The 144,179-nt window shown below is 41.4% G+C and overlaps 7 protein-coding genes across 17 annotated transcripts in view; 3 read left to right on the top strand and 4 right to left on the bottom strand.

Annotated features, from left to right (window-relative positions):
• The window catches only part of rcn3 (reticulocalbin 3, EF-hand calcium binding domain), a 30,105-nt gene extending 5,288 nt beyond the window's left edge, over nt 1–24,817 (bottom strand). The window contains exons 1-8 of one of the 3 annotated variants that reach the window (XM_013132707.4): nt 24,066–24,150; nt 21,443–21,665; nt 18,935–19,128; nt 11,980–12,152; nt 10,644–10,704; nt 10,279–10,370; nt 8,550–8,657; nt 7,579–7,751 (exon numbers count right to left, since the gene is read on the bottom strand). In XM_013132707.4, coding sequence (XP_012988161.1) covers nt 7,644–7,751; nt 8,550–8,657; nt 10,279–10,370; nt 10,644–10,704; nt 11,980–12,152; nt 18,935–19,128; nt 21,443–21,665; nt 24,066–24,069 — 963 coding nt within the window. In that variant the 5' untranslated portion in view covers nt 24,070–24,150 and the 3' untranslated portion in view covers nt 7,579–7,643. Of the gene's footprint in view, nt 1–7,578; nt 7,752–8,549; nt 8,658–10,278; nt 10,371–10,643; nt 10,705–11,979; nt 12,153–18,934; nt 19,129–21,442; nt 21,666–24,065; nt 24,151–24,655 lie in introns of those variants that run through there. The other 2 variants (XM_013132708.4, XM_013132706.4) reach the window with 2 other exon arrangements.
• A 3,930-nt stretch (nt 24,818–28,747) lies between these two features.
• pax10 (paired box 10) lies at nt 28,748–47,832 on the top strand. 3 transcript variants are annotated; one of them, XM_010866911.5, is made up of 9 exons: nt 28,748–29,184; nt 31,443–31,587; nt 35,527–35,685; nt 35,819–35,901; nt 36,884–36,927; nt 41,298–41,454; nt 41,543–41,613; nt 42,613–42,757; nt 46,854–47,832. In XM_010866911.5, the coding sequence occupies exons 2-9, from the start codon at nt 31,512–31,514 to the stop codon at nt 46,890–46,892; spliced, it is 774 nt and encodes a 257-aa protein (XP_010865213.1). In that variant the 5' UTR covers nt 28,748–29,184; nt 31,443–31,511; the 3' UTR covers nt 46,893–47,832. The 3 variants fall into 3 exon arrangements, with proteins under 3 accessions (XP_010865213.1, XP_010865216.1, XP_010865215.1); XM_010866914.5 differs by lacking the exon at nt 42,613–42,757 and having other exon boundaries at nt 28,810–29,184; nt 46,854–46,939; XM_010866913.5 differs by lacking the exon at nt 36,884–36,927 and having other exon boundaries at nt 28,817–29,184.
• Nucleotides 47,833–49,647: 1,815 nt separating this feature from the next.
• bcl2l12 (BCL2 like 12) lies at nt 49,648–70,860 on the top strand. Of its 3 annotated transcripts, none has more exons than XM_010866919.4 (8): nt 49,648–49,773; nt 54,147–54,330; nt 65,371–65,599; nt 66,233–66,455; nt 66,929–67,063; nt 67,150–67,223; nt 68,932–69,198; nt 69,616–70,860. In XM_010866919.4, the coding sequence occupies exons 2-8, from the start codon at nt 54,149–54,151 to the stop codon at nt 69,655–69,657; spliced, it is 1,152 nt and encodes a 383-aa protein (XP_010865221.1). In that variant the 5' UTR covers nt 49,648–49,773; nt 54,147–54,148; the 3' UTR covers nt 69,658–70,860. The 3 variants fall into 3 exon arrangements, with proteins under 3 accessions (XP_010865221.1, XP_010865220.1, XP_010865219.1); XM_010866918.4 differs by lacking the exon at nt 49,648–49,773 and adding an exon at nt 50,976–51,424; XM_010866917.4 differs by lacking the exon at nt 49,648–49,773 and adding an exon at nt 51,491–51,761.
• tspan4b (tetraspanin 4b) lies at nt 70,254–83,729 on the bottom strand. Its single transcript, XM_010866923.4, has 8 exons — nt 82,973–83,729; nt 81,135–81,204; nt 76,703–76,894; nt 76,231–76,305; nt 72,997–73,092; nt 72,487–72,600; nt 72,036–72,119; nt 70,254–71,327 (listed from the first exon to the last, which is right to left on the bottom strand). Exons 2-8 carry the CDS (start codon nt 81,201–81,203, stop codon nt 71,259–71,261), a joined length of 699 nt encoding a protein of 232 aa, XP_010865225.1. The 5' UTR covers nt 81,204; nt 82,973–83,729; the 3' UTR covers nt 70,254–71,258.
• A 3,628-nt stretch (nt 83,730–87,357) lies between these two features.
• On the bottom strand, nt 87,358–91,230 carry si:ch73-248e21.7 (mucin-3A). Of its 3 annotated transcripts, XM_010866921.5 has the most exons (3): nt 91,110–91,230; nt 90,278–90,478; nt 87,358–90,017 (listed from the first exon to the last, which is right to left on the bottom strand). In XM_010866921.5, the coding sequence occupies exon 3, from the start codon at nt 90,003–90,005 to the stop codon at nt 88,698–88,700; it is 1,308 nt and encodes a 435-aa protein (XP_010865223.2). In that variant the 5' UTR covers nt 90,006–90,017; nt 90,278–90,478; nt 91,110–91,230; the 3' UTR covers nt 87,358–88,697. The 3 variants fall into 3 exon arrangements, with proteins under 3 accessions (XP_010865223.2, XP_012988158.2, XP_012988159.2); XM_013132704.4 differs by having other exon boundaries at nt 87,358–90,478; XM_013132705.4 differs by having other exon boundaries at nt 87,358–90,478; nt 91,114–91,230.
• A 284-nt stretch (nt 91,231–91,514) lies between these two features.
• Nucleotides 91,515–94,992, bottom strand: si:ch73-248e21.5. 3 transcript variants are annotated; one of them, XM_029123150.2, is made up of 2 exons: nt 94,903–94,990; nt 91,515–94,695 (listed from the first exon to the last, which is right to left on the bottom strand). In XM_029123150.2, the coding sequence occupies exon 2, from the start codon at nt 94,613–94,615 to the stop codon at nt 93,011–93,013; it is 1,605 nt and encodes a 534-aa protein (XP_028978983.2). In that variant the 5' UTR covers nt 94,616–94,695; nt 94,903–94,990; the 3' UTR covers nt 91,515–93,010. The 3 variants fall into 3 exon arrangements, with proteins under 3 accessions (XP_028978983.2, XP_028978984.2, XP_028978982.2); XM_029123151.2 differs by having other exon boundaries at nt 91,515–94,536; nt 94,903–94,980; XM_029123149.2 differs by having other exon boundaries at nt 91,516–94,619; nt 94,903–94,992.
• Nucleotides 94,993–96,568: 1,576 nt separating this feature from the next.
• Nucleotides 96,569–102,066, top strand: unc119.2 (unc-119 lipid binding chaperone B homolog 2). The gene is made up of 4 exons (XM_034295572.1): nt 96,569–96,763; nt 98,632–98,750; nt 99,051–99,223; nt 101,465–102,066. Exons 1-4 carry the CDS (start codon nt 96,569–96,571, stop codon nt 101,623–101,625), a joined length of 648 nt encoding a protein of 215 aa, XP_034151463.1. The 3' UTR covers nt 101,626–102,066.
• The last annotated feature ends 42,113 nt before the right edge of the window (nt 102,067–144,179 follow it).

The raw sequence follows: 144,179 nt of genomic DNA, 5'->3' as shown, positions 1-144,179 counted from the left end.
TTCAAAAGATAAAATGTACAGTTGTGCTCACAAGTTTGCATACCCAGGCAGAAATTGTGAAATTTCGGCATTCATTTTGAAAATATGACTGATCATGCAAAAAATAACAATCTTTTATTTAAGAATAGTGATCATATGAAGCCATTCATAATCAAATAGTTGTTTGGCTCCTTTTTAAATCATAATGAAAACAGAAATCACCCAAATGGCACTGATCAAAAGTTTACATACCCTTGAATGTTTCACCTTGTTACAGACACACAAGGTGACACAGACAGGTGAAAATGTCAATTATAGGTGAATTTCCACCACCTGTGACTGTTTAAATTGCAATTAGTGTCTGAGTATAAATAGTCAATGAGTTTGTTAGCTCTCATGTGGATGCACTGGGCAGGCTAGATTCTGAGCCATGTGGAGTGGAAAAGGACTGTCTCAGTAATACGATTTACAATAAAAAGTCTTCAAAAGTTGATGGCAGTTGGTTATGTCAATTTATTCGGTTGCACGGTTACTGGTAACAAAATATAAATTATAGAATACTCAAGATTACACCCGTAATCATTTCAGACAACGTAGGCTAGGTTCGCGCACATTCATTTCTTACAGTTGATTAGGATAATTCATTAACAGGATAGGAAATAACTTTGATGATGACACAGAAAATTGTCTCTCAATGCTATCAATGGACAGTACATGATAAAAAGAATCAAGGTATACAATGTGAAATGACATACCCCTTGATTAGGCTTTTGGAAGAATGGGAGGTATGAGACACCCCAAAATCATGATCTCAACAATAACAAGGTAATAGAACTTTATAAAGATGGAAAAGGTTATAAAAAGATATCGAAAGCCTTGCAAATGACAGTCAGTACTGTTCAATTACTTATTATCAAGAAAATCTCTTGTAGACCAAGAACGATTTCAGCCAAAACTGCAAGATGAATTGTTCAGGATACAAAGAAAAACCCAAAGGAGAAATACAGGCTACACTGGAAAATGACGGTGTGGTTGTTTCAAGCAGCACAATATGACAATACAAAAAATTAGCTGCATGGTTGAGTTGCCAGAAAGAAGCCTTTACTGCACCAATGCCACAAAAAAGCCCAGTTACAATATGCCTGACAACACCCTGACACGCCTCACAGCTTCTAGAACTCTGTAATTTGGATTGAAAAGACCAAAATAGAGTTTATGGTCACAACCATAAGCGCTATGTTTGGAGAGGGGTCAACAAGGCCTATAGTGAACAGAATACCATCCCCACTGTAAAGCATGGTGGTGGCTCGTTGATGTTTTGGGGGGGTGTGAGCTCTAAAGGCAAGAGGAATGTTGTGAAAATGTATGGTAAGATGGATGCAGCATGTTATCAGAAAATACATGCAGACAATTTACATTCTACTGCACTAAAGGTGCGCATGGGATGCTCTTGGACTTTTTTCCAGCACAACAATGAACCTAAGCACAAGGCCAAGTTGACCCTCTGGTTAAAGCAGGTTACAGCAAAAAAAAGTTCTGGAGTGGTCGTCACAGTCTCCTGACCATAATATCATCGAGCCACTCCGGGGAGATCTCAAATGTGCGATTCATGCAAGACAACCAAAGACTTTGCATGACCAGGAGGCATTTTTTCAAGATCAATGAGCAGCTATACACCTGCAAGAATTCGGGCCCTCACAGACAACTATTACAAAAGACTGCATGCTGTCTTTAATGCTAAAGGGGGCAATACACAGTATTGAGAACTAAAGGTATTCAGACTAATTTTTTTCTTTGTTGCTATGTTTTGTTTTATGATTGTGCCATTTTGTTATGACCTACAGTTGAATGTGAATCCCGTAAGAAATAAAAGACGTGTTTTGCCTGCCCACTAATTTTTTCTTTACAAATGGTACAATATATATTACCAGTTTTCCAAGGGTATGCAAACCTTTGAGCACAACTGTATTATTAAATTATCAAATAATACATGAAAAAATACAGATTTGAAATTGTGTTCAGGTTTTCATAAAAAACACTAAAATTGATTGGTCAATTTACCCCCAGATGGCTCCTTAATAACCCATTCACTAAAAATTATATTTTCAAGGGCCTTTGTCATAAATGCGTTATTGCACTTATTATTTCACCTGAAAGGACATCCTGAAATAAGGGCAGATATGTTTTATTTCTGTCTATTTATCCCTTGTCTAGGGGACAACTTAAGTCCAAATTGGAATATTACCCCACTCTCCCCTATTTTTGACCATTCCTTTATGGAGAATATCATCATCATAATCTTCTTCCGCTTCATCCGGGGCCGGGTCGCGGGGGCAGCAGAGATGCCCAGACTTCCCTCTCCCCAGACACTTCCTCCAGCTCTTCCGGGGGGACACCGAGGCGTTCCCAGGCCAGCCGGGAGACATAGTCCCTCCAGCGTGTCCTAGGTCTTCCCCGGGGTCTCCTCCCGGTGGGACGGGACCGGAACACCTTCCCAGGAAGGCGTTCCGGAGGCATCCGAAACAGATGCCCAAGCCACCTCAGTTGACCCCTCTCGATGTGGAGGAGCAGCGGCTCTACTCTGAGCTCCTCCCGGGTGACCGAGCTTCTCACCCTATCTCTAAGGGATCGCCCAGCCACCCTGCGGAGAAAGCTCATTTTGGCCGCCTGTATCCGGGATCTTGTCCTTTCGGTCATGACCCAAAGCTCATGACCATAGGTGAGAGTAGGAACGTAGATTGACCGGTAAATCGAGAGCTTCGCCTTGCGGCTCAGCTCTTTCTTCACCACGACAGACCGATACATCGAGAATATGGATATGTCCAGATATTCTTATTCTGTGCTTCTAGTTTCAATTCAAACCACATCTTTTAAATGGGACTGGTGACACACAGTGTAATTATCATCATAGGTACACTTCAACTATGAGGGACAAAATGAGAAAAGACAATCCAGAAAATCACATTGTAGGAGTTTTTATGAATTTATTTGTAAATTCCTCTGTAAAATAAGTATTTGGTCACCTGCGAACAAGCAAGATTTCTGGCTCTCACAGACCTGTAACTTCTTTTTTAAGAGGCTCCTCTGTCCTACACTCGTTACCTGTATTAATGGCACCTGTTTGAACTTGTTATCAGTATAAAAGACACCTGTCCACAACCTCAAACAGTCACACTCCAAACTCCACTATGGCCAAAACCAAAGAGCTGTCAAAGGACACCAGAAACAAAATTGTAGACCTGCACCAAGCTGGGAAGACTGAATCTGCAATAGGTAAGCTGCTTGGTGTGAAGAAATCAACTGTGGGAGCAATTATAAGAAAATGGAAGAGATACAAGACCACTGATAATCTCCCTCGATCCGGGGCTCCACACAAGATCTCACCCTGTGGAGTCAAAATGATCACAAGAACAGTGAGAAAAATCCCAGAACCACACGGGGGGTCCTAGTGAATGACCTGCAGAGAGCTGGGACCAAAGTAACAAAGGCTACCATCAGTAACACACTATGCCGCCAGGGACTCAAATCCTGCAGTGCCAGACGTGTCCCCCTGCTTAAGCCAGTACATGTCCAGGCCTGTCTGAGGTTTGCTAGAGAGCATTTGGATGGTCCAGAAGAGGATTGGGAGAATGTCATATTTACTTTTTGGTAAAAACTCAACTCATCGTGTTTGGAGGAGAAAGAATGCTGAGTTGCATCCAAAGAACACCATACCGACTGTGAAGCATGGGGGTGAAAACATCATGCTTTGGGGCTGTTTTTCTGGAAAGGGACCAGGACAACTGATCCATGTAAAGGAAAGAATGAATGGGGCCATGTATCGTGAGATTTTGAGTGAAAACCTCCTTCCATCAGCAAGGGAATTGAAGATGAAATGTGGCTGGGTCTTTCAGCATGACAATGATCCCAAACACACCGACCGGGCAACGAAGGAGTGGCTTCGTAAGAAGCATTTAAAGGTCCTGGAGTGGCCTAGCCAGTCACCAGATCTCAACCCCATAGAAAATCTTGGAGGGAGTTGAAAGTCCGTGTTACCCAGCGACAGCCCCAAAACATCACTGCTCTAGAGGAGATCTGCATGGGGTAATGGGCCAAAATACCAGCAACAGTGTGTGAAAACTTTGTGCAGACTTACAGAAAACGTTTGACCTCTGTCATTGCCAACAAAGGGTATATAACAAAGTATTGAGATTAACTTTTGTTATTGACCAAATACTTATTTTCCACCATAATTTACCAATAAATTCATAAAAAAATCCTACAATGTGATTTTCTGGATTTATTTTCTTCTCATTTTGTCTCTCATAGTTGAAGTGTACCTATGATGAATTACAGGCCTCTTTCATATTTTTAAGTGGGAGAACTTGCACAATTGGTGACTGACTAAATACTTTTTTGCCCCACTGTATTTCCATTGCCAGCTGTCGTTTCTTTTAGCCAGTTAACTATTTCTTTGTGAATTTCTTGTGAATTAATTTTTGCTTGGGGTTATTTTCTTGCTGCAAAGTCTACTGTACTTGCAGGCAAGTGTCAGCCTTTTCTCCAAGGCAGACTGTTTTTTGGCAAAAAAACCCTGGGTGAAGTTAATTATTGTCTCTTCATGTATCTAACTTGATTCTCAACGTTGTGCGTCTTCAAACAGCTTTATTTCATGACCTGTGACCAAACCTGCAGACTCCAATCCAAATGCTAGGCCTGTTTAGCAAACTCCGGGCCTTTATGCACTGATGATCCCAGGGGCGTAGGTTTGATTTAAAATGTGAGGAAGACAAATGTTTTTCTCCAGGTCATAACTAGAGGACAGTATTTTATTTCCAGGTAAAAAAGTTAATAGTACTATGGGCCTAAATCAGTAAAATTTATATTAAAAAAAACTAAAGCAAATGTAAGTCAGACATCAATAGGTTTGTGCATATTTTAAAAGCACGGTTAATATGCTACAAGACAAAATCAAAGTACAATAATTTATGTCCCCTTTATTCAAAATCTTTCTTTAAAATAATTAAATAAATAAAAATAAATGTACAATAAAATTCAAAATATTTAGGCCACACTATATCCAGACCTCCCCTCCCAAAATAAAAAATATTTCAATCCTTAATCGACCTTCTTCTATGCCCATCAATATTTTCTTAAACTTTAATGTCCCATTTCTAATCTTCAGTTAATCCTATTTGTTCTTTATCAGTCAACCTTACTTCCCTTCTCTTCATTTTAACATTTTTCATATTTATAACTTTTTATAACAATAACTTTGCCTCAGACGGCTTAGGGAAGAAGTCTTGAAGGTACTCAAAGGCTGCTGACTCCGTATATAGAGCTCTAACAAATTGTTTCATAAGCCCTAATTTGATGTGCATTGGTGGCATCAGCACCTTCCAGGGGTCTTGACATTGTTCCACCCCACAGAGAACTTGGTCCGCTGTGGCCAGTCCTGCTTATGGTAGATTTTATACTTCTAGAAGTTATTCCAAGTTTACTCAGCACTAAATCTATCTGGAAGCGTTCTGGAAAATAGGTCAAAATATCATTGTCCTGGTTACAAAAGCAAAGTTTGTGGGGAATAATATAAATGTTCCATACTTTTGAGGCATAAGCTATTAGTTATGTTACAGTTGAGAACTGGTATTTAACATTTTTAATTGATTTGCATATGGATTGCATACTCAGAGATCTAAAAAGTCCATTAAAACATGTGCAGGCACGATGGTGAATAGATCGCTGGAGAATACAAGCTGGTGCATTGCTCAGTGGTCAGAGAAGCTGTGTCACTGCATCCAAGGGTTGTGAGTTCAAGGCCAAGTACTTTATGAATATACAATACTTCATGCTTTTTTAAGAATGTGCCTACTCATTCAAACACTCTTATATTGATACGGGTGCTTGTATGTTTTTATATAGAACATCCACTTGCTGCACCAAACTGCTGCGTAGCCCAGTGGTCAGAGCAATTCTCAAGAATATCTGAATACATATCCCCATGAAAGATCAATGGTTAGCCTGGTATTACGGTAAAACAACAAATGCAGGGAACAACATGTTTACTGATGCCTTGTTAATCAAACATTCATTTCTAATGTGGAAAACCACTCACGTGCATTAAGGTGGAAATGCTAGTGACTTTGATAATTATCAACCTATCTATAAACTGTTGTGCCTTGCTAAAATTCAGAGTCATTGAAGTCAATATGCAATAAAAATAAATATAGGTCATGCACACACGTTTGCCACAACCCCCAGCAAGACAACAACCTTAAGCGCAAATACAGATTGAGTGTCGGGTATTGTATTTTTGGGACCCTAATCAAAATTGTATTTGGGGCCCCCTTTTGTCTAGTGGCCTGGTTCCCCCTAGCGGTCAGTGCCCTAAGCAGTTCTATGTCTAGATCCGGCTCTGTACAGATCCACAAAGAACAGATTAGTTGGCTAATAAATTATCACAATAGCCGTTTGGTTTCTGGAGTGAAAGTCCATTCAAAATTGAATGGATGAAGGCAGATCTGGAAGGATTGTGAACAGTGATCCCTCCCATGTTCTTCAACTCAAACAGGCTCAGTGGGCTACAAAAATAAAGTTGTGGTCTCTGTAAAACTCTTAGTTATTCATTGGCTAACAACAGTATCATATGGGGTGACAAAGTTAAGGCATCAATGGCTTCAATATGAATTTTCAGATGGTTGATAGCAATTTTTTCTCCCCCTAACAAATACCTTGAATTTCATAAATACTTTCCCTTTATTTGTGTAGCACTTCCTTAGTCACAGCCTCTAATAACTTATTTGTGTGTGCCTGTTTTTTTATTTTTTTTATTTTACAAGAGAACAGCTTTGTAATATTTTAATCCCTATCAATAAAGAATACATTTTGGTTAAATTAATAGTATAACATCCTAACCTGAGTTGTTTTAATCAGTGTCAGCAATTGGATAATTAATGTTAAAAAAAAGAAATACTTCTTTGTAGAAAAACCAACATGGTTTTATTTCAAATTCACAGAGAGAAAAATGTTTCCAGACAGTGTCATTCACTTTCATCTCATCGACTTTCCCTTTGTGTATCAATGGTGCATTTAAAAAAATACCTTATTAAATCAATACCTTTGTTTGTGTTCACAATTGGTTATTTGGTTGGAGTGTTAATCCCATTCATACCTAGCGATAACATATCCTCCTTGTCCTGTTGATGACCACATTCTGATTCTCCCCACATTTTTGACAGGAATAGATTATTAAAAGACTCAATGATTACAATCAGATCTTCTACATAAGTGTAAATGGATAATATCTGGACCAGGTATAAACAGGCTTTTGTGAGCAAACCATTCATGGCTATCTCTGTATGTGTAAACACTGCCATCTCGTATCTCCACGCTCCCTTGACCACCCACAGAAAATGTGTGTTCAACAGTATAAATATGACCCCAGACATTTCCCCCTCCAGCACTACCCCCTCCCCAAATCCTTAATGGTAACAGAGCTGTCCATGTGCCCTTTCCCAATACAGAACACCCATATCTATTTAGGAAAGCCCCAACCCTCCCATCCCACCCCAGAACCCCTCCTCCACTGAACCCTTCCCCTCCCAGAACCCCTCCTCCACTGAACCCTTCCCCTCCCAGAACCCCTCCCCCACTGAACCCTTCCCTGTGCCTTTCGCAAAACGTCATCAAAGCTCGTCATGTCGCCTGGTGAGATCCTCTCCATAATTGGTCGCCTGGCTCCCCACAAACATGTTCCAATTGGCCAGAATCTCCTCCTTGGTTATTCTTTCGTCCTGTTTCATCCAATCATGAAAGGGAGCACATCACCATTCATTGAAGTCATGATTGAGGAGGAAGAAAGGAGATAGCAAAAAATGTGGGAAATTAAAATGTTTGATAAGATGAGGATAGATAACAGGGTGAAATGCAGGGCAGCAGAAATGAAAGAACATGGATGGAGAGAAAGATTCATTTTAATTAACAGGTCATTACCCCCAATTAATTCCATTATGGTGATTGTTATCCATGCCCAGGCTGAGCGTGTTATGTGACCTGAGCTGTGAAAGAGCCCTGAAACAGCATCCAGACTAATGAGTCCCTCATGCATCTCAAATGGCTGCATCAAACCCTACAGTGCCAAAGTAGCACCCTAGTAAAAAGGACCTTGTGTACCCTTTTTTATTTAAATAAACACTACTGAATATCAAACTTAAATACATAGCCTGGAGCCTGTTCTTGTAATGTTAGCACAGACGCCAAGGCATATTCACTCATGGTAATGTAAAGATGCGCACATTATCACCCAATACAGTAGACTTTAGCCACAGGGTGTTATGAGGATTTTGTAAGGAAGTTAAGGGCTCTACATCAAACAAACTACGCAAACAGATTTTTACAAACCGTTTTACACTTTTGTGTGTCTCCAATTTTGGAACAAACAGTACACAACGCTCTGTTGCTTTGTTTGCGTGAAAAGAGTAGCGGCCTCGGGAGTAAACGCAAGTGTGAAAGAAACTGTGTAAGGGTAAATACAGGGATCGAGTGGTTGAGCTAATGGTTGGAGTTATTGGGATAGTGGGACTGGGGCATACCTTGTCTGTGTCTGTTTCGTGGATGAGGTGCTTGGCTTCGTTGTCAGTGTGGTCAATCTCTCCAGGCAGGATCCACTCAGCCACCTCGTGATTATCCAGGAAACCATCCTTACAACACAACAATCCATAGACCTGTTACAAACCATCCTTACAACACAACAACCTATAGACCTGTTACAAACCATCCTGACAATACAACAACTCGTAGACCTGTTACAAACCATCCTGACAATACAACAACTCGTAGACCTGTTACAAACCATCCTGACAATACAACAACTTGTAGACCTGTTACAAACCATCCTGACAATACAACAACTCGTAGACCTGTTACAAACCATCCTGACAATACAACAACTCGTAGACCTGTTACAAACCATCCTGACAATACAACAACTCGTAGACCTGTTACAAACCATCCTGACAATACAACAACTCGTAGACCTGTTACAAACCATCCTGACAATACAACAACTCGTAGACCTGTTACAAACCATCCTGACAATACAACAACTCGTAGACCTGTTACAAACCATCCTGACAATACAACAACTCGTAGACCTGTTACAAACCATCCTGACAATACAACAACTCGTAGACCTGTTACACTAGCACAGTATCACAGGATTTCGTGACATCTACATGAATTCCGTATTAGAAAATCATGACATGAACACGTAAAAGGCATTTTTTTCATGTGTAGGACACGATTTTCTTCTCCTATGGCAAACCTCGTACTGTAGACAACCACTTTTCGTGTACATGACACACATTTTCTGCAGCTGTCAAAGTGAAATAATTATTTGTTTGTTAATTATTTTGTTACCTTACACGTAGTCTATACTGAGACCTTCATTACGCAGCCTGAAACATATTCCCATCCCTTCCCAGATCAAATGTGTTCCAAATAAATATATAGCAGTATTTGTGCACACGGGCTACAGTATATGCAGGATCAATAGCCAATGTATTGTATTAAATGCATTATAAAGACATTTGTGTAATACACATGAGAAACTGAAGCTGTTGCTGAAAGAAATTATGAATAAAGTCACGTAATATACATAAAAACTAGATCCGTATATGACAGGAATCATTAAGAAAATTGTGTCCTGCACACAAAATAAACTGGCTTTTACGGTCACTCGAAAATCATGTGCCTTTTAAGTGTGCATGTCATGATTTTTTAATGCGGAATTTGTGTAGATGTCACAAACTCCTGTGATACTCTGTTGATTACACTTGTGGTTTAAGTCACTCATGAGTTTGAATCCTGGTCGCTGCATACCAACACATATCTATTTTCTTAAATATGTGTGTACTCCGTCTACTTAAATAGGGAATACATTTCAACATGGCTAATGGAATACTTTTCTTTTACTCTGCAGTAGACATATGTTGAGCAATGTTTGAAACATCAAATCCCCATACATTTTAGTATCATGATAATCCCAATACATATTGTATTGGCAACTAAGTATTGTGTTAATATTGTACACAATACTTAGGTACCGATATGATATGTATTGATTAACAAAGGCTCTTACATTTTACAAGTTAGTCAAGCAAAAAATCTCAATGGGTATTTTCATAAAGTTATTTAAGGAACCCTTTAAAAAGCACTTTTTGAAGAACAGTTTCAATGAGAAAAACGTCTAGAATACACCAAGATCCCTGTCTTGCTAGACTGTATTGTGAGGTTCCTGGTCATTCCAAAGAACTGGTGTACCTTGTTCAGGTCCCTAAACTCTGAGAAGTGTTTTTTCTCTGTCAGCACCCAGTCTGGTTCACTCTCTCCTTTCTCAGGTGTGAACATATCCCCTGCAGAAGAGAGAGGTTACAGTTCATACAATAGACACTGTAGGTTCTGAAGTCTTCTCCTGGTGTTGTCAAATCTAGGACACCCCAAGTCCCTCAATGTGTTTGAGTTATTCTAGAGCTAGCAGATTTTATTAAACTTATCAACTAACCCCTTGACGTGATGAACCAAGCGAGCCTAGTTCAGGGCTGGAATATTAAGAAACATTGGAGGGTCCCTGAGGAGACGTATGAAAACAGATATTATGTTTGTTTAAAGTTTAAGGAACGACTCACCAATGTATTCATCCATGCTGATCTTTCCATCCCTGTTCTTGTCAATATCTTCTACGGTTTCCTGAAGCAAAACAAATGTAGTAGTTTAGAAGTAGGAGAAAACCAGAAAAGGAACCAGGCAAGCCTAGTTCAACTAGCCTGCAATTGAAAGTGATAAATGTTGTTGCCCTCACTGGATTAGAATCCGGGTCACCCACGTAAGTAGCTGAGTCCTTAACCACTACATCATGGTGCTACACATAAAGCCAATGTCAGTATAGCATATTGACATTTGATCATTTTGTCACTCATTAACATCACGCCAAGTTTGAATAGTTTGCTAGACACCATTAAGTATTATGTAAAACTGACTAACGTTTCTTATTAAGTTGAGCTCCACCACAAATAGCATCTATGAAATGTACGTCTTTTGCCACTGGCCGTTTTAACAACGTATTAATTAGTAATAGGCTTACTAATATCTAAATTACTACTTGGAATAGTCATAAGAATTGAGCAATTTCTAGCAAGACTGAATATGAAGTTTACACAGCCAAAGCTATTTCATGTCACAAAAACATTTGTTTTTCTTTCATTCGTGAATGACATTGATACAATTACTATCAATATAGGTGACGATAACTGACTATTTCGTCAAGTGAAAAGAAGAGAGAATCACTGCCAAAGGGGTTTTGATCTAGCCCATATTACCCCAGAAATCATGCACGGATGCGTACTTCAAAAATCCACCAAATATAGTCACAATATAACCGTAAACAGTTTATTTTAGGCTTACTATAATGTTGCTACTGAAGGTTATAGCCATTAACTTTTTGTCTATCCTGACCAAAAAACCATGCACGGATGCGTACTTCAAAAATCCACCAAAAATAGTCACAATATAACCGTAAACAGTTTATTTTAGGCTTACTATAATGTTGCTACTGAAGGTTATAGCCATTCACTTTTTGTCTATCCTGACCAAAAAACCATGCACGGATGCGTACTTCAAAAATCCACCAGAAATAGTCACAATATAACCACAAACGGTTTTATTTTAGGCCTACTATAACCCAGCTACTGAAGGTTGTAGCCAGCTACGTTTTTTGTCTATCCAGAACAAATCCTAATGCATTATTTTCTTTGACTGTAACGAGATTCAAACACGGGACCTATTGGTTGCAGGTCCACATCTCTAACCACTAAGCTATTTAAAAACGGTGGGACAGTAGGTAGGTAAGAAAGAGACATAACCACTTCTTGGCCGGCTCCGCTTACGCGGTCCAGAAAAAAATATGTACCGTCTGTATGTTCCAACTGATCGATCCTGCAACTGGCCCCAGGTCCTCTGACTGACCTGTATAACGACAGCCTTCATGTGGTCGTACTCCTCAGGGTGAAGGAAGGCGGTGAACTCATCTTTGGTGGCTACGCCGTCTCCATCACGGTCAGCTGACCTGAAGCGCCTCTCGTCTCTGGTCAGCATGGCCTTGTAGCTAGATTTGTCTTCGACGTCATCAAACTCCTCGTCTGCAGGAGGCACAGGACTCTTTTCAATGTCAAGACATGGCTTGGTAAAGAAAATAACATCTCAGAGTAGAAGTTGCTGATCTATGACCCTCCTAAGTACCTTAGGCATTATGGCCTTAGAGACAAAATCACCTAGTGGTTAGAGCATCAAACTAGAAACCAAAAGGTTGCTCGATGGAGTCCCTAAGCTGGCAAGATTTTTATATATTTTTTTAAGCTGTTAATTGCTTATTGTTCCTATACATCATTCTGAGTAAGGTTGTCTGCTAAATTGCTAAAATGTCAAAGTGATTCTGAATCAGCACATCAGATTGAATACTCTGGGGTATACTGAAGTCATCGGCTAGCCTACTAAAATCTGTTCCAAAGTGGTTTGTCAACAATTTGCTGTATACACAAGCAACCCAATCCAGATTTTTTCCATTTAATTGGTCTTTTGACCAATCACATCAAGAAGTTCTGGTGTGATTAATTTGTGTGGGAGAAAATCTGTCTAAAGGCAGCGTAATTTTGAGTCTATAACGAGTTCTCCCAACCTTAAATCCCTTACATGATCTGTATTCAACCTGATAAGAACCACTTTCACTCCTTTTCTTACCTTTGCCTTTACAATAAAAGCATTTAGGTGATACCACTATTTCATGTCAGGTGGCAAATAACCATGCGTTCAGGGCATCTTGCTGGATCAAACGATAGAGCCCGCAATGAGAAAAATCAGTTCTTCAGCCCTTGAGCAAGGCAGTTAAACTTAATTGCTCCTGTAAGTCTATCTGTGGGAGAGCATCTATTAATGACTAAAATACACTCACCTAAAGGATTATTAGGAACACCATACTAATACTGTGTTTGACCCCCTTTCGCCTTCAGAACTGCCTTAATTCTACATGGCATTGATTCAACAAGGTGCTGAAAGCATTCTTTAGAAATGTTGGCCCATTTTGATAGGATAGCATCTTGCAGTTGATGGAGATTTGTGGGATGCACATCCAGGGCACGAAGCTCCCGTTCCACCACATCCCAAAGATGCTCTATTGGGTTGAGATCTGGTGACTGTGGGGGCCATTTCAGTACAATGAACTCATTGTCATGTTCAAGAAACCAATTTGAAATGATTTGAGCTTTGTGACATGGTGCATTATCCTGCTGGAAGTAGCCATCAGAGGATGGGTACATGGTGGTCATAAATGGATGGACATGGTCAGAAACAATGCTCAGGTAGGCCGTGGCATTTAAGCAATGCCCAATTGGCACTAAGGGGCCTAAAGTGTGCCAAGAAAACATCCCCCACACCATTACACCACCACCACCAGCCTGCACAGTGGTAACGGCATGATGGATCCATGTTCTCATTCTGTTTACGCCAAATGCTGACTCACCATCTGAATGTCTCAACAGAAATCAAGACTCATCAGACCAGGCAACATTCTTCCAGTCTTCAACTGTCCAATTTTGGTGAGCTCGTGCAAATTGTAGCCTCTTTTTCCTATTTGTAGTGGAGATGAGTGGTACCCGGTGGGGTCTTCTGCTGTTGTAGCCCATCCACCTCAAGGTTGTGCGTGTTGTGGCTTCACAAATGCTTTGCTGCATACCTAGGTTGTAACGAGTGGTTATTTCAGTCAAAGTTGCTCTTCTATTAGCTTGAATCAGTCGGCCCATTCTCCTCTGACCTCTAGCATCAACAAGGCATTTTCGCCCACAGGACTGCCACATACTAGATGTTTTTCACTTTTCAAAACATTCTTTGTAAACCCTGTTGTGCGTGAAAATCCCAGTAACTGAGCAGATAGTGAAATACTCAGACCGGCCCGTCTGGCACCAACAACCATGCCATGCTCAAAATTGCTTTCTTTCCCATTCTGATATTCAGTTTGGAGTTCAGGAGATTGTCTTGACCAGGACCACACCCCTAAATGCATTGAAGCAACTGCCATGTGATTGGTTGATTAGATAATTGCATTCATGAGAAATGTAGGTGTTCCTAATAATCCTTTAGGTGAGTGTATATCAGAATTAAATCTGTTAACCATGTTGACTTCTCAGGATTCTGTGTGAAGCTCTCAGGGGTTATCAACTCTGGCCCTTGAAGCAAGTTCCATTCAATTCTTTCATTGAAACACTCTAATCAGAGACTCACTGAGATCTGAGACACCAGGACTGTCAAATTAATGATGAGCTATAACAGAAAACCAGAAGGCTCTGGCCATCGTAGGGTAAGAGGCAATGAGCCCTGCTTTAGACTAACCTCTCCTCATATCATGTTGTTATGATTCTGTATGAACTCTCTACTGTAAGTGGCTCTGGATAAGAGTCTGCTAAAATGTAAATGCTGTAACTATAGAGCAGATTAGAGCCTTCATAAATTCTGTCTTGGCTTTGTCAAACCCTTCACATCACATTAACAATCTATAACACCCAGATTATTTATATATCTTAGTAATTAGTAGTTACGTCCGTAGTAGATTAAGACTATGCTTTAAAACCCCACCACTTGCTCATACACCTGAACATCAGGCTACATACATTTTATTTTACAATCCTTGCAGGGACCCAAAACATGATTTAAAAATGCAATGTTCCTTATCTCCTAAACTTAACCATAACTTACAACTCTAAACCTAACTCGGAATTCGAATCCCAGACATACATTTTACACTAAACCAAACACCTAGCAGCAGCATAGAACAACTGCTTGCTTGCTTCTGAAGGCACTGTTCCCTCTGGTCTAAATATCAAATCCCAATATACCCAAGAGCTGTAAGGGGGACATTGTACGGGACATTGCCCTGCATAGAGTGCCATCATTAACAGGTGTCCTGATTCCCTCTGGTCACTAAATTTCCCATGGCACTTATGCAAAATGTAGAGGTGTCGTGGCTTCATCTGGCCCTCATATCATCATGGCCCCCTAATTATCACTTGCTTCCAATTGGCTCATTCATCCCTTCTCCTAACTGCTGTAACAAAGAAATAATAACTATATAGGTACTACATGTATGCAATCAATAATGTATTTAAGTCATTCTGAATAATATAGTGTTAGCTCAAGGACTAGGATGTTCAGAAAATAGCCTATTTCCTCATGGGGAGTGACAAAATGTCCCCAAATGTTCCTTGTTTTACAAGCAGGGATCTTTTGGTAAATACCTGAACACGCACACCCACACACATATTTTACATTCTACTTTCCCCAATATTTTCCTAAGCCTAACCCTTAACATGACATTAATCTCCCTTAACCTTAAACATAACCTCCATCCATCCATCCATCTTCTTCCGCTTATCCGGGGCCGGGTCGCGGGGGCAGCAGTCTAAGCAGGGATGCCCAGACTTCCCTCTCCCCAGACACTTCCTCTAGCTCTTCCGGGGGACACCGAGGCGTTCCCAGGCCAGCCGGGAGACATAGTCCCTCCAGCGTGTCCTAGGTCTTCCCCGGGGTCTCCTCCCGGTGGGACGGGACCGGAACACCTTCCCAGGAAGGCGTTCCGGAGGCATCCGAAAAAGATGCCCAAGCCACCTCAGCTGACCCCTCTCGATGTGGAGGAGCAGTGGCTCTACTCTGAGCTCCTCCCGGGTGACCGAGCTTCTCACCCTATCTCTAAGGGATCGCCCAGCCACCCTGCAGAGAAAACTCATTTCGGCCGCCTGTATCCGGGATCTTGTCCTTTCGGTCATGACCCAAAGCTCATGACCATAGGTGAGAGTAGGAACGTAGATTGACTGGTAAATCGAGAGCTTCGCCTTGCGGCTCAGCTCTTTCTTCACCACGACAGACCGATACATCGACTGCATTACTGCAGAAGCTGCACCGATCCGTCTGTCAATCTCCCGTTCCATCCTTCCCTCACTCGTGAACAAGACCCCTAGATACTTTAACTCCTCCTGTTGAGGCAGGCACTCTCCACCAACCTGAAGTGGGCAAGCCACCCTTTTCCGACTGAGGACCATGGCCTCGGATTTGGAGGTACTGATTTTCATCCCCACCACTTCACACTCGGCTGCAAACCGTCCCAGTGCATGCTGAAGGTCCTGGTTAGAAGGGGCCAACACGACAACATCATCTGCAAAGAGCAGAGACGAAATCGTGTGGTCCCCAAACCTGACACCCTCCGGCCCCTGGCTGCGCCTAGAAATTCTGTCCATAAAAATTACAAACAGAACCGGTGACAAAGGGCAGCCCTGCCGGAGTCCAACATGCACTGGGAACAAGTCTGACTTACTGCCGGCAATGCGGACCAAGCTCCTGCTTCGGTTGTATAGGGACCTGACAGCCCTTAGCAAAGGACCCAGGACCCCATATTCCCCAAGCACCCTCCACAAGATGCCGCGAGGGACACAGTCGAATGCCTTCTCCAAATCCACAAAACACATGTGGATTGGTTGGGCAAACTCCCATGAACCCTCCAACACCTCGTAGAGGGTATAGAGCTGGTCCAGTGTTCCACGGCCCGGACGAAAACCACACTGTTCCTCCTGAATCCGAGGTTCTACTATCGGCCGTATTCTCCTCTCCAGAACCCTGGCATAGACTTTCCCGGGCAGGCTGAGAAGTGTGATCCCCCTATAGTTGGAACACACCCTCCGGTCCCCCTTCTTAAAAAGAGGGACCACCACCCCGGTCTGCCATCCCAGAGGCACTGTCCCCGACCGCCACGCGATGTTGCACAGGCGTGTCAACCAAGACAGCCCCACAACATCCAGAGACTTGAGGTACTCAGGGCGGATCTCATCCACCCCCGGTGCCTTGCCACCGAGGAGTTTCTTGACCACCTCTGTGACTTCAGCCCGGGTGATGGACGAGTCCACCTCTGAGCCCTCATCCTCTGCTTCCTCAATGAAAGACATGTCAGCGGGATTGAGGAGATCCTCGAAGTACTCCTTCCACCGCCCGACGACATCCTCAGTTGAGGTCAACAGCTGCCCACCTCTACTGTAAACAGCGTTGGTAGGGCACTGTTTCCCTCTCCTAAGGCGCCGGATGGTTTGCCAGAATCTCTTCGAGGCCAGCCGATAGTCCTTCTCCATGGCCTCACCGAACTCCTCCCAGGCCCGAGTTTTTGCCTCCACAACCACCCGGGCTGCAGCCCGCTTGGCCTGTCGGTACCCGTCAGCTGCGTCAGGAGTCCCACAAGCCAACCAGGCCTGATAGGACTCCTTCTTCAGCTTGACGGCATCCCTTACTTCCGGTGTCCACCACCGGATTCGGGGATTGCCGCCTCGACAGGCACCGGAGACCTTACGGCCACAGCTCCGAGCGGCCGCTTCGACAATGGCGGTGGAGAACATGGTCCACTCGGACTCAATATCTCCAACCTCCCTCGGGATCCAGTCGAAGCTCTGCCGGAGGTGGGAGTTAAAGATCTCTCTGACAGGAGACTCGGCCAGACGTTCCCAGCAGACCCTTACAGTACGCTTGGGCCTGCCGAGTCTGTCCAGCTTCCTCCCCCGCCATCGGATCCAACTCACCACCAGGTGGTGATCAGTTGACAGCTCCGCCCCTCTCTTCACCCGAGTTTCCAAGACATACGGCCGCAGGTCAGATGAGACGACAACAAAGTCAATCATCGACCTGCGACCTAGGGTGTCCTGGTGCCACGTGCACTGATGGACACCCTTATGCTTGAACATGGTGTTCAAGCATTATGGACAAACTGTGACTAGCACAGAAGTCCAATAACTGAACACCACTCGGGTTCAGATCAGGGGGGCCGTTCCTCCCAATCACGCCCCTCCAGGTGTCACTGTCGTTGCCCACGTGGGCGTTGAAGTCCCCAAGTAGAACAATAGAGTCCCCAGTCGGAGCACTTTCCAGCACCCCTCCCAGAGACTCCAAGAAGGTCGGGTACTCTGCACTGCCGTTCGGCCCGTAGGCACAAACAACAGTGAGAGACCTATCCCCGACCCGTAGGCGCAGGGAAACGACCCTCTCGTTCACCGGGGTAAACTCCAACACATGGCGGCAGAGCTGGGGAGCTATGAGCAAACCCACACCAGCCCGCCGCCTCTCACCATGGGCAACTCCAGAGTGGTGAAGAGTCCATCCTCTCTCAAGGAGTGTGGTTCCAGAGCCCAAGCCGTGCGTAGAGGTGATCCCAACTACCTCTAATCGGAACCTCTCAACCTCACGCACTAACTCAGGCTCCTTCCCCGCCAGCGAGGTGACATTCCACGTCCCTAGAGCCAGTTTCCGTGTCCAGAGATCGGGTTGTCTAGGCCCCTGCCTTCGACTGCCGCCCGATCCTCTTTGCACCGGCCCCTTATGGTCCCTCCTGTGGGTGGTGAGCCCACGGGAGGGCGGCCCCACGTCACCCGTTCGGGCTGAGCCCGGCCGGGCCCCATGGGGGAAGGCCTGGCCACCAGGCGCTCGCATTCGAGCCCCAACCCCGGGCCTGGCTCCGGGGTGGGGCCCCGGCTGCGCCATACCGGGCGACGTCACGGTACTCAAAATTGTATTCTTCATTAAGGGGTTTTGAACGGCACTTAGTCTGACCCGTCGCCTAAGACCTGTTTGCCTTGGGAGACCCTACCAGGGGCATATAGCCCCAGACAACATAGCTCCTAGGGTCACTCGGGTACTCAAACCCCTCCACCACGTTAAGGTGGCAGTTCTTAACCTTAACCCTTAAACCTAAATTCTGATGTTTACCTCAAAACAAAGGCTGAAAATAACCTTTTTCTTAATATGGATAGGGGAAATGCTCTTGTTTCAATGTTCAAATGATCTGGTCCCTAAAAGTTAAGTAAATCCTACACACAGACCCACACACACACACACACAGTCATACCCAGGTAGTAGCCGTAGGTAGTGTTCTTGTACTCCTCCCAGCCGATCTTCCCATCCTTGTTCTGGTCATACTCTTTCCAGTGCTTCATCACATTCTCCTCGATGTACCTCCTCTGCCTGTGTTTGATCCACTGGTGCAGCTCGGCGTGGCTCACAAAACCGTCCTTGTCCGTGTCTATGAGATCCACAATCTTCCTGTTGAAGGGATGCAAAATGTCAAGGTTAATTCAGTGAGTTCAGTAGGTGGACCATGATGCTTGTAACTCCAGATTTGTGGGTTCAGTTCCCACAGATGGATGGTATGAAAAATGTATGTAAATGTATGTGCTCACTGCTGCAAGTTACAGTCAATAAGAGCATCTACTAAATTACTTAAAATGTAAAATTAATGGTATCAAGATCTCAAAACCCATTTGATTAAATGCAAAGACACAGGGTGCACCAAGTCTTCACATAGACACAATTACAGTAACTGTACTTAGATGTCAGAGAAGGCAAAAGTATACGGTGGTTGAAGGAGTGAGCAGAGAATGAATGTGTAGAAAGATAGGGAAAGTGACTAAATGGACAAACAACTAAAGCCTCAATGCAGACAATAGTGAAAGAAGTAAGAAGTGCCTCCATGAACTGCCCCCTTAACGTGGTGGAGGGGTTTGAGTTCCCGAGTGACCCTAGGAGCTATGTTGTCTGGGGCTATATGCCCCTGGTAGGGTCTCCCAAGGCAAACAGGTCCTAGGCGACGGGTCAGACTAAGAGCGGTTCAAAACCCCCTTAATGACGAATAAAATCATGAGTTCTGTGACGTCGCCCGGTATGGCGCAGCCGGGGCCCCACCCTGGAGCCAGGCCCGGGGTGGGGCTCGTATGCAAGCGCTTTGTGGCCGGGCCTTTCCCCGTGGGGCCCGGCCGGGCTCAGCCCGAAGGAGTGACATGGGGCCGCCTTCCCGTGGGCTCACCACCCACAGGAGGGACCATAAGGGGCCGGTGCGGAGAGGATCGTGCGGCAGTCGAAGGCGGGGGCCTAGACCACCCGATCCCTGGACACGGAAACTAGTGGAACGTCACCTCGCTGGCTGGGAAGGAGCCTGAGATCGTGCGTGAGGTTGAGAGGTTCCGACTAGAGGTAGTCGGGATCACCTCTACGCACGGCTTGGGCTCTGGAACCACACTCCTTGAGAGAGGATGGACTCTTCACCACTCTGGAGTTGCCCATGGTGATAGGCGGCGGTCTGGTGTGGGTTTGCTTATAGCTCCCCAGCTCTGCCGCCATGTGTTGGAGTTTACCCCGGTGAACGAGAGGGTCGTTTCCCTGCGCCTACGGGTCGGGCATAGGTCTATCACTGTTGTTTGTGCCTACGGGCCGAATGGCAGTGCATAGTACCCAACCTTCTTGGAGTCTCTGGGAGGGGTGCTCTGGGAGGGGTGCTGGAAAGTGCTCCAACTGGGGACTCTATCGTTCTACTGGGGGACTTCAACGCCCACGTGGGCCACGACAGTGACACCTGGAGGGGCATGATTGGGAGGAACGGCCCCCCTGATCTGAACCCGAGCGGTGTTCAGTTATTGGACTTCTGTGCTAGTCACAGTTTGTCCACAACGAACACCATGTTCAAGCATAAGGGTGTCCATCAGTGCACGTGGCACCAGGACACCCTAGGCCGCAGGTCGATGATCGACTTTGTTGTCGTTTCACCTGACTTGCGACCATATGTCTTGGACACTCGGGTGAAGAGAGGGGCGGAGCTGTCAACTGATCACCAACTGGTGGTGAGTTGGATCCGATGGCGGGGGAGGAAGCTGGACAGACTCTGCAGTACTGTAAGGGTCTGCTGGGAACGTCTGGCCGAGTCTCCTGTCAGAGAGACCCCCCACCTCCGGCAGAGCTTCGACTGGATCCCGAGGGAGGTTGGAGATATTGAGTCCGAGTGGACCATGTTCTCAACCGCCATTGTCGAAGCAGCCGCTCGGAGCTGTGGCCGTAAGGTCTCCGGTGCCTGTCGAGGGGGCAATCCCTGAAACCCGGTGGTGGACACCGGAAGTAAGAGATGCCGTCAAGCTGAAGAAGGAGTCCTATCAGGCCTGGTTGGCTTGTGGGACTCCTGAGGCAGCTGACGGGTACCGACAGGCCAAGCGGACTGCAGCCCGGGTGGTTGTGGAGGCAAAAACTCGGGCCTGGGAGGAGTTCGGTGAGGCCATGTAGAAGGACTATCGGCTGGCCTCGAAGAGATTCTGGCAAACCGTCCGGCGCCTCAGGAGAGGGAAACAGTGCCCTACCGACGCTGTTTACAGTAGTGCTACAGAGGGAATATGACCTGTGGTCAAAAATGGGGCCGTTTCTGGTGCACATTTACCACTGCAGCATGGGTTAAAATCCAGTGCAAAAACCCTCTCCTCTAGGTTTCGCCACTTTCTTGTCCAAGAATAAGGAATGTTGACCTTATTAAAAAGTATTGTGTAGAGACCTTTTTTGAGAAGCAGTCCGGGTTGTTGTCATATGTAACATAACATACCCAAGTTTCTCTTTGCTTTCCTCAGGGGTCAGCTGGTCGAATGTCTTGGCTTCCTCTTTGCCCAGGAAGGCTTCGTGGTCGTACTGGAAACCTGTGGTGTCGTCATGGGCGTGGTCACTCAGGTCACCATGTCGATGTACACGCTTCTCTTTAGCCGGGACGGCAACTGCCACCCCAAGGATAAGAATAAGGGATACTAGTGACTTCAGCAGCATCTTCTGTCCTGAAATAGGGTGTGAGAGGAAGAGAGAGAATATTGCATACATAACATACAGTTAGGTCCAGAAATAATTGGACACGGACACAAGTTTTGTTATTTTGGCTGATTACCAAAATATATTATAATATACAGTTAAATAATGAATATGGGCTTGAAGTGCAATCTCTCAGCTTTAATTGGAGGAAGGGTTTAGGAACAGCTCTTTAATATGTAGCCAAACATTTTCCAAGGGACCAAAAGTAATTGACTAAAAGCTGTTTCATGGACAGGTGTGGGCTATTCCTTCATTATTTATTCAGCAATAAAGCAGGTACAATGTCTGGAGTTGATTCCATGTGTGGCATTCATATGTGGAAGCTATTGCTGTGAACCCACAACATGCGGTCAAAGAGCTCTCAATGCAAGTAAAACAGGCCATCCTTAGGGTGCAAAGAAAATCAATCAGAGAGATAGCAGGAACATTAGGAGCGGCCAGATTAGTCCCTGCCAAAAAACATCTAAAAAAGCCAGCCCAGTTCTGGATCTTCATTCTTTGGACAGATTCAATTAAAATCAACCTGTACCAGAATGATGGAAAGAAACCAGAAAAATAACTAGGAAAGCCTAATTCAGCTGGCCCATGATTAGAAGGTTGTTACCCTCACCAGATTCAAAACTGCTGTGTCTTTAACCACTACACCACGTGCTATTCATTTGCTCAGCATCTCGACATTGGATCATATTGTCATGCATTAACATTACGCCAAGATTTAATATTTTGCTAGACACCATTAAGCATTGTGTTAAACTAACTAACGTTTCTTATTAAGTTTACCTTCACCACAAATACCATCTATGAAATGTACGGCTTTTGCCACTGGCTGTTTTAACAGCTTATTAGCTTATTATCTACTAACTTACTACTTGGAATAGTCATAAGAATTGAGCAATTTCTAGCAAGACTGAATATGAACTTTACAATGCCATGGCACAAAAACATTTGTTTTTCTTTCATTTGTTAATGACACTGATACAATATATTATCAATATAGGTGACGGTAACTGATTTCTTCGTCAAGTGAAAAGATGAGAGAATCGTGGAAACCCCTACTCTTTTACTGCTCAAGGGGATTTGATCTAGCCTATATTACCCCAAAAATCATGCACGGACACGAAAATCGAAAATCCACCAGAAATAGTCGCAATATAACCGTGAACAGTTTTATTTTAGGCTTACTATAACGCAGCTACTGAAGGTGGAATGGCTCATGATCTGAAGCAGCACATCATCTAGCTATAAAATACAGTGTAAGCAGTGTGATGGTATGGCGATGCATGGCTTCCAATGGCACTGATTCACTAGTGTTTACTGATGACGTGACAGTAGACAGAAGCAGCTGGATGGATTCTGAGGTGTATAGGGTTATATAGTCTGCTCAGAATCAGCCATATTCAACAAAGTTGATTGGATGGCGTTTAACTTTACAGATGGACAACAACCCAAAACATACTGCGAAAGCAACCTAGGAGTTTTTTAAGACAAAGAAGTGGATTATTCTGCAATGGCCGAGTCAACCACCTGATAGCAACCCTTGAAGACAAAACTTAAGGCAGAAAGACCCATGAACAATAAACAACTGAAGACAGTTGCAGTAAAGACCTGGCAAAGCATCACAGGGGAAACCCAGCGTTTGGTGATCTCTAATGCATTCCAGACTTCTAGCAGTCAAATGATTCTCGACAAAGTATTAAAAATGAACATTTATTTATGATTGTGTTAATTTGTCCAATAAAATTTTAACCCCTGAAATATTGGGACAGTGTATGAAAATGGTTGCAATTGCTAAATGTTTGATTCGTTATTTTTGTTAAACCCCTTGAATTAAAGTCTGCACTTCAATTGCATCTCGGTTGTCTCATTTCAAATCCATCGTGGTGGCGTACAGAGCCAAAATTATGAAAACTGTACCAGTGTCCAAATATTTCCTGACCTAACTGTATGGCTTTCACTACAAATAGGAATAGATTCTACTTGGCAAAATTTATAAGACTCACTAATAATCATCCATTGATAGATTTACACAAAACTGTTTACTTAAAGCAAAATAAAAAAAGATTGTTTAACCTGTGTGCTCTATTTTGTTGGCTACCGACTTAATTGTTAATTTTTTATAACTTCCTTAATGTCCTATTTACTGAACACTTCTGAATATTCAGTCAAATTACAAATTACATAAAGCATGTCTGTAATACATTTTAGTTAAAAAGCTGCAAAATGAGATGCCCTTACATCTGTTCTGTCAATTAATTAAGCTAAGATAACGTTTTAAGTGCAACTTAGAATACAACTCACATAACCTTTCACTCAATTTGTTTGGAGCAGATACTTTTAAACTTTCATATTGTCATACATTTTTTACTTACCCATTTTTGGAAAAACGATTCAATCACGCTTTTTTTCTGGGCTTGTAAAGATACGCGTTGGCACCCTTCTGCCTCTTTAAATTCTACAATGAAGGAGGCGGTACTACGCTTGCTCAGTAGACCAACACAAACAAGCTGACAATGAAAGTACCCAATAGAGAAGAGGAAGGGAGAGTAACGGACCCCGAAACAGATTGTGATTGGGTTTAAAGCGCCACGTTGACACGCGAACGCGCGCGATTAAGCAAAACTCCCCTACCAGAACGCACTTGAGGATATTATTTCAGGTTTTTGATTAAACGTTTAATGGGCAATATAAAAGGTTACTTGAAGTTTGTAATCATACGCCAATGCATGGCAGCGCTGTTAGTTGAAACCCAATTTAACTTAAAGACATCTATCTCACTCATCAAAACAAGGGAGGACAGAAAACCACATCCTTTCCCCACTGTAAAAAAAGAAAATGTCAAGTAATATCGGAACGTCTGACTAACATGATATTCAATATAAGGGAAGTGCATACACATTCGTTATTAAGGGGTATAATAAAAATATTATAGATATGGTGAAATAGCCTAATATATACATACCTTGTTCTGGAAACCCAACGCTTGGGGGCAGAGTAGGATCCCGTTTGAACAGCACTAGCTATTTCCAAATCACAGTAGATAGGCCTATTATTTTTCCTTCAAATGCAATTATTTCCGTTTCCCGACTTCTTTCTTCCCCGTTCTCCTGGGTTTCCCGGCTAGAGCCCTAGTGCCGCATAGTGGAATTTACAAGGGAGTTCAGTTTTACTTGAAATAAAGGCCAGTGAAATATTTTTTTTATAATTGCATAATTGCTAATTCATATATATGATTATGAATTTCATTACTTATATTTTTTTGCATAATAACACTTGGTGTTATTTAGAGAAAACTTGTATTTGTCATTCTTGGGTTTTGCTCAGGTTAATAGAATCTGTAGAAATAGAATTACTTTCTCAGATATAGGAAATTGAACCAAACGTTTGCAGTATTGGTTAACATGAATCAAAGTTAACAGGAATCAAAATCATAGTTCTGTTTTGGGCTCCTCAAGATCGTGTTTTACAGCAGGTTTTGCTGTTATTGGTTAGTTTAACACAGGATGAGACACTCCTCCCCTCCTCCCCTGCTCTATCCACATCTTTCTTGTATTTCCTTCTCTCTGTCGCTCTCCCTCGTTCTCCCGTTTTTTTTCTATCCTCTCTTTCCTTTTCAAACTGTTTCTCTTTTTCGTTCTTTCTCTCGCACTCCTCTCTAGCACACCTCTCCGCCTATAGTTTACCCTCTGCTCGAATTTATTCTCTCTTTTCCTTTCTGTCTTTCTCCCTTCCCGTCCTCTCTCGCTCCTCTTTTCCCTCGCCCAAGGCGGTGTCTTGTTCCACGGAGCAATTGAAGGTGACAGGGGCAGTGAGAGCAGAGGGGAGAGGGAGGGATGGCGGGATGAAGGGGGGACGTGCCACAATGTAGCCCGGGGGCACACAACGGCAAAAGAGATGGAAGGAGGCCGAAAGAGGATGAGATCGAGAGGAAAGAGGGAAAGACAAAAGTGAATAAAAGGAGTGTGAGTCGAAATGGAGGAAATTCACGACGAGGTGAAAGATGGATATAAATTAATATTTCAAAACCTATGTAGCCCCTCCCCTTTTATGGAAATTCCCAGGGTTAATAGTTATAAAAGGGATAATGACAGTAAGCATGAGTTTACATACCGTATTTACGTATGCATGCATGCATACAACCCTCCCGCACACACATACTTACAGACACAAACATACACACTCCCGCACGCACACTACGTTCTTGTTTTTTGTTTTTAAGACTTGATGTTAATTTGTCCCGGCGTGGTTGCTATGGTGACATCCCTCCTCCTCCCCCCAGCAATGAAAAAGAGGGAGAGAGGGTGACAGGGATGAACTAACAAGACACAGAAAAAATGTGCCCTAAAGCTGTACGAATATTCAAGTAACGTACACACATACATATACTTGTATACACACAAGATACATGTATGCTCATAAACTCACTCACACAAAAGCAGCATACGCAGAAACATGTAAAAACTGATTTACAGACATATCTTATGGTCTTCGTTCATAGTTTTTTAGGGAAATTATTTCTTTCTGTCATCCATCTCTTAGCTCAGATTAATTAATTATTAATTATTAATTATCTGTAGCAAGCGACAGAAATAGACAGTCAGAGAGAGAGAGAGAGAGTGACAGAGATAGAGAAGGTGAGGTGGGATAGAAGGAAGAAGGGAGGGAGCAAGCAAGAAAGTACAGTCTTGTCAACCGGAAATAAAACATGTTGGCACCCTCCTTCTCCTCCACCTCCCCCTTCTCTTGTCTCTTTTTCCTTCTCTCGTTCGCTCTTCCGTGTGCCCTCCCTGTCCCCTTTCTTCTGCTAACCATGTAGTCATGCTCAAGTCCTCTTGTTTCATATTTAGTATTTAAAATGACAATAACACGCTCTTAGTCTTTCCATTCTTCTTTATGTTCTAGTAGTAGGTGTTCCAGAAGTAAATATGTCTTTATAACGGGATTGTCTATGTTCTAGAAGTACATGTAGAAATAATTGTTCTAGAAGTATTTATTTCTTTGCAATAATAACACACTCTTCCTCTTTCGATTATTTTGTGTTTTAAATGTTCTTCAAGTATTTATTCTCAAAAGGAGTTGTGTCTTTAAAATAATAACATAGAGTTGTTGATTTCATTCTTTTTCGTGTTCCAGAATTAGTTCTGGAAGCCATTGTTCTCAACATTGATGTCATAGAAGTAGTTCTCAAAGTCCTTCTTGTTTTTTTTCTAGGTAATTGGTCTAGAAGTTTTGGATCCATTCTATTTCAATTTAATACATTCAAATCTTTTGGAAATTCCAACTGAAGACATAAGACACATTCACATCTAAAGAAAATACTAGCACTTCCTGAATTGGAGTGGAATTCACCACAACCTTCTCCCTTAGAAAAAAATCAAGCCAGTCTGCCTGTAAAAATATCAGGTACACCAGGTACACCATGTATATAATATGAATCAAAAACATATATTATTATAATATATAGATATATAATATTAATCAAAATATATCTAATGACTGAAACATTGTCAGCCCTCTAACTTGTCAGACACTGAAGAAGAGTACAGGTTGATAATCCACATTTGCTATCAGATTAGAGCTGGAAAAAAGGTTGGCAAGTCTACAGACCAACAGTACCCTGCAATTTAAAAATTCTAAAGGTCTAAACCCTGTGAAATGTTGATTTGTTCAATCACCAGGACTACTGTTGTTTCATAAAAGATCTACAGTACCAATTACGTTGTGTGTCCACAGAAAAGAAAGGATTGATAACAGGGGTTTAGTACTCCTCAGTCTACAGTATTCTATTGTTTGATGGATGCATTTTGCTAAAAGGCTCATTTGTTTGCTCAAACTAATTCCCACTTTTCCTTTTTGGCGTGTCAAGGATTCTCTGGTTCTCTGGGCTAATCCAATAAAATATGCAAATGTGATGTCACGAGAGTGACAAAGTGCAGTCAGAGAGAAAACACACCAAACATATAGTGACACCCGTGTAGTGTGTGTAGAGGGTCTGTATGTGGGGAGGGGTCTCACGTTAGTCCACAAGAACGGTGACCAACCAAGTTGTTGTTCTCTGTGTGTCTGTGTGTACAAAAAAAAAATCTATATAAATGGTTTAATGGTTTAATTGTTTAACGGTTTAAAGTTTCCCTGGGCACAGTCATAACTCTGAATGTGATTGTTCATTTTCTCCTTATTCTCTCTATAGTTCAAACCTGGGAACAATACAAGACCAAAAACATTTAAAGATTTTAAATATGCATTTCTCAATCTTACACGCAACAAATATAACTTTTTCTTAGAGGGGTTTTTCACATTGAAACTGTAAGTTCTTCCAAGAACCCTTTCTGTGGTTTCTCAAAGAACCATTTGAAGAACCTTTTGGGTATAATTCGGAGCAGGTAGGTTGATCATATGTTTTTCTGAGTAACAAGTAGAAATACTTCTGTGAAATACCTTTTGACATTATTCCATAATGAGGGTATTTGGGTTCCCCCACAGTTTTAAATTAAAGGATATTACAACAAACCTTTTTTATAGATTAACATATAGTTAATGTCACATGTTTCTCACCTGGAAATGTCATAATTCTCGCAAAATCAATACGCCAATATTAAACAATAGTAAGTTGTTTTAGATGAGCAACTGTTTGTTAGATGCAATTTCAATTAAAATTCATTGCACACACTATGACATATATAGTTTTTGTGTGTTCATAATTTTATTTAATAATATCATAATTATATATATTTAATTCAAGTAAAATTGTACATAGTACACAAATTGATAATATATTATACAAAACAATAGGAGTCAGTTTTACTCATGAGTACTACTTTCAAAACTGGTGGGTATAGAAACAATACAGAGTGCGTGTTTAAGATGTTCTTAGAAATGGTTTTATGACTGTTGTAACTAGGTTCTTAGTTGTTCATAGACCGTTTGTATATAATTTGATATTTGAATACACAATGAAAACCTTTTTTTATCAGCCATCTTTCAAATAGTTTTACAAGGCCTTGTTAAAATCAACATCGTTGATATTCACCCTTCCCGTTGAGTCTCTTTCATTCTTCCATACCTTTGCCAACCCTTTCTCCCTCCCTCCTCACCTCTCTCCCTCTCACTTCATCACCCCTTTCCTGGCATTAAGTCCAAGCCTGACACTGACACTGACTCTGTATGTCATCCCTCTCTTCTCTCTTTCTCTCTCTCTTTCTCTCTCTATCTATCGCTGCGAGGGCCAGAGTGCCTGCAGAAGCGTTTCTCTCTGCGACCCACTCCCCCTCCCTCTCCTCCTCTCTTTCGCTCTGTCTAACTCTCTCCATCTCTTCACCGGCTCGCCTCCCTGCTCTCTCTTTCTCACTGCGCACACAGTCAACAAAAGCGAGGTCAAGGGAGAAGGATGAGGGGATAGCAAAGGAGAGGAAGAGGAGAACGAGAGATACCTTGGAAGCGGCAGAGAGTCTAAAGAAAAGCAAGTTTGGTGAATCCTCTGCGCCTGATTAGGTGAGTGTCCTTTCACTAAACTTGTCTGAATCAGCACTGATGCTGGTGAATTCCAGAAAGAGAGAGACAGAGCTTGTCTAAGAGGAGAGGAAAAATCTGAAATCAAAACATGAACTGAAATGATTCACGATAGACACACAAGAACAAACCAAAGAACCCACTAGACTAGGAAAGGAGGGGACCACACGGAACCCCAGAAAACTGGTAAACTTGACCTTTGACTCTGGAGATACAGAGAAGACACTGTGAGGCAAACAGGTAGAAAGACACCCCACTTTCAAGATGCAGGGATATATGGTCAGAGGACTAATTCACTCTCTGTTTCACAATTCAGGATTTCTCATCTTCTGTAATGTAGTCTATATCCACTGTATCTGTGTTTGTATTGTGATTTAAGAAATCAGTCTGTGTCTCTTTTACTGCGGAGATGTAAGCAAAGTCTAGTGGTTAAAGTGGTAGGTTAGTAAGTGAAAGGTCTGCGGTTGGAATCCCTTGAGCAAGGTCCTTTTTTCCCAGGCTACCCAAGCATTTTTTTTTTTGTGTTAACCCTATAGGCCCAGCTTATTTAATTACTTGAATGTGAATTAAGCTTAAAACAAACAGGTGAACACGCTGGGTGGGTACGAGGAGAGGTTTGCGAAAGCCTGCTTTGTATAAGAGTTCCTGCTAAATCATTTAAATGTATGGCTCTGTGCTGGTTATAATGTTGTTCAATGTCCTGTGGTTGTCCGTCAATGCACTAATATGAATTAATTATTGATCAACCTGTAACATTATTAAGAGTTAGGTGTAAAGTTTTATTTTGGCCCATTCTCAGAGAATCACAATAATGTGTCCAGTTGTTTTGCTGCTTATTACTGTAATTACTGTAAACACTATACACATTCTTGCATGATTTTGTGACACCCTATGGTTTATTGTCAGTTTTTGTAATTAGAGATACTTTAAGGTATATCATTTATTTATTTAATATCTAATATATTGTGTTATTTCATAAACACAAAATAAATGATATTACAGGCAAATGAAAGGCTGTAATGTAGACTCAGTGAAAACATGAAAATAAAGACATGAAGCTACAGTGAGGATTCATGCTCCAATTCTCCCTATACTGGTTTCACTATATTGTATCTTCTCACACTGAAGTGTATTTAGGTTTAGGGTAAATCCCAGCTTCCCTGGTTTGGACATTTCTAGCAGATGGGCTAGTGGTTACAGTGTTGGGCCAGCGCCTCAAATGTTGCTGGTTAGTATCCCCAAACAATTAGTTGTTTTGTCCTTGTGCAAGGCACTCAACCCCAAGTCCTCCTGTATGTTTTTCTTGGTTTACTGACAGTGTGCTGAGTTAGCAGTAGGCCAGAATCCAACCCAGCTCCAGCGTTAAATGAGCACCGGAGGCTGCGGATTGGCTTGCTGAACCAACATAGGCTGCAGCGCGGTGGGCTAACTTACTAAAATATAAATGTGGGTAATTCCTGTATTGTTAATATGGTGTTGTCTACCCACATGTAAATATCTCCACTCTTCTTCTGTTTGACCGGATTATTGTTAAAGCCCATGATGCTGTGAGGTCGTCAGCCCTGGCTTGTGTACCATTAGTGTCTTTTTGAGGTTGTGTGCCGCCTGTGTGGTTAATGGTAGCTGACAGTGTGGGTCTCTCCTCTCATGCGTGTGTGTATAGCCAGTGTCAGGATGGAGGGGACGTAGCTCCTAATTACTCAGTGTGTTTGTAATGAACTCCTTGTGTGTTGCCGTGGGAGGCGGACGCACCAAGGCCTGTGTGTGTGCGTGAACCTGTCTGTCTGACTTACTGTGTCTTTCTGTTTGTCTGTCTGTCTTACTATGCCTTTATGTCTGTCCGACTTACTGTGTCTTTATGTCAGCCTTTCTGTCTTTCTCTATCTTTATGTCAGCCTTTCTGTCTTTCTCTATCTTTCTGTCTGACTTTCTGTCGGCCTTTCTGTGTCTTTCTGTCTGTCTTTCTGTGTTTTTCTGTCTTTATGTGTCTTTCTGCCTTTCTGTGTCTTTCTGACAGTCAGTCTTTTTGTTTTTTCTTTCTGTCTGACTTTTTGGGTCTTCACGTTTTTTCTGACTTTCTTTCTGTTGGGCTGTCTGTCGGCCTGTCTGCATCTGTCTGTGTGTCTGTCTCTTGGTCAGTCTCTCTCTCCCCAAATGCATTACCATGATCACTTATGTGTCTTCTGTTTTTCTCTCCTCTCCTTCCTCTTGATCGTCCCCTTGCCTCTGTCTTCCCATAGTTCTGATCCGGGTTCTAATCGGAACGACAGAGGTCAGGGGTCAGAGGTGTCAGAAGTTAGAATCTCAAGATGCTGAATCTCCAGAACACTTCCAGCTGGACAGGGCCCAACAACTGGTACCATCAGCCAACACAGCACGGTGCAGGTAGGTGGCAGCAGGGCTGGCGGAGGGGGGCAGTGTGAGCAAAGAGGCAATGGACACTGGGGGGGATGCATTGTGTGTGCCTTGTATAGTCAGCTTGGGCTGAGCTGAAGACTCTTCCACATGACTGAGCAGAAACACTGTTCGCCAGCAGCTATCATCACATACAGACAAAAGTACGGACACACAGTCACATACGCACACACTCTGTAAATACATGAGTAGTTCTACAGAAATTGTGTAAATCCAGTGGTCAAATACTCTTAGCTCACACATGCTGTGTATTCTATATATTTTTACTTAACTTCCACCAACGTCAAGTAGATATATGTACTAGTTCCTGTTGGTATAGAGTGTTTTAAATATTGTCCTTGAATAATTTACCAACCCACTAAATTTGTCACCACCGCATCACTGAGAAAAGAAACAAAGGAGCACCATGGAAAATAGTTAACAATTTTATTACCCTTATTACAGAATAAAAACTTGATTAACCTGATTTTCCATAATCTTTGTTATGGAAAATATAACCCAATATAATATTTTTGCTATGAATTGGAAATTTGTTGATTGATTGAATAACAATAATTATTAATTGAACAATTACATTTATTACTTATGTTATTTTTACCTAAGTTGTTGGATTTAAAATTTTTACTTTAAACAACAGGTATTGTGCTTTCCAGTCAAAAAAAATACTCAACTTGAAATAGTGTTACCTATGAGTAACACTAGTGTAGTGTTCACAACAGCAGAATGCAATAGAGTAGGATGCAATAAAATCAAATATAGTCGAGTAAAGTAGAGTATGGTACAGTACAGTAGAAGACAGTACAGTAGGTTTTAAATCCATGGTCTGTTGAAATATACAGTATATATCGTGTTCAATTTAGAATTAATCGATAAAAAAAGCCGCAATAATTTGTTTTTCAATTATTAAGTTGAGAATTAATTTAAATTTTTAAATAGGTGTGTAATCAATTAACTGAATACATTCATTTCTAATATTTTAACTATTGCCTTAGACTGAATACAAACATGAAATTGTGTATTTTTGCCATTACCTGAATATTGCTGCCCTATATCAACAAATCATTTTCACAAAAACTGTCACGTGATATGTATCCACTCTTTGTCAAAGTTCAAAGTTTAAAAGTTGAAAAGATTTATTTGTCATTTGCAATAACAAGGTATGGCAATGAAATGCTTGATTTTCCTAGTCCCAACAATGCAGTTAAAAGTTAAAAAGTAACAGTAATATAATATATAAAGAAGAAGATTACACAAACTATCAATAATAACACTATACAAGAAAGGGAGTGTCATTCCCTTTCTAGGACTTTGGTGTAGTTAACTACACAGAAATGTCCTGTACAACATACATGAAATAAATGTAAAATGTAATCTTGGAATATTTAAGAAGTAATATTTAACAATAAATCACATTGTTTGAATTTGTTCTTAGGAAATGTATCAAATGTTTCCATATGGCAACACTACAATAGTGGAACTGCAATTCAAGTTGGAATGATTTCAAGTAACACAGATCAGCCACCTGCCTAATATTGTGTAGGTCCCTCTTTTGCCGTCAAATACAGCCCTGACCGTCTTGGCATGGACTCCACTAGACCTCTGAAGTTGTGCTGTGGTATCTGGCACCAACATGTTAGCAGCAGATCCTTTAAGTCCTATAATGTCCAGCACATCCCCCAGATGCTTGATTGGATTGAAATCTGAAGAATTTGGCGGCCAAGTCAACACCTTGTACTCGTTGTTGTTTTCTTCAAACCATTCCTGAACCATTTTGCTTTGTGGCAGGGCACATTATCCTTTCCAGGTCGACATCCGCGGATCCGCGGACAGTGCTCATTTGCATAAATATTTATAAAAATAGAATCGCCAATTATTTGTAGCCACTTTCTTGAAGTGTTCCATGTATAATTTGGGTTGTCTGTGTATAGTTTGGATTGCTATGGGAACTTTTCACCAGGCAACGACATTGACTGGCATCTTAGAAAGGCTAATGTGTAGACAAGAATAGGGATTACAAGGGTGTACATCACTATATATGATGTTTTGAACCATTTGTATTATAAATATGATATAAAAAACTATTTAGTCAACATAGTATGGGGTGTTCTTGAGTTTTTGGGAAGAAGTTGGTCATTTTTCTGAGTTTATAAATTATATAACTCCAAACGTAACTAGCGATCTAGTGCTTACACCCCAAAAGAAGTGGGGTGCGTCATTACACTCCAAAAGAAGTGATATAAATTAATTATTTCTCATTTTATTGTGTTTTATTTCTATTTTTTGGGGGTGCCTATATTTTTTACCTTCTATTATTTTATTTCTTCATTATTTTCAACCCAATACAGTGTAATTTGATAGTAAAGGCATGAAAATATGAGGGAATACCATTAACACAAAACTTTATTATGCTTTCAAAAAATAATAATATGCTGAATGGCAGAAATGTTTACCGAAATAATATTTTTTTGCCTTTCCAATAGATGAGTTTTTAAAATGGTAACCCAGAAGTCTGTTTTTATGTGTTTTTATTGTAGCCAAGGGGGTTGTGATTACCAGCATACATCATAATAGGTTGTATCTGTTACAGAAATGAATCTAGGACCCAAAATGTCCAAGTAGTGAAATCCGGCCGAAAACCCCACCGACCACTTAGGGATTTATACTGCTGAAAGAGGGCAATGCCATCAGGGAAAACCATTGCTATGAAAGGGAAACAATGCTCAGGTAGGTGGTATGTGTCAAAATAACATCCACATGAATGGCAGGGCCCAAGGTTTCCCAGCAGAACATTGCCCAAAGCATCACTCTGCCTCCACCGGCTTGCCTTCTTCCCATAATGCATCCTGGTGCCATGTGTTTTCCAGGAAAGTGATGCACATGCACCCGGCCATCCACGTGATGTAAAAGAAAACGTGATACATCAGACCTGGCCACCTTCTTCCATTGCTCCATGGTCCAGTTCTGATGCTCACGTGCCCATTGTAGGTGCTTTCGGCAGGTACAGGGGTCAAGCATGGGAACCCAGACTGGTCTGCGGCTACGCAGCCCCATACGCAACAAACTGCATTGCAATGTGTGTTCTCACACCTTTCTATCAGTACAACCTTTTCAGCAATTGAGCTGCAGTAGCTCATCTGTTGGATCGGGCGACACCGGCCAGCCTTTGCTCCCCACGTGCATCAATGAGCCTTGGCCGCCAATGACCCGGTTCACCGATTTTCCTTCCTTGTCCCACTTTTGATAGATACTGACCACTGCAGTTGGGGAACACCCTACAAGGGCTGCAGTTTTGGAGATGCTGACCCAGTCGTCTAGCCGTCACAATCTGGCCCTTGTCAAATTCGCTCAGATCCCTACGCTTGCCCATATGTCCGACTTCTAACACATCAACTTTGGGGACAGAATGGTCCCTTGCTGCCTAATATATATCACACCCACTTACAAGTGCCATGATAATGAGATTATCAGTGTTATTCTCTCCACCTATCAGTGGTCATAATGTTATGGATGATCAGTGTATTTTTGTACAGATAGCATTTGGCTAAATAATATTTGTAATTTTTACAATATATGATTCTGTTCAATATTTTTCATATTATAACAGTAATTTTTAAACTAAGTGTAATTCTTAATATAAGGTCAATATGTCCTTATTTAACTATGTCTGAAGAAAGGTGTGTTTACTATGTTATATGGAGAATGCATAAATGTGTGTCACTCAGATAGAAACACCAAAGATATATGACCAAAAATGTGTGTCATTCACAAAATCAACGAATTACACATGCAGCAGTTAATCCTGATCCCAGTAAAGTGAACTAAACGTGACGTCTGACTGCTGGTGTGACTGCTGGTGCACACGTTACACCAGCAGTCATCTTTCACAATATCTCTCACCCCTTCCATTAGATGGCTGTGTGGTGGATGATGTGCGGATTGCGGGAGGTGAAGGAGTTCAACGAGAGAGAGACGAGGTAGACGATGCCCAGCACCACCTCCAGCTGAAGAGAAAGCTCCAGAGAAATCGAACCAGTTTCACTCAGGAGCAGATTGACGCACTGGAGAAAGGTCTAAGCTCGGCCCTAGGCTTCCAGCCTGTAGAGCTTTAAATTCACTTATAGTAAATAAACATGAAAATACTCATTGTGTGTGTTTTTATTTTATTTTAACCGTTGTTGACCCATTTTTCTCCACCTCACAGAGTTTGAACGGACACATTACCCAGACGTCTTTGCCAGAGAGAGACTGGCGGCTAAAATTGACCTTCCAGAGGCTCGCATTCAGGTGAAACGATAAACCCTTTGTCTATTTGATTGTCCCCCGTCTCTCTATCCAGATGCTTTACTGCCCCCTAGGGTCCAGATTGGATTATGATAGCTACTAAAGTAGAACCCAGGGGCCTCATGTATCAATCGTGCGTACGCACATGTGCGTAAACCTTGAGTGCACCAGTTGGAATTTATCAATGTTGAACTTGACGGGAAAGTGTGCATATCCCTATGCATATATCAACTCATGTGTATGCACAGCCTAGCGGTTGAATTGGAGAAATGCTATTTTGTAAAAGCTGGTAGAGGAATGAGCTACTGAAACCCATGGGGAAAATCTTATGAATAGAAACATGAATAGCCTACAGGAATGAGCAAACTGTTTTCTGACACATTGTAGGCCTATAATCTACGGATGTAGCAAGCGTCAAAATCCTACAGCCTATAGTTGATCCAAAAACTGTTAGGACTAATAGATTGTAAAACTTAGCCCTTTCAAGTGCATATCCATACAGGTTGAAAACAAGACAAAGAATTGCCCAATGTGCATGTGCGTACAGTAACACATTCGACATTGCATATTTTACAATACACCACAATATGCGAAATTTATTTAATGATGCTCACTTTTACGACGTAGAGGTTCTTTGTGTTTTTGAATGAGCTACAACGTTATCACACATATAGGTTTACAATTTAATTTGACAAAATTGACAATATATTTCAGAAATTACTTTTATTTCAAATTCTAACAGAATGAAAGTGAATAAAACATAAAATAGGTATGCTTATTCACCACAAATCGAATAAAACCGCCTATGGGCCTTCTAAAAAAAAAGTTAGCCTACAGGCTTTAGCTAGGCAGCACTAAACGAAAAATGCATTTCACTTAAATGGAACAATTTTAACACAAGGTCTTCCCAAGAGTCATTGATCTTCAATAAAACATATGAAATGTTATATAGCCACATTCTCTAGGCTACTGTTTCTTTTAACAGATCTTGCGTTTGCAAGAACGCCTTGGCTGTACCGCCACAACCTGGTAAGTCTTCACTCGAAACCTTACGGACCGCAACCCCACTCTGGAATGTCACTGTAGACAGGCTACTTGTTCCATAGCAAAAATGACGCTTAAGTCCTAGACCCACATGACTTGAAATGGCCTTGACCAATTCACTTTGATTTTATGTCTGTATTGATGTGTTTCTTGAATATGAAGTTGAAATGTTATGATTAGCCTAATGGCTTACTGCATTCCTGCCACAGTGACATGTCAGTGTCCCCATCTAGGACTTTTCCACTCTGATCCCTCCAATGATGCCAGCTAGTCAATGAGAGACATTTCTGTAACAGTTTGCCCTTTTCCTATAGTTTGCACACAGGTTAGGAGTGCTGCAAATCGCTTTCTCGCGTCCACCTTAATTGATCTCTGACCACTTTATTTTATTTGCAACAGCAGCCACATCTTGCTATGCGGAATATTTGACTGCTTTTCGAGCCACTTGATACTTTTCGAAATATTATGTGAATTTCACATTATGGGAAAAGTATTGTCCTGTAAGTTTTCTCTGACCGGTCTCTACCTTGCTTTGTGTATCCACTGAAATTACATAGCCAATTGGCTGTCTTATATGGGTAAGTGTAGGCATTCATTGGGTGGACACCGTAAGCTCTACGCGTAAGTGTAGTATGGGTCTAATTTATGAACAGAAGCATGCGTATGTGTAGCGTACACCAGTCTGATATATCCCAATAATGTTTAGCGCACGCAAGTCGTAGGATGTCCACATATGCCAGAATTTAGTTAGAAATGTACGCAAGATTGATATATGATGCGCCAGGCCTGTATCCAAAAACGGTCTTAGACTAGAACACCAGTCCCAAGTGGTAAGCCTTTTCCATCTATGTGTATGGCTTAAAATAAAAGTATTCCTTAAGGCTTCTTTAGTCAGATGAGTCATCTCCAGTCTCCAAGTAATTAAGGCAGCTCACGAGGTGTTAGAAGTTATAATCTTCACCCAGCACAGCCAGAAGAGAACTGACCACCCCTCTGGAGTCTGATTCCTCTCCAGGTTTCTTCCTATGTTTGGACCTTACTAGGGAGTTTTTCTTTTATTAAAATAGCTTAAATACTCTCCTCTGTCTGTTACTGACCCTGGCAGTCAAATTAAGCTCTGGAAAAAATTAAGAGGTCATTGCAAAATTATCAGTTTCTCTGGTTTTACTATTCAAAGGTATGTGTTTGAGTAAAATGAACTGTTTTGTTTTATTCTATGAATTACTGACAACATTACTCCCAAATTCCAAATACAAATACTGTCATTTAAAGTATTCACTTGTAGAAAATAACAACTGGTAATAATAACCAAAAAAATAATTCAGACATCAAATAATGCAAAGAAAACCAATTCATAATAATTTTTCAACGACAAAATACAAATGGTTTAACTTAGGAAGAGTTCAGAAATCAATATTTGGTGGAATAACCCAGATTTTTAACACAGCTTGGCAAGCTCTCCACCAGTCTTTAACATTGATGTTGGCTGACTTTATGCCACTCCATCCATCCATCTTCTCCCGCTTATCCGGGGCCGGGTCGCGGGGGCAGCAGTCTAAGCAGGGATGCCCAGACTTCCCTCTCCCCAGACACTTCCTCTAGCTCTTCCGGGGGGACACCGAGGCGTTCCCAGGCCAGCCGGGAGACATAGTCCCTCCAGCGTGTCCTAGGTCTTCCCCGGGGTCTCTTCCCGGTGGGACGGGACCGGAACACCTTCCCAGGAAGGCGTTCCGGAGGCATCCGAAAAAGATGCCCAAGCCACCTCAGCTGACCCCTCTCGATGTGGAGGAGCAGCGGCTCTACTCTGAGCTCCTCCCGGGTGACCGAGCTTCTCACCCTATCTCTAAGGGATCGCCCGGCCACCCTGCGGAGAAAGCTCATTTCGGCCGCCTGTATCCGGGATCTTGTCCTTTCGGTCATGACCCAAAGCTCATGACCATAGGTGAGAGTAGGAACGTAGATTGACTGGTAAATCGAGAGCTTCGCCTTGCGGCTCAGCTCTTTCTTCACCACGACAGACCGATACATCGACTGCATTACTGCAGAAGCTGTACCGATCCGTCTGTCAATCTCCCGTTCCATCCTTCCCTCACTCGTGAACAAGACCCCTAGATACTTAAACTCCTCCACTTGAGGCAGGCACTCTCCACCAACCTGAAGTGGGCAAGCCACCCTTTTCCGACTGAGGACCATGGCCTCAGATTTGGAGGTACTGATTTTCATCCCCACCGCTTCACACTCGGCTGCAAACCGTCCCAGTGCATGCTGAAGGTCCTGGTTAGAAGGGGCCAACACGACAACATCATCTGCAAAGAGCAGAGACGAAATTGTGTGGTCCCCAAACCTGACACCCTCCGGCCCCTGGCTGCGCCTAGAAATTCTGTCCATAAAAATTACGAACAGAACCGGTGACAAAGGGCAGCCCTGCCGGAGTCCAACATGCACTGGGAACAAGTCTGACTTACTGCCGGCAATGCCACTCCTGGCACAAAAATGTAAGTTGCTCGGCTTTGTATGATGGCTTGTGACCATCCATCTTCCTCTTGATCAAATTCCACAGGTTTTCAATGGGGTTCCGGTCTGGAGATTAGGCTGGCCATGATAGGGTCTTGATCTGGTGGTCCTCCATCCACACCTTGATTGACCTGGCTGTGTGGCATGGAGCATTGTCCTACTGGAAAAACCAATTTTCAGAGTTGGGGAACATTGTCAGAGAAAAAGGATGCAGGTGTTTTTCCAGGATAACCTTGTACTTGGCTTGATTCATGCGTCCTTCACACAGACAAATCTACCCAATTCCAGTCTTGCTGAAGCATCCCGATCATCACCGATCCTCCACCAAATTTTACAGTGGGTGCGAGACACTGGCTTGTAGGCCTCTGTAGTCCTCTCCAGGTCTCCGTCTAACCATGAGACGACCAGGTGTTGGGCAAAGCTGAAAATTTGTGAAGATGACCTTACTCCATTCCTCTGTGGTCCAATCCTCATGGTCTTTTGCAAACTTCAGCCTGGCACTTTTTTGCTTCTCATTGATGAAGGGCTTTTTTCTAAGCCCTGCCTCTAGGAGTGTGCTCGAACCGTCCTCGCCGTGCATTTCACTCGCGCTGCTGTTTGCCATTCTTTTTATAGGTCACTTGATGTCATCCTACGGTTGTTGAGTGATATTTGAATGAGTTGACATCATCTCGGTCAGTGGACAATCGTTTTCGCCCTCTGCCAGTCTGTTGCTTGGTTGTCCCCAATGTCAGTTGCTGGACCCTGTTCTTATGAACTGCTCTCTTTTACATTTTCAGGATAGAAGCAACCTGACGTTAACATTATCCCTCTGCCAGTAAAGCCAGAGTTGAACCCATCTTTTCCTCACTCAAAGCTTTTCTTTTAAACTATTTTGTCATGCTGAATTATTTTTTTTTAATTCAAATTACCTTTGAGGTGCTACTTGCACTGTTTTTGCCATCCAGCTGGTCCTATTGCAAGAGGATAGTGATGACCACAGCAGTGGTTTTATAATTTTCCTCGTTAAATTAGATTTGGTTCAGGTAATCACCTAATCAGTACCTCATTATGTAAAATGTGGTGTGCCTGTCTTGGAATTTAACAGACACTGGAATCAAATGGCTGCCATACATGTAGAGATGCTGATTTAAGCAAAATTAGGAGTGGTCCCTTAATTTTTTCCAGAGCTCTACATATACGTTGTCGGTGAATACAAATTCCATCAATAGCACAATTCTGGTATAGTTCCCAGGTTTTTCTGGTAGATATTTTTTTTTAAAGATCCTAGAACTTGAGTTTCTGGCTACTGTATAAGGGTTAAGCGAATCATCAGAATAAGCCCTTAAGGGATAAGTAATTTATTAAGAGTTGAAGTTTTATGATAGGAGATCAAATGAAGGCCACAGAGTTAATGATGAACAAACTCAATAACCATGTCTCTGTCACACAAATAGAGTCATGGGGGGTAACTATAATTCACAAAAAAGGCAGTGAATACAAAGAAGTGTGTTATAGACATTTTTCAACTCAAGTCGGGTTGAACTGATTCTTATTATTGAATACTCTTGATATATTCCCTTATGTTTGTCTCTGATAAGTAAGATGCCTCTATTCTCTGGAACTATGACGTAGTCTTAGGGAGGCAATTTGTAGATACAGGAGCTGTCTCTTAGGATCACCAAGTTTTCATATTTTGTTTTATTCCAAGACAAATTGTGTTATTGTTTGGGTATTTACATTAACATAGTTATTCAATTGACACCTTTACCCAAAGCTACTCACTGTAGCAAGTTTACATATTTTCATACTGGGCCAACTGAGCCACACAGGAGTTGATTGATTGATTGGTTGATTGGCAGGTGTGGTTTTCCAATCGACGAGCAAAGTGGAGGAGGGAAGAAAAGTTGCGCAATCAAAAGAGGTCAGGGGGCGGAACTTCATGTTCTCAGGCACATGCTCCCCTCAGCACCTCTTTCAACACAGGTGTCTATCACCCACATCATGGAAACAGCTCAGGTGTGGAAACCATTCCCATCTTATTGACATCTTATTGACACTTTGTGCAAGTCTGTATAATGCTATTTTAAAACTTTTCTTTTACCAGCATCGATGCACAGTCGCAGTGATAACACTCTCTCAGGCTACGGTTCTCTCTCAGTTTTCTCCAATATGCAGGTAAGAATAGATTTTATTTTGTCAAGAGTACTATGATATATCATGTGACCATTGTCATCAGCCCTTCATTTTTAACTAAAACTTCCACTGAATCTTTGTTTTCTCATCAGCCTTTTCACTGGTTAACAATCTTCTCTTTTTTCTGTCCTTGCTCTCACTCTCTCTACTCCCTTTTGCCTGTCTCTCTTCCTCCTTTCTGTTGTCTGTCTCTCTCTTCTCCCTGTTGTTTGTATCTCCCCCCTATTGTCTGTCTCTCCTCCCTGTCCTCACTCTCCTCCCTGTTGTCTGTCTCTGTATCCTCCCTGTTTTCTGTCACTCTCTCTGCCTTGTTGTCTGTGTCTCTCTCTCTTACCTCTTGTCTGTCTCTTTTCTCTCTGTTGTTTCTTGCCCATCCCTTCACACTCTTTCCTTACTATTTTATGTCTCTCTCTATCCTCCTTGTTGTCTCTCTTCTCCCTGTTGTTTCTCTATCCTCCCTGTTCTTTGTCTGTCCCCCTTCCTGTCATCTATCCCTCTTTCTCCTCCATGTTGTCTGTCTCTCTTCTCCCTGTTTTCTGTCACTCTCTCCTCCCTGTTGTCTGTCTCTCTGCTCCCTGTTGTCTGTCTCTCCTCCCTGTTGTCTGTCTGTCTCTCTCTTCTCCCTGCTGTCTGTCTCTCCTCCCTGTTGTTTGTCTTTTTCTCTCCTCTCTGTTGTCTGTCTCTCTCTCCTCTCTGTTGTCTGTCTTTCTCTGTCTCCCTGTTCTCTGTCTCCCTCCCTAACTTTTGTCTGTCCCACTTCTCCCTGCTGACTGTCTCTCTGTTCCCCGTTGTCTGTCTCTCCTCCCTGTTGTCTGTCTCTCTTCTAACTTCTGTCTGTTACACTTCTCCCTGTTGTTTCGCTCTCATCCCTGTTTCTCTCTCTTCTCTCTGTTGTCTGTCTCTCTTCTACTGGTCGTCTCTCTCTCTCTCCTCCTTGTTGTCTGTCTCTCTTTGCTGCTGTCTGTCTGTCCTCCTCTACAGTCGTTGCCCCCTCAGTCCACACCTTCTTACCCTTGCATGCTACCTCCCTCCCCCTCTGCTCCTCCCCCCTTGCCCCGAAAGTTTGACTCCCCATCTTATCCCTCTCCTCACCTGCCTCCCCCTCACTCTGCAAGCTCCAACACAGGTGAGTTTTTGCAGTTGTGTATTTGTGTGTGTTTGTAAAGTGTTAGTTTTGGGAGCTCATGCGACCAATCAGAGCTGTAATGCTGTAACCAGGAAATAAAGCAGTGCGTATTTCCCTCTAGACAAAGTTTGCTCTTCGGTCACAAAAACAATATTTGATGAGGACAAAGAAAAATTCTCAAGAACCCAAAATAATACATCTAAGCAGTCACGGTTATAGTACATTTTGACTAGCAGACTTTAGAAATTACATGGTGAAGCTTGAAGTCAAAGTCAGCTTGCTACATTATATGAGAATAGAGTAGCCATATATGATGCTAGGTTAGCTGTGCATCTCAGTTTAAATTACAGCCCTCGTCTATAGTGTGGAAATCACAGTCATCTAGCTACAGTGTTATTATATGAGGCTAGGTTAGACATTTATGAGGCTATACTAGCCGTGCATCTCATTTCACACTACAGCCCTCATCTATAGCGCTGAAGTCATTAACTAGCACAAAGATCAAATGGCATGACTGAAGCTGTTGATGGTTGGTGGTTGGTGGTCCTAGGTCAGGGTCCCAAATTTGTTGGGAAAAGAGTTGGATGACAGTGTTACAGTTGGAATGGCGAGGGATGTTCAAAGCAATCATGAAATTCTCAGACAGTGAGTTGACAAAAAACATCTTCAACTACAAACTGTGAAAATACTGCACCTCGACCCATCTTTTCTACCACACTTCTGTAAAGCTCACCGTTTTCACAAAAAACTAAAGGTTGAGGCAGAACTGGTCAAGCTACAGACCACTGGAATACACAAATCAGTAACTTACTCTGAGTCAACTGCTCACATTGTCTCGGTTATGAAACCTGATATAAATGGAAATGGAAGGTTACATGCTAGCTGCCCATATACTGCCTGCATGTTGGAGCGATACCCACTGTCAAGGATAGAAGAGCTGCTGACAAAGTTATCCATTGGGATACTGAGGAAGATCACCTAAGGAATCTTAAGAAATCAGTGCTGGTAAAACTGGAGAGCGCAGGGTTTCTTTTCAAGAAATCATACTGTTTTTTCTTGCCTCCAGAAGTGGAGTACATGGGCCACAAAGTCATGGTCAGTAGGCTACAACCTGTGGACAAGAAAGCGAGAGGCCCTAAAACCCAAGAATGAGAGTGAGCTACATGAGATGTTAAACTACTACCTGTCCTGGCTACTACTTGTAAATTTCAACCTAGCGTGTCCGCTGATTATCAGATGATGCCTCCCCTTATGGGATAGGGGGTGTTTTTATCTCACTTACAGATGAGATAAGATTGGACAACTGCAAAGATGTTACTGCAGTACCAATAGAAGTTGATGTATAGACAAGGCTCTTCCATTGCCAACACTGATGGTCTCAGCCAGTTGACACTCATGACCAAAGGTCCCAAAAGTCCCTTGGAATTGTTGTGCTTACTGAAACACCTACTGTTACACTATCCTACAGAGGAGTTGCAGAAGAAACAGACTCTGTCTTTGGGGTCTTTGTGTAGGGGTACCACTAAAAGGAATAGACTTTACTAGAACTCCCTTTCAGTTCTATGATGAAAGAAAACAACAGCAAGAGCATAGATGATGGCCAGATTTGGACAAAGCAGCAGAAAGGCAGGGTACATTCATATGTTACTTGCCAGCAGGTAAGAAATGCTCCAGCACAAGCTCCCATCAGCCGTTGTTCTGGTCTGGACTCACATTCACATTGACTATGCAGGGCCTTTCCGTGGGGAAATGTTTAAGTTGGCTGTGGATGCTCACAGTTAATAGCTTGCTGTTTTCCCAGTCAGCAGTGCAAACCCAGTAACAACAATTTAGTATCTCAAGGAAGTGTTCAGTACTCATGGTCTGACCCATACTCTGGTGTCAGATAATGCAGCCATCTGTGTAGATGTCGCATGCCATGTCACAAGAATGTAATTGTACAGAATGATGCTATGTTATTTGGTGCATTTGATAAATAAAATACTTTGACTGTGACATCTTTACAAATGCATAGTTCAGGACCTTTCTGACAACCAATGGCTTTCACCATATCACCCACCACACATGGCTTGGAGGAACAGGTGTCCAGACAATGAAAAGAGCCTTGATAAATGCAGCACATTGAAAACCAGAGATTCCCAATTCCTAGCAGCCTACTGCTTTACACCTCACACCACAACCTGGTATCTCCAACTGAGATGATGTTTGACCGTCAAGGCCAGATGGGATGTCCTCAAACCAGTCGGCAAAGGAGTTCTTCAAAGCCAGGAACAGATAGCTTCAAAGTACCAGAAACACCTGCCAGGCCATTGGAGGCCAGGTTAGGCCCTCTGAGTATGGGACTTCTCAGGGACCAACAAACGGACATCTGGAGTGGGTGCTGCTGAGAGACTAGTGAGGCAACACGTAGCCTAAAATCTTTCTCCCATTTGGGAGGGTGAAGGAGTGAACCAACTGCTGTACCAATCAGCCCAAGTGCTGTGAGAGACACAGAGGCAGCTCTAGTACACTCACCACCAAGCCTGCAACCCTCCAGGAAGATTAGATATATAGTAGTAACAGGGCAGTACACTTGGCCATCCCCACCAGAGCTATTTAGATCACTGCCTTTACTCTAAAAGCCACCTTTTTCTAGTTTATTTTTTAGGTTTAGTTTAGTATGCTTTGACTATGGCAATAGCAAGGTGGCCTAGCGGTTAAAGCATCTGACTAGGGTGTCTATGTCGTTCTGTCCCTGAATGGTAACGAGTATAGTGCCTCAATGCCAGTACCAGGAAATAAACAAGTGCAGATTTACCTGCACCACAATTCCTTCTTAAAGTCGGATAAAAAAAACAATAATTTAGGTACCACATTGCTAAGTGCTACTCTCTCTTTTTCTATCTCTCTTTTTCTCTTTTCCTCTCTGTTTGTCTTTCTCCGTTTCTTACTATTTCTCTCTGTTTTTCTCTCTGTTACTCTTTCGCTCTTACTGTCTCACTCTTCCTCTATCTCTCCTTTTCTCTGTTTCTCTCGTTCATTCACCACAAACAATAAAAAATTGCTTTGTCATGATGTAACAATATACATATTGCAAAAGCGTACTCTGGAAATAATTCATTTAAAATCGAACATAATTTATGTAAAAATATCAATTAACAACAGGAAAATCAGTACAACAATAATCAGTGAAGAAAAAACTAAATCAAACATACAATAAACAACAAAAATTATGGCTTAAGAAAATGTTATTGCTCTGTCAGAAACTGTCCCTTATTTTTTAGTGTGCTGCCAATACACTGTCTGCGTTCTCCCAAAAAGTATTGCTTACTGAGCCTGTACTTTGTCAAGGTTTTTCTACAGTTTTCATCAGTAACTATGGTCAGCTTGCCATGGTGTACTGTTGGTTTAGGGTCAGAGAGCACTGCTGGTTGCTTCCCCAATACTAAAGGAAATGTAGGTTTGACTGTAATTGATTGGATGTTCTAGTCCTGAGGTTTCACTGTGAAATAGGTTTGTGAACTCAGCCCTAGCACCATTCGGATGAAGGGACATTTATCTTCTTATCAATTCTTGGTAATGCAGGGAATGGTAACGACATGAGTGTTGGTCACTACTGAAGATGTTTCCAAAATGTAATACTTATTTTAGTGGATACTGGCCAAATTCTGTTCTGCATGCATTATTTGCAGATTTCCTCTGGATGTGTAGGAGAGTATACCAGAACTCTGCATGTAGGGTTTTAATTAAATGTTTGTCCCATTGAGCAAAACCTTATTTTACAGGTGGACCCCAGACTCACTGCCTTTAAAGTGCAATTACAAATTTATGTAATTCTAGCCAGCTTTTAATAGATATATACATTTGAATTAGTTTTTCAATGTTGTGCAACTGCCTCTATGCTTTCTGTCCAAGTTCATTTACTGTCTCATTTAGGAGTCTGGTTGAGTTCATTTTCAAAAAGTAAATAAATTGTGCAGTACTGTACAGTAATTTATATGTTTGTACCAATTGAGAACTGGTCAAATTTTCTTATATTCTCCCTCTCATTCTTTTTTTTTCTTACTGATTCTCTGTCTCTTATTGTCTCTGTTTCTCGCTTTGTCTCATTCCCCAGGATATCTCACAGGTGTGTCGGCTAGCGAGCAGGACTTAGGTCAGTACTGGACCAGACTCCAGTGAGAGTAACAGAGTCATTGCACATCCTGGACTAGACTACCCAGTAACTCTGTGACACCAGAATACCATCAAACCTGCCATCATCTAAAGACCCACCTTTTCATTGTGACTCTCAGGACATGAAACTGATTTGCTGAGTTAGATACCAAAACAGCCAATCCGTTGCAATCCAAACCAAATATAATCAGCCATTCTAATAGGGACAATTACTTGCAATAAAAGTAGCAATGACATCCAATGACAGTCCTGGATGGCCTTAGAATTACCAATGACAATCTAGTATGGGCAAGAAGAAGCCAATGATCATCAAGTCTCGGTACGGGACTACCAACTGCAATTAAACTCGACCTCAGTGCACAATGCAATCAAATGATGGAACTGGAAATGGATCCCAGCAGAATTATGTTGCTCACTTGTTCACCCACTCGCTGATCCCTTTTTATGTTTGCTCATCTTGAACAGACTATGAAAATGTTTAATTAAATCAACAATCATAGTGAAGTAAGGATAACAATTGAAGGTCGAGGAAGGATTTGTGTACCAAATGACCTAGGAGAGTTAAAGACAATCAAAAACCAATACTAGTGAATAAAGTTACTGTGATGCCATATTTCTGATCTCCCTACCTCTTTCTTCATCTACTTAATTTAAGCCCTTACCTTTTTAAAATGTCTTCCCTCAACTGTACATTTAGCACTGTATGTGTGTGTGTGTGTGTGTGTGTGTGTGTGTATATGTGTGTGCACGCTCGTGGGTGTGTGTGTGTGCGCGTGGGTGAGTGGGTGCTTGCATACGAGCAGGCATTTCATGTGTGTTGCTACATTTTGTGCATGTGTGTCTTTAGCCTGCTAATCATTTTGTGTATTCTCTTTTTGTGAAGATGTTTGACCCGAAAATAAAAATCTAAATGTGAAACCAAACAATGCCTTTTATTTAGCAGAAACATGAGGATATTTTATGTATTTTTGTTTAATGAAAATAGATTTCACATAAAAACAAAGAAATAATAGATGTAATCATAAGTTGTCTAACTTTCTTAAAAAAATTTATGTCAAATGACTTCAGTAATTTCTTTATTCTTGTTAGTGAATAACCCTGTAAAGACAATACTTTGCATAATTTCAGGTTTACATATATTCAGTAATCTATTGATCATTGCTAGTAAACCAACTCAAAGACTTCTGGATTCTGAAAACTATAGATAATTTCAGTGTAGATATTTTCAGTAACGTATTAATCATTCTTAGTGAGCAAACCCTCAGATACTTCTGGTGAAGCTTGGGTAGTCTACAGTTCTTGTTTATTTCTCACTGTTGCTGAACACTGTAGCATTTCCTGCCTATGTGACTGTGGATTTCCTGTTTTAGTTAGTCTCGTCACCACACCCACTGCAAATAATGTCCTGACTGACAAACCAATTCTCTGAGGGCCACAAGAAGAAGCTTGAATACACAAGCTTGAACATATCTCCCTATCCCCCCTACTCACACACATGCACAATGACAAACTTATTTCCGTGAATGTGCACACATGCAAGCGCATGCACATGCATACAAACAACATATGTATCTCATACACCCATCTTGTAATCCAAATAATCAGTCAACACAAGCAGATGTGGGTTTTTTGCCCGTATATGGTCCTATACGCTAACAACATTTTGTTCTGGGTTTCCGTGGCAATGATGAGTATAATTAGGAGCAGAGTTAACGAGGTGTGGAGATTCCTAGAGGATGCTGCACGTAAGACACTTGGCTTCGACCCCCCCTGTTCAAATAATCACGTCCCTTGTTTTCCCTGCGGACAGTCTCAGCCTCTTGCACGCCTTACCCATTACCTCATATCAGAGAGTAATTAAAGTTTATCAAACATCTGTTTGTTTTACAAGTTCCTCATTCTGCCTATCACTCAATCTTGACCCCTCCCTCTATCGCTCCATCTTTTCCCATCCCTCTCTCTAATTCTGTTTTTCTAGTCTCACTCTGTCTTCCTCCTCTCATACACTCTTCTCTCTATCGTTCTCCTTCTTCTTGGGATTTCTCCCTGTTGCCCCCTCCTTTGCAATCACTCTCTTCATTTGTCTACAGCTAAGCTTGACCCCACTTCAAACCATTTTAAACTTTGAACATACACTTTCAGACAAAGTGACTGCAAGTGTTTTCTTATGACATTTCCATATGCATTGTCTTGTTGTAAAGGGAAAGGATTTGAAAAGGTGAGTTCAATTAACATTATCAAAAGAACTTCTACCCTTACATTATGTGTCATGTCTAGGTCAGTTGGTAGAGCTTTGCTTGTTACAATGCCAGGTTTGCATGTTAGATTGCCATTTTGGGGGTAGCATAAAAATGTATGCACTTGTTGTATGGCCCCTCCGGATAAGAAGGGCTGCTAAAATGTGTTGTTTATGATCCCAAGTCAACAGACGTTGTCCCTCTAAGGGGGATTTTTTTTTACAGTGACCTTTGGCTCACCTTCTATCCCACTTATCACCAGATATATTTTTGTTTTATCTTACCCTTCTTTTGTTCATTATTTCTCTTTAACCCCCACCAACACCCTTCTCTCTCTCTCACCCTCTCTGTCTCTTTCTGTGTTTTTTGTTGGCTTCCTGTCACAGAGGAAGTGCCTCACCCAGCTGGTCGGCTCCCCATTGGCCCCGGTTCAGAGGAACAGTGATTTGGGGGGAGGGGCAGGTCAGAGGAATAGATAGAGGGGAGCAGGAGATGGACAGAGGGATAAGGGTGCAGGACAGGGCAGAGGGCAGCCAGGAAGATGAGCACTGTGCTAAAAATAAAAGGAGAGAAGGAGGACAGGCTCAACAGAACAGCGACAAAATGACTTTGGAGACGCAAGAGGTAAGAGAAGAGCTACAACAAGCAAGTCAGAAAACCGTCCACACATTGGCTTTAGAAAATGTCAGAAACAGAGGGAGAGTTAATTAGAGAGGAAGAGACATGGGCAGCTGTTTGGGGACAGACCAGGATACATTTTTTACTTTGTTAATATACTTTGTTGCAGGTAGTTGTTTTTTAATACAATGATAAATGCTCTTATCATTATTTTTATTATTTTGTTAAACCTGTCTGTAATGCTATGCACTGCTGCTATCTCTCTTTTTTACTTTCTGTGTCGATCTCACTTTGTTTCCCTCTCTATTCACTCTTCTTTTATACCTTGCTCTCTTCTCCCTTCTGACTGTTAGTTTTCTATCTACCCTTGCTTCTTTCTTTCTTCATTCTCACTCTTCTTTCTTTCTAATCTCTCTTCTTTTTCTCATCTTGTACAACTTTCATTATTTCTCACTCATGTCTCTATGTGTTTCCTTTCCCTCTCTCAATCTCCCTCTCTTTTTGATAGGGAGCATTCACAGTGGGCAGAGCTGTCATAATATATTGCTTGTTTGTTTGTTTTTGCTCTTGAACCTCTGATATTATTTAATACACACTTGAAATGTTTTGCCTCACACCCTCTGTCGTGCATTTTCATGTTTGTCCCTTGAGTTATCCTTTCTTCTTTTTTCCCTCTGACTCCCTTCCCCTGTCTCTCTCAGTACGGTCTCTCCCAATCCTTGTACCAGTGTCTGATTGTAAAGGTGACGCTGGGCAGGGTTTGGGGGGTGGCGTGCTGAGGATTCTGCAACAAGTGTGCCTGGGTGTTTTGGGTGTTCGTCAGAATGGAGAGGGCATTTCTTATGACTCTTGAATCTCCATGGACCATCATCGTTATCAACAACAACTTGATTTTTCAGGTTACCTTTAGAATTTGTACAATATTTACTAGACTTCACTGAAAAATGCTTTTGTTGTTATGTATAATATGTCAATGAGTAGACCAAAAAATATGTACAGACCACAAATAAACAGTGTATTATATAATGAAATGTGTGAGTTGCATCGGTTACTTGTTTACTAATATTTTTCTTGATAACCTTATATTGAACTAAGATAAATTAAAACTTTATTATTATTATTTAGAAGTAATGTAAGGAACTTCCTCTTTTAGATAGCGGACATGCGCAAATGTAAAGTTGCTTGTCTGGAACGATACTGGGATAAGGAGGAAACCTGGATCTATTAGACAAGAGTATCATTCGGTCAAGAGCAGTCTACTTGACTGAAACTTGCCTCAGCGTATGAGTATTAATGTATAGGCTGATGACTGAAGGAAATATGAGTGATCAGCGAGCAGACTGACAATCGTTGAAGCGAAATTACAACATATATTTATTCAAAATTCTTCTATTAAATTGAAACAACTTTACCATAATAAGTAAGCTAACTGCGGTAGCTATAGCTAACAAGCTATTACTGTTAGCCGCAAGCTGATGCTGTGGGCTTGAAGTGGATTTGAAGTTGACTAAGTGAAGAGGCTAATGTTTCGGAGCTTTAATTAAACTTTTCAAGTTATACTTGATAAAAAAAGCACCATCTTGTCCATCTTCAGAAACCATTAATATTACGCTGCTTCGGTGTGGCGTTGAGCGGTTAGGAACAACACACCAGACAGGTACAGTAACGGTATTTTGTGCTGTGTTACTCCGTTTTCGGCGATTCCAAACATGCCATGGGTTTGTGACAATGTCGGATATATAGCTATGACATCAAGTGTTTTTAAAATATCTGATTGATCAAAAGACCTAGAAAAAACGCATTCGGGTGAATGATATCACCTGAACCGATTCTTGAACGTCACTAGCTATCTAATCAAGGACCTCTGTAACAGAAAAGTCGCTTAATTACTCGCTAGAGAAATTTGAAACTTTTGATAAAATGAGTTTGCCAATGTAGGTGATTGCTATTTCGACACTTGAGGGCTACAACAATGAAACTAGTAGTTTCATAGAGTAAGTCGTGTTGAATTGTTGTTAAAAACATACTCCATTTCACTGTGTTGTTATTTAGATATTCTCCATATTGTCCAGATGTTAGACTGAGACATGTATTTGGCTATTTGTTATTGTCACGAGATTAATAAAACAATCAGAAACACACACAGAGATTTACTATGACTACAGATAACATTTTCAATATAGGAACATTTCCCAACTTCCCACGCATAATACACAGATGATGAAACTCATGTTTGTTTTGCCTTTTTCCCTGGATCAGACCATCAAATGCTGTCCTAACTGGCACTCGGACAATGTCAATATGTAGTTTGGTAGTGTTTTGCATTGCATGAGAAACTTCATTTTCCATTCATAAAGAATTCTAGTTTCTAAGTCTCTACCCTTAGTTGCAGATGAGTAAAAATATGTGATATTTTGTTTTACAAAACATTGGAAATCTGTTTTTTACTTTGGAAAAATCACCTGTTACTGGTTGTCAGTAGGAAAGTACTAAGGTCAGTTGCAGAATATAATGTTGCTCCCATTTGCCATGTCTTAATAAGCCTACAGGATGGTGTCTAGCCCAAGACTTGGGGGAAAGATTGTTATTCTACTGCTCTAGAAAAATATAAGACACTAAAAACCAATGAAAGAAAATTATCATAAGATTGTTTTCAGTGCCGCTTATAATATTAGAGATTGTAATCTGTTGCTGAAAAACAGAATGCAGGCGCTGTGTATTTAAGCCCCCTGCCATATCTTGGATTTAGTTACCTATCCAATTCCTTTTTCTTTAATGAAAGCCTGTCAACAAGACATTTGTTAAAAAAATTATCCTCCACTGACTTTGGATGAAACCTTTGTGTCTGTTCTGTAATGAAACAACATTAACACGACAGCTGAAATATTAGAAGACTTGGACCTCAACAAGAAGCTTTTTGAGAATAGGTGACTAACAAATATCACATACTAAGGGCATTACACTTTAGACAAATCACACCGTAGTTCCAACAGACTACTGCCCAAATGGTTTCTTTATATTTGGTATCAGTAGGGATACCTGGGCACTGTCGCTAGCATGATGCCACTAGGGCAGTCTCTGTGTAATATGTGTAGAATGACTGAATTGTGGAGCGACTGGATTTTTCAGCTGTTTGTTTGTGTGCGGCATTGCTTTCATTTCAAATGCATAGTGTAGTTACGGATTCCACACATCTGTCCATTAGAAAAATTGTTCAGAAGAACAATACCTTCAGAGACATAAAGGAGCAAGTTGATCTGTTTGGCATTCCCGGTCATACAATTAGGCATCCATGTCTTCATTACTGGAAAAGATAAATGGTTGAGTTTGATATCATTTAATTAAATCCTTACAGTCTTGTTAAACTTAGATCATGTCTTGGAAAAACCTTTAACTCATTTATTTTCTCAATAATCAAAAAACACACAAACTCCCAATTCATCTTTGGATGTATTAGCTATAGCTTAGACCTCATCAGAGGATCGGGTTGTGCTCATCAAGACGTTAAGACTCAATAAGCCTCTGATTGTAGGCTGATGGAAATATGCAACGAAAGTGAACAATTAACAGCCTGATGACCAAATATTTGTGGAATTATTGAAATGTGGATTGACTGGCTTTTCAGTTGTATGTTGTTGGTGTGGGGTGTTGCTATCACTTCTCAGACCTGGCCCTGTTACTATGGTTTCACAGCCGCAGGGTGAAACCAGGATTCAAGACCTAGATCATAACATGGGTCAGTTTAGCCCACTGGATCACCCTAGACCATAACATGGGTTAATTTAGACGGCTGGACCACCCTAGACCATAACATGGGTTAATTTAGACCGCTGGACCACCCTAGACCATAACATGGGTTAATTTAGACCACTGAACCATCCTAGACCACAACAGGTGTCAGTTTAGACCACCCTAGGCCACAACATCCTAGCCAGTGTGCTTTAACTCTTGTTGCTTGTTCTTTGGGGTTTCAGGATTGGTATCTGTAAAAGCACTTTGTGACAATTGCTGTTTTGAAAAAGGCTTTATAACATCAATTTTGATTAGTTGAACATGGGTCAGCTTAGACCAGCTTTTTTCCCTTCTTTCAATAAGATATGAAATAGTTTGACAACCCTGTGATAAGCTTTTAAAATGTTTTTCTTCTTCACTAATGGAGACATGGATGTCTAATGTTATGGTAGAATATGCACAGTACGTTAACTTAGAGCACCATTATTGCTTTCAGGTCCTGAAAGTCATTTTCAGAGCATTTTTACAATGACCTAATGTGCATGGAAGGTTTCATTCAAATCAAAAGGCGAACTATGAAGAGGTGCTGTCAAGTGATTGAATTCTAATGCATTCCTCCATACTAAAACACACTCCTTTTATTTCAGTGATGTCAGAAGATGAAGTTAACCCTACCTCTCCTAACCCATCTGTCTCATCCATCTCACTGGTTGAGATCAAAGAAGACACTTGTCTGGTGCTGAAAGCATTTCTCCGCAACTCTTTGTCTGTCCCTCAGGCCGATCGGCCCGGGACAGTGGGGGGACTCTACAAAGACCCTAACAAGTACAGGTAACAATTCAACTCTCTGTTACTTCTCATTCACAACCCCTGTAACCCCCTTAACAAATCACATTCATAAGGCACAATTCTTATGGCTTCAAAGTGGTTACATGTGCCCTGCTCTACCAAAATAAAATTCATAGAGCACTGACAAGGGCTTTAATCTTAGCTTTCTGTTGATTCAGAATTTATTTTATAAATGCGCAAAAATGTTTTTTCGAGAAAAACCCAAACTTTGTTGTGCATTTTATGCATTTATTCACATAATTGAAAACAGCCGTTGGAGCTTATGATACACCACAACATGAAATAAATGGTAACAACATGCTGCAAATGCATGCACACACCTATACTTGTAGTCTCTCATACTTTCTCTCATACTATCTCTCATATATTCCTTTCACATAGGGAATACAGGATTGTTTCAGGAATGAAATCGACTGTTTTATATGGTCGTCATTTATACCCAGAAATGTTTACCGCAGTGTTGGTGGCGTGGGCAATCTACAAATATTGTGGTAGTTGATTAGATTAAACTTTGTCATTGAACAAGTACAAGTACTGTACAATGCAATGCTGTTTGCGTCTAACCAGAAGTGCAAATAGAGGAGGGAAGAAAATGTACAAGTATTAAGTATAATGCAAGTACAAGTGGGACAAATAGTTGTGCGGATACAAGTGGCAATTCTCAATGGCATTCTGAATTTGTAGTTGAGGCAAATTGAAGGAGTAGGGTAGCATGTGCAACTGAAATGCAGGGATAACAACAATGAGGTTCCTGAGGTAGACATATGTAACAGTTGAAAATGCAAGTAAAGTGGCAGTTCTGAATGTGCAATGAAGGCAATTTTAATGTGCAAATCGGTATGTGCAAATGAAATACAGGAATAGCAGCAATGACAGGTACCTGTAAAGAACAGAACATTTCCTTATCAGACTTTGTATGGCAGTGACAGAGTCCAGTAGTACAAAGAGTGGGTATGGTTAGTGAGGGGTCACAGAATTCAGCAGGGTTACAGTAGATGGGAACAAACTGTTCCTGAGCCTGCTGGTTCGAGAACCTGTAACACCTGCCTGATGGGAGGAGGGCAAACAGTTTGTGGATGTGAAGGGTCCCTGATGATGTCCCGCGCCTTCCACAGACATAACTTGTGCTCGAGGTCCACGATGGCTGGGTGCTGGGTACCCGTGATGTGCTGGGCCGTTTTCACTTCCCGTTGCAGGGCCTTTCGGTCGGCTATGGAGCAACCACCAAACCACATTGTGACATTTAGTCAAAATACTGTCTGTTGTTCAGTTGTAAAAGTTCACAAGGATTCTGGACGAAGGGCGGCCTTCTTCAGCATCCTCAAGTAGTACAGGCGCAGCCTTGCCTTTTTGACCAGGGCTGAGATGTTGTGGCACCAGGAGAGGTCGTTGGAGATCTAGACACCCAGGAATTTGAAGCTGCATGTTTGCTCCACCTCAGTGCCATTGATGAGAACCAGAGTGTGACTGCAGCCTTTAGATTTCATGTAATCCACAATGAGCTCCTTGGTTTTCTTTATATTGAGGGCCAGGTTGTTGTCAGCACACCAGGCACTTGACCTTCTCCCTGTAGGCTGACTCATCATTTTCATTGATCAGGCCTACTACCGTGATGTCTTGACGATAGTGAGCTTGACAATAGAGTTGGAGCTGTGTACAGGAATGCAGTCATGGGTGAAGAGGGAGTAAAGGAGTGGGCTCAGCACGCAGTCTTGTGGAATACCAGTGTTCAGTATTTGGGTGGGGAGGTGATTTTGTCTAACTTGACCAACTGGTTGGGAAGTTGAGTCCACTTGCAGAGAGAGGGGCCTATCCCTATGTCATGGAGTTTGTTGACCAGCCTAGAGGGGATGACCGTGTTGAATGCTGAGGTAAAGTCTCTAAACAGCATTCTCACATAGATGTTTGTCCAGGTGGGTCAAGGCAGAGTGTAAGCTGTGGAAATGGCATTTTCTGTAGACCTGTTCACCCGGTAGGCAAACTCGTAGGGATGCAGTGTCAGGGGGGAGGCAGGACATAAGGTGGACCCGAACTAGTCTTTCAAAGCACTTCATAATTGTGAGAGTGAGTGCGACAGGTCGAGAGTCATTCAGGCTGGACGCAGACGACTGCTTCGGTACATGCACAATTGTTTTGGTCTTAAAGCATGTGGGGACAACCACCTGGGCTAGTGACAGGTTGAAAATGTCCTCGGCCAGCTCCCTAGCACATGCTATAAGCATATGCCCGGGGATGCCACGAGAAGTCTGAATGGCGTGAAAGCATGTGTCAGATGGACAACACCCTCCAGGCATGACGTTTTCTGCAGCAATGGAGGACAAGGACCAAGCTTTGTGTTTATTTAGTCAGATTCTACCTTTGTTTCGATTATTTCTGGGCGTTAGACACATTTCTGTCACTAAAGGCCAATGAACAGGCTTTAATCGTGACTCAAAAACACTTTGTGGATGTGCATCGTCTGTCCATAACATTGTGGTTGGTTTACCCAGGCAAGCGTCCTACGTCAGGATCCTAAAGTCACAGCGTTAAAGAGTGTAGTGTGTAATGAGGCCGTCAATGCATTACTGCCCCATTTATACTGTCAAGGCTGATAGAAATACCTCCTTTGCAGGAAATCTTTTTTTTGAGTATGCCTTTTAGGCGGGTTTCCATTTAAAAATGTGAAATTTGAAGTTGGTGGTTTCTTAGGCTCTGTGTGAAAGGGTACAAACACATTTTTAGTTCCTTTTCTCACACACAGGCATTCAGAACGTACATGCACTTGTACACGTAGATTGTGATGGTAATTCCATGTATCGACACTCAGAGTAAGGAACACAGAGACAAAGTTCTCTTTGTACATTCTAACCGTTTTATTAACTATTATGCACATATGAGAGACACGTCAACCGCTTACACACACATAATCGTCTGAGGAGTCTCTAACTCAAAACATGCACAATCCGTATTTATTACAGTGAAAAAGGTGTGTGGTAAGATGCTGTCCTATGCCAATAAAACACATTCCCTTTATGTTACTACCTAAGCTTCACACAAAGGACAAGCTCTCCTTCCCCCCATAGGTAACTTCTTCAATTCTAAAAGTTCCAACCGAACCCGAACAGACAATAGATGCCCTCATGAGTTGTACAGATGAGGAAATAAAGAGTAACCATTTCATCAGCTGATACCAGTCAATGATACCTCCTTGGCAAATACCAGATCCCCCACATTCCTCTACCTATCTAAACAATGGGACTCAAGTCCTTTAATCAGTAAGAATGCATCAGGCTTCAGAAACTTCCCCAACAAGTATGTGTGCATGTATGTGCATATAGAATGCGTATCAACATGTGTGCACTTATGACTGATGTCCACCAGATACGTCAACATTTAGATTATGTTATTTTTGTCGGATGTCCTGTACGTATTTTTTTGTACTTGACGCACATGTGCAAGGTGTACAAATGGAAGCTGGGAGGAGATTATTTTTGCTTTCTCTAGAGAACCTGCTCTACACGGCCAAAGTGCATAGGGCCTATTGCCACCGAAAAATCTATTCCAAAAGTGCTGCCTGGAGCAGGATTGCTACTACAGTTATATCTGCGCAGTTGAATGAGAGAGCCTGCTATAATAGTGGAAAACAGGTGCTGGTAATTCAGCTAAGTTAGAGCAGAATCGTTCGCATTGTACAGTAATTTGCTACAATGTTAGCTAACAACAACAGTCAGCTAGCTACTTAATTAGTTTTTGAGCTAGTTTGGTAGGCTACTGTAGCCACTTGAATTATTTTATTTAGCAGATTATCAAATTTAGCTTGAAGAATGTAGATTTGATATTGTAAATAATATAACATTTGATACAATCTGCAATTTTTTAATTAGTTGTCTATGGTCATGCTATGTACCACTCATTGCCACATACTCTTTTCATTGGGAACTTGAACTTCCGTCGTACCATCGCAAAAGTAAAACCACTAACAAGTAGAAATTATTGAATGCATGCATTACACCAAACGCACCACAATGCAACATCGCATTGGAAACGTACCTTTTCAGATTGCTTCATTGACAATGAATGACTTTGGGCGCAACACAACGAGTTTGACGTATCTGGTGGACATCAGGTGTTATACCAACATATACTTGAACCAGTACTCTTGCATGCACACAACGTCAACATACACACACACACTCTACTAATTACACACACACCCCTTCACTCACTGACACAGCTATACCAAGTAATACAGTAGCTAGCAAAATGGCAACAGACTCACCACAAACTAACTGCCAGGTAGATAGTGGCAACACATACCAATCAACTTTTTTTTATCTTGTCACTTTTTTGCCATCTCTTTAGGAGTAAAGAGCAAGCAAAATGGCTTTCCATTATTGATTTATTTCGCTATACTTGAATTGCGAAGTTTTGACCAATATGGTAGTTTTCTTTTGCTCTAGGAATAGTACCGAACCCATTGTATATTATGGTCTATAGTTTAGATTATGGTTAATAGTTTAGACTGGTGAACTCATCGGGTACTTGATACAGCAATTATTTGTCTGTGTTTACCCCACCGTGTCTCATGTTGTCACATTTAGGTATATAGTGGTTTACTTATCTGAATATTTTGACATGTTTGTAAGTATGTATCGCAGATCATTAATCTGAGCTTGAAGAGTTACTGACGGCTCAGGGAAACTTGGAAACAGTGAATAGTTGACAGCTTGCATAGCTTCACCTTTTTTTTTTGCCACAACTAATTTTTGAAGAGACCACTGCACCTTTCCCTTTCCTTTCCAAAAAAGTTGAAAAGGAACAGAAGCATTCAATTTGCAGTGTTCTATTAATTTTAACCCTTCTGTTCAATTTTTACCCTTCAACTTCCTTTTCACCTTTTTTGGAAAGGAAAGTAAAAGTTGCAGTCTCTTAATTTTTCCGGAGCTGTATGTGGGTTAGTTGTAATGTTTATTTTGTCAACTTCAGAACATTTTGCTGGGGGTTTTACCAAATAGCCGCAAATAGTAGGATAGTCTAACACTAGAATCAGGGCAGATTCTGACAGGGAAGCCAGCTCATCTTATCAGTTAAGCCATTAAAACTATACTTTTATTGCAAGTTAGGGTTAGGGTTAGGGTAACCCATTGGTGCAGTGAAGGCTTTTTTCTGGCAACTCGATCATGCAGCTCGTATTGTCCTCCTTGAAAGAAACACTGTCTTTTTCCAGAGCAGCCTAAATTACTCCTGAGGTCACCTGTGGGTATTTCTTTGTATCCCGAACAATTATTCTGGCAGTTTTGGCTGAAATCTTTCTTGGTCTACCTCAGTGGTTCCCAAACCTCTCCTGGGCCCCCCCCAGCCTTTCCATCTATTAGATTTTTCCCAGGGCTAGCACACCTGAATCAACTTATTAACTAATTAACAAACCCTTACCTGTTGAATCAGGTGAGCTAGCTCTGGAATACATCTAATAGATGGAATGTCTGGGGGTGCCCCAGGAGAGGTTTGGGAACCACTGGTCTACCTGACCTTGGCTTGGTGTCAAGAGATCCCGGAATTTTCCACTTCTAAATATGTGATTGAACGAACAGTACTGACTGGCATTTGCAAGGCTTTGGTTATCTTTTTATATCCTTTTCCATCTTCATAAAGCTCCATTACCTTGTTACGCAGGTCTTTTGACAGTTCTTTTCTGCTCCCCATGGCTCAGTATCTAGCCTGCTCAGTAAATCCACCTGAGAGCTAACAAACACATTGACTATTTATACAATTGCAATTTAAAAAGCCACAGGTGTGGGAAATTCCCTTTTATTTGCCATTTTCACCTGTGTGTATGTCACCTTGTGTCTTGTACAAGGCCAAACATTCAAGGGTATGTAAACTTTTGATCAGGGCAATTTGGGTGATTTCTGTTATCATTATGATTTAAAAAGGAGCCAAACAACTATGTGGTTATACACTGAACAAAATTATAAACGCAACACTTGTTTTTGCCCCTATTTATGATGAGCTGAACTCAAAGATCTAAGACTTTCTCTATGTACACAAAAGGCCTATTTCTTTCAAATATTGTTCACAAATCTGTGTTAGTGAGCACTTCTCCTTTGCTAAGATAATCCATCCACCTCACAGGTGTGGCATATCAAGATGCTGATTAGGCAGCATGATTATTGCACAGGTGTGCCTTAGGCTGGCCACAATAAAAGGCCACTCAAAGACTTTGCATGACCAAAATATAGCTTTGTAGTCACAACCATAAGTGCTATGTTTGGAAGTGAGCCAACAAAGTTCATTGTGAACAAAATGCCATCCCCACTGTGAAATATGTTGGTGGGTCACTGATGTTTTGGGGGGTGGTGAGCTCTAAAGGCACAGGAAATCTTGGGAAAATTGATGGCATGATGAATGAAGCATGTTAGCAGAAAGTCCTGGCAGACAATTTGCATTCTTCCACAAGAAAGCTGCGCATGGGACGCTCTTGGACTTTCCAGCACGACAATTACTTTAAGCACAAGACCAAGTTGACCCTCCAGTGATTACAGCAGAAAAAGGTGAAAGTTCTGGAGTGGCCATCACAGTCTCCTGACCTTAATATCATCGAGCAACTCTGGGGAGATCTCAAATGTGCGGTTCATGAAAGACGACCAAAGACTTTGCATGACCTGGAGGCATTTTGCCAAGACGAATGGGCAGCTCTACCACTTCAAGAATTTGGGGCCTCATAGACAACTATTACAAAAGACTGCATGCTGTCATTGATGATAAAGGGGGCTATACACAGTATTAAGAACTAAGGGTATGCAGACTTTTGAACAGGGGTCAGTTAAATTTTTTTCTTTGTTTCCATGTTTTGTTTTATGATCATGCCATTCTGTTATGACCTACAGTTGAATGTGAATCCCATAAGAAATAAAATATGTTTTGCCTGCTCACTCATGTTTTCTTTACAAATGGTACATTTACTACCAATTCTCCAAGGGTATGCTAGCTTTTTAGCACAACTGTATATGGGGTTTGTTATTTTCCAAAAGATGTCTGCAGGCTGTTAACAGAGAACCAGATATAGCTAAAGCAACAGGTGGTTGAAATGTACATTTTCATATTTGCCTAGTACTGTGGATGACATTTCACTTGTCAAGTGTCATCTTTATTCCAGGGAGTTCTGATGTTCCCTATAGGCCTATGAGTTAACAATACAGATTAATAATGGAAGATTGAAGTTAGTGATTAAAGCCTGATGAAAGATTTGTTTGGTCTAATACCGAATCTGATATTCAAGTGAAAAATCCCAATATCTGATATAATGTGTTATTTAATCATATTTGGATACCAGACCCTTTACCTGTATAGAGTCATATCTCACACACACACGTGTATAGACTGCACAAACACCCCCACTATTTCTTAAGGGGCAATAGCGGACTAGGCCCGAGTTAATAAGAAATAGTGGACGAAGGCCAAAATGAATAAGAAATGAAAATATACGGAAGCAAAGAAGAGTGTCTGATAAAGCACGGAGTAAGACAAAGGTAGATCTTGGTTTGGCATTCATCAGATGGTGGCAGATTGATGAAGAGCGATGCAGAGTTGGCCACCTTTTTATTGGACGTAATGTAACTTTAGCTAAACATGCATATAACTTTACCCCTGTGAGTGAGCTACCAAGATTCTCAAAAATTTGGCAATGGATAGTCCAGATGACATTGTGATCAGTTTATCCGTTTATGTTTGTTCTGTTTTCCCTAGTTATGGAAAGGGCCCCTCTACCATTAAAAGGAATGTCGGTGTTCATTGCACCAGCATCGATAATTGGTGAATAGCGTAAAAGATTACCTATGATGAATGCATTTTGCTTGTCAACCATCCTGCCGTCTCAGCTGTCTGACTCGGTCTGACTGCTGCCTGCAAGCAGAAAGTGTCTCCACCAACTTGCAAGCAAAGCTGTCAATCAAACTCCATTATGTACCGCAAACCAGTGTAATAGACCCTGGCGCAAACTTGTATAAGTTATACCCTGGCACTTTTTAAGAGCGTCTTATCGGCGGGTTTACAGACCAATACCGATGTTGAGGTCTGATTATTATCAGTAATGGTAATGTGGACAGTTAAGCTTAACAAATTGGACATAGCTTAATGATGAGGGAATGATGAAGAATTTCTACAATTTGTATAAATTACCTGAAGTTATTTTTGCAGTGCCTACTAAATAAAAGTGCAAGAAAGTTTTTTGCAACAATGCTTTATTTGGAGTACATTGAATTGGGACTTGCTTGACACACCTCTGACAGAGGTTGGGAAATGTGTGGTATGAAAAAGGTAACAGTAAATAATTGAAACGTTTGCTTATAAATCTGGGCCTCAGTGCCAACACGTGAACAGAAACAAAGCAAATTCACATTTTAATCAAAAAGATTGACAAAAAAAATCAAGAAAATCGCTTTGATGGTGCCATTCTTCGTCTCATGGTGCCGTCTAATGTTATACTCCTTGCAAACAGCGACTTCAGTGCAAATAAGACACTGGCTGTTGCATTCAAAAAACTAGGTAGGCATATTTGTCTTTCCATTAATCTTTGAATGCCCTATTTTCGCTGTCAACTTTCCTCTGTAGACTCTTTGATAGTGCCTTTTTGTTTGTTTAGCTCTGCACACCATGTAATAGAGTAGCCTACCTCCAGCACGAAAACAATAAAAAAAAAAAGAAATACTATGTGAGGATGCAAAGGATACTTTTTTAAGTAAAAGTAGGCTACGTTAAATAATTATTACAATTAGTTAGGCTCTGATGTGTAACAAAAGCAAATTAAAATGATACATGGAAAGAGGAAATAAAACAGGTCGTTAAATGCATGAGTCAAACAGGCTATTAATGGGCTTATTCAAGTCCTCATTGAGAGGAGAATACGGCCGATAGTAGAACCTCGGATTCAGGAGGAACAGTGTGGTTTTCGTCCGGGCCGTGGAACACTGGACCAGCTCTATATCCTCTACGGGGTGTTGGAGGGTTCATGGGAGTTTGCCCAACCAATCCACATGTGTTTTGTGGATTTGGAGAAGGCATTCGACTGTGTCCCTCGCGGCATCTTGTGGAGGGTGCTTCGGGAATATGGGGACCTGGGTCCTTTGCTAAGGGCTGTCTTGGTTGACACGCCTGTGCAACATCGCGTGGTGGTCGGGGACAGTGCCTCTGGGATGGCAGACCGGGGTGGTGGTCCCTCTTTTTTAGAAGGGGGACCGGAGGGTGTGTTCCAACTATAGGGGGATCACACTTCTCAGCCTCCCCGGGAAAGTCTAAGATGCTTCGGGAATATGGGGACCTGGGTCCTTTGCTAAGGGCTGTCAGGTCCCTGTACAACCGAAGCAGGAGCTTGGTCCGCATTGCCGGCAGTAAGTCAGACTTGTTCCCAGTGCATGTTGGACTCCGGCAGGGCTGCCCTTTGTCGCCGGTTCTGTTCGTAATTTTTATGGGCAGAATTTCTAGGCGCAGCCAGGGGCCGGAGGGTGTCAGGTTTGGGGACCACACAATTTCATCTCTGCTCTTTGCAGATGATGTTGTTGTGTTGGCCCCTTCTAACCAGGACCTTCAGCATGCACTGGGACGGTTTGCAGCCGAGTGTGAAGTGGTGGGGATGAAAATCAGCACCTCCAAATCCGAGGCCATGGTCCTCAGTCGGAAAAGGGTGGCTTGCCCACTTCAGGTTGGTGGAGAGTGCCTGCCTCAAGTGGAGGAGTTTAAGTATCTAGGGGTCTTGTTCACGAGTGAGGGAAGGATGGAACGGGAGATTGACAGACGGATCGGTGCAGCTTCTGCAGTAATGCAGTCGATGTATCGGTCTGTTGTGGTGAAGAAACAGCTGAGCCGCAAGGCGAAGCTCTCGATTTACCAGTCAATCTACGTTCCTACTCTCACCTATGGTCATGAGCTTTGGGTCATGACCGAAAGGACAAGATCCCGGATACAGGCGGCCGAAATGAGCTTTCTCCGCAGGGTGGCTGGGCGATCACTTAGAGATAGGGTGAGAAGCTCGGTCACCCGGGAGGAGCTCAGAGTAGAGCCGCTGCTCCTCCACATCGAGAGGGGTCAGCTGAGGTGGCTTGGGCATCTTTTTCGGATGCCTCCGGAACGCCTTCCTGGGAGACCCCGGGGAAGACCTAGGACACGCTGGAGGGACTATGTCTCCCGGCTGGCCTGGGAACGCCTCGGTGTCCCCCCAGAAGAGCTAGAGGAAGTGTCTGGGGAGAGGGAAGTCTGGGCATCCCTGCTTAGACTGCTGCCCCCGCGACCCGGCCCCGGATAAGCGGAAGAAGATGGATGGATGGAAATAATATTCTGGTGCCGACATTTATATTCTTTTAACACAAAATAAATAACACTTAACACAAATATTTAACTGTGTTGTGCAGCACAGTACTTGTTTTTTTACGCAGTGTGCGAGTGTTTGGTTCAGCAATAAACCTGCGTTTGTGCAACCTCTCTTGCGACTGTCTTTCCCTCCTTCAGCACGTAACGTTGGGATTCATTTGTTTATTTGCAAGATTGAAAATAGATTGTTTATTGAAATGTGTGTTTTACAGTTCGTTGCACTGCGACTGCCCACTGCTTTGTATGGATGGGTAATGGTTTAAAAGCTGAGGACAAATTTCAATGTATTCCATACTGAGAAATTACAAAGAATTATGCATCTTAGAAATACATCTGAAATGTTTTGGTGCTACTAGGACTATGCTGTTTTACGGTGCTTTGTTAAGCATTGTCTTGGATTCTGAAGCGATTATTACTAGCGTTTCTGTTGGTCTATACTTATCCATGATATGTAAAATTGTTGAACAAAATGCTTTTAAAATGCCATTTGTACTGAAATTAAATCAAAAGACAGTTATTGAAGTGCTGTGCCATCCATCTCTACCCCCCCCCCCCCCCCCCCCCCGCGACTGAAGCTCAGAATATTTGTTGCTGATAACTAACAAAGCTTCGGAGCCCAAAGAATTGTATTTGGGACAGCCCTAGTTCATACCTTTCCACTTTCCTGTGTTATATTTCCAGTGCCAATGCTAAGAAGCGGCAGGACAATGGCTGGGACTCTCTGGACGAAGACATCAGTTCAGTGGAGGAAAAAAAGCATGGCTTCAAGGACCTCATAAAGAGGAGGCTGCAGCCACGGCCCTCCACCCTCTCCGGCCGTCACTCAGCTAGAGACCGCAGTTTAGACCAAGCCCGAAAAAGCAGCTCCTTGGAGAATGACAATAGACTGAAGGGAAGAGAGTTATTCAAGGTAGTAAACACACTACATTGAAAAAATACTAAATTGGCCTACGGTTGTCCAGTTGTCTATGTTGTTCCTCTGGTGCGTATATACTGCTGCAGCATGGGTTCAATATTTCACTTCAGTAAGACATGCTTGAAAGATGTATGTTTTACATGCAGATCATTTGCCCAGTTTTTCATCCAACCCCTTTGGCCAATATCTATTTCATTGTTTTTACAGTTTTAGGTCCAACTGAATAACCTTTGACCGGTGAGTCAATGTTTTTAATTCCAGCAAAGATTACATCAGTCCTAAAGCAAAACTGCTCCTCTGACTTCAAGGACATAATTTTTTGGTATATCTTTTGAGGCATTCTATGCTCTTATTGATAGAGAGAGAGTAAGAAAACAGATGTGTGTGCTGATATAGCAGTTTGCTGGAATCGAGCAGCAGTTGCAATGCTGCAGCAGTATATGTTTACCGCTATCTGAGTACCCACTGGAAATGTAGTTTTGATATGTCAAGGCTGTTTTATTTTTTCCGTTAAAATATTGCATTATCCGTCATTGATATGTATGCAGTTAAACTATTACATTATCCATCATTGATATGTAAATGCTTAGATACACAACTTCATATTCACAGTTTTCATTTCCTCAGGAAAACTTTGGATCCCCCTCTACATCAGAGGATGAAGGGAACGAGGGGAGAGAGCAGAAAAGAGCAAAGAATAAGTTAAAAAGCCAGTTATCCTCTTTCTTTAACATCAAAAAGAAGGTTAAAGACGATGAGAAACCTACTCCAAAGAAGCCAGAGAAGGATAAAGACAATGAGGAGGCGCGTCATGTAGGGCCATCACCAGATGCACCGGTCGGCACCCCCAGTAAGCATTTTGGAACAGAACTGTTCCAAACAATATAATTTATATTGGGTTTGGGATTTATTTTTGACTCATTACAAAGGACATTGGAGGTAGCTTCATATGCCGAAACTAACATATTAGCCTTTTTCATGGACTTGCTCTAACACTAGTTAGCAATTACACTTTTTGGAAGCTTCTTTGAAACGGAACGCAGAGCCATAAGAATTGAATCCGTCCTTTATCCCCCTTTTGGGGAAATAGATGTTTATTTTTTTATGTAATCCCAAGCTACCCATTTACCCTAACCCACCACGTATGATTATGGTCAAAAAAGATACTTAAGACCAGTAGTGAATAGTTTATTACTTCAAACAGCTGTTTTAGTGCTGGGCTGGAACAAAAGCATGTCATTTAATTTGGCTCTACAGGACCGGAGTAGGAGACCCCCCTGCTAATCCACTTTTCCTGTTCTTTCCTCCAAACCCTCTCTGTAGCGCACCCTCCTGAGTTCTATCAGGAGGTGGCTGGGACACTGGAAAGGATTGCTCAACGTTCCCAAAGTATAAAGAGGCCTAAAAAACCCAGCCCACGACCTAGCCCTGCTGCCACCCCAGTGAAACCTCCGCCTGGTAAGTGGAACACATTCTGTATGCTACGTTGGTGTATGGCTCATCTTATTTTTTTTAACCTTCTAGCCCACACTCTTTGTCCTCAGAACTTGACAAAGAAGAAGTGGTGCGCCAGTTGGTCCAGGTACTATCTATGGAAGCGGACATCATGAACTCTAAGGTAAGGCTTCATGTTTATAATGACATTTACATCCACGTTTACTACTGCATGTTTACAATGTACACCTATTTACTGCTTTACTAACCACATAATACTTACAACTTAAATCAATCAAATGTATTTGATGAAGCCCTTTTTACATCAGCAGTGGTCACAAAGGGGTTTTACACTACCCAGCTTGAAACGCCAAAGAGGAAGCATCAACAGAGTTGATGCACAGTGGTTAGGAAAATCTCCCTGCTAGTGTTGAAACTCAGACAGAAACCTAGAGAGGAACCAGTCTCTGAGGGGTGGCCAGTCCTCTTCTGGCTGTGCCAGGTGAAGATTATAAGAGTACATGACCTTTTGGGCCACATAATGTTTTTACATATGACATTATGTAAAACATTCAGATAACAAGCAGGTAAATAAATGCATGCGGGCTGTGTCCAATCTTTAAAGAGAATCTCATCACTACCCTTAACTGGGAGGGGGCTGGAGACAATTGCTTGACACATCTTTCTGGCTTATTAACATGCTGACACTGCGCTATGTTCTGCTTTGTAACCTCTGATTGTTTCATCCTAACGTTGTTGGTACCAACGTGAACAACAATAACTAAACTCTCTACACTTTTACACTTCGCCAGCACCAACCACAGATTTGCAGCTACTTTGCTGGTCCTGTCCCCAGTAAACAATGTATGATTGCCGGATGATTCTTTAGTCTAATTCTGAGGGTATTTGAGTCGATTATTAGGGTTTTGAGTTTTTCAGGGCTACCAGTAAAAGCTGTCTGCTGCTTAAACCCATCAGGAGACAGGTCAGGCCTTAATTCTGACTCCAATTGGGAAAACCAGTCGAAGCTCTTTCAGCTCAACAAGCAACCCAAGTTTAGCAAGTCAACAAAATGTCTTCACAGTTATCCAGATGTGTGGACTATGTGGGGAGCTAACACTATTATTTCTACATGGTGGAACAGACACTGTTTTTTCCTTTTCTACACCAAGATAACTCTTGTTTGATAATTGCGTCTGAGCCCGAGCTTATAACTTAGTTACATTACCTGAAGACGATAGTTCTCCTTCATGTGAAAATTAAAACAACTACAGTGAGTAGGCATAATGGTACTTAGCTTCAGCTGATCAGGGGTGAGTAGCTCTGTTCATGATGTCCAAATTGAGTCCTGGTGTAGAAAAGATGAATGAAGCGTAAATAACTTTTTGGTAAACTCATAAAAATTAAGAATTTAAGTTAATTATTCCTGTCACGGCACATCAACAAGGAGTTAAAAACAAGTAACGTGCCAGAACAACACTCCTTTACTATGTACACCTTTTATTTACGCCTTTCCTAAGAGCATCCTCATTTACTACTTATTGCTTTACTATGTACATACACCTACTACATATTTAATAAGTATTTCCACTTTCACTTTTTAGTTGAGTTTAGTAACTACCTACACCTGCGTATATCTTTATGAACTACATACATCTTTACTAATTAAACTACTTGCATTGTTCTTAAGTACATAACACTTCATGTACACCTACACCTACCTTTATGAACTACATACAGTACCACCTATACCACAACTATTTGCATCTTTATTTTTAAGTGCATTACACTTTATGCCTTATACTTCTGATAACTAAATGAACCCTCTTGAATAGTCCTGACATAGACCTTTGCTGTGGTGTCACCTCTTCTTCCATCCTTCCCTCATCCAGATAGAGTCGGACCCCTTCCTGCGCTCCACGCTGACCCGTCTATCCTACCCGTCTTTTGCCAAGCTCCTGGACACCTTCGCGAGCCAAGAGCAGGCCACAACCTCGCCCCTGCCACAGCCCGCCAGCAGTCCCACCCTGCGACGGGTAGCCGTCACAATGGAGGTGTCACGCCGCATGGTTACAGCCACAGGGACACAGCGCATGCAGGGCTACGCCGAGCGCTACATGGAGAACTTTGTCCCCTGGGTGAAGAGCCAAGGCGGATGGGTGTGTATTAGCTTAGACTGCCTGGTCCTTTATCAGAGCCCTATCTGTTTATCCAAAATACAAGCTGTCCTTTGCGGACATTTGCATGTCAGTCATTTAGAAGACCCTCTTTTCCGATGGGACTTGCTGTTAGCTTTTAATGTGGGTTAGGCTTTCCTTTTTGCTTAGTTTTTTAATTTCCCCTAAACTGACAGTATAAATTGTAACACAATATAAACTTTGGGCATTGTTAGGTTGTAGGAATTGGTAATGCTTTTTTATGAAAAGGTTAACCTTGGCACCCCCTATCTGTCCAAGTTTAACTGTTGTATCCAAATCTAAGCACCAGGAGGCAGGTGATGTCAATGACCACCACTGGCATATGGTGCTGGTTGTCCCTTCATTTCTAAACCCATATCTTGCATTTTCCATCTGTAGGAAAGTATCGTCCGGTTGGAGGAGATTTTGGAATACGACTGACAATTCTACAGCGCCAAAGGAGATCAGAAATTGGGAAAAACCTTAACTACCTCCTTGAAACAGTGAACAAAAGAACACTGTATGAACTTTAACCTGTGACATGCAAGGACTGTTTCTCGGTCAGGTCAGGTAGAAATCAGGGCCCTTCCTATGACCTCAGAAGTAGCTTTTTATAAGAGTTTTTTATCACGTTAAAGAAGTTTGACACTTGTATTTATGTTTCCAATTTGTATGTACTTTTTAAAATTCCTTTTTATTAATGTTTTTCTATAAATGTTTTACAGAAACATTGATTTTGTTTGTGTTTCATTACTTGTTGTTATGACTAGATCACTGTGAAGTAGCTGTGGTGCTATGTTTTGACTGTTTGTTTTATGCTTTGTTTTATGCTATATTATCAGTGTTTAATTGATAGTGAGAAAGACAAAGCGTGAGGAATCAAAACCATAAGACAGCAGTATGTGTGTACTGAAGGCTGCAGCTTTCACCACCGCACCACCCTAGGCCATATAATCAATGTTTGTCTATTGGATGGAGTAAGTGTATGAAAGCATCTTAAATAACAGCAATGAATACATTCCTCATAGACATTATGGAACGATTTAGAATACAAGTTTATTAGAAATATGAACTACTACAACATTCATACATTCATACAAGTGATTGTTTTTTTTTTACAAAATGTGCACGTTTACAACTACCACTCAACATGTGTACAAATGACAGGAATGGATTTACATCTTATTTTCCTATGCATTTGCTCACAGTCTGAGATTTAATTTAATTTTTGGTCAACCAGCTTACAGATACTGTAGAAAAATATATTTTTGGATATTCAAAACATTTAAAAGTGATTTAGATGGCAAAATGATTGCAAGTTTCTTCTTTTGGAAATAAATGTTTTGAACTAGAATTATAGCAACCAGGAAATGTCATTGTAATGTCACTTGCCTGTCTGTCATTGGTTCTTTGTGGAAATATTATTGTGTGTCCGAGTGATAAGTTGGAAGAGAATGAGGGTTCCACATTTCCATTTGACAACAGAAACTGTTGCAACTTCTTCTGACCAATAGAAATTCTGAATTTTACGATGCGCTTCTGTATTCACTCAAAGTCATTGCTGATCCTAAAAGCTTGTGAAACAGTCTTTCCACTATTACCGCAGATTTTAATGTTCTTATAATGAAAACATTCTACATAATGCCTCTTTCATTGCTCTTTTTTTATATGTTACATGTGTAATGTAATATTGGGCTGTCTGGTCTTGACTGCAAAGGCAAGACAGTGGTTTTCAGTGAAGTGTTTCTACTTTGGAAACCTTTTTTCAGAACCATCAATCCAGATAAAAGCAACTGCTGAAATGTCTGTTTTCAAAAATATGTTTTTGACAGACTTGAAAATAACAATATATTAGTATCAGAATTAAAGCATTTAAGAAAAAATCCCCAAGCATTCAGGACCCAGCTAACACTTTAGTTCCCAGAATGTCATGGAAATCTTGTCAAATAGGCAAAGGAAAGCCTCTGTTGTGTGAACATTCTTTGATAACTGGGGAGTTTTTTTAATTCAGCCTGTCCTGTCTGTGAAGGGTGGGTTCCAGATCATTCCAGGTACTTCTCAGCCCGACGAATCTGGCAATACATCAGCAGTGAGAAAATCAGGGCCAGGATCTGAAAAAAGAGGAGTTATGTAAGTATATTGATGACGTGTATATTTTACAAAGCTGGGCAAGAGATTACTTTCCCAAAAAAATGTGAGTCTCTTTGGAGCCCATGTGTCTTTCTGACTTGCTTTATTTGAAATGCAAGACAGAGGATGGTATATTGGCTGACAGTTTTTTTCTGAAAGGGCAGTGGGATGGATTGTATTCCCATGTAGGGTCAATACACATGTACCAGAGCCTTACTGCTTAGTTTAGTGTTGGTAGAACAGTATTGTCAAAGCACAAATTTAAGCTTTCTTTAAGCAGTACTGTCAGAGGAAAAACATTGATCTGCAAAAAAAAAAAAACCTGGACAGTGTGAAATATTACAATTATTGTTTTTTAAGAGTAAAATGTTAAGACATTTAATTAGAGGAGAGGATTTAGTTTACACCAAAAAATGCATGGAGAAAAAAAGATGCTCATCAATATTTAGTGTACCATAGTCACCTGATGATCTGGTGAACTTACCAATGACTTTACTATGGACTTTAATAACTTCTTGTTGCTTGCTATTTGAGGTTTCAGACTGTGCAAATAGTCAACCATTTTCATTAATGGTTGACTAGAATTTAATGATCCTGCTTGATGGAATTTAACCGTGAAGAATGCCAACACAGATCATTCATACAAGATGACACTGATTGATAAATTGTGTCCAGTGTGAGGTAGTTACCTGGACAATGCCAATGCAGACTCCAAACACCAGGACTGACGTGATGTTGGTGAGGAGCCACTTTTTGGCCTTGTCGTAACACGGCTAAGAGGGCGAACCAGAAGAGAGGAAACAGAAGGACAAAGGTGAGGAGAGAAGATGGAAGTCAGGGAAATAAGCAAAGGGGAAGTATGAGGGGAGAGCGAAGGGGGGGGGGGAGTGGTGGTTGGGTATGGGGGAAAAGAATGGAAGATAGATGGGAGAAGGAATGAGCGCACTACAACTTAAAATTGGGTGATGAAGGAATGCTGTCGAGGGAATTTTGTTGGCATCTTACTCAGTGTCATTCTTTACATTCTTGGAAGTGTGAGCTCACAAACATCTTGACCCTATTAGATGTGTAGGCAGCTGGGAAATGTCTTGTGTGCAAGTTGTTGACCCTTAACCCCCCATGTTTGAGAAATGCTCTGACCTCGCTCCATCCGTCAACACATTGGCCTATATGATTGGAGCAGCAGGACGAGGGGAGCGTTCCGTTTATCACGCTGTACCAATCTTCTTTGCCCGCCACACCACAGCACTTAAACTGAGGGACAAATATCAAGGGATTATATGTTATCTCACTGTCTCTGACTGTCTGCCAGAGCTATCTTTTGATCAGAAACTTCACAAACCTCTTTATTCGGGAATCCAAATGACTAGTGTGAGATTTTGTCAGCTAAACCCTTTTTTCAGTGCTTTAGCGTAATAGCTGGAAGTAAAGACCATTTAATGATCAATTTGTTCAAATAGGCAGTGGGCCCAGTTCATTTTGACATCTGAACAAAATACTGTGGATTTGGCAACACAATGTTTGGCAACACACTGAGTCCAGGTGATTTAAACTGAATCCACTCTAAACAGAGATTGAACACTCAGAAGAGCCATATAAGGTGACAGACTAAAGATTGGTGGGTTTCCCCTGACCCCATCCCCACTCTACCATTATCTGCACATTGTCCCATGACGTCTTCAGCCCTTTGTCTGTCATGTAATCTTTCATCCCCTCCTTTAACTCATTCTGTGCTCTTATGTCCAGCTGAAAGAAGGAATACATAGGGAGACATTAAATATCGATTATATGTGAGCCTTAGTGTAGTAGCCGGATACTTACAAAAAAAAACTTGTTTACATTTAAGTCATTCAGCAGATGTTCTTTAAAGCAGTGAGTGTATAGTTAGGTCCAGAAATATTTGGACACTGACACAACTTTAAGATTTTGGTTCTGTACGCCACCACAATGGATTTGAAATTAAACAACCCAGATGCAATTGAAGTGCATACTTTCAGCTTCAAGGGGTTGAACATAAATATTGTATGAAACTATTAGGAATTACTACTATTTTCATACACAATCCCCTTATTTCAGGTGCTCAAATGTAATTGGACAAGTTAACACAATCATAAATCAATGTTCATTTTTAATGCTTTGTCGAGAATCCTTAACAGGCAATGACCGCTTGAAGTCTGGAACACGTGTACATCAAATGCTGGGTTTCCTCCTTTGTGTTGCTTGGCCAGGCCTTTACTGCAGCGTTCTTCAGTTGTTGTTTGTTCGTGGGTCTGTCTGCCCTAAGTTTTGTCTTCAGCAAGAGAAATGCATGCTGAATCGTGTTGCGATCAGGTGATTGACTCAACCATTGTAGAATATTCCACTTCTGCTCCTGGGTCGCTTTTACAGTATTTTTTAGGTCATTGTCCTTCTGTAAAGTGAAGCACTGTCCAATCAACGTTGCTGAATCTGAGCAGACAGTATATCCCTATACACTTCAGAATTCATCCGGGTGCTTCTGTATTCTGTCACATCATCAATTAACACTAGTGACCCAGTGTCATTTGAAGCCATGCATGCCCATGCCATCACAATGTTTTACAGATGATGTGGTATGCTTCAGATCAAGTCTTCTCCATACCTTTTTCTTCCCATCATTCTCATACAGGTTGATCTCAGTTTCATCTGTCCAAAGAATGCTTCTCCAGAACTGGGCTGGCTTCTTTAGATATTTTTGACAAAGTCTAGTCTGGCCTTTCTATTCTTGAGGCTAATGAACGAATTGCACCTTGTGGTGAACCCTCTGTTTTGCTCACGTGCAGTCTTCTCTTAATGGTAGACTTGGATAATGATATGCCTACTTCCTGGAGAGTGTTCTTCACTTGGCTGGATGTTGTGAAGGGTTTTTTCTTTACTATGGAAAGGATCCTACGATCATCCTACACAGTTGTCATCGATGGCACTGAGGTGGAGCGTGTCCAGCTTCAAATTCCTGGGTGTGTGTGTCCAGCTTCAAAAACCCTTCACATCCTTGCCACAAACTGTTTGCCCTCCTACCATCAGGAAGGCGGTACAGGTCTCTTTGTTCCCACACCAGCAGGCTCAGGAGCTGTTCCTTTCCATCTACTGTAACCCTGCTGAACTCTTAACCATCACTAACCATAACCCCCCCCCCCCCCCCTCGCCGCCTCTCAGGGACCACGTTGCACTACTCCCTTTGTACTACTCTGACTTGCAAATTCTGATGATGGAGGTCCCCGATGCATGTCTACATCGGGGACCTCATTGCTGCTATCGCTGCATCCCGGTTGCACATCTAGAATTGACATTTGTACCTGCACAAATATTATCCCACTTGTAACATACATTATACTTAACCTTTGTGCCATCCTCAAATTTAGTACCCTCTTGACACCTTCCAGGACAAAAATGTCCCATTGACTTCCATTAAAAACAAAAGATTTTATCGCACTGACATTACAGTATAAAACCATGCATTCTGTAATGTAAGCATTTCATTTTGAAGAAAAGTTGTGATATTTGAAATGTTTACTGTATTCTACCAGATTCAACCATTTTTCCATTGTAGGCCAATGGATGAAATTCTTGTATTTTTGCAAGTTATATTATGGAGCCATGTGACAACCAAGGGGCCCCAAGAGTTTTTGTGCGCATGTGTGTGTCTGTTTGTGTGTGGTGGAATACACTTTTCTTCAAAATGGAATGCTTACATTACAGAATGCATGGTTTTATACTGTAATGGCAGTGAGATAAAAAAAAAATTTTTTTTAATGGAAGTCAATGGGACATTTTGTCCTTGAAGGTGTCAAGAGGGTGCAATATTCATAAACAGAGTATAAAAGACATGTAAGAGTTAAAGACATTGGATTTCAAAAATGTAACTAAAAATAAGAATTCTGCCAAAAAATATTGCCCCTAGTTGCAACACAGACAAAATTATCACCAAATCAACAGAAAATATTTAGCAAAAAGGACAAAAATGTCAGAGGGTTGCATACTTGTCAATTTCATATCTATACATTCCGCTTGTAATATACATATAATTGTACATTTTCTGCCCTCTTCTATTTGCACTTCTGGTTAGATGCTAACTGCATTTCTTTGTACTGTACTGTTCCTGCTATCTCTCTGATGGAATTTTGCAGCCTAAGGATGGCCTGTTTCACTTTCATTCAGAGCTCCTTTGACCGCATGTTGTGGGTTCACAGCAACAGCTTCCAAATGCGAATGCCAGACCTGGAATTAACTCCAGACCTTTTACCTGCTTTATTGATAAAGAAATAATGAAGGAATACCTGTCCATGAAAACAGTTCTTGAGTCAATTGTCCAATTACTTTTGGTCCCTTGAAAAAGAGGAGGCTACATATTAAAGAGTTGTAATTCCTAAACCCTATCTAATATGGATGAGAATACCCTCAAATTAAAGCTGGGAGACTGCACATATTCATTATTTAACTGTAACTTGAATATATTTTAGTATACAGCTAAAATAACTTGTGTCAGTGTACGTTTAGTTCCCGACCTAAATGTACATTTTCATACTGGCCAAACATTCAAATCAAATCCATAACCTTTTATTTTATATACTGCCGTGATTGTAATCGTTTACAATCAGACAGATTCAGCACATAGTATACAGGTGTTCAGGTGTATTCTCCAATGTAAATAAATTCCTGAATGTAGAGAACTTGTAGAATGTTGATGACTTTTCCTTGTGCATCAACCTCTATTCGTCTATAGGTTTTTAAAAACCTGTGGGTAATTTAGAACACTTGTAAAACTTTATGAATGACCCCCTATTTGGGCTTGTTAAGTGTTAATGGGTTAAGCTGGACTTTTATGAGCAACCTGGTGTGTTGGGGATAGACAGTTCACTCACTCACCTCAGCGTTAAAGATGTAGAGGACCATAGTCAGGGTCAACTCTGTCAAGACCAGGAGCAAAAGGATTATAAAAAACTGTGGAGGGAGGGGAGAGAGAAAAAAATTAGTTTAGGGGATGTAGTATTTGTGTGTCAGTATTTCATACTGTGTGTTGTGGTTCACTCTGAATTTTGATTAAAACCCTAAGTAGAACCATTTCTAGTTATTAACCTTTTGTTTTAATTCAGAACCCCCAAACATAAAATAGGCCTATGAGGACAGTCAAGGAACCAAATAACCCTTTTTCTACGTATGTATGTAGTTTCTGATGGTTAAAGATGATCGCTGTTTTACCAAGTTGACTGAGAAAACATTTTCAGCAACAACATGGGAGCAATTAAGGTTAACGGCCTCAGGGTCAGAACAACGGATTTATCACCTTACTGTCTCAAGAATTAATCTAGTAACTGTTTGTGACAACATGGGGTCTCACCGTCATCAGCAGGCAGCGCTGCTCCTTCAGAGCTCCAAGGCAACCCAGGAAGCCTGTCACCATGGTGACACCACCAGCAACCAGCAGTAGGTTTGCAGCGGAGAGGGAGGGAAAAGACAGTGGAAGGGAGGAGAACGCGGACTGGGTGAATGATAGCCACACACCCACTCCAAACAGGCCACACCCTCCCAGCTACAGAGGAGACATGAGAATCAAAAGGTGACTTTGGGTGAATCCCATAATGTAAAAAGTTAGTTCACTCCAAATTCAAAGTTTCATCCATTTGTTTCAGTTTGTCTGATACTAGAAATTTTAACTAAGCCATACACAGCACTTCCTTGGTTCGATAGTTTTTGTATTGTGAATCACCCTATATGCCATGGCTGGTCCCAGAACTGTATATGTTTACAGGGGTGAAAGCTCTTAAAAATGGGATCAGCCTAGCCGATATCATGAGTTATGCATTTCCAAAAGCAAATACAGGACAAAATCATCAATGCTGCGTGCTTGACCTACATAAGCAGAGTTTTGGCAGAAGTCACTGTTGAGTGTGTTTCCATATGTTCCTACCAACCAGCATGATATATAGTTATTGGAATGTACTGTAGTTCTAGATCCTCAGTGGGGCGAACCAGTAGCTTAATCATGTGTTTTCCACATTATAGCAGCTTTTCACTTCCTGGCCCGTTATGATGTTGCACCTCAAGATAATTTAGAGATGGGATGCTTTCATGTTTATTTTGAATCTCATAAGGGCAAATATCTTTTAATATTACCAGGTAAGGTGATTGGGAACCAATTCTCATTTGCAACAGTGATTTGGCCAAAGGCATGACAGTGCAAGACAACACAGAGTTATACATTGAGTACTCAAAAGAAACTATATTCAATGGGATAAAAAAGAAGAGGTCAGATCAATGTATTACACCAATAAATTACACTGTGTGTGGTGATCCATGTGTGTGTACAGAGTAAGGTGCAGAGGAACGTTTTCAACATGGTGAGCATAATATATACCGACCAGACTGGAACTGAGTACAAACAGGACCACAATAAAGATAAGTAAATCAGACGAATAGTCCCAAATCTGCTATTTCTTATGGTTCCAAATATAGATTGTAACAGATCAGAACAGGCTAAACAGCAGAACTGAGTTGGAGCTTAGAAACGTTGTTGTTGTTAGCTACATTTTACCAAGTAGATTGACTGAGGCCACATTTGTATACATGGTTGGGTAGGTTACGTTTTAAATGTAATTCATTACAGTTACAAATTACCTGTACACATTTGTAATCAGTAACGTAACTTTTAGATTACTCAAAAATTGGTATTACAAACCCGATTCCAAAAAAGTTGGGACACTGTACAATTGTGAATAAAAACAGAATGTTTCAAATTTCAATATTTTATTCAGAATACAACAGATTACATATCAAATGTTTAAACTAAGAAAATGTATCACTTTAAATGTATCACCCTCTTCTTTTTATAACAGACTGCAAACGTCTGGGTACTGAGGAGACAAGTTGCTCAAGTTTATGAATAGGAATGTTGTCCCATTCTTGTCTAATACAGGTTTCTAGTTGCTCAACTGTCTTAGGTTATTTGTCGCACCTTCCTCTTTATGATGCGCCAAATGTTTTCTATGGGTGAAAGATCTGGACTGCAGGCTGGCCATTTCAGTACCCGGATCCTTCTTCTATGCAGCCATGACATTGTAATTGATGCAGTATGTGGTCTGGCATTGTCATTGGAAAATGCAAGGTCTTCCCTGAAAGAGACGACGTCTTGATGGGAGCATATGTTGTTCTACAGATGTGTAGGCTGCCCATGCCACACGCACTCATGCAACCCCATACCATCAGAGATGCAGGCTTCTGAACTGAGCGCTGATAACAACTTGGGTTGTCCTTGTCCTCTTTAGTCCGGATGACATGGCGTCCCAGTTTTCCAAAATTTGATTCGTCTGACCACAGAACACTGTCCACTTTGCCACAGTCCATTTTAAACGATCCTTGGCCCAGAGAAAACGCCTGCACTTCTGGATCCTGTTTAGATACGGCTTCTTTTTTGACCTATAGAGTTTTAGCCGGCAACGGCGAATGGCACGGTGGATTGTGTTCACCGACAATGTTTTCTGGAAGTATTCCTGAGCCCATGTTGTGATTTTCATTACAATATAATTCCTGTATGTGATGCAGTGCCGTCTGAGGGCCCGAAGATTACGGGCATCCAGTATGGTTTTCCGGCCTTGACCCTTACGCACAGAGATTGTTCCAGATTCTCTGAATCTTTGGATGATATTATGCACTGTAGATGATGATAACTTCAAACTCTTTGCAATTTTTCTCTGAGAAACTCCTTTCTGATATTGCTCCACTATTTTTCGCCGCAGCATTGGGGGAATTGGTGATCCTCTGCCCATCTTGATTTCTGAGAGACACTGCAACTCCGAGAGGCTCTTTCTATCCAATCATGTTACCAATTTACATATTAAGTTGCAAATTGGTCCTCCAGCTGTTCCTTATCTGTACATTTAACTTTTCCCGCCTCTTATTGCTAACTGTCCCAACTTTTTTGGAATGTGTAGCTCTCATGAAATCCAAAATGAGCCAATATTTGGCATGACATTATAAAATGTCTCACTTTCAACATTCGATATGTTATCTATATTCTATTATAAATTAAATATGTTTATGAGATTTGTAAATTATTCCATTCCTTTTTTACTCACAATTTGTACAGTGTCCCAACTTTTTTGGAATCGGGTTTGTACTTTTAGATTACTTTCATATTAAGAGGATTAAGAAAACAAATAGGAATAGCCTACAACCAGTTGATCACCCTTTTTCGGGATCAATCAGTGTTAGAGTTAACATAGCTGGCCAAAACGTAATTTGCATTTTAACTTATAGGTTTTGTACAGCGACTTTTGATAGGGTTTCTAAAACATTGCTTTCAACTTCAATATGATTGGGCTACATCTCAACATTACACGCTCAAGGTCTGTCAGATATTCAGTCATTCCAATTAATCTCCCTCGATCTTCCAGAATCTGGCTGTTTATCTGAACATACCCCAAAATCGAAGGATGTGTTAACCTTTTCTGTTATTTGTTTTATTCATGTTTCTAATTCCTTCAAAACATTGTTGAAAAATAAATGGCCATTTCTCAAAAAGGGTATTGACATTGTTCGCGCGTACATTAATCTACAGTAGTCTGATGTTTTGCTCCACAACCACTAACATTGTCAAAACGCTGCAGAAGCCCTTGGTACACGAACGCACGTTTGCAATCGAGAACACCCGCACACAAATACGTTTTATCCGCGCGAACGTATGATTATTAGGGCCACAAGCAATTGATTTTCAAATCGCAAATGATAGAAATAAATTGTGATAATACACGTGCACTCGTAGCTTTAAGTCAATGTCGTCAGCAGCCAATGATAAACAATGGATGCAATATTCTGAGATGCAAAGCAAGCAGAATCACATTGCCTTCATGTATGGACGGAGTTGAGGTGGTTGCGTCAAATACTTCGGCAGAATGCTTCCCAACACACCTTTTCTCCTTAAGTATCGTGATTAATTCCATATAATGTTTTATTTTGAAGGCAGCCCATGTTACAGCTATCTAACAAATAGTTGCCTAATCTTAAAAAACATTTCCTGTCTGAGGTTTTCTGTTGAACTCTTCTCGGCTGTTTTGTTCGGTGCATTTGACAAATGAACCTTGAAAATGTAACTATATAATATATAACACTTGAACTAATATATAACACGAGGTAGGCCTATCGCCTGTCATTGTTCTGAAAGATGCGCCGAGTAGATAACTAAATCACCTTTAAATGAGTCGGCTAATATAGATACACACTGTTTTTATCAGTTCAACTAGCGCCTCATCAGTCACTAAACTGCTTGCGCGCGTCCACGTTTGCGCGCATGATGATCACACACACAACAGCTGAGGCGCTCATTTTGGTTCAAATAACGATGTTTTTAAAACCGTAATAAATAAAAAACAAGCATGCAGCGTGTCATAATTATTCCGCGCAAATATTATTTTTCAATTGAAGTAATCCAAAAGTAATCATGTTTATTTTTTTAAGTATCTGTAATCCGATTATAATATTTTAGTTGGTAACGTAACTGATTACAGTTACTGTTTTTTGTAATCAGTTACTCCCAAACTCTGTATAGCAACAACTGGAGATCAGTTAGGGTAAACTGTCTTCCTCTGATCAACACATTTTTCCACTTTACCTGCTCAGGATCTGCTCACAACCTTTCAGTTACTGGTGAAATGTTCTAACCAGCAGGTGACCTTCCCCACTACATTCATTGGAACTACTAAGACAGCAATACATAAGATCACACCTTTAAAGGAATATAAGCACTCCCGAGGAGAGAGAGATGTATAGCTACTGACCCAGAAGATGAGGTTGAAGACAAACATGAGATACTTTACACAGCACAGGCACCTCCGGGAGACCGACATCCTGACAGAGACAACAAAGCATTCTGTTAAGACTGAACACATGCAAAAGGGCGCTAACCATATGAGCAAAATATATATTTCTTGTTGAAAAGACCTTGAAAATAAGTCTTCAATTAATGTTTTTATTATTTTGTACCTAGTTCAAGACTAGCTCTATGAAGATTACTGAAAAGTATCCAATATAGCTTGAGCATGCTGCACGTTGTAGGTGTGGTTGTAGAAGCAGATGGTTTTGAGTTTTGTGGTTGGTTGACTTGTGGAGGTATTAATACGGTTCACTGTGGTATGTTCTGTGGCTGTCAGGGTTGGGGATGTTCTTTTGATTTGTGCGGGGTTTGAATTGTGTGTGGGTATGATCCATGTGTGTGTACATGTTGCCACCCAAACATGTAGTAAACCTGAAAAGACATGAAAAAAAATGTGTGCAGGAAAATGTGATTTGTAGGTTTATGGGTTAGGTTTAGGGAAAATTTTCAGTTGGGCTTATTATTACATTAGGATATACTTCAGGTTTAGGCCTTACTAATTATGTTTACAGTTAGGGCTAGGTTAAGTTTAGACATAAAGTTTGATGTTACGGTTAGGGTTAGGTTAATAAGTTTAGCGTAAGGGTAAGAGTTATGTTAGGGCTAGGGAAAGGGGATCAGAGTTATGTCACTTGTCCCCACAAGGATGAAAAAGTAAATATGTTTGTTTTTGCATGTTACACGTTTAACATTCCATATGTTATAGAACCCAACAACTCACTCCCCACAATGTTTTTTAGATGGGCCCCACGCAAAAAGGCTATTTCTGGCTAAGGGTTAAGGTCTAGAGTAAAGGCATTAAGAGTAGGCATGAAGTTTTGATTGTTGAGGTTAAAGTTAGGATTAGATATTGGGTAAGGGAAAAAATATATATTTTGTATTTGTTCTGGTCCAAACAAGGGTAGAAAAGCCAAGGTGTGTGTTGTAGTGGCCAGCCAGTACATTGGGCGTGGTCAATTTCTGTAGGTTGTGTTCCTACGTTGGTCTGACAGTCACAGTCACTGCGTTGTAATCTAGTGACCAGTTCCACACAGGAAGTCAGTTTGTTGGAGCAGGAAGGAACCTCCCTTCTCTAGCCAATTGTGTGTACATACTTGTATGCATGTGCTTGTAGTGTGTCTCTGTGTGTCTCTGTGTGTCTCTGTGTGTGTGTGTGTGTGTGTGTGCCTGTACAAGTGCTAATTGTGCTGTGGAGCCTAATTACCATGACCAGCCACAGAAAAATAAGAAACAATTTGGTGTGGAGTTTGGAGGCAGAACAGTTGTTAAATGGATTTCACCATACAAAGGTGATTTACTGTTTAACTGTTCTACACTTTCTACCCAAAAATCTATAAAGTTTCAAAATATATATGCCAAACTTTTAATATCTTCACTTTTTAGTGCTTTGGCGATAGATGCTGTACAAATAAGGTGCTTTGAAAATGGTAGCAAATTCTTCATAATGGAATATAGAGTTTGTAGGGTAAGTAGTGCAAAAGCATAGTTTGGCTTTTTCAATGATAGACGTACCTGGAGAAGTATCTACATATCTGATCTTAACTGGAGACATATCTACAGATCTTATGACTTGAGTTATGGTGACAATTACAGGAAATGTATTTGTCTAAAAGTTTTACTAATCATGTTATCACAAATGATTATGCTATTACAAGGACTCAGGATACAGTGAATTGCCTCAACCTTTTTACGTGTGTGTGTGTGTGTGTCTGTGTGTGTGCCTTTTAATTAAGCCCACTCTACCTGTCTGAAGGTTGGCTCCACAGGGTTGACAAATTATGACAACAGGAAAAGAGAGATTCCTTTGTTCTCCTGACTCTTCGCCTTGTTTTGTCGATGTAGTTTCAAATCAGGGTTTCCAGTCAGTCCCCTCAATTCCCTGGTCCTCAAGATTTGAAAATCTCCAATGCATACAATTTGAGTTTGCTGTTGTCTTGTTTTGTATTGATTGTTCTTAGTTTTTTTCTCTGTCCCTTTTTCCTAGTCCACTCCTCAATCTTTAACTCAGCTGATGAATGTAATATCTATGCCACAATCTACAGTTTGTTTATCCTTTCTCAGTCTCTGTCCTCTGACTTATCTATAACACGAACGTTTGCTCTCTTTCTCTTTTGCTCTCTGTCTCTCTCTGTACATACTCAATTATTTCCAGATGTGACCATGTTGTTGCCGCTCGGTTTTCCCTCTCTCGTTCTCTTGCTCGCCCCCCCTCTCTGTCCCTGTGCCCCCCTCCTGCTTCCCTTTTCTGATTATCTCCTGCAGCCGTTCTTTTTGCTGTTCCTCATCCACCCTACATCTTCCTCACCCTGTTGCCTTTCCCCCTCTTACACTTACACTTACTCTACTCTCATATTTCTCTCTCTTAACAAATGTAAACAATATTTTATGAGATTATTCTAGTCAGCAGAGCAGAGAAATATGTAAGGCATTTACTTTGCCACAGTTGCTGACTTTTTCTATTTCCACTCCCTACAACACACAGACACACACTTCCTCTCCTTCCTGAAAATGGTTGAAGTGGGTGGAGGGGTGTAGTGGTGTTTTGTCAGGGGAACATTTTATATTTGACTGTTCTACAGTTGCGTTTAAGAAACATTGACAGCTCTTAGTCAAATCCTGTACCATATGATATACACATGATAAAAGGGCTCATAACATTGTTTTAGTTCCTGTATGCTCACTTTTCTATTGCAATTTCATGCCTAATAACTCTGTGAAGAATACCTTCAGATTATTCAGATGGTGCAGTCTATGCTCAATTGAAAGCACAGGTTTTCATTGAGATTCAAGTGTGGAGACTACAATCAAGTGTGGAGACCAAAATAAATATGAGGTAAAACCTCAGGACCCCAGTGGTTGACTTGATCTGGAACGGCATTCCAGTACTTTTAGGCAAGTCACATTCCAGTTCCTTTTTTAGGGCATGCCTTATTAACACATATATTTTCATGAACATAGTCAAATGTGCGATTTGTCTATTCCTTTTATCCCATGTCAAATGCTGGAGAACACTATTCCTACCTTGAAACATGGTGGTGGCAGCATCATGTTGGGAGGATGCTTCTCTGCATCAGGGCATGGAAAGCTTGTGAAAATAGAAGTTAAAATGGATACAGACAAGTACAAAGAAATCCTGGAAGAAAACCTGACATCAAGAGACTTGGGACCTGGTAGAAGATTCATGTTCCAGCAGGACAATCACCCCAAACATAGATTCATGTTCCAGCAGGACAATCACCCCAAACATAGATTCATGTTCCAGCAGGACAATCACCCAAAACATACACCCAAAGCCACACTGGAGTGACTTAAAACAAAAAGGGTAATGCCCTGGAGTGGCCCAGTCAAAGAAGGGACCTCAATCCAATTGTGAATATGTGAAATTGACAATAGTTTACTTCTCAGGTATACTGATGTGCAAATCTAATAGAGACAAATCCAAATAGACTCAAAGCTGTAGTTGCTGCCAAAGGTGTCATCCCCCAAACATTGATGGTGTGAATAATTATGCATACTTATGAATTATTTTCTGGATGTTTTTTGTAATTACTATAGAACAATTTAAAGATTGTATTTTTCACTTTGACACTATGGACTATTGTATCTATCAGTGGCTAAAATCCCTGATAAAATCCATGTTCACTTCTGGTCTAAAGTTCCTCCACCTCCATTTTTCTAGTTTTTTACATCTGTGAAATTCACAAATGTTTGATGTCTTAATGTATTCTGAAATTAAAGCACATAACAAATAAACATTTGGTAACAAAAAAGAAATCACTGAATCTTTTTTTAACAAAATGTAATCAAAATGTTTTGATTCATCAATTTAGCCACCTTTAATAACCAAACACATTCAAGGCACACTTGTGATTTCTACAATAGAAATCACATATTGTTCCTAAGTTCATTCCATAACTCTTGCAGAAGTTCCCACAAAAGTGTTGCACTTGCAGGTTGCTTTGCTTTCACCCTTCTTCCCAATTTATCCCAAAGCAGCTCAATCAGGTTTAGGTTTGGAGACTGTGCTGGTCATTCAATGATTTGAAGCCTCCTGTCTTGTTCTTTTCTTCAAAGGTAATTCTGACACAGTTGGAGGTGTTGTGGGTCATTATGTTGCTGTGAGATGAAACCCTTACCAACTAGTTGTACACCATAGGGTATTGATTGGTCCTGCAAAATGCTGTGATAGCCTCTTTGGTGCAGGGTGCCACTCACTCTGTCACTTACTCTGGATCCTGCATGTGTCCCAGACCATTACGCTTCCTCCTCCATGTTTGATAGATGATGTCACACACTGAAGAAACATCCTTTTGCCTACTTGACAGCTGTACGAAAACTCTGCATGATTAACTGAAGATTTAAAATGTTTATTAATCGGTCTATAAGACCTTCAAGTCTTCAGTAGTCCACTGTTCGTGCTTCATGGTCCTTTGAGACACCTATTACGCAAGCTGTTAACTCTGAGACCTACCTTTCTTCTGATTGTGTTGTGGCTTTGGGTCTGACAGACCTCTACTTGTCAGAGTTTCTTCCAGGTTCAAGGCTTTTAATTTTTTATTTACCATATATCTAAAGGAAATGGCTTTTTCTCGCCATTATGATAACAATTTACTACTTCCTGCATTACAATACTGTCCAAGAAATGCTTAAGAGGGTGTAATAACACAGTCTGTTACCTGCTTTTATACAGACAGAGGGTTTGTAAGTAATGAACAAAAGTTGGTACACCTGTAGGAATTGTTAGCATCAACTTTCAAGGGTTAATTTACTTCCATTGCTGCAGAAAATTTGTGAATTTATTTTTTATTTTTATTTAGATTTTTACTTTATCAGCGTTTCTTACCAGCAACTCATTAATTATCCAATCTGCAGAACCACAATGATGGCATTTAGATTTAGGCAACTGCTGAAAACAGGTGATTTAAGTTATTGGTGATTTACTAGAAAACTGTATATTGGTCAGTGTAAACAGACTTACATTTCATGATGGTCCCCTCTTGGTCAAGCAATCCATAACTGAGCCCTACAAATGTAATTGTTTTGGCATACACTTAACCTCTGACACTACAACACCTGAGATTATATATCAATCTCAGAAACAAATTCATAGTTTTTGCTTTTTAGTTGCATACATTTATCATTGTCCAGCATTATATTTTCCACAGGCTTTCAAGGGATTATTTGGTTATATAAGGTCAAAAAAGTGAGGTGCCCTTCCAAATATAATTATCCAAGATAAATGCACCAGCACTTAGATAATTATTGTCAATTCTCAATGGTGATCCATCAGTTTGCATGTGACGCTCATTTGATTCTTTGATGACGCTCATTTGAACTTCTCTTATGCATATGAAAATTCCAAATTCTGTTATGTAAAGTATATATTTAGGATAGTTTCCATGCAATACTGATAACTCAGCTACATATGTTTTTATGATAGGTATTTATAACAAACTGTATTTAAGCATGAATTAACTCTAGTACTTATCCTGTAAGTACTTCACTTGGGCATCATGTGAAATACACAAATGTAAAATAATTAGATTCTAATACACAAAAAAGTGTATGTGCTAATCATATAGAAATATTACTATTTAATATAAATAATAAATATTAATATAATTAATATTCTTTCAACATCATAATGATTCCATTTTGGTAAGTAAGCAGACAATCTTATCCAGAAGGCCTAGGTGACTCTTAGTATCCACAAGATTAGAAGTGTAATGTCTCTCTTTTCAGGGGGTCTCAGTGCTTAGGGATGTACCTGTCATTGTAAAAGCTATACAGTACTTGATATTTGCAAAATATGCGGCCGGGTAAAGATGGACCTAGTAGAATGGAAGACTTTTGTGTCGACATTGCATCTGCAAGTCATAACGGAACTGTGGTCTTATCAAAAAGGTGGAGGGCGCCACCCAGGGGCCATATATGGAGGTACATTTGATAGCAAGTGGACAGCTTAACTGAAGGACAAATCCGTTGTAACGCCCAAGAAGAGCTGTCATGCACAGATAAGCAGCTGTGGTGATTGTGCTACTGCCAATGGTGGCACAAAAGGGAGAAAGCTGCTCAGGCTTGGTGACATTAGTGTTGCAAATGTTTTTAAGAAATACTGTTGAGTATTTTATTTTTCAATATATCATCAGAGATTAGGCATTGTGTTGTGAATGCTCAGCTCTAGTGTTTACTTGGTTGTTGTTTATGAATCCTGTGTAATGTGTTTAAAGCCTACATATCCATTAGTTCAATGGATGCATTGGTATTGGAATACAGTTTTTCTCCTTGTGTCTCTCAACTCAATCTCCCTCCAAAAATCCACAGAACGAAAAGGCTAGCCATGCCTCCCTAAAGTCAGACCCTCTTAACCAACTGATACCGAAACACTGTGTTGAAGAAATCCACCTGCTAACACCTTGCTGGTAGATTGATATTTATTATTTTTGCTTATCTAAGCTAGGCATTAGCCAAATGTCGTCGCCAGTCGCTTTTCCACCGAAGCATATTCTAATAGTGTTTATTAATTAACAAACAACTTGAGTTCTCAGTATAAATTACAGATCTCCCCTGATTAATGTTGACTACTTTATGCCATTGTCAATGGAAGTAGATTTTTATTTTGCATTTGGTCAAATTTGGGAATAATTTAATAGAGACAAGTATTTGGTTGTGTCTATCCATCCATCAGCAAATCTAATGTTTACAGGGCCCCAACTTGAAGCCCATTCTAACCACATTTCAGCCTAAACATTAAAGGACAATAACTTGACAAGCTGAGGTATGATTCATTGTTGGATCAAATGCCTGCCCACCCTGCAGCTCTCCAGATAAGAAGGGCTATGTGTTTTATACTGTAGCCTGAGTTGTTGCGCTTGGTAACTTAATCAAGAAAACAATGAGATAGTAGAATTATGGGACCAGGAACTTTCTATTTAGATTTACATGGACTGCATTTAGATGGGACTAGTTATGTGGTAAGTTATGGACTGACGTTTAAAGGCTTGGACAACTTGAATTAATTAAATTCTAAGTCAAGCAATGTCCATAGTTTACAATAAAACACAGTATATCTTTAACATAATGAACATATTTTTAAACAGAAAAGTGTGTATTAAGGGCAACATTTCAACACATTCAAAAATTTGAATTAATGGTGATTAACTACATAAGATCAAGTGCATTTGAATGACTAATTCCTAATCCAAATCTTTGGTAACGATCAGCCCCTATATAAGTACTAAAAAACATAAAAGAATATAAGTATATATAAGTACTAAAAAACATATATAAAAACGTTCTGTAGGCATTCAGGAATTTTTTATACATAAACAATACAATTACACAAAAACATTGCTGTGTCCTGCACAACCCCTACAAACATTTCTTTCTGTAGAAAAAATATATTTAAAACCCCCTAATAATCAGTACATCATCAGCTACATCAACATTTGAGGGAAATGGTTTTGTTCTAAACGGCGGTGGTTAAACAGAAGGCCGCTCCACCATTCTGCTCAGACTTGTCATTGTCACTAAAGTGAGGTCCATTCCCTTCTCCCCCCTCCATATCTTTCTCAGGTGACATCCTTTCTGGCTCATCAACCACTCCCTCATCAATGTACAGCAGAGGCTCCTCCTCCTCCCACCTCTTTGACTCCCTGCTCCCGGCCATGCCCAATCCTCCATCGGGCCCGCCCTTCTCTCCCTCGTTGGCTGTGAAGGTGCTGAGCACCACCTCCACTCCGCCCCCTTCTCTCTTGTCATCCTCCGGGCCCCGGTCCTCCCCACCGCCCTCAGCCTCCTCCTTCTCCCCGGCACCTAGCTTCACCGGTCCTGCCCAGGTATCTTGCTCTGCTCCTTTCTTCCTCTTTGAAGCCTTCCCAATACGAAAGCTGGAGCCAAGGTATTCAGTGCGACTTCGCCTTTTTCGTCTGATGAGCAGACAGAGGCAGTAGAGAGCACCGATGAGGACAACTCCACTCAGGAGAGCGACCAGGATGACCCAGGATAATTTGGAAGTACGTTTTTCCCCCATGCTCACAATAGAGGTGGAGCTGTGGGTGGTGGCTGGAGATGTGGCCATCATGCTCACCGTAGAGGTGGAGCTGTGGGTAGTGGCTGGAGATGTGGCCTGACTGTGAGTGGTCTGGGGCACCGGGGCGATGGACAGTATGGGAGGTTTAGCAGTAAATTTCTCTGTCTGGCTCTTGGAGGAAGTGAGGTGGGGTTCAGCTGTCGGAGATAAGTCCTCCATCTGCCTTGTGGAAATGTAGAGCCTGACAGAAGTCAGGTCAACCTGGGGCGTGGTTTGGAGATTGGTAGTCAGGATGTCTTGGGAGGGGTCAGAGGTCAAATCCACAGGCCTTTCTGCGGACACAGGGGATGTCAACATTTCAGTCTCAGAATTTGAAGCCTGCGCATCGGAGGTGGACACCTGAAGAGCAGTGGTCTCATGGTCTGTTGTTAACGTAGTGGTGGCAGTGGCATGTTCCGGAACAGATGCAGAAGTTTGGTGGAAAGGAGCGTTTCCCGGGGTGATGGTTTCCATGTTGGGCTTTGACATAGTGCCGGTTACTGAAGCGAACGTGTTGATGGTAGACTCCGTTTCCAAGGATGCCGTGGTGACGTCTTTAGAAGGTATATCAGTGATGGTGGAGTTAGATCTAATGACTGCCGTGGTGAAATTTTGTGAGACATGAGTACCTTCATCTGCAGCAGGGAGAATCGGCAGAGAGAGGAAAAGGAGTGTAGTGCAGAGAATCCACTCTACTCGCTCCATACTGAGATTACACTGTGACAGAGGAGAAAGGTTACCGAAGGGTTTTGCCTTCATCTGTTAGATTACATGTATCTTCCTCAGTTTGAGGTGAATCCAGAATAGCGTTAGGGCTCCAAATATTTTGGACGTTTGTTTTCTAAGGCCAGAGCAGAAGAATGTACATTCTAAAATAGAAAAGATGTATCCTTCACTAGCGTTGTTGATTTCAGGTGTTGCTCTTGTAATTAATAATCCAAGGTTTGATTAAATGTTAGACATGTGAGCGCACTTACATAGTCAAACCAGATTTCTTGTTTTCTCTCCTGGTTGCTGGGCTTGTGGTTTCTGCTGTGTACTTGGGTGCAAATTGTCTGGAAAGACACCACCCTTGTCTTCCCTTCTTTGTCACTTCCGTTGTCCTTCTCTGCACTTTTTTAACTGTGCATTTCAAGTGCAGTTTGAGAGATTGCTGCAGCAATTAACCAAACCATGACCTGAAGAGAAAATGAATAGAAGGAAGGAAGAATTGAGAGGAATTGAGAGGTTTTTTTCATGAGCTAGCTTCCTCAAAATATTGATTGTATGGACCATTGTAGATGTATAATAATCGTTTGATAGCCACCTTAAAGATTAAGGAAGTTACGGCACTTCTTGTTATTTAATCTTGTACTCTATGTCACCATCTTCACTGCTATTTATAGTTGCAATGGTGGGAAAAGTTGAATCTTAATGTGTGTTAAATCTAAACGTGTCTTTAAAGTGTAAAATAAGCTTGTCTGCTCAAAGACTAAACTGAATACAAGTAAATAAAGACATGAAAATACTAATGAATTAATAAACAAAACCAAAAAGGCAACTAAAAACATTTCAAAAATAACAATGGCCCACCTGCTACAGAGCATTGCAGAACATGGCCTCTATATTTTTTAAAACATAATTATTTTCTTTTCTAAAACTTTTTTTGTCTGGTCAAACAGTCTGCGTCAAATTTTGTCTATTGTATCTTTATTCAGATTAGGTAAGTTCAGACATATGTCAACATGTGCTGTCAACTCTGCTCTTTGGTAAGTTCAGACAGTCAACATGTGCGATTTGGACAAAGGAAAAATGGCAAATCTGACTTACCCACATGAGGAAACAACTGAGTTGAAATTATGAATCCACTTCATTAAAGGCTTTAACTCTTGGAGGATGATGTCCTGTGCATTAGCACATGTATGAAACACCTTTCTCTTTTCTCTCTCTTTCTTCCTTTTGCTCGGTCCCTTTTTTTCTCTCTCCCCCACCCCTTTTTCACAAGTTAGTTTTCTCTCTCTCTTCTACCTCATTATCAATTCCCCATAACAGGTTTTGGTAACTGCTAAAGTGAGATAGGTGGGGTTTGATAGATTGCAAGTTCTGAGTAACTATGTTTTTTGGTTTATTGCGTCATGTGACTTAAAAAATAGAGAAGTTGGTTCAACAAAAGGAAGAAGCTGTGCGTGTCGAAATTTTTGAGCACAGGTTTGTTTTTGCACGTCTACACAAACTAAGGGTGTTTGGTGTTGTGTGTTAATGTGCATTCATGTGTTTGTGTGTGGGGGTGGGTGGGGTGGACAGTCACAGGGCGTAGGTTGTCTAAGGGGAGGATGAGGAAAATGTCACCACATTTAACACGTTTTATTTTCATGCCAGAACATTTCAGCCTCCCGTTTTGAGACGTTTTAGAATTTTAGAGTTAACTCCTGACCAACTTTGGTCAGGAGTTAAACTCTAAAATTCTACAATGACAGATATTCTACTGCACTTACAGTTATACATTTCATAATACCCTAGAATGAGTGTACTGTGGGTTAACAGTCAGATTAAGGTTATCTTGATTACTGCTTTCAGTTAACTATTTCCTTTCAGAGCTTTTCACACCAAGGCAGTTTAAGGAGTCACCCGTTTGTTGCATTTCTTCTCATTGCTATCTGACACAAACACTGACATTTTGTCACTAACAACGTTACGAGTGTCTTAAAATTTTTGTTTTCGTCAGGAGTTACAAGTCATTTTGATCTAATCTCTTTCCTTTCTTTGTTTCTTTCTGATTAGACACTGGCTTTATTTGTCTTGCATGTATTCTAAACAAACAGTACCTTACATATTATGGACTTTGTTCAGCAGAAACTCATATCCAGAGCAACTTGTATTAGTGCATACATAGATTTTCATTGTAGACCCTCATTGAAATTGCATCCACAATGTAGCAACTACAATTCTAACAAGTAAAATACAGAGGACCAGATAATAGCTAAAAAACTTTAATTTATTTATACAAACATAAGAAAGAGTATAATATTTGCATGAACCAACAGATAAACATGCAGATTATTAATGAATATTGGGAAAATTAAAATATATGGCCAAAGATCAAGTCTAGTTGTCAAAACTGTGAGTAAACATCCACTGCTACCACCTACATCTTTCCGGTGTTTTCTACTCTATCAATAAAAGTCAAAAGTGCCCAATTACATATAACATATTAACTGTGGGCTATGCTAGGCCAATTCTAGCGTAAACCTGCAATGACTGACAACTGCACAACAGTTTCATGTTATTGGTTTTCAAGACTGTCAGAGGTGTAACAGCATTTTAATTGTTTTTTGGTATTTAGCCATGCACGATAGCTCTTGCATTTCTTCTGAAGTCTGGATATAGAAAAGAATAGTGTAAGCTGCAGTATACACATTGAAATAACAACCCAAATCTTTTTCAGGTAAAAAAAACTCTGTTTTCCCCACTGTCTCCAATAAAGCATACATGGCAGCAAAAATATATCTTCAGGAAATGCTAAAAATAAAACAATTAAGGTGAGGATTACAACACGTTTCAGTGTTTAAACTTGTAACATCTCTGCACTACAAAATTATACGTGGCTAGGGTGGTATTCTGATTTGACAGCTCCAACGCAGTTACATCTAAGACATCAGTTAAGATAACCAATGTTTATCTTCAAATCAAGTCCAGGAATTTGCCATACTGTTGTACATAAATATAAATAATTATACACATGTTTCCAACAACCTCTGGTCTGTTGGTTCTTCCGGTCTCATTCGGCCATTTGCGTACCAGAAATCTGTGATGTCTTCCAATGTCACCTTTGGCTGAATCCACAGGCTCTCACATTCACTCCCTCTCCATTTTTCCTTCCCCTTCCCACCGTTTCCCTTCTCCTCCCTCCACTCCCTCTTTCTTTCCCTCCCCTGTTGGTTATGTCCAAGGGTGGTGCCGTTGGCGTACCAGAATTCCACCCTCTCTTCCACCGATGTTGTTTGGTCCGTCCACAGGCTCTCCAGATTCACCTTTGATGCCCTTTCCCGTCTTCCATCTCCTACTCTTTTCTTATCTTTCTGGACTGACATCCGCACCCACAGGAAGATGCTGAGACCCAGGGAGACAGAAGCGGTCATTGCTAGAGCCCACAGAATGACGAAACAGACTAGTCTGCTAGGGCCGTGCAGCACAGACGCCTGCATCTCGTCTTCCTCTCTACACTCAGGGTGAGCCGTGTGGTCGAATGCAGTTATGTTATTTAACCCGTTGCCCTGCCCTGAGAGGGATGTTTCGTCATACAAAAGAACAGTCTGGTTATGGTCCTTCGAAGTTCTGGAACTGCTACTGTTCCAAAGTTCCTTTGCATATTCATCTATGTTGTAATCCAGTGCATTGTTAGTGCCACGGTGAAGAGTTTTGCTGATGTTGGCATGGAGTATTGAAGCCATGGAGGTGACCCTGTTGACCACAGACTGGTTTGTGTCTTCACGCTGTGTTTTCAAGTTAACAGCCTTGGTTGTCACAGTCATGTGCTCATATGTGCCTGGAAGTGTGACTGTGTAATTAGGGGATACCGTTGGAATGGCACTGCTATACCCACTTTGTTTACTTTTGTTGGAACCGGTCGTTCTACTAGAGGAAGTGCTCATAAAGAAGTCGCTCTTTTCTCTGTAGTAGTTCCCAGCGGGAGTAGCTGAACGTGCACTCTCTAAGCCTTTGGGTGTTGCAGTTTGTTGGTCTTTTGGGGACTCATCAAAGAGTGTAGTCGCTAGCCTGGTGTAGTTAACGCTGTCTGCAGCCCACGTCCCTGTGGAATTTGGTGTGATCAGTTCTCTGGCTGTATCAGTGGTGCTGCTGTCATGATACGTGGCCCTTTCCTCCCCTGGGAGAGTGCTATGTTGGTTGGCACTGGGCAAGGATGTGTGTTCACCATTCAGAAGGGCCCCATGGGAACTGTGTATTTCTTTTTCCCACCTGGACCCACCTGCAGGTGCATGCCCGTTGAGGTTCTTGACGGCTGTGACAGCATAAAGGGAAATTCCTCTTCTGACAAGGTCCCCTTTAGTTGTGCCACCTGAGTCTTTGACCTGTGCCAACCCGGCCGTTGTCTCTTTTTGGCTGTTGAACATGCCTTTAGTCCACCCAGGTTGAGTTTCGGTTGTAGAGACTGAAGGTTTCAGGGTTTCTGGTGTCGTGTGGCTTAATCTGAGGTCCAAAAATGTTCGTGGCTTTTTGGTTGGGCTCAGGGAAGCCTCTGTGGTGGAATGGAGGACAGCAGTGTCGAGGAGGTGAGGAAGGCATAGGGCGAGGGAAATCAGACTTACTTTCATCATCTGTCTGTGTGCGAGAAAGTGAAAGAGAGGGATAGTGGTAGAAAGAAGGTGAGACGGTGAGAGAGGGAGAAATGAATAGACTGAGATGTAGAAAGAAAATGAGTGAGACAGGCACCCAGGAATCAGATACTTTTGTTTTGCTTGTAGGACTTCTATACTTTCAAACACCCATCTATTGTTATTGTCATTTCTCAACAAAAAATGATTTACTTCCACAAAATTCAAAGCAATATAAATCTGCTCAACATTAACGAAATATACACAAGTAAACCTATAAAATAACATACCTAACTATCCAGTCTTCATGTTTCACTGTCTCTTCCCCTTTTCTCTGTGATTTCCTCTTCAGTGGTGCCATCCGTCATCACACCCTGCCCTGTGGCCCCATGGGATACCTTAACACCCCCAGCCGCCTGCTTAAAGTTGACATAAGGAAACTGTCTATATTCATTGAAATGAGGCTGTGAGGCGCACGTTAGAGGGAAAGGCAGGATGTGGTACAGCGATGTGGTGCGACACCTCACTGCCTCCATCCTCCATGGTTCAGTACTCTCATATAGCAGTTTGGAATTAAAACCGATCTACACCCTGCTTCCTGTTGACTCATTTAATTTAGCATGTAACAGATCTGAAGATAAGTTAATTTTTATTCTGCTCCATCACTGGAGTCTATCATCCTATTTTGGTTGTTTATGTCAACAGAGATGTCATCATTTTCAAATCTTCAAAAAATAACAGTTGTCTTGATGACCATTTGACGGTTGAGGGTTCTTCACATTTCAGCTCTGGGTGAAACCCATATTCTTTTTCATAGAAATAATTAAGAAGTATTAACATATACTCAACTTAACTGTGCCTAAAATTACCTTTGTAAGAACCTGCACCTGAAAAATTGTTTACTTCATAACCATTAAAAAGTGGTTCTTTAAAGAACAGTATTAAAAGGATATTTAAGTAACTAATAGGGGTTTAAATTTAACTAACCCTCTAAAAGCCCCCAGGAACTTTCCTGTATAAAACTCTACAATTATTTACATATACTGATTATTTCAAGGCCTGCTTGAAAAAAGTATCTCAGGAGAACCAAATGTACTCCAGATAAAGGTGAGGGGTCAAAACAACTGTAGGAAATAAGTAGTTTTGGAAATAGTGAGGGGTATTGTCTTGCCGGTGGGGGCGCTAATGGGGCACATTTTCAGTAAAGTCTCTGTTTTTGTTCATCTTTTTTTTCAATTTTAGATGTTTTCTTTTTATTCCTGTACTATACCTATTTTAAACCCTTATTAACAATATTTCAACCATCCTCTTATGTTTTCTGTCCCACCTGAGTGACTGAGTGGCGGTGCCTCCTGCTGTGTCTGTATTTAATTTGGGATTGGGTCACAGAGATGGATAGAGGCCTCTAGTGGCCAAAAGCCAGTTTTAACATGAGCAATGTCATTCAGGATGTTATGGGTTGATTAAGAATCACGTATTTACATCCGGGTACAGAGGAGGAATAAGCCAATGAACTATACTCCTGAGCAAACATTTAAAAACGGCAGATGGCAGTAGATTGCTAAAATTGGCTGTAAACAGGTTCTAACAACACAACCTACTGTAGATGGCATTTCGCACCCACCAATATATTTATCTATTTATAGAAGGAGTAAAATAACAATTATTTCAAAATGGAGGTGGCTTCAGCACTATGCCTGTGCTCTCATAGATTCCATAATGAGTAAGAGATCCAATGCCTGGCCAATTCTATGAGTCACGTTATTAACTTGAGATTGGGCTAATCTGTTTAAATCACTGACAATGAAGGGGTGCAAAGGGTGGATTATCACACGATAGCATAAGCTCTGTAGCCAGCTTGAAGAACCACAATAGCCCAGAGATCCAATCACACAGTGAGAGAAAAAAGGGCATAATACAGGAATACATTGGCCCTTCTCAGTGATAGCATACTAAATGGAAAACGAGGGAGAAGAAACCAAACAAGAAATTAGAGAAGAAGAGGATGTTGAAGAAGAGGAGGAGGAAACATTAGCTGAGAGACAAGACGGGGAGGAGAAATGGGGCATGAAGGAGTGGAACGGATTCATCTCCGGAAGAGAGGAGGCAGTGGCCGAGCTGAAGCCTGGGGAAATTGTGACTCCCCTGCAGGTCCTGAGACTGTCCGGATACACCCGGGGTGAGTCTTCCCAGGAAACAGCTACACTTAGGTACAGATCTAGGATCAGTCAACCTTCCAGAAACCAAACATTAAAACACAAAAAAAGTTGAGATATCTATACTGACCTTAGTCTAGAAACAAATTGGTCTAAAAATAACTTTTCATTATACCACTGATTAGGGTATGTTTTTTTGTATGTGGCCAAGTTTTATTTCCCAAAGACCCAGAGATCCAAAAGTCTTCTTTAAGGTTTTTGGGATTAAGTTAGAGTTACAGTGGGGAGATTTACAAAGCATGTAGAGGTCTGTCATTTTTATCATATGTACACTTCAACTGTGAGAGATGGAATCTAAAACAAAAATCAAGAAAATCACATTGTATGATTTTTAAATAATTAATTAGCATTTTATTGCATGACATAAGTATTTGATCACCTAACAACCAGTAAGAATTCCGCCTCTCACAGACCTGTTAGTTTTTCTTTAAGAATTTCTCCTGTTCTCCACATATTACCTGTATTAACTGCACCTGTTTGAACTTGTTACCTGTATAAAAGACACCTGTCCACACACTCAAACAGACAGACTCCAACCTCTCCACAATGGCCAAGACCAGAGAGCTGTGTAAGGACATCAGGGATTAAATTGTAGACAAGGCTGGGATGGGCTACAGGACAACAGGCAAGCAGCTTGGTGAGAAGGCAACAACTGTTGGCGCAATTATTAGAAAATGGAAGAAGTTCAAGATGACGGTCAATCTCTCTCGGTCTGGGGCTCCACGCAAGATCTCACCTCATAACACTGTCTCACAGGTTGGGTCTGCGTCATGTTAAAAACTTTGTAGTAAATAAAAATCTCCAGGAATTATGTTACCAACTATGTATGGCAGAAGCAAATGTAATGTTCTGTAAATCCCACTAGGTGGCTGTAAGTATCAATAAGAGTTTACTGTCTTGCTCAAGGACATAACCAATTTTTTCTTCACATTGTCGTGATTTCTTCTACCAAATGTTCAGTACTTTAGCGATAGGCATCATTATTTCATAATTGTCATGTAATGCTTGTTACACATTTTTGGATGCACTACAGATGATGTATGTTATCTGTGAACCCCTTCATTCAATATTTATACAATCAACAAACTATAAAGAATAAAGTTAATGCTTACTAAGTTTAAGGTTTGGCTTACAATAACTGTTAGAGAAAGGGTTAGGATAAGGTTAAAGGGTTTGGGAAGTGTTAGTAGATAACTAATTTAAAGTTAATGCTTGCTACGGCTGAGGTTACGGTTAGGTTTCCAATAATTGTTAGGTAAGATAGAATGAGGTTTTAGATTAGGGTTAGTGTTAGTAGATTGCTAACTGAAATGTTACTGACAGTCTGTAGACAGTCATTTAAAGCATCAAAAGATTAACTATCCAAATAGTGTCACTGTGGACTTGATGCATGAGTTATTCAAGATGAAGAAAGTCAACAATCTGGTCAATCCACAATTAAATGTAGGGAGGGAGTTAAAAGTCTGTAAAAGAATAATAATTTTTTAGTACATTTTGTGTCATTGTTAATAACTTTTTGCGATCTGGGTCAAGAACAAGGTCCTCCTATTTAAAATATAAAGAGACAGAGTCATATCAAATTCTAGCTGCAATATTTGTTGTGTAGCTGTACGTACAGATTTGTACAGATACAACATTCTCTCCACAATTCAAGAATGCATGCATATAAGTTCCATGTTCAGAGGTTGGTCAATTTGGGAACAATTCCTATGAGGTCTCACTTGGGTATTATATAATTCTTACAAGAATATGAAATGGTTGTTGGGACTTTTACATTTAAATGATGTCTTCCTCTTCCCATAGCTCTCCCTTCTTTGTCTCTCCCTACCAGAAATTAAAGACCTGAAGGAAGTTGATCAAGGGAGATTCATACAGTATCGCTTCTCCCCTGCTTTTCTGAGCCTGAAGGAAATAGGAGCTACGTTGGTCTATTTCTATGATATTGGGTTTTATACAGTATCTGTTGGGTGTGTAAATAATAACACAAGCAGCAATTAATCAATATGTCTTTGAGGGTGTGTGCATGCTTTGTGTTTAGTTTTAGAATATTTATCTATATCATGTAATATGTCATTTAGCTATATTGTATCTGTCTAACATGACATGCATCTATGTCTATCTAACAACTGATATATACAGTTATAACTGATATATACTATTACACATGGTTCAAGCAGCAAATAATCACTGTGTCAAATCTGTCTTTACACTAAATTTCTCAGGCTAGAATTCATGGTGGGAAGCAGGGCAGTGAACCGTTTCAGTTTGATAGAGAGGCACTACTTTAGAGACCTGATTCTCAAGACCTTTGACTTTGAGATTGGCTACTGCATTCCACATAGCAGGAACACCTGTGAACACATTTACTCTCTACCTGACCTGGACGCGGACATAGGTGAGTGCGAACACACAGGCAACCGAACAAGTCCCATTATGGCCCTCAAAGTATCTTGGGAGGAACAGTAGCGTCAGGCTGATGTTTAAGCAACTCCAACCATTCTTCCACATCAAATTTAAATATCAAACTTGATAGCAAGCTCCAAAAACAACACTCCTACAACCCCTAAAATAGGCATCTGATATACAGCTAAAGTTACCAAATTTGATTGAAAATGTAACAGTTATAATTTATATTTAGCTGGCATGCAATTCCAAAAGGACTTACTGGACCAATTAGTTAGGGTAAATTTTACATATATGTCACCAGGCTCAGGATTTAAACTAGAGAACTTTTTCTACTAGTCTGATAATATAACCGCTAGGCTAATTGTCAACTAAGAAGTAAAGAAGCAAGATTTAAGTTAGGTTAATATTTAATATCGGCTAATACAAAATAATGAGTGGCATTGCTTATAATTGGAGTAATGCCTAAACCTTCAGGTTTTACGATTTGTAGGGCAATCAGGTCCCCACATGTACACATAGATATGGATCCCACACATATGCAGTAACAAACACACACCTATTGAACTTCACAATAAAAACTGTGTCCTAGTTCTGATTTAACAAAAATAAGCCTTGACACCTTAACTGAATTCTAACCCCATTTGTAACTTCTGACCTAAACTCATAAAACAAAATTACACTTTTCAAAATTAGGACAGAGAAAATTTCCCCATTAATTGCATTTTCATGGTAACCACAGTATTGGGGACGTTCCATTTCACTTAACCTAAACTATAGTCTGATCTTCATCTAAGTTGTAACAATATATAAACATAGAGTGATATAACAATGGATACTCAGAAATGTGTTAAATTAGTTAAAAACATAAAACTTAATTTGCAACAGCTTCAATATATTGGGGTTCACATAAAACATCCTACAGATGATAGAACAGTTATAAACTAGAAAACATTCTATTGACTGTTACATTCAATTAAAATGCATTATGCATAGATACTCTATGTAGTAATCTTAATAATATTAAGAAGAATCTATATACATTTTTAATAATTACAAGATATACATTGCCTTCAAAGTAGAGGCCAATGCCATCAGGGACTATCGTTGCCATGAAAGGGTGCAGATGGTCTGCAACAATGATTAGGTAGGTGGTACGTGTAACATTCACATGAACGGCAGGACCCAAGGATTCCCAGCAGAACAGTGCCCAAAGCATCACACTGCCTCCTCCGGCTTGTCTTCTTCCCATAGTGCATCTTGGTGCCATGTCTTCTCCAGGTCAGCGATGCACAGGCATCTGGCCATCTATATGATGAAAAAGAAAACATAATTGTAGGCACATTTGTCAGTAGACAGAGGTCAGCATGGGCACCCTGACTGGTCTGCGGTTACTCTGCCCCATACGCAACATATTGCGATGCATTGTGTGTTCTGACACCTTTCTATCAGAACCAACATTAACTTTTTCAACAGTTTGAGCTACAGTAGCTAATCTGTTGGATCAGACCACACCGGCCAGCATTTGCTCCCCACGTGCATCAATGAGCCTTGGCCACCCAGGACCCTGTAACTGGTTCACCACTTTTCCTTCCTTGGACCACTTTTGATAGGTACTGACTACTGCAGACCTGGAACACCTCACAAGGGCTGCAGTTTTGGAGATGCTCTGACCAAGTCATCTAGCCATCACAATTTGGCCCTTGTCAAAGTCGCTCAGATCATTACGCTTACCCATCTTCCCTGCATCTAATAAATCAACTTTGAGGACAGAATGTTCACTTGCTGCCTAATATATCCCACCCACTGACAGGTGCTATGATAATGAGATTATCAGTGTTATTCACTTCACCTGTCAGTGGTCATAATGTTATGGCTGATCGGTACATCGCCCACACTAAAGTGAGCTGGAGTCAGTGGCATAGGATTTTTTCTATCCTTCCAACACAGCAAATAGCCTAATGAGTTTAATAAGAAACTATCAATTAAATACAAATATATATATTAATTAAGTTGGTTGTCTCCAGCTACTATTCCAATAGACCATTCATGTCCTACAATGAGACACTGAAAACAAACCCATTCAGAGTGGGGGTCCTTTGCAGCTCAGTTGGTAAGAGTATGGCTCTTGAGGTGTCTATTTTAAGTAGCTCTGCATGAATGTTTTCGTAATAATAGAAATGTGCAAGCTAACTTCTGTGTTTCATTGTGTTGCTCTGTGTGCTGTGGCCAGTGGGGGAGATGATCAGCAACCCATTCGAGACACGGACTGACAGCTTTTACTTCGCCAACAACAGACTCATCATGCACAACAAGGCAGAGTATTCTTTCAGCGAGGGTGGAGGAACATTGATTGCATTATCACCCCAAAATGGATCTGAGGTCCAGAAATAGGGTCGGATGTGTGTCTGGGTGGGTTTAAGGGGGGTTAACATCAGTAGGTTCACTATGAGGTCAGAAATGCTTCAGTGGAAATGTATTTATGTGTGTAAGAATAATGTACAAATAAGGGCTGTCAACCACCACTCATTTAATGAGTCACCATGAATCGCTTGATGTTCTGTAGTTGATCATGATTTCCTCAAATGTGGTTGTAAATAAAGTTCAAATGTTAATACTATGCTGTATTGTAACAGATTAATAGACAACACACCCTCTATCAGAATGTTTCTAATATGTTTTCCTGATAAAAATGCCTGTTGCATAGATATACATAGCCTTCAAAATATTAAGATTTCTTCATTTTCTTCACATTTTTATTTATAGACTAAATGTATCAAGGATTAAATATATACACGATCAGCCATAACATTATGACCACCTGCCTAATATTGTGTAGGTCCCCCTTTTGCCTCCAAAACAGCCCTGACCCATCAAGGCATGGACTCCACTAAACCTCTGAAGGTGTTCTGTGGTATCTGGCACCAAGACGTTATCAGCAGATTCTTTAAGTCTTGTAAGTTGCTATGTGGGGCCTCCATGGATCGTTTGTCCAGCACATCCCACAGATGCTCGATTGGATTGAGATCTGGGGAATTTGGACACCAAGTCAACGTCTGCCTTAGATTTTGTCTTCAGCAAGTGAAATACATGCTCAATCAGATTGATATAAGATGATTGATTTGGCCATTGCAGAATATTCCCCTTCTTTGCAACTCCTGGGTTGCTTTCACAGTATGTTTTGGGTCATCTGTAAAGTGAAGCGCTGTTCCAATCATCTTCGCTGAATTTGGCTGAAGGAGATAATATATCCCTATACACGTCAGAATTAATCTGGCTGTATCTGTCTTCTGTCGCATCTTCAATAAACACTTGTAACCAAATGCCATTGGAAGCCATGCATGCCCATGCCATCACACTTCCAAGCCTTCTAACAACTTATTTCTTCACATCATCCTGTTCCAGGTTGATCTTAGTTTCCTCTGTCCAAATAATGCTTGTCCAGAACTGGGCTAGTATAATCTGGCCATTCTGTCCTTGAGACTTATGAATGGTTTGCACCTTGTGGTGAACCCTCTTTATTTGCTCCCGTGAAGTCTTCTCTTTATGGTAGACTTGGATAATGATATGCCTACCTCCTGGAGAGGGTACTTCATTTGGCTGGATGTTGTAAAGGGGTTTTTGTTTACCATGGAAAGGATCCTACAATCATCCACCACTGTTGTCTTCTGTGGATGTCCAGGAATGTTTGTGTTGCAGGGCTCACCAGTGCAATCTTTTTTTCTCAGAATGTACCAAACTATTATTGATTTGCCCACCCCTAATGTAGTCTGATCAATTCTTTTTTTTGCTGCCTAAGGCTGGCCTGTTTCACTTGCATTGAGAACTCCTTTGACGGCACGTTGTGGATTCACAGCAACAGCTTCCAAATGTGAATGCCACACCTGGAAACAACTCCAGACATTTTACCTGCTTAATTGATGAAGAGATAATGAAGGAATAGCCCTATCTGTCCATGAAACACCTTTTAAGTCAATTACTTCTGGTCCCATGAAAAAGAGGGGACTACATATTAAGAGCAGTAATTCCTAAACCCAATTTGGGTGTGAATACCGTCAAATTAAAGCTAGGAGACTGCACGTTTAACCCATATTCATTATTTAACATGAATATATTTTGTTAAACAGACAAAATAACAAAAGTTCTGTCATTGTACAAATATTTCTGGACCTAACTCACCTAAAGGATTATTAGGGACAACATACTAATACTGTGTTTGACCCCCTTTCGTCTTCAGAACTGCCTTAATTCTACGTGGCATTGATTCAACGAGGTGCTGAAAGCATTCTTTAGAAATGTTGGCCCATATTGATAGGATAGCATCTTGCAGTTGATGGAGATATGTGGGATGCACATCCAGGGCAGGCAGCTCCCATTCCACCACATCCCAAAGATGCCCTATTGGGTTGAGATCTGGTGACGGTGGGGGCCATTTCAATACAGTGAACTCATTGTCATGTTCAAGAAACCAATTTGAAATGAGTCGAGCTTTGTGACATTATCCTGCTGGATGTAGCCATCAGAGGATGGGTACATGGTGGTCATAAAGGGATGGACATGGTCAGAAACAATGCTCAGGTAGGCCGTAGCATTTAAACAATGCCCAATTGGCACTAAGGGGCCTAAAGTGTGCCAAGAAAACATCCCCAACACCATTACACCACCACCACCAGCCTGCACAGTGGTAACAAGGCATGATGGATCCATGTTCTCATTCTGTTTATGCCAAATTCTGACTCTACCATCTGAATGTCTCAACAGAAATCGAGACTCATCAGACCAGGCAACATTCTTCCAGTCTTCAACTGTCCAATTTTGGTGAGCTCGATCAAATTGTAGCCTCTTTTTGCTATTTGTAGTGGAGATGAGTGGTACCCGGTGGGGTCTTCTGCTGTTGTAGCCCATCTGCCTCAAAGTTGTGCGTGTTGTGGCTTCACAAATGCTTTGCTGCATACCTCGATTGTAACGAGTGGTTATTTCAGTCAAAGTTGCTCTTCTATCAGCTTGAATCAGTCAGCCCATTCTCCTCTGACCTCTAGCATCAACAAGGCATTTTCGCCCACAGGACTGCCGCATACTGGATGTTTTTCCCTTTTCACACCATTCTTTGTAAACCCTAGAAATGGTTATGCGTGAAAATTCCTGTAACTGAGCAGATTGTGAAATACTCAGACCGGCCCGTCTGGCACCAACAACCATGCCACGCTCAAAATTGCTTAAATCACCTTTCTTTCCCATTCTGACATTCAGTTTGGAGTTCAGGAGATTGTCTTGACCAGGACCACACCCCTAAATGCATTGACGCAACTGCCATGTGATTGGTTGATTAGATAATTGCATTAATGAGAAATTGAACAGGTGTTCCTAATAATCCTTTAGGTGAGTGTATCTTTGAATTCACTTCTAGGACGGGTTTCTGTCATGTTAATTTCTCTCTATTTGTAAATTGTTTGCCCAACCGATGAATCTAAATTGGTTTTTAATGGTGATGGTGATGTGGGTTAATAGTTTTTTGTGTTCATTTAATTGAAGTTTGTGCATGATTGCTTTACAAAGGCATGTTCGACAATGCAGGCTGTGTTTTTGCATAATGGCTTGTGCTCCATATTTTCCCCGGAAGAATGCAGGTTTAAAATGTCAGTATATGAGGAGTTAAAAGAAAGGCTAATGGCTAAATCTAACATCGTGGTGGCCAACAAACCAGGGAGACTTATTGGCAGCGCATTGCCGACAGAGTAAATTCGAAAGAGCAGTGTTCTTGTGATATGTTCTCTATTTTGTCTCATATGTACAGTATCTTGATTATATCTTTTCATGTGACAACACTGAAGAAATGACACTTTGTTACAATGTATAGTAATGAGTGTACATCTTGTATAACAGTGTTAATTTGCTGTCCCCTCAAAATAACAACACACAGCCATTAATTTCTAAACCGCTGGCAAAAAAGTGAGTACACCCCTAAGTGAAAATGTTCAAATTGGGCCCAAAGTGTCAATATTCTGTGTGGCCACCATTATTTTCCAGCACAGCCCTAACCCTCTTGGGCATGGAGTTCACCAGAGCTTCACAGGTTGCCACTGGAGTCCTCTTCCACTCCTCCATGACAACATCACTGAGCTGGTGGATGTTAGAGACCTTGTGCTCCTACACTTTCCATTTGAGGATGCCCCACAAATGCTCAATAGAGTTTAGGTCTGGACACATGCTTGGCCGGTCCATCACCTTTACCCTCAGCTTATTTAGCAAGGCAGTGTCGTCTTGGAGGTGTGTTTGGGGTCGTTATCATGTTGGAATAATGCACATATGACACTGAGCACATGCATTCAACTTCTTTGGTCGACCATGGCGAGTCCTGTTCTCGGTTTCAGCGGTTTAACAGGAGTGGAACCAGACCTGTTAAACCGCTGAATGGTCTTGGCCACCGTGCTCCAGCTCAGTTTCAGGGTTTTGGCAATCTTCTTATAGTCTAGGCCATTCTTATGTAGAGCAACAATAATTTTTTTCAGATCCTCAGAGAGTTCTTTGCCATGAGGTGCCATGTTGAACCTTCAGTGACCAGTATAAGGGAGTGTGAGAGCGATAACACCAAATTTAACACACCTGCTCCCCATTCACACCTGAGACCTTGTAACACTAACGAGTCACATGACACCGGGGAGGGAAAATTGCTAATTGGGCCCAATTTGGACATTTTCATTTAGGGGTGTACTCACTTTTGTTGCCAGCGGTTTAGACACTATGTTGAGTTATTTTGGGGAGACAGCAAATTTACACTGTTATACAAGCTGTACATTCACTACTTTACATTGTAGCAAAGTGTCATTTCCTCAGTGTTGTCACATGAAAATATATAATCAAATATTTGCTTAAATGTGAGGGGAGTACTCACTTTTGTGAGATACTGTATATGTATTATATTAGTAATATGATTGAGATATAAGGATCCATAAAATAGTCTATCAAAATATGTGAAAACAATTAGAAGAATTCAGTTATAGCCTGCTCATTGGAGACAATGAAGGTGACTCAATTCAAGGACCAAAGTGCCCAGTAGGTGAAGAAGGTACAGGAAGGACAGAATGCGTCACGTTTTTGATGACACAACTATTATGGAAAAGCATGTGGGGACGACGACAACAGGTGCCTTGTGATATGTGATAGAACGAAGGGAATGAGTTGTATTGACATAAGACAGATGGGTAGCATCTGCATCTTACCACACCCCTTTGCCTCCCTTAAATACTGACAGTTGTCCTGTGTTAATTTAGAGATTTTTCATTGTTACTTTGTAACCTGTGTATTCTCTCCTTGCAAGAATAAACGGTTTATTGTGCATTTGAGTTTTCCTCTGTCTTACCTACCATTTTCGTAAATTGTTTGGACTTTAGAAATTGCCATCACAATTTGGGGGCTTGTCCGGGATCTTAATCCTGCTCGGTTCGAGTCTTTTTCCAAACAGGTTAACCGTGCACGGCCAGAGAAAGGTCTCTGGAACTTTATTATCCCCCGAAAGAGGCTATCCTTTGAGGGGTTGGGAAGGAGTGCCTGGCTGGAGCTGAGACTCGTGCATGATCAGTACAGGTTTCCCGTGGAAATTGAATTTGGAGGTAAGAGCAAAATACAGTCGGGAATAGGCCATTGGCTATTTTAAATCTGCAGTTATATTATCTCACTTACGGGCAGACGGGTCTATTAACAGGTGTTAGGAACACGTTAATTGAGATAAGAGTGTTAGGGCTCCTTTTTGCGTTAGGGCGTGAGTATATGTGTTAGGGCACATTATTGCCAGGTTTTCTGAACATGGGTAAGTGCGGCAGTCAACCATTAAATGTCCCTTGTAGTTATGTTGGGCCAGCAGAGATAATGAAAGATAAGTATGGTGTTTGGACTTGTGAACAATTATATCTCTGGGAATTTTTGGGTTTTCCGAAAAATGGCAGCTTTAGCCAAAGACAGTTGCATGGGTTGAAAGAGAAGTTGGAGGAATATGTGATGGTAATTCCATGTATCGACACTCGGAGTAAGGAACACAGAGACAAAAAGTTCTTTGTACATTCTAACAGTTTTATTTTTTAACTATTATGCACATATGAGAGACGCGTCAACCGCTTACACACACATAATCGTCTGAGGAGTCTCTGACTCAAAACATGCACAATCCGTATTTATTACAGTGAAAAGGGGCGTAGTAAGATGCTGCCATCTGTTCTGTGTCACATAGGTTTTACCCAAAGGGTGGGCTGTCCCCCCACCTTATCCTTCCTGCCATAATGTTTACTGTAGTGTTTACCCAAAGGGGCCAACTGACCTTACTCCCCCCAAGGACCACATTCCTGAGGAACAAAAGACTGACACCCTTCTTCTAGGCAGGAGGACATGGCCCAAATACCTGTTAATCCTCTGATATTATACAGACATGTGTGTCACAATCAAAGTAAAGATCTACATACCAGCCAATGGAAAGACAGACATTTCTCAAATGTACCTTTTTTCTAAATTACCATAACAAATACGAGCAGGGGAAAATTAAGAAAATACAGAAGGGGAGACAGAAAGTCGATTGGAAAGCTTATGGTATGTGGAAAGAAGAGACTGATAAAAGATTTACGCAGAGTAGTGTAGGGATTACTGATCAATGTGTTCTGGCTTCTTCTACTAGAGTGGATGTGGACCTGCACTGCCCTCTGTTTACCCGACCTCCTTCTTATAATGCTGTGCGAAAGTCTGCAGCTGTTCCTGAATCAAGGGCAGAAATGCCACCGAAGCTGTCTCAAAATAGTCCCCCTCCTGCCCTGAAGATTTATCCTTCGCTCGTGGCCGGCCTTGATGCGACATCCCCAATTGCTTGGAGGACCAGGAGCGTCACGTCGTCTGGGAAGCCTGAAGGTCATTTCCCGATGGTAGAAGTTGCGAATCCGGCCGCAGGAAGTGAAGGCGACGCACCCCCAACTATTTTCGTCTACCGCCTATGTTCTCCTGCCGACCTGAAAGACATGGCCGGTTCGCTGCCCAACCCGGAAAAGGAAGGTGGAGAGGAATTCAATCGTGTTTTCCTCCAGATGCTTGACCAATATAAACCAAATATAGTTGAAGTAGAAATAGTAATGATGAAAGCATTACAGTTAAGGTGGGGTAGGGTGAAAGGAGACTGGCCCGTGCACAATGGCCCGTATAATTGGGATGCTGGTTCTCAATACAGGTTAACAAACATGGCGCTGTGTGGTCGGATAGGTGCTTTTATCCCGACACGGATGAACTGGGAGAACATTTCTGACTGCAAACAGAAACAGGGAGAGAGTCACAGACTATCGTAATAGATTTGAGAAAGAATTCGAAATTCACAGTGGAATGGGACGCAAGCCAGATGGTGGTAATGATTTTCCCTGCAGCAGGGGCTAACTCAATTTGCAGCATCAGCAGCTCGTAGTGGCATTTCCGGTGGCAGGTTGAGATGCCAAGGCATCTGCCACGTTAGCAGTGGCATTTTTAGTGGCAGGTTGAGTTAGCAGTGGCATTTTTAGTGGCATGTTGAGATGCCACGGCATCTTCCCCGTTAGCAGTGGCATTTTTAGTGGCAGGTTGAGTTAGCAGTGGCATTTTTAGTGACATGTTGAGATGCCACGGCATCTTCCCCTGGCCCCCTCCCAGCTAGGGGTGGTGATGTGCTCTACAGCAGACTTGCGCAACTCAATCGCTGGCTGAAAACTGAGTTCTGCCCTTCGCAGGAGGTAGAGTTTGTAGATAACAGGCTTTCTTTTTGGGACTCTCCCAGAAATAGGGCCAGGCCTGATCTGCTGATGAGCGACGGACTCCATCCTAGCTGGAGTGGTGCTCTTCTTTTATCTAGGAACATTGACAGGAGTCTCACTCATATAGCCTTAACATGAGATAGGGTGCAGGTCAGGCCGCAGGCTGTTAGTCAGCCTGCTAGCATAGTGGAATCTGTCGATAGCATAGCCAGAGTAGTTAGTACAGCTTTACCTATTGCCACTGTGACTCGTTCCAGGCTGAGAAAAGTTAAACAAGGTAGTGCTAACAAAAACAACCTTATTAAGATAAAGCCTTCCTCTGCCTTGGTCACAAATAAATAAAAAATGACTATCACCTCGCATCTCAAAATGGGACTCCTAAATGTTAGATCCCTTGCTCCAAAGGCAGTTGCCGTAAATTAATTAATCTCTGACCATAAACTAGATGTTATTGGTTTATGTGAAACGTGGCTAAAGCCTAATGAATTCACTGCCTTAAATGAGGCCTCTCCTCCTGGTTATACTAGTGATCATATCCCTTCTGCATCCTGAAAAAGGAGGGGGTGTCGCTAATATTTATGACAGTAAATATACATTTACTCTCAAACAGATCACTGAGTTTCATTCTTTTGAAGTTTTACTAATGCAAGTTAACCAGGCCGATAAACCGTTTTACATAGCTACTATTTATAGGCCCCCCGGGCCATACACAATGTTCCTCACTGAGTTTCCAGAATTCTTGTCTAACCTTGTAGTCATGGCAGATAGTATTCTATTTTTGGCGCTTTCAATATTCATATGGAAAAGTCCAATGATCCTCTTCAAAAAGCCTTTGAAGCCATAATTGACTCAATGGGTTTTATCCAAAATGTCTCAGGTCCAACACATTGCCACAATCACACTTTAGATTTAGTCCTGTCACGAGAAATAGATATTGTAGATCTAATAATTTCCCCCACAAATCGAAATAAACTCAACACTGCGAAATATATTAGACACAGTTGCACCACTAAAAACTAAAGAAATAAGCAACAAGAAACTTGCTCCCTGGTACACAGACAATACTAGATCATTTAAGCAAGCCTCCAGAAAATTGGAGTGAAAGTGGTGCTCCACCAAGTTGGAAGTATTTAGACTAGCCTGGATAGACAGTACACTACAATACCGAAAATCACTCATGTCTGCTCGATCAGCTTATTTCTCCAACCTGATTGAGGTGAACAAAAACAATCAAAAATGTCTCTTTGATACAGTTGCAAAGTTAACAAAAAAGCAAAGCTTAGCAAGTGAAGTGGGTCTTCACTTTAGTTGTAATGAATACATGAACTACTTTGATGAAAAGATCATCACCATTAGAAAACAAATAACTGACTCCTCCTTAAATAGTTATGGTCTTCAAAATCTCAGTTGTCTTAAAAATGTCCAGAACCTTCCTGATCAGGTGTCAATGGGGACACTTGAATTTCTTGATACCGTATCACACAACACATTAGCTAAATTTGTAATGAGTTCTAAACCCGACAAATGTGTTTCCCAACAACTGAATGCCTTCCTAAAGACAAATAACATTTATGAAATACTCCAGTCCGGTTTCAGATCCCATCATAGTACTGAGACTGCACTCGTGAAGGTAACAAATGACCTTTGTGATGGCAATTTCTAAAATTCCAAAGTTCTATGAAAATGGTAGGTAAGACAGGAGAAATCAATTGCGCAATAAACGGTTTTAATCTTGCTTGCAAGGAGAAAGTATACAGGTTACAAAGTAACGGTGGATAGTTTCTAAATAAAAACATCATTTCGACAGTATTTATTACATAGGAAAAAGGGGTGTGGTAAGATGCTGCCATCTGTTTCATGTCAATCAAACACCTTTCCTTTGTTCTATCAAATGCTATCTTCCCCCACCTTATCCTTCCTGCCATACTGTAGTGTTTACCCAAAGGGGCCAACTGACCTTACTGCCCCCTGTTGTATCTTCTCCTATCTTGTCCTAAAACCCATTGATCTGCATCTGGACAGACAATAGATGTCCCCTATGCAAATACCAGGTCCCACACATTCCTGTACCTATCTTAACAGTGGGACTCCATCCTTTATACAATCAGAATACATTGTATAAGAAATTTCCACAACAATCCATCCTCTTGATACCATGTCAAACCTTGGTATCAAACCTTAAACAGTTCACCCATTAGGATGTAGACTGCAACAAAACAGTACTCTTTAACAACATGACCCAGTCAATATTATTATCCTTAGTGATTAGAGAACTGAGCAAACTGAAATGTCTGAGTCCTCCTTTACATTCTTCTAGATCATTACCTTCCGTATAAACACCAAGATCACACATTGTCATCATACAGAATCATAACATAGTACAGCAAAACTTTTATGTTAAAATCATCATAAACACCTATCACTGAATGCATCCTTAAATTTATCACTGTTACAAAGTCCTCTCATGCCAATTGCTCAATTCGCTGAAAAGTCCTCTCCATGGTTCCATTTGGATGTTCTTCCAAAGTCATCACAACTGTTCTGCTCCTTCAAACGTCAGACAGTCAGTTATGAACCATTTCTTTGACAGGTCGATGTAACAGAATGAAAAAGTCAGATGTATATTCCAAGGTGTTGTCCTTCACAGCTCAAATGCAGACACAGCTCTGGTTGTCTCCATTCTAGCTGTTTTATCAGCCAGGCCAGGAGAATCTGTGTGTTCTCCTTTGTGAATTCCAAGATGACCAGTTTTAGCCAAAGGTTCTAGAGCTAAAGGCCAAGTAGAAAGTGACTGGTTACTAGCACCAGAAAATTCACTTTCCCTCAGTGACTTCAATTCACTGTGTCTAACCTTCAAACACTACAATCCTCGTGTAGCGTGTCGTCGATCCCAGGTTCCTCTCTCAGCTACCTGGACAGCAGATGAGATGTACCTGGTATGGACCCAATCAGCGTAGCATGATGTTGTGCAGTAGATCTTTCCTACGCCTCCATCCTCTCGGTCGGAGGTTGCCTTCTCCATCACATTGCAGAATCAGCAGGACTCGAGTCAGTCCAGCTCACAGGAACCCAGCATCCTGTAGACGTGCGGCACCTAGACGTGCAGCGAGCCAGAGTCGACTCAGCCACCTCACAGTTGTCCTTTTAAGCCAAGCTCGGTCTCTCTCTGGGCTCCAACAAGTCCTCTATTGTTGAATCGCTTTCAAGTGTTCTGTATCTGAATGTGTGAATTATCCTTGAGAAGATAAGTTCCAACTGCACAGTACATCATCACATATGTCCATCACGTTAGCTTGTTGCATCTCGCTGATACATTAGAACCACACACTACCAAACACTCAAACCCTATATTTCCAATGTCTCTCTACTTCTTTTCTCCAAATAGATCAGAACGGTTGAAATCAATAACAGTATCGTTAAAACATTAACATCTCTGGTGCTTCTGTTCTGCTAGTGTAGCAAAATAACAATTCCACTATTTTCTATAGTTGGTGTAACAACCAACACAAAGAACAGAAGAACACAATTTCACATTTCTTATTACTGTTCCAAAAACTCATCAGTTAAGATAGTTTGCTTGCATTGAAGTACCACTCTCTAAGAGCAGTTCATGAACAATTCTCAGTTCACCTATATAATTTACATCTGATTGTGTTGTATCAGAACTACAATCAAATTCACCATTGTTTCACATAAAGGATCAAATACCGTATTTCAAATCAAACATTTCACACCATCTTGAAGGTCAGCTAACATAACTGTTATTTAGCCTAATTTCTCTACAAGATGAAACTTAGTGTGAATTTTCCAAGTCTCTTCTTATTATCCTAGCACATCAAACACACTCTGAAATCCTGTCATAAATCATGACCCCCCCCCTTTTTACTCCTTTATCACCACAGGGCTCTCCCTGGAGTGGGGGGTGGTTTACTAACCTAAGGATAACAGACCCTGGTCTTGGAGGATTGTCACCTTATCACTAAGGGACACTGTTGTTATCTTGAAAAACCCCAGGCATTGACAATAGTAAAACAACCTTTTCCTCATCATTCACCTCAAAGAAACCTCTGTTAACCATTAACATTCCCATGATTGCTTACTAGGACAGAACTTAAATTAGAATTAGAATACCCAATTTTGATAATGTCTGTTTCTCTTCTAAAGAGTCCAAACAAGTTAAAATCCATCTCAAACTGTTTTTTTTGTGTCAGTGAGTGGAGTGCTCCAGTGGGTCTGTACCTTTCTTTACAATTTTGACTATGTAAGACTTCTCAACTTGGTTTTCCCAAAATATAAATTCATGCAGAATTATTTTCTCAATATCAATTAAACCATGGCAAAATTTTGTAGATATGTAAGGAATAACAAAATGTGCTCCCTGCACGTTTCTACCCACTTGTTCCATAATGCATAAGATTAATATGATTACTTCTAATCAAATATTAAACTAACTGAAAAGTAACACACCCATCAAATTAGTTATTGCTTAGCCAAACCATTTCAAAATGGCAAGATGTATTCTACTCAACCATAACCATGTTAGATTTCACATAAAACATACATTTCAAAAACCCAATTTGACAAACTAGATTATTCACGTAACTTCTTTAAGTACCTATTTAATTTGCTTTGAACTCTAATTCAACTCTTTTTCATTTGAACTCTAAGTTCAACTCTTTTCCACTATAGATAATCATTTCATACAATCCCCCCCTTGCTTTCAAGACAGAAAATGACTTCAAGCTTGAAAGCAGAACCATTACAGGACCGAAATTAAAAAGAAAATCGATAGTTAGGAGGAATCTAACATACATCCAGTAAGCGTAGCAAACTGAATATCCAACCAAAACAACCGAAAATAAGAAAAACAAAGGAAATAAAAACTGTACCACACACACGGTCGCTCGTGTGAAGGAACTCCCAAATTAGCACATAAAAATGTGCATCTACACAGGCAATGGCCAAACTAATTTGAGACCAACAAACATCATGACTCAATTTACCTCCTAAACTCTAGGGAATTTTCTCAATTTTAGATGTAAGTCTACGTCATTCAAAATAGTGGCGGACTGCCAAAATTGCTACTTCCATGTATATCTCATGCAAAGACATCGAATTTGTTCTAGCAATTAACAATGTTGGATCACTCAAGGTCTCCACCCTTACTACAATTTGATTCGAAATCATAAATGTAAACATTAAAGCAACCAAAAGGAAAACTTATTCTGCTTTCACTTAATGTTTTATCATCCCAAAACTGAACATGTGTTGGTAAAATTACCACGTGTGAGAACAGGCTGAACACTCGAATTTAACCCTTAGTAATATGCTACCTTGATATAATGTTAAGGGTGGCGGAAGCCATCCCAGTGGACCTGCCCACCCTTCCTGAAGCTCTGAGCTCAACACATATATGGTAAGCCATTAGCAAGGCCAAATGTTCGTTTATGGTCCCCAGACCATCCTCTCAATTTAGCCTACATCGTTCGTTAACTGAAGATTTTAGATTTAGTGTCCAACCTATCTAATATTTTCGCAGTTTGTAAAAATGTACTTATCATTATCTATACAACAAGTCAACATTATGGTGGAAATTAAGAAACTCTTAAGAATGGCACTCCAGGCAGAAAACAGATTTATGACGTCACTATAATCAAGGTACAATAAGTAATCCAAAGGAAAACTCAATGTAGGCCTTAAACACCGTTACATCAATACCCTATTTGTTCACTAATGTACCATTCCAGAATATACATTCCATGAACAAGTAGCAGGCGCTGGTTTTAAAAACACAAGTATTATCCCAGTTATCGTTGGAAAACACCTTTATTTAACCAAACTCAATTTAGCATTTAAAATAGGACGTCTAATTTTAGGTTAATTTAAACGGGGAATAAACTGGCTTTGGCTATTTGGGGAATAAACGGGCCGTAGTCATTTTACCCTCTTTTGCAGGCTATGACTATATTGGCTGAATCCAGTCTTCATGGAAAACAGCATGTTATCTTAATACTAAAACTTTCGCTATGGTCTGCATCCCACTCCATACAAGGAGAGAGAAAACACTATTTTAACCCCTCATTACGAAACCACGAGACCATATTTTACCAAATCACAGAATCATCATTATACCAATTTCTAAGCTATCCCTCTAATTATATTTATGCCATTATTTTCTTAAACTCCTAAGTTAGCAGGCTAACACTCCCACGTGTGCAAGCCATCAGGCAAATTCAATTTCAACACAAAGGCAAAGGCCAAAAGAGTAGGCCTTACATAATAACCATGTTAACAACGCAATGTAAGCGTTCGCCCAAACGCACTCCAAACAAGACGAAACATTGCTATTACAAAACTTCCAAGTTAACACCAACCTCGGTAAACAAGATCCAATATTCTATCAAGGAATACTCAATGCAGCCAATCGGATCCCTCGTGCACAGGGAATACCAAAATGGACAAATGCATTTACTAGACCGACCACAACCAGACAATGACAAATGCCCTTGACTCGGGCCATAACCACATTCAGAACAAACACAAGTGGCGCGTGCATATACAACTTCTGTAGCATACTGATCCAAACCATAAGCTGACCAACAATTGCGGCAATTTACAGGAGCCTTCTACAGGCACTGAAAGTATGAGATCCAATCTCAATTGCATATTTAAGTCCAACCTAAATTGCAGATGTTCAAGCAGTCCAACCGCTTATAATCCAGCACTAATCGCAACACAATAGGTTAGCAGCACAGGAATGGTTGTCAGGCCTAACTACAGTCGCTATTAACCAAAACACCACACTTCACAAACACACATACAGGAGCACGCTATACTCCATCACGCAGTCCAACTGCTGCACGGGAATTGGTGTCGGGACATGGAACAAAAACGACATGTTTCTAACTACAGCCGCCCTGACTGCAATACTCAAAAAAACTTCTAGTCACCATACTTACTCAAATCCATCTATCAATTTCCACAAAACCATCAAATCTGACTTACAAAAACAACCACATTGTTTACTAAAGCATATGAAAACTGTATTAAGGAACAATCTCACCGGTTGATGCCCCCTCTGGTCCCCTGTCTGACCGTCCGCACCCCTCCCTCAGGCGGTTCAGCGTTCCTGCGTGTTCCCGTTGAATCACTCGCGGCAAGGCCAAAGAGATTACGGGTGTGTACACCTGGTGTGTACAACTCCCCACTTTTGGAACTTTTCTTGAAACTCGTAGACATGCTCAACACTTCCAAAGCGGAGCAGAAAACGGCCTCCAGCGGCCCACAGCATTTCCACGTTCACAACGAAAAGGTCCACAGAGCTTATGACTCCAACGATGCAGTGTCCCGATCGGGCCTCCAAAGAGACCCACCTATCGGTCCAGCTGAACTCCGCGGGGTGGGGTGACGGGCGATCAGAGGAGAACGAGCCATCTAACCTGAGCAAAAAAAAAACTACAACACAGATCAATATACTCCACACTGTCTACACACCGTAGCCTACGCTTTCCAAACACCTTTTCATACGTTACCACGGCCATCTACCTCCAATCAGCCCGACAGGCCGCGCATCCATCACCGAATGAAAACGCCAGTCGCCGGAAAACCTAATAACACTCAAAGAAACATTGTTCACATGTCCAAACACCATATACGTCAGTGATAATTTTTGCCGGTCCAGCGTAAACACGAGAGACCGGCAAAGATTTACTGTCGCACGTCCCCATGTTTCAGATTTACCCAGTAAATCTAATTTATACTCAACCAACCAGAAAGCGAAGTCAAGCTCGTCAGCCCACAAATGAGATTTTAAAAAGGTCCAACCTTTTACTGCAGATTTTAAACTATAAGTCCAACTTTAAGTTTTTATACCGAATTGCGTTCTTACCCCTAAATTCAATTTCCGCAGGAAACCTGTACTGATCAAGCACGAGTCACAGCTCCCGTCAGGCACTCTTTCTCAGCCCGTCAAAGGATAAGCCTTTTCTGGACGGTACTAGAATTCCAGAGCTTTCTCTGGCCGTGCACGGTTAACCTGTTAGGAAAGGACTCGAAACCGATCAGGATTAGGATCCCGGACGTGCCCCCAAATTGTGATGGCAATTTCTAAAATTCCAAAGTTCTATGAAAATGGTAGGTAAGACAGGAGAAATCAATTGCGCAATAAACGGTTTTAATCTTGCTTGCAAGGAGAAAGTATACAGGTTACAAAGTAACGGTGGATAGTTTCTAAATAAAAACATCATTTCGACAGTATTTATTACATAGGAAAAAGGGGTGTGGTAAGATGCTGCCATCTGTTTCATGTCAATCAAACACCTTTCCTTTGTTCTATCAAATGCTATCTTCCCCCACCTTATCCTTCCTGCCATACTGTAGTGTTTACCCAAAGGGGCCAACTGACCTTACTGCCCCCTGTTGTATCTTCTCCTATCTTGTCCTAAAACCCATTGATCTGCATCTGGACAGACAATAGATGTCCCCTATGCAAATACCAGGTCCCACACATTCCTGTACCTATCTTAACAGTGGGACTCCATCCTTTATACAATCAGAATACATTGTATAAGAAATTTCCACAACACCTTCTAATGGCCTCGGACAAAGGTTCCGCATCCGTCCTGTTGCTTCTTCATCTTAGTGCTGCTTTTGACACTATTGATCACTCCCTTCTCTTAGAGAGACTGGAAACCCATATTGGGCTATGTGGACATGTTCTAGCCTGGTTTAAATCTTATTTATCTGAAAGATATCAGTTTGTTAGTGTGGATGGCATATCCTCTGACAAGTCAAAGGTATGCTTTAGTGTTCCTCAAGGCTCGGTTCTGGGCCCATTATTGTTCTCACTATATATGCTCCCTCTGGGCGATGTAATCCGAAATCACAATGTAGACTTTCACTGTTACGCTGATGACACACAGTTATATATTTCAATGAAGCATGGAGAAGCCCCTAAATTAGCTACTTTGGAAGCATGCGTTTCAGATATTAGGAAGTGGATGACAGAATTTCTTGCTCTTAAACTCAAGGAAAACAGAAATGCTCGTTTTAGGACCCAATAAACAAACAGCGTTGTTAGCAATCTCAGGCTTCGCCTAAAGAGAGGACTGCTTGGAAGAAAGCAGGGGCATCCTATGTGAATACTGTTTGGATCGATCCTAATGGTAATCCCTGCTTACCGATGCTCTCTCATGGAAAAGATCACGCTTCAAAAGGGGGGATGGTGAATATTGTAAATAAGCATTGGTACACACAGGGCTTTACAAATTATGCTCATCATTTCTGTTCAAAATGCCTAGTGTGTTTGAGGTTTAATGTAGGGCGGGGACAATCAGTCCCCAAGTCCAGCCATCCTCCCCCTGATGGCCCCTTTGAACATGTAATGATGGATTTTATTGAGTTGAACCCCTGTGAGGGAAAGAAATACTGTGTTGTGTTTGTTGATATGTTTTCTAAATGGGTTGAGGCCTTCCCGGCTGGGAAAGCTGATGCAACAGCAGTTGCTAAGGCATTATTGACTGAAATCATACCCAGATGGGGTATTCCTAAGAAACTGTCAAGTGACAATGGATCACATTTTGTGAATGGAGCTATTCATATGGGAGTTGATGTAGAGACTCACTGTGCCTACCACCCGCAGAGTGGAGGGGCAGTGGAGAGAGAAAATGGGACAATTAAAATGAAACTCAAAGTTCGGTGAGGAAACAGGGTTGACCTGGGTTAAAGCACTCCCACTTGTGCTTACATACATGAGAGGAAGGCCCAGGGTAAAAACAGGCCTATCCCCTCATGAGGTCATCACCGGAAGACCAATGAACACAGGCCTAGGCGCCCCTACTCACACAGACCTCACCACAGAACATGTGAATGAAACAATGTTAACTTACTGTACTAATCTGTCAAAGGTTCTGAACAACATCCACAGGAGTGTGAGAGCTGCCCTACCAACTCCCATTGACGGCCCACTGCACGACATAAAGCCTGGAGACTGGGTAGTCATCAAGGACTGCAAGAGAAAGCACTGGAGCAAGTCATGCTGGTTGGGCCCATACCAAGTTCAACTGGTCACTCAGTCTGCTGTCAAGGTTGCTGAACGGGGAACCTGGGTGCACGCCACACACTGTAAGAAGGCTCTAGCATTAGAAGATACGGCGAAAGAATAGGTAAATTGAAGTTAGCGAAGGGTGCCGTGGGTTGAGGTGCTAGTAACTATCAACTCCAACACAGCCTGCGACCATGGAGCCAGAGAGACAAGGACCATGGAACCCCTTCAGGAGGTCTGGAGGATGCTGCCTGCTGATTTTGAGTATTATCATCAGCATACCGATAGTGTGGATTTCCAAACCGCACTGTGATGATCATGGACAGATTGCAAATATGACACCTAATGAAGCAAGGAAAGAGACATTTGTACACCATGAGAAAAGGCCCGAACCACAGATACAGACAGGGTCTGATTTTCAACAGACTATGTTAATCTCTTGTGACATGATGAATTGCCCCCCGGATGGGGATTGCTATGTACTGACAAGCCCAGTGTTGAAGGATAATAAGTGGACTCACCTGAATACAGGAGGGAGCACTATGTTCCCCTCATACCATTTTCCTAACCATGTGAATAGGTGGAGATGTTATGATGTTTATTGTACTGTTAACGTTTCCAAACCTCTAGGAGTAATCCAGGATTACTGGTATTTCAGTACCGATGAGGATGACACCCCTTGCAGATCACCTGACCACCCTAAAGGTAGACCCGCTATGATATGTCCCTTAACAGTTGCACATACTACTCTAGTTCCTACTCTTGCACCACGTCGTCCTGAACCCAGTAGAGTAAGGAGAGCACTGTTAGAGCCAGACAACATAGCCCTTAGGATAATGGTTGACTATGCAAAGCACAAGAATATGACTGATTGCTGGATCTGTCAACACATACCCACATCCTCACGTTCCCCTATGTTAACCCCTATCCCATTTTCAGTAGCAGACTGGCAGGCACATGGTTGGACCAAGGTGGCAGCACAAATGACGCCACCAGATAAGGACTGTTATACCCCGTCAGCCATTCCTGACCAGCCGGGTGGGGCTAACTTAGATTTGGTCTATATGGTGATAGTAGAATTTAACAATCATCGTCGTCCTGTGGGGGTGAATATATCCAAATTATTTAGGCTAACCTACACCGAGCGAGTAGGAGAACGTGGCTTCATTGTTAGGATGCAAATGATCCTGGTGCAGACAGACTGTCGCACTGAGGAGGATGAAGTCAGATCAGGTATGACCTGTAATCCCTTACCTTCAGGTTTCTCCATTCGTATTGATGCGGTAGTTAACTATATCCCATGGGAAAGATACATTGCCATCACAGTGGGAGGGACCTTTCGAGTGCCCCTACAACACCATGCCCCTACAACAAGGTGTGGCATTTTATCATCAAATAAATATAATTTATATAATACATTTTGATGTTTATGGTAACCCACTATTCTTCTACATCTTCTACATCATAATTTTTATAGATTCTGGAATCTGTTTCATTTCAGAAGTTTCAGTTGGGAGCATTCACATGACGACAACAGGCTATGGTATTGACAGTTAAGTAATGTTAAGGTTAGCTAGCCAGAGGCATAACATTACCTCAGTTACCCAAAAGTAAAGCGTGATCTATCCTTTAACATCACAATCACCTGTGCTAATGAGTATGACTTTTTTGTTCGCGAAGAAAGTAATTGTTTTTTTAATCTTTCACCACTAACGGTGCCATGTCGAGTGGTGTCAAACCTAACGTTACTTCTCTGAGCTTTCAAAAAGCGCTCAAGTTAATTCCCCCACACGGAGGTCTGAACTTTCCCACCTCCCAGTTGCTCATGAACGCACCTTCCAAAACAGAGAGGTTTGATTCAGGTCATCACTAAATAAGTCAGCCATCTATCGATAACTAGCTAGCTTGCTTACCTGTATTTAGTCCGTTCTTGTAGTTGTTCTCAACTGCAAAAAACAAACACATTTTCAAAAAAACTGCTGACTGAAAGTTTTTCACAGTGGCACAAATGCCATGGTGGCCATAGGGTGTACAATGATTTTCGGGGCATCACAGCCAATGCAAAGGGCTACGGCGGGCATGAAAGCACTACTCAAAGCACTACCAGTTTGTGTAATATCAATTACTGTATAACAAAGTGAATCCATTAGATGTACTGTGATACATGACTAACCGTCTATGGTTTTACATTTTTCATATTGTTCCCATAGTATGGACGCCTGTCTCTGTGGAGAAGAGTAGAGCTGAACCAGAGGGAGAGATGAGAAAGGAGATATGGCAGTGGCTTTCAAGTAAGATATATTTTTTATTTCACAATGACAATCACCTCACATTGACAACTGAAATTGACACACAGATGCACAAAACCTGTCTGATCCCCAACACCTTAGCCTTGGTTTTTATTTACTAGGTTAGGCCTTTGTTAGTAATCTTCGTTTGAGCAAGGCTGTCCAGAGAAATGTAACTCGGTAATGTGTCATATTCTCTCATACGAAGGGGGAACATAACTAATGTGCGGACAAGCTAAAGAATGTTTTATCACCACCCAAGTAATGGACAATTCCTAGCTCTGCACACTCTTAATGTGTGCATTGCTGGTAGTCTTATGTCTTCTTTAGCCTTTAAAATTCTGCTTGGCTTAAAGTAGCAAATGTGACTGCTCCTCTTAAGCCTCACAGACCCAAACCAAAATCAGATATGTGGCAAAATTCTGACACTCGTCACCAAAGACAAATTTGTAGAAAGGCCGAACGCAAATGGAAAAGGGACAGGCTAATTGTCTCCTTCCACATGTTCAAAGTCTCTCTTATAGCATACCAGAATGCTGCTACATCAGTTAAAGCCGTATACTTCTCAGACTTAATTGAGTTCAATCACTCTAACCCTAAGGTCTTGTTTTCTGTCAATCTGTTTTAAATCCATCTGTTAAATTATCTGTTGCCTCAGATGCTCTATGTGAAGACTTCCAGAGATTTTTTTATTAACAAAATCACTAAATGAAGGCTTAGTATTTGCCCTAAATTAACTTTCCCCCCTATTATGTTGCTTACCTCCTGTGTTTGGGAGGCTTTTGATTCAATTAACCTCCAGACACTGAAGGATGTGAGTGCCAAGCTCAAACCTTCATTTTGCCTAAATTATCTCATTCAGCCGAGATTTGTAAAATTAATCATCAACTCGGTGGGTCCAGGTATGGTATCTCTTATTAACAAGTGTTTAAACACAGGCACTGTTCCGGCCAATTTTAAAGTGGCTACGGTCACTCCTCTGCTCAAGAAGCCTTCACTGGATCCTTCTGTTTTAAAAAATTACCGGCCCATCTCTGTCTTACCTTTCATTTCCAAGTTATTGGAGAAAATCGTGTTAGATCAACTCCAACACTTTTTGTCCAATAACTGTATATATGAGGTTTTTCAATCTGGGTTTAGGACTGCTCACAGCACTGAGTCCGCTCTCCTGCGAGTGCTAAACGACATTTATATCTCTACTGACTCTGGAGACACTGTGGTTCTAGTTCTCCTAGATCTTTCGGCGGCTTTTGACACCGTTGACCACCCTACTCTGTTAGCTAGACTGGAGACGTGGGTGGGCATAACCATGTTTTGGTTTTGTCATGGTTCCAGTCTTACCTTTCTGACAGAACGTTTTTAGTAAAGATGGGCAACTTCTCCAGCTCCATGGCACCTCTGAGCTGTGGTCTTCCACAGGGCTCTATTTTGGCTCCCTCTCTATTTTCTCTCTACATGCTACCGCTGGGCGCAATTTTTAGGAAACACTGTGTATCATTTCACTTTTATGCGGACAACACTCAAATTTACATTCCAATCAAGCTCCTTTCTCTAAATGATGATAAGAACGAGGTCATTGTTTTCAGCCCGAGTGAGAGGTCCCAGTGTACAAGCCCAGACTTGGGGAGTCTATCTCCCTTTAAATCTACAGGAGTGCGGAACTTAGGTGTTCTTGTTGACAAGTCCTTAAAGTTTGATAAACACATCTCATCTGTAATCAGTTCCGGTTTCTACCAACTTCGTTTACTATCTAAAATCAAAGGCTTTCTCACTCCAATAACTCTGGAAATGGCGGTTCATGCTTTCATCACGTGTCGGCTGGATTATTGCAACTCACTATATTGCGGTATATCAGATTCTCAAATTTCCGGTCTTCAGTTAGTCCAAAATGCTGCGGCCAGACTCATCCTTAATTCTCGCAAATATGATCATATCTCTCCTATCCTTAGATCTTTACACTGGCTACCAGTTCGGCAGAGAATAGATTTTAAAATCCTCCACTTTGTCTACAAATCTTTACACAACATAGCTCCGGTTTAACTCTCTGAACTTATTCATCCGTACATTCCGTCCAGAAGTCTCAGATCCCATGACCAGGCGTTGCTGGTAGTCCCTCGTGTCAGACTAAAGCGTAGAGGGGAGCGTGCTTTTGCGGTGGCAGGGCCTCGTCTGTGGAACACCCTCCCTCTAGAGATCAGAACGGCTCCAAACCTCTCTGCTTTTAAGTCTTTGGTTAAAACATACCTGTTCTCGTTAGCATACTGATTACTTTTCTTGGGCTGTTTTTACTATTTCATATTTGTCTTTGTTTTAAAGTTAATCTTAGCTTAGATGTTCTCTATGTGTTTATGGGTTGTTCTGCTGTTTCTATTTTTATATGCTTGTTCTGTAAAGCACTTTGGTCTGTCTAGCAGCTGTTTAAATGTGCTATATAAATAAATGAACTTGAACTTCTTAATGTGCATGTTGCTGGTAGTCTTATGTCCTCTTTGCTATTCAGAGTGAAATTCAAACCAAAATGCAACACAATAAACATCTGGATTTGCAAAAGGTTTATTACCTTGATTTTAAAGTATTTCCATTCAGCAATGGAAAATGAAAATAATAATGTTTAGCACACTACGTAGTTGTAGTGCGCTATGCAACCATTCATATACAAATTAAACTCATATGTATTTACAATATACAATAATCCTACAAATTGCTGCTAGTTTACATTATGTATATTATTGCCATACTTGCCATATCTATAATGTTCAATACTACTACCTAGATTGGCTAGTCTACAGTACTCTTTTTAAACTGCTGCTAGTGTACAGTGTTATGTGCAACAGGATAAAATTAAGGCTAGCTTGGGGGTCAGCGCACAAATGTCTTAATCAATACAGGAGCAGCCGTGTCCTGTACAAATCTTCTGATACCTTTGACAGATGAAAAAAATAACCATCACAGGTATCGGTAATTCTAGAATGACAGCTACTCGTACTCTGAAGACTAAACTAGATTTGGGGGCTCTGGTAATAGAGGAGCCACTCTGGTATTTACCTGGTAACACCAAGAGGACTGTCTTGGGTATGGACATAATGATGAAACATGGTTTCGTCATACACTGTCTGGAGTCACAGATAACTGTGGGAGACACCGTGACAACAAGGGGGGAGCCACTACATCTGCTTCAGTTATGTCCATCTCTATTCCAAGTCCTGTCCAGCAAATGATAGACAAACATGACAAAGTATGAGCAAAAGACAAATTGGTAAAAAGACTGTGGTAAAATTGACATGGAAGTATGTTTTGAGGGAATCGCTCACTCCCCTCAAAAACATTACAGAAACAACCCAGAGGCAGAGGCTGACATATGGGACAAACACAGAGTGGCCCAACAGGCAGGAAGTCAATCCACCCACGTTGCCAAGCATCAATCAAAGGGACACACACCTACCGCAGCCACCCTAAATGAGGGTCTAGTATTGCCAGCAGAGTTCTACCCAAGTTGCACTATGGGCACAACGAGGAGACAACAACAAGCCAGAGACTCACCCCCGAATGACATTGGAGGGAGGGCATCCCAGTGGCGATGAGAGCCCATCTGGCAAGACAGCAAGGGTGGACAGTATCAAGTCTTTCCAGTCACCTTCATAGCCCTGGGCCAGACTGCACTTAATCATAGATCATGCTGAAGAGATGAGTCTTTAGTAAACACTTGAAAGTTTGCACCGAGTATTGGCTGACCTAGACCTTATATAGCTCCTTTAGTAGTTTTGTGGCAATTGGATCTAGTTGAGAATTTGTGGGTTTAGAAATCATTACTAGTTTAGTGAACGTGTCGAGCGATACAGCAAGGCCGTAATTATAATATACATTGGGGGGGGGCATCAAATGTAATCAGAATTATAACTAAACTCAACAGATTGCCGTTATTACTACAGTTAGTATTATGGTGTACAGCATTTCTGCATGTGGTCCTGGAGCAACATTAATTATGGTGTTGTAGGAACAACATCAACACGATGCTATCAGATTGCACAAAAATTTATGGTTGAGAGTCCTTTTTCAGGGGAGGACCTATAGACCCCCTGACAGATTTCGTCCCACCCTATTTTGACTCCATGGCTATGGCCTTTTTTTCTATAGAAGCAGTACACCTTATACAAAGTTTTTCCAATGCGGGCCTGGGACCATCTGATATGGCAGTGTAACGATTGCTCCCCGTGGCGCTGCGTGCTCTCTCCCTCTCTGGTGCTCCACTTCACCGGTGTACTAACTGTTTGCTGGAGACAATTGCAAACAGACCCTTTACACACACACACAAACACACACACACACCTGTTTCTTGTTAGTCAGCTTTCACCTGCACCTCACAGGTGTTAGAAATCAGCTGTTTCATATAGTGGTTGAAATAATGATTGCGTACTCGGTCGTCAAGGGAGAGACTAATAAAATGATTTATTGCAGCATTAGATAGTCTATTGTTCATGATGTTACAGACTTGATACTTAGTCTTACAAACTTGAGCTCATCTTACTCAATCTCAAAGAACTTCCGGTCGTATCTCAGCTTTATTGACATCCCAAACAGAGTACACATCCCAGTACTGTAACCCCATTGGCTACTTACTGTCGCGCTTTGAATGAATGTGACTTCCTGTGTACTGATAAACAGATGGTCTTTTGCGATCTAAACATAACAAGCAAACACTTCGACACTCCCCCCTATCAAACATTTAAAGAAAAACATAACATGGTTGATAAAACATTACAAGTACAAATCAATTCCTAATAAAAAGAAAAGGCCCATTCACTAAAGTTACAAATGACAAAACTACAAAAAGGAGTATGTGACCAATGAGGTCTTTTTGTTCCTCAAATGAAAAAGAATGTTAACAAAACACAATTCACACACCACAATCCGACAAATAACTCAATGTACAACAGTCATCAATCCCTCCCCCACCTCAGATTATAAGGGTTGTGAAACATATTGACATCAACAGGCTACTATCAGTGTTAACGGTGTTCAGCAGAAAATCAGACGAAAACATGACATCACAATTAAAACATTTCCCCTAAAGTCCATTGAACAATCAAAAACCCTCCTTGTTCGTATCACAATGTATACGACAATATCATACAAGACTTATCCTGTTGTACCTGTGAAAGATTCTAGCTTCAAAATAGGAACAATTTCTATCTTTGACAGGGACCAATTTACTAACCAAACATACCATGATAGCCGTCATAATGGAGATCATTAAGCACAAATACGCCGACGTCCTGCAGTTTAACTGAATTGATTGTTCAAAGGGGGAACTGGAAGATACTCATACTGAAACCGATTTTATTTTTTTCAGTTCTTCATTGGTTAAATAATACTAGGAAAGCTGTATTATCAAGTTTGGGAACCACCGTACTAACTATTCTCTGCTAACCTCACGGTCTCTTCTTCCTAAAAGTAATGCAGTCTGTCTCAACCTCATGACTGATCATCACACCACTTTTTTCCTACTAGTAGCCTACTCTCTGTAATGCAAAGTTATTATAAGAACTCAGTTGTTAGCTTCTTATCTCATCATTCCAGCTGGTTAATAGCCATATAAGGTGAATAGAATTATCTGCAATCAACTATGCTAACCTATCAACTGATGCAGCCAAACTTAACCAACAAACCATTGTTTATGAGACTGCACTGACATAAAGGCAAGCCTTATTAGGACTTTCTGACATTTGATCCCCACTTGAAGCAATATTTGGATGTAGACTCTTACATTTTATTCTTACACAATATACCTTCATTGTTCCATCAATCTTACTAATTAACTCTGCCTCTTATTTCTGTCTTTACTGCTTTTATATTCTGATTTATGGAGTTCTGATCATGAAATTCAATGTACAGATTGTATCCAGATTCACTTTTCCCTCACTTCATTCAAATCCCTGCAAGTGTCCAACACATCGAGGGGAAAATATGATAATGACACTATAGCTTAAGGCAGTAGTTAACTTCTTTAGGGAGCAAACTAGCTAGTGAACGTAATTGTTAGCATAACCATCTATTCAAAGATGTCTATAGATAGTACTTATGACAGAATATTTCTATCTACAATAGTCAATAATCCTACCAATTGCTGCTAGTTTACATTGTTATGTATATTATTGCCATACTTGCCATATTTATAGTGTTCAATACTACTACCTAGATTGCTGCTAGTCTACAGTACTCTTTTTAAACTGCTGCTAGTGTACAGTGTTATGTACAACAGGATAAAATTAAGGCTAGCTTGGGGGTTAGCGCACAAATGTCTTAATCAATACAGGAGCAGCCGTGTCCTGTACAAATCTTCTGATACCTTTGACAGATTAAAAAAATCACCATCACAGGTATCGGTAATTCTAGAATGACAGCTACTCGTACTCAGAAGACTAAACTAGATTTGAGGTCTCTATTAATAAAGGAACTACTCTGGTATTTACCTGGTAACACCAAGAGGACTGTCTTGGGTATGGACATAATGATGAAACATGGTTTCGTCATACACTGTCTGGAGTCACAGATAACTGTGGGAGACACCGTGACAACAAGGGGGGAGCCACTACATCTGCTTCAGTTATGTCCATCTCTATTCCAAGTCCTGTCCAGCAAATGATAGACAAACATGACAAAGTATGGGCAAAAGACAAATTGGTAAAAAGACTGGTAAAATTGACATGGAAGTATGTTTTGAGGGAATCGCTCACTCCCCTCAAAAACATTACAGAAACAACCCAGAGGCAGAGGCTGACATATGGGACAAACACAGGTGTAGTATGGGATTGTCAGACATTGCAATTATGTCACTAATTTCCTATTTATCCAGTACCAAAACCAGATGGGTCCTGGAGAGCAACAATGGATTATCTGCATTTGAATAGAGTTCTCCCCACGCTTACACCCATTGTCGCTAACCCAGCTACATTGCTTAGCCAGGTCCCTACAAATGCTTGTTGGTTTTCTGTATTGGATTTTGCTAATGTTTTTTGATCTATTCCAGTCAGAGTCAGACCAGTGGAGACTGACCTTCACAGTCTCGAATGTCCAGTTCACCTGGCAACGCTTGCCAATAAGCTTGCACAATTCACCTTGTATTTTTAGTCGTGTGGTTGCCGATGTGTTGAAGCCACTAACAGGTACAGCTGAGGTCTGATTGTATTAGTAACATCTACAGCTCGTAGACATGGTCTTGCAGAAAATGGGTGACGCAAGCTTCAAGATGAACAGGGCAAAGGCTCAGATTGCTTGTCTGGAGGTCCAAAACCTAGGTTGTAATCTGACGCAGAACCACAAGTCCTTGACCACACACTCTGAATACATGGCAAAAGGTTTTAGGTATTGCCAATTTTCTGTGGGAATTCATCCCTGAATTTGTTAAAATCAAATTCGCCAATTTGAGTTCAGCACCAGTCCTTGGCCTCCCTGACCCATGAAAGTGTTTCCATGTCACAGCTGATACAGTGGACAACACTCTGAATGGCATCTTAGCCCAGGAGCATGAAGGTAAGCTACAGCTTATAGCTTACTACAGCAGGAAGAAATCTCCAGTCGAACAGGGATTTGACCATTGTACACAACACATTCCGGAGGTGCATTGGATGTTAACAACAACAGAACCCTTTGTCGGGTTTCTACCTGTGGTTGTACACATAGTGCACACACCGGTTCAAACGTTATTGCAAGGCAGAATCAAAGGAGTGTCTGCTCAACGTTTAGCTAGAAGGTTGGCAGATGTACAGGCTAGAGATATAACCACTGTGAAAGACCTGTTACCTAATATTCCAAACTTTTGGCCCACAGTGTATAACTTTTATTTTTCTGTTAGATTTCAGATCAATTCCATGGCTAAAATAAAGGTTTCCATAAAATGTATTTCAAATTGACTAACAATATTATTTGTTTTATATACTCAGCAAAAAAAGAAACGCCCTCTGACTTTCAACTGTTTTTACTTTCAGTAAACTTAATTTGTGTAAATATTTGTATGAACACTAAAAGAGTCAACACCATAAGACATAAACTAAAAATGTTTCACAGACATGTGACTAACAGAAATGTGTCCCTGAATGAATGGAGGCTCAAAATCTAAAGTATGCGGCGTTGTTGCTTGTGATGTCTGGTAAGGACCTGCCTTACAACAGGCCTACAAGCCCTCAGTCCAGCCTCTCTCAGCCTATTGCGGACAGTCTGAGCACTGATGGAGGGATTGTGTGTTCCTGGTGTGACTCGGGCAGTTGTTGTGGCCATCCTGTACCTGTCACGCAGGTGTGATATTCGGATGTACAGATCCTGTGCAGGTGTTGTTACACGTGGTCTTCCACTGCGAGGATGATCAGCTGTCCTTCCTGTCTCCCTGTAGCGCTGTCTTAGGCGTCTCACAGTGCAGACATGGCAATTTATTGCCCTGGCCACATCAGCAGTCCTCATGCCTCCCTGCAGCATGCCTAATGCACGTTCACGCAGATGAGCAGGGACCCTGGGCATCTTTCTTTGGGTGTTTTTCACAGTCTGTAGACAAGTCTCTTTAGTGTCCTGCGTTTTTGGAACTGTGACCTTAAATGCCTACTCTCTGTAAGCTGTTAAGGTCTTAACGACCATTCCACAGGTGCATGTTAATTACTAGATTATGGTTAATTGAACATGCATGGAAAACATTGTTTAAACCCTTTACAATGAAGATCTGTAAAGTTATTTTGAATTTTACAACATTATTGTTGAAATACACAGTCCTGAAAAGGGGACGTTTCTTTTTTTGCTGAGTATAGATATCACGCAAACCTGGATTTATGCTGAGTGTTTTGTGCGTGTCTTCGGGTGTGCACACTGTGTGGAGCCTGTCCTTGACTGTGTGTGTATTCAAGTGGCTAAACAGTTAGAGTGAAATTTGTAAAGTTCTGTTTGATTCCCAATTGAGCCAAATGTTGTAGTGTTCTAGGGCAAGGCACTCCACCCTAATTTACTGCAGAAAATGTACCTGTACGTATTTAATGACCAAACTACCATGTGGTAAATAATGTATTGATTAACCACATTTTGATTAAAAAAAAATTATTCCCAACAGTGGCGGTCAGCCAAACACTAAATCACATTGACATTGACATAAAAATGACTACAGGATGACTTTTGGTCTCTACCCTCACTGAAGTTGGTTTCGAAATCATAAATTCCTATATTGAAGCCATTGAGTGGAAAATGTGTCTACCCTTCACATAATGTTTGATCATCCCCAAACTGAATATGCTTATGTTGAGGAAATTACCACAGTTGAGACCAGTCTGAACTCCTAGTAATAGGCTACCCAGATTCATTGGGACAGGTTGTTTATGCCATGGTTCTCAGCAGGAAACCGAAAGAGGCGTTACCCCAAGTAAAGGAGTTCAAGTATCTCAGGGTCTTGTTCGCGAGTGAGGGGACAATGGAGCGGGAGATTGGCCGGAGAATCGGAGCAGCAGGGGCGGTATTGCATTTGTTTTACCGCACCGTTGTGACGAAAAGAGAGCTGAGCCGGAAGGCAAAGCTCTCGATATACCGGTCAATTTTCGTTCTTACCCTCACCTATGGTCATGAAGTCTGGGTCATGACCGAAAGAACAAGATCGCGAGTACAAGCGGCTGAAATGGGTTTTCTCAGAAGGGTGGCTGGCTTCTCCCTTAGGGATAGGGTGAGAAGCTCAGCCATCCGTGAGGAACTCGGAGTAGAGCCGCTGCTCCTTTGCGTCGAAAGGAGCTAGTTGAGGTGGTTCGGGCATCTGGTAAGGATGCCCCCAGGCACGTCCAGCTGGGAGGAGACCTCGGGGTAGGCCCAGGACTAGGTGGAGAGATTATATTTCGACACTGGCCTTTGAACGCCTCGGGATCCCCCAGTCAGAGCTGGCAAATGTGGCTTGGGAAAGGGAAGTTTGGGGTCCCCTGCTGGAGCTGCTGCCCCCACAACCCGATACCGGATAAGCGGATGAAGATGAGAGATGAGAGAGGTTGTTTAGGGTCATCCTAGGGGTATGCCCCCATTCCTGGAGTCCTTAGCTTTACCCACTTGTGGTTAGCCATAAATAAAGGCCAAATGGATTATTTAAAATGTATATGAAATGTAGGTTTCCAATCTGACATATTGTCTGTAGCAAGATATGTTATTCTTTCAATTTTGCTGATATCCTTTGTTAAGTGAAGGTTCAGTTTTAGTGTCCTACCCATCTCTAGTATTGTTGGCAGTTGTGGGGGGATTGGCTCAAGCACTGCTCTCCCCTGTGCTGCTCTCTAAACCAAGGGTGAGACTATTTTAGTCAGTCATATTTTTAGCAGTCTTAGTTATAAGAGAAACCCAAAAAACGAACAAATGAAAATGTTCCTAATTAACCAACGCCAATTCAGCATTCAAAATAAAATATACAATTTTATTGTATGGGATAAACTTGCTTTTGGCTGTTTTCACCAGTTTTGTCATAATTTCACATGAGACTGTAATCTCAATTTGTCTAAAACCAAATTATAACATATATTAGAACCAAATTCAGTGCACATGGAAAACCATGTGTTTTAATTAACTTCAAAAAAATATTCCCCTCTGTGTATTGTTTCCCTCTCACCAGTTGTCCTGTGACGAGGCAAAGAGAGAGGGAGAGGATACATGCATTCCTACTTGGTGGAAACCCTTTGTAAAGGACTATGGCTGTTTTGGATTCATATTCAGTCCTCATGGGACACAGCGTGTCTCCTTAACGTTAAACTATCACCATGTGGATTCTTTATTCAAACACTTACACAATATACAGTGGGTATAGAAAAGAATCACCCCCCTTTAAAATAATCACATTTTGTTGCTTTGCAGCCTGAAATGAAAACAGACAAAAACTATTTTGTTTTATTCAGCTGTTTTTACAACTTATAACATCCAAGTGAAAGATATAATACCAACCAAAAATAAAAAATAAACAGAATCACTGAGTTGGAAAAAGAATCACCCCCCTCCTAAAAATACCAGGTGTAGTTAATCACCTTCTCAATAGCATACAAAGACAACTGACTTTCAACTGTGATCAGCTGTGGTCATTTTGATTAGCTCAGCATGAAACAAGCTTTTCCTGAAGCATTTCAGTCCTTGGTAGTGCAACTGAAGAAAACAATCTATAGGTGTCAAGGCATTGTCAAAAGATCTCCGGGATAAAGTTGTGGACAGGCACAAGTCAGGAGATGGATAAAAAAAAAATAATCAAAGGCTTTATCAGTGCCTAGAAGCACAGTGAAGTCTATTATTAAGAAGTGGAAGGTATTTGGTACAACACAGACCCTCCGTGGCTCCAGACTGGATGAAAGAGCCAGGAGGAAACAGATCAGAGAGGCTACCAAGAGGCCTACAGCAACTCTGAAGCAGTTGCAGGAATTCATGACAAAGAGTGGTCATTGTGTGCATGTGACAACAATATCACAAATGTGGCTTGTATGGGAGGGTTGCAAGAAAAAAGCCACTCCCCAAGAAAGGCCACATGCAGTCACAACTGAGCTTTGCCAAAACGCACCTTGAAGATTCTAAGGCCACGTGGAAAAAGGTGTTATGGTCAGATGAGACCATAAAGGTGTTATGGTCAGATGAGACTCAAATTGAATTATTTGGCCTCAACACCAAACAATATGTCTGGTGAAATTCCAATGCAGCTCACCATCCAAATAACACCATTCCTACAGTAAAGCATGGAGGTGGTAATAGAACTTGTCAGGATAGAAGGAAAAATGGATGGGGCAAAATACTGTCACCATCAAATTTAACTGAACTTGAGCAGTTCTGCAAAGAGTGGGAGAGTTAGGGAGTTTTTCCTAGCCACTGAAATTCAACACTACTGTTGTTTGCTCCTTGGGGTTTAAGGCCGGGTGTCTCTGTAAAGCACTTTGTGACAACTGCTGTTGTAAAAAGCGCTTTATAAATAAATTTTGATTGATTGATTGAGTGGTCAAATATTGCAACATCTAGATGTGCAAAGTCAATACAGACATATCCCAACAGACTAAAGGCTGTAATTAAAGCAAAAGGTGGTTCAACAAAATACTGACACAAGGGGGTGATCCTTTTTCCAACTCAGTGATTGTATTTCTATTTTTTTTTTTAAATTTCTGACATGTTGGTGTTATATCTTTCACTTGGATGTAATAAGTTGCACTGAGTAAATACAGCTGAAAGAAACAAAAACTGTGTCTGTCTTCATTTCAGGCTGCAAAGTAACAAAATGTGATTATTTTAAAGGGGGGTGATTCTTTTCTATACCCACTGTATAAGATGAGAGAAAACAATATTTTAACCTTTTGTAAGAAAACCATGAGACTACTTTACCAGATTAGAAAATCATCATTGTACCAATTTCAACACTAGGGTTAGATGTACCCATGTGTGTTAGCAAACAGCTCAGCACGCAACAGCACTGGGCCTGTTAAAGCCTACCCACTTTGTCATGAGACCCTCCCTGAGATCTTACGGGTTTAAACATTATCATCAACGCATTAAATACGTATGATTAAAATTACATAGTAAACATGACAAAGCACAACAAAACAGGCTTTTCGTTGAATACCTATTAAAACATGTTCAAGAATGACAGAACAAAACAGGCTATTTCGAATGGCTATTAAAACATGCTATATACCATCAAAGTGCTTTCAAATTAATATTCACTTGAATAAGCATGGTCATTATCCAGGGAAGTGATCAGATTTCCTTCATAAGTTCCAGCTCTATTCAATATTTGGGTACGATACATTTTTGGAAACACATTTAAAACTCTTAATCAATGATAAGCTCACATCAGTTCCCGGTATGGCCAGGAAATCCTTTGTCTTTGATTCCTGAATTCCATACGTGGGAGATCTTTCCTTGCTGCTGCTTGGCATGTGGGCAGAATGTCTCATGTTACAACTCTCTGTGCATCCTGTCTTTTTCCTTTGGTTCTTCTTCTTCTTGCGACACTTATCCTGCCAATGTCCAGGGATCCCACAATAGTGACATGTTCCTAGTTCATTTTTCAATGGGCTTTGCGTGTCTTTAGATGTTCTTCCTGCTTTCAACATTTCCAGTTCCTTTTTCAACTTTTCAAGTCCTTTTTTCAACTTGTCCAGTTCAGCCATTTGTACAGGCGTTGCCCGAAGACATTCTTTCTCAATTATTTTTTCAACTTGTCCAGTTCAGCCATTTGTTCAGCCGACGCCTGAACACATTCTTTCTCCTTCAAAGATCTTTCAAGACCATCTTTGAGGAATTTATCATTCCATTTTTGAATTTCTGATAACACAATCAACAACCAACGTGTTTTTTGTAATTCATCAGGCATTGTTTGAATTTCTTCCCATATTTTCTGTATTTCAAAAAAACTCAAACAATCTTGTTCTGGAACAATGTCATATTTTTTAATTATCTCTTGGTGAGAGTCATCTATTTTCAAACTCTTTTTGATGCCATCAGCTATTTTCTCCATTACAAAGTGTGACGCTGCAGTCCTCAGTTTTATCACATTGTTTAAAGACATTATTTTCTTTTTCTTCCCCTTTACTTGTATAAGATTTAAATTATTACTACACAGGTGTCAACCTGCTATCCGCCTAGCAAGGACTTCCGAGATGAATAACGAAGATTTCTCACTTATATAAGAGTGGTCTATATTAGGTCTTGTAATACACATGACACACTTAGTTTTCAGTCTAGTAAGCACTTCCCATCACAACAGGGAAGATTTAACTTCTCCTTTGGTATTTCATGGACTAAAGCACATGCATTTCAGTGTCAACGTAAATCTTGCGTGTCCTCACCAAAGGGTTCAACTGCCTAAAAAGCAGAATTTCTAGGTCTTCTTGTGGGTCCCGATGTGTTCATCTGGATACTCATGCTGATTTAACTGACTTGTTCTTTTAGAGTGGTTTGACTCACCATTCAGAGTGCAAATTCATCTATCCGGGTCACGGCACCGTGCTGTTAGATTCTGTCAATTTTTGATCCATGAACAAATGTAATGCAACCGGAAGTGTATTCTATATCCTAACCGTACATGGCCTAATAGTGTCCCCTCTTAAGTTTCTTGGCTCCACAGCTTATCAGATTGTGTGGGGCCCCTCAGTAGTAGATACCAACTGCCTGCGATACGGTACCTCATATAGCACAAGATAACGAAACACTCCTCTAACAAGAGAATAGAACTAAAATACATGTGTATCATCAGGTAAAGACAGGCTTCCTCACAATGGTATGTGCCAACCTATGGTCTATGGGTCTATTCATAGAGTCTATGACAGTCACATGGAAAACTCCTATCATGGACAGGATGTGTGGAACCCATCAGAAATGGATCATCACATTTCCTACCTAATGTCCTTCGTACAGAGATCGTTAATACTCTCACACATTGTGTAATTCAGCTACTTCTCATGCCCAATATCTATCAAGAGGTACAGACCCCCTGGAGTGCTCAACTCACTCACAAACACCAGTGTCGGGGGGTTGTGTAAATTAAGACGCATTTGAACTCCTTAGAGAAGAAACAGATTTACTGGCAACATTATCAAAATAGTGTTTTCTAATTTGGCTACACTGAATACTTTGTGTTCATCATTCTGGTTTAGATTGGTTACAACCATCAGTTATCTCTCAAACAGAAAATAAGTCGAAAGCCAAATTGACACTGGGTTGAGACTTTCTTTACAGCCGAGATTTTTTAAGAGAAAATTTTAACTATTACTTTGAGAGTTTATCTAGTAAAGATGAGATTTTAAGAGTACAAAAAGATGGAAATTGTACATGGATTCTTTATTTCCCTGTGTAAATGTGTAACATGTTTATGGATAAAGATTGGGTCACACACTTCTAACCAAGACCCTCACACCCTGTTTCAGGTCTGGGGAGACAGGACACAAAAAGGGGGGGGGCATAATTTATGACAGGATTACAGAGTGTCTTTGATGTGCTACGATAAATAAGAGACTTGGAGAAATTCACACTGAGTTTCATCTTGTAGAGAAATTAGGCTAAATAACAGTTATGTTAGCTGACCTTCAAGATGGTGTGAAATGTCTTGATTTGGTAAGGTATTTGATCATTTAATGTGAAACAAAGGTGAATTTGATTATAGTTCCGAGTCAAAACAATCAGATGCATGTGTATATCAACTGAGATCTGGTTAGTGGATGAACTGAGAATTGTTTGTGAACTACTCTTTGAGAGTGATACTTCAACATAAGCAAACTATCCTAACTGATGATGAATAATTGGAACAATAATAGAAAATTGTTCTTCTGGTTTTGTTATCGGTTGGTTGTTAAACCAACTATAGAAAATAGTGTAATAGTTTTGTTTTTTTTCACTAACAGAACAGAAGCACCAGAAATGTTTGTTTTAACTATACTGTTACTGTTTACAACTGTTCTGATCTATTTAGACAACGGATGCAGAAAAAAATTAGATATTCAGATATACAAGTTTAAGTGCTTGGTAGGACTGAGTTCTAATGCATTAACATGGACATATTTCTGATTGTGTACTGTGCAGTTGCAACTAATCTTCTCAAGGAGAATTCACTGACAGGTACAGGAGACTTGAAAGCGATTCAGCGATAAGAGGACTGGTTGGAGCCCAGAGAGTCTGAAGTTTGGCTTATAGGACAACTGTGAGGTGGGCTGAGATAAGATGGATCTCACACACACACACACATCCCACAGCTACAAGCGAATTCTACTCCCCAGGATGTAGGGAGTCTACAGTAATGCCTGGTTCCTGACAGCTGGACTAATTCTAGTCCTGATGATTCTGCCATGAGATGGAGAAGGCAACCTCCAACCGAGAGGATGGGAGCTAAGGAAAGCTCTGGATCTGGACAACGTTTGCTGGGGCGCGGAAGACCAACTGCATGACATCATGCCATGCTGGTTGGGTCTCTACCAGATACATCTCATCTGCTGTCCAGGTAGCTGAGAGAGACCTGGGATCGACGACACATGCTACAGGTGGGCTTCAGTGTTTAAAGATTAGGCACAGTGAATTGAAGTCACTGAAGGAAAAGTGTGTTTTCTGGTACTGGTGACCATCACTTCCGACCCGGCCTGCAGCTATAGAGTTCTTAGATAAAACTGATCATCTTGACATTCACAAAGGAGAGCACACAGATTCTCCTGACCTGGATGATAAAGCAGCTAGAATGGAGGCAAATAGAGCTGTGTCACACTAACCTGCATTTGAGCTATGAAGGACAACACCTTGGAATATACATCTGACTTTTACGTTCTGTTACAATGGTCTGCCAAGAAATGATTAATTACTGACTGTCTGAAGTTTGGAGGAGCAGAATATTTGCGATGACTTTGGAAGTACATCTTATTGGAACCATGAGAGTGACTTTTCAGTGAATCAAGCAATTGGCAAGAGTGGACTTTGTACCAGTAACAGATTGAAGGATGTATTCAGCGATCAGTGTTTACACACCCACATGTCGATGCTACATATCCCATACTGTCAGTATATGTGCCACCAGTTTTTTTTAACATTTAAGGTTTTGCTGTACTATGTAATGGTTCTGTATAATGAAAACGTGTGATCTTGGAGTTAATACACAGGTAATGATTTAGAAGCATGTAAATGAGGATCCAGACATTTGCATTCTCTACTTATTAAGGTAATGATATCGACAGGGTCATATTGTTACTGAGTACTGTTATGTTGCAGTCTACATCCTAATGATTAAACTGTTTAAGGGTTGATACCAAGGGTTGATTTGGTATCAAGTGGATGGATTGTTATGGAAATGTTTAACTAAGATGCATTTGAGAAATGTCTGCTTTTCTATTGCCTGGTATGTAATTATTTTCTTTGATTTTGATACACATGCCTGTATAGTATCAGAGCATCACTAGGTACTCCGGCCATCTGTTCTAATGCCTAGACAAATAAGGGTATCTGTCCTTTGTTCCTTAGGAATGTAGGAGAGGGGGATCTGGTATTTGCCTAGGGGTCATAATTGACTGGTATCGGCAGATTATAGGGTTACTCATTAATCTGCGCATCTGTATAACTCAGTGTATCTACTGTTTGTCCAGATGATGTAAGACCTTTTTAGAGTTCAAGAGGTTACCCATGTGGGGGAGGACAGCCTGCCCCTTGTGTGAGGCCTAGGTGGTAATAGAACAAAGGAAATTAGTTTTATTGACATAGGACAGCTGTGCAGCCTTTTACCACACCCCTTTCAACTGTAATAAAGACTGCTCATGTATCTACTTCGGAGACTCCTCAGATTATTATTCTGTAAGCATTTGACGCGTCTCTCTATTTTGGAAATGAACTTTTAATTGTGCCAGGAGAATCTTGTCTCTGTACTTACTCCTCAGAAAGTTCCATCACACCCCCCACATTGCCAAGCATCCACCAAAGGGACACCCACCAACTGCAACCACCCTGAATGAGGGCTGAGTATTGCCAGCAGAGTACAGACCAATTGCACAAGTGCGCAAGCGAGAGACAAAAACAAGCCAGTGACTCCGCCCCCAAATTACACTGGAGGGAGGGCATCCCAGTGGAGATGAGAGCCCACCTGGCAAGAGAGCAAGGGTGGACAGTATCAAGCCTTTCTGGTTACCTTCACGCCTTTGGGCCAGACTACACTTAATCATAGACCATGCTGTAGAGATAAGTCTTTAGTAGACACTTGAAGTCTGCATTTCTAACCTTAATTGGCAAATCATTCCATATTAGTGGAGCTCTATGAGAGTAGGAATCATCCCTGCTTTCATGTTTCATGCATAACACAACTCTCCTGCTTCCTGCCTTTTGCCAGCCTTTCTTTCTTTTCTTACTTTTTCATTTTCTTTAAGCCTTCTTTAAATCTTTTACCTTTGGTTCATTTTTGTTCTAGATTTGTTTTAATCATATTTTTACAATTTCATGTAATTTTTAAAAGAAGACCTCAGCATAGTTCTTTTGTATTTTTGAGTGATAACAGTTATGACAGCTGTTAGAGGAACGGATGAACCGCTAAGAAGATTTAGTCACCAGAGTGCTCCTCCGGTCGGACTGTCCGGTAGGTGCATCAACAAATGCTAATGCTAACATAGCACAAAAGGCTAGAGCTAGAGTGCTCTAAAGATTTCCCTGTACTTGATAGAACGCAGTCAAAACTGGTGAACAGATCAGAGCTATTCCTGAGCGAACGGCTCAATGAAACGATAACACAGCTTGAAATACGTGAGAGTGAACAATTAATTGACTCTGTGGCAGCTACTCTAGGGGTTGAGCTACCAAATGCTAACGGATAGACACAGATTGGTATAAAAGGGATTACTTCAAATCTAGACCACTCTGTCACGAACCTGGCTGACACTCTCCCCTGGACATGTGCTAATGCCACTGGATTAACTGCAGAGGCTTTCAAACCAGCCTTCCTCGACACATTTTACTGGCCCAGCACCGGGGCTAGACCGAAGGCATCAACTCCAGCATGGACTTGGTCTGACGTTGTGTGCCGCAGAGGCAAATCCAGCACCAATCCTCAATCCACCACCTGAACTCAAACTGCAAAATAGGTACGAACCACTGACTCGGAATTAAATGTGTGTAAATGAACCTAGGGAAGCTAACCACAACACTAGCATTAGGGCTAACCAAAATCCAAGAAATAGCCCTAAAACCACTGATAGGACGAGGGAAAGAAGAAACTTAGCTAAATCCACATCTGATAATCCAGATACTACCTTGATAGGGGACGACATAACCAAGCATATCAGAATGGCAAAGACTGAAATCCTAACCATGGCTGACACATCGGTCAGAGAGCTAACAGAAATGTTGCCAGTTACTCTCTCTACACATCCAAGCAACATGCAGATTATTATGTTTTGACATTCTGCTAAAGAAAACGGGCTCTGAGATCCTGAAAAAATATTTTTCTACGCTACTGGGGAAAATAAACAACTTTCAACCACATGATTTAATCTCAGGCCCCATTCCAACCTTGGGGAAAGGAACTGAATCTTTTAGCAGACTCCTTGGGCTGAATATGTGGCTGACATCGGCATGCCTCAACCACGGGATAAGGTTTATTGAAAATGTGAATATTGTTTTAAACCGTAAAGACCGCTTTAGTCCTGATGGGGTTCATCCAAATATCATGGGATGCCGTCTGCTAGGTGCCAACATACGTCATGCTCTTGGAATGCCATTCCCAAACAAGATAAGCATGAAGGATAGTACTCATAGGCATAGTATTCACCCCCCCTCTCCTGACCCTCTAAAATCACCCAATGCTTCCAGAAGTTGTCCTTGTACAACAACCCCCCCCCCCTTCACCACACTCACCATCTCCACCTCAATCACACCCACCCTCTACCACACTCACTCTCCCCACCTCCACCACTCTCACCAATCAGGGAGCTGGTTCTAACCAAAGAGAGCAGAGCTCATCTTTCCCTATGTCCCACTCCTCCCCACCATGTAAATCCTACAGCAAAGAGTTAATAGCGCTCTGCAATCAGGTATTTTCCCAACATCTCTAAAAACAGCTGCCATTAAGCCTTATTAAAAAAGAAAACTCTGGATGCATCTATAATGAACAACTATAGACCTGTATCAAATATCCCTTTTATAGCCAAGATCATTGATAAGCTTTGTCTTCAATCAACTCAGCAATTTCAGACCTCAAGTGGTCTCTTAGACATTTCAGTTCGGTTTCCGACCTCACCACAGTACTGAAATGGCCCCAATTAAAGTTTTAAATGATAGACGGCTGAATACTGATTCAGATAAACAACAGTTCTGGTTCTGTGAGATCTCAGTGCAGCATTTGACACTAGATCATAGAACACTTACAGATAGGCTGGAAAATTGTGTAGGACTCTCCGGGACGGTTCTTGATTGGTTCAGATCTTATCTAGATGGCCGGAGTTACTTTGTCGCCATTGGTAATCATGAATCTGCGTAGAGGGTATAGAGCTGGTCCAGTGTTCCACGGCCCGGACAAAAACCACACTGTTCCTCCTGAATCCGATGTTCTACTATCGGCCGTATTCTCCTCTCCAGAACCCTGGCATAGACTTTCCCGGGGAGGCTGAGAAGTGTGATCCCCTTATAGTTGGAACACACCCTCCGGTCCCCCTTCTTAAAAAGCGGGACCACCACCCCGCTCTGCCATCCCAGAGGCACTGTCCCCGACCGCTACGCGATGTTGCACAGGCGTCTCAACCAAGACAGCCCCACAACATCCAGAGACCTGAGGTACTCAGGGCGGATCTCATCCACCCCCGGTGCCTTGCCACCGAGGAGTTTCTTGACTATCCCTGTGACTTCAACCCGGGTGATGGACGAGTCCACATCTGAGCCCTCATCCTCTGCTTCCTCAATGGAAGACGTGACGCCGGGATTGAGGAGATCCTCGAAGTACTCCTTCCACCGCCCGACGACATCCCCAGTTGAGGTCAACAGCTGCCCACCTCTACTGTAAACAGCGTTGGTAGGGCACTGTTTCCCTCTCCTGAGGCGCCGGACAGTTTGCCAGAATCTCTTCGAGGCCAGCCGATAGTCCTTCTCCATGGCCTCACCGAACTCTACCCAGGCCCGAGTTTTTGCCTCCACAACCACCCGGGCTGCAGTCCACTTGGCTTGCCGGTACCGGTCAGCTGCCTCAGGAGTCAACACAAGCCAACCAGGCCTGATAGGACTCCATCTTCAGCTTGACGGCATCCCTTACTTCCGGTGTCCATGACCGGGTCGGGGATTGCCGCCTCGACAGGCACCGGAGACCTTACGGCCACAGCTCCGAGTGGCCGCTTCGACAATGGCGGTGGAGAACATGGTCCACTCAGACTCAATATCTCCAGCCTGCCTCGGGATCCAGTCGAAGCTCTGCCGGAGGTGGGAGTTAAAGATCTCTCTGACAGGAGACTCGGCCAGACGTTCCCAGCAGACCCTTACAGTACGCTTGGGCCTGCCGAGTCTGTCCAGCTTCCTCTCCCGCCATTGGATCCAACTCACATAAGGGTGATGGACACCCTTATGCTTGAACATGGTGTTCGTTATGGACAATCTGTGACTAGCATAGAAGTCCAATAACTGAACACCGCTCGGGTTCAGATCAGTGGGGCCGTTCCTCCCAATCACGCCCCTCCAGGTGTCACTGTCGTTGCCCACGTGGGCGTTGAAGTCCCCCAGTAGAACTATAGAGTCCCCAGTCGGAGCACTTTCCAGCACCCCTCCCAGAGACTCAAAGAAGGTCGGGTACTCTGCACTGCCGTTCAGCCCGTAGGCACAAACAACAGTGAGAGACCTATCCCCGACCCGTAGACACACCCTCTCACCGGGGTATACTCCAACACATGGCGGCAGAGCTGGGGAGCTATAAGCAAACCCACACCAGCCCGCCGCCTCTCACCATGGGCAACTCCAGAGTGGTGAAGAGTCCATCCTCTCTCAAGGAGTGTGGTTCCAGAGCCCAAGCCGTACGCAGAGGTGATCCCGACTACCTCTAGTCGGAACCTCTCAACCTCACGCACGATCTCAGGCTCCTTCCCCGCCAGCGAGTTGACGTTCCACGTCCCTAGAGCAAGTTTCCGTGTCCAGGGATCGGGTTGTCTAGGCCCCCGCCTTCGACTGCCGCCCGATCCTCTCTGCACCGGCCCCTTATGGTCCCTCCTGTGGGTGGTGAGCCTACGGGAAGGCGGCCCCACGTCGCTCCTTCGGGCTGAGCCTGGCCGGGCCCCATGGCCCAACCCCAGGCCTGGCTCGGGTGGGGCCCCGGCTGCGCCATACCGGGCGACGTCACGGACCTCAACATTTTTCTCATCATTAAGGGGGTTTTGAAGCTATATCGATGATACTCAAATATATATGGCCCTCGAACCGTATGATAGCAGCTCAATATACTCTCTGTGTCACTATATAGAGCATATAAATACCTGGATGAACCAAAATTGTCTATAATTAATCCAAGATAAAATATTATTGTGTTTGGCAACAAAATTAAAATAACTAGTATTAGTACCGAGCTGGATTCTCTGACCCTTAAAACCAGGGATCAAGTGCGTAATCTTGGTGTTCTGATAGACCTCACATTTAACAGTCATATCAAAGCGGTCACCAAAACAGCATTCTATCATCTAAAAAATAAGCCAGAGTCAAAGGCTTGGTGTCCCAAAAAGACCAAGAGAAGCTCATCCATGCTTTTATCTCTAGTAGGGTTGACTACTGTAATGGCCTCTTAACTGGACTCCAGCTGCAGCTCATTTAGAATGCTGCTGCTAGAATGTTAACCAGGACCAAGAGAACAGAGCACACCACTCCAGTTCTTAAATCTTTGCATTGGCTTCCAGTCAGTTACAGAATAGATTTCAAAGTGGTGCTTTTTGTTTATAAATCTCTGAATGGTTAAGGACCCAAATACATTTCTGATATGTTTGAAGAATATAAACTTAGCAGCGCTCTTAGATCCATTAACACAGATCAGCTAGTAGAGCCCAGAGTCCAAACTAAACATACCAAAACTGCATTTAGCAGTTATGCTGCATACAACTGGAATAAACTACCAGAAGATCTTAGACGTGCCCCAAACGTATACATTTTTAAATCCACGTTAAAATCATCTTCTCATGTGCCTATGACTGAGCACTTAACCACACTGTTTAGCCTTATAGCTTCCTATGTTTTTATCCCATTTTTAATCTTTATATGTATTCTTATTGTATTTTTTATTATTTCATTTGTTTTCATGTTTTCATTTGAGTATGTGTTTTTATGTTATTGTACTTTCATATATTTTTCTTGGTGAAGCACATTTAATTGCTTTGATGTATGAATTGTGCTATGTAAATAATCTTGCTTGCTTGCTTGCTATGAGAGAAG

The sequence above is a fragment of the Esox lucius genome, chromosome 11 (assembly GCF_011004845.1).
Source record: "Esox lucius isolate fEsoLuc1 chromosome 11, fEsoLuc1.pri, whole genome shotgun sequence".
Lineage (NCBI taxonomy): Eukaryota > Metazoa > Chordata > Actinopteri > Esociformes > Esocidae > Esox > Esox lucius.
This window is presented reverse-complemented; position numbering and strand designations above follow the sequence as displayed.

What these genes read in the sequence shown, in the direction of transcription:
- pax10 (XM_010866911.5), top strand. Translation starts at nt 31,512, where the DNA reads ATGCTGAATCTCCAGAACACTTCCAGCTGGACAGGGCCCAACAACTGG. An exon ending in ACATCATGGAAACAGCTCAG is followed by an intron (nt 41,455 to 41,542) that starts GTGTGGAAACCA and finishes TTCTTTTACCAG; the next exon opens with CATCGATGCACAGTCGCAGT. An exon ending in CAGTTTTCTCCAATATGCAG is followed by an intron (nt 41,614 to 42,612) that starts GTAAGAATAGAT and finishes CCTCCTCTACAG; the next exon opens with TCGTTGCCCCCTCAGTCCAC.
- bcl2l12 (XM_010866917.4), top strand. An exon ending in AAAGACCCTAACAAGTACAG is followed by an intron (nt 54,331 to 65,370) that starts GTAACAATTCAA and finishes TTATATTTCCAG; the next exon opens with TGCCAATGCTAAGAAGCGGC. An exon ending in CGGACATCATGAACTCTAAG is followed by an intron (nt 67,224 to 68,931) that starts GTAAGGCTTCAT and finishes TCCCTCATCCAG; the next exon opens with ATAGAGTCGGACCCCTTCCT.
- tspan4b (XM_010866923.4), bottom strand. Translation starts at nt 81,203, where the DNA reads ATGTCGGTCTCCCGGAGGTGCCTGTGCTGTGTAAAGTATCTCATGTTT. An exon ending in TCTACATCTTTAACGCTGAG is followed by an intron (nt 73,093 to 76,230) that starts GTGAGTGAGTGA and finishes TCCTTCTTTCAG; the next exon opens with CTGGACATAAGAGCACAGAA. An exon ending in GTGTTGACGGATGGAGCGAG is followed by an intron (nt 72,120 to 72,486) that starts GTCAGAGCATTT and finishes TCGCCCTCTTAG; the next exon opens with CCGTGTTACGACAAGGCCAA.
- si:ch73-248e21.7 (XM_013132704.4), bottom strand. Translation starts at nt 90,059, where the DNA reads ATGAAGGCAAAACCCTTCGGTAACCTTTCTCCTCTGTCACAGTGTAAT.
- si:ch73-248e21.5 (XM_029123149.2), bottom strand. Translation starts at nt 94,973, where the DNA reads ATGGCACCACTGAAGAGGAAATCACAGAGAAAAGGGGAAGAGACAGTG. An exon ending in CATGAAGACTGGATAGTTAG is followed by an intron (nt 94,620 to 94,902) that starts GTATGTTATTTT and finishes TCTCGCACACAG; the next exon opens with ACAGATGATGAAAGTAAGTC.
- unc119.2 (XM_034295572.1), top strand. Translation starts at nt 96,569, where the DNA reads ATGGAAAACGAGGGAGAAGAAACCAAACAAGAAATTAGAGAAGAAGAG. An exon ending in CTGAAGGAAATAGGAGCTAC is followed by an intron (nt 98,751 to 99,050) that starts GTTGGTCTATTT and finishes TAAATTTCTCAG; the next exon opens with GCTAGAATTCATGGTGGGAA. An exon ending in TGACCTGGACGCGGACATAG is followed by an intron (nt 99,224 to 101,464) that starts GTGAGTGCGAAC and finishes TGCTGTGGCCAG; the next exon opens with TGGGGGAGATGATCAGCAAC.